General features: G+C 42.5%; 5 protein-coding genes and 2 long non-coding RNA genes across 10 annotated transcripts in view; 4 read left to right on the top strand and 3 right to left on the bottom strand.

The window, feature by feature from the left end:
• Positions 1-16,228, top strand: part of col4a5 (collagen, type IV, alpha 5 (Alport syndrome)) — an 81,591-nt gene extending 65,363 nt beyond the window's left edge. For 2 of the 4 annotated variants that reach the window (XM_021322777.2, XM_012874964.3), the window contains 12 exons: positions 2,348-2,356; positions 5,557-5,565; positions 6,917-7,050; positions 7,754-7,826; positions 8,147-8,218; positions 8,319-8,444; positions 10,398-10,496; positions 10,745-10,957; positions 11,054-11,231; positions 11,322-11,436; positions 12,455-12,627; positions 14,437-16,228. In XM_021322777.2, coding sequence (XP_021178452.2) covers positions 2,348-2,356; positions 5,557-5,565; positions 6,917-7,050; positions 7,754-7,826; positions 8,147-8,218; positions 8,319-8,444; positions 10,398-10,496; positions 10,745-10,957; positions 11,054-11,231; positions 11,322-11,436; positions 12,455-12,627; positions 14,437-14,518 — 1,283 coding nt within the window. In that variant the 3' untranslated portion in view covers positions 14,519-16,228. The remainder of the gene's footprint in view (positions 1-2,347; positions 2,357-5,556; positions 5,566-6,916; positions 7,051-7,753; positions 7,827-8,146; positions 8,219-8,318; positions 8,445-10,397; positions 10,497-10,744; positions 10,958-11,053; positions 11,232-11,321; positions 11,437-12,454; positions 12,628-14,436) is intronic. The other 2 variants (XM_021322779.2, XM_021322778.2) reach the window with 1 other exon arrangement.
• An 11,675-nt stretch (positions 16,229-27,903) lies between these two features.
• LOC105934816 (insulin receptor substrate 2-A) lies at positions 27,904-51,870 on the bottom strand. Its single transcript, XM_012874969.3, has 2 exons — positions 47,386-51,870; positions 27,904-30,736 (listed from the first exon to the last, which is right to left on the bottom strand). Exons 1-2 carry the CDS (start codon positions 51,482-51,484, stop codon positions 30,732-30,734), a joined length of 4,104 nt encoding a protein of 1,367 aa, XP_012730423.2. The 5' UTR covers positions 51,485-51,870; the 3' UTR covers positions 27,904-30,731.
• Positions 51,871-59,727: 7,857 nt separating this feature from the next.
• On the top strand, positions 59,728-60,390 carry LOC118565872. The gene is made up of 2 exons (XR_004932681.1): positions 59,728-59,861; positions 59,937-60,390. It is a non-coding gene; the product is annotated as an uncharacterized LOC118565872 (long non-coding RNA).
• A 4,271-nt stretch (positions 60,391-64,661) lies between these two features.
• On the top strand, positions 64,662-66,439 carry LOC118565662. Its single transcript, XR_004932511.1, has 2 exons — positions 64,662-65,910; positions 65,986-66,439. It is a non-coding gene; the product is annotated as an uncharacterized LOC118565662 (long non-coding RNA).
• A 2,563-nt stretch (positions 66,440-69,002) lies between these two features.
• gc2 (guanylyl cyclase 2) lies at positions 69,003-93,103 on the bottom strand. Its single transcript, XM_012874972.3, is given in 26 exon segments — positions 69,003-69,105; positions 72,042-72,142; positions 78,565-78,650; positions 78,745-78,839; positions 79,262-79,360; positions 79,640-79,814; positions 79,902-80,094; positions 80,890-81,053; positions 81,173-81,321; positions 82,393-82,542; positions 83,036-83,192; positions 83,284-83,460; positions 84,073-84,153; positions 85,069-85,191; positions 85,327-85,423; positions 85,577-85,661; positions 85,835-85,889; positions 85,891-85,954; positions 86,974-87,077; positions 87,185-87,316; positions 87,403-87,704; positions 89,156-89,273; positions 89,409-89,588; positions 89,676-89,804; positions 89,935-90,408; positions 92,905-93,103. Coding segments are annotated over 24 exon segments (3,435 nt in total). The 5' UTR covers positions 90,355-90,408; positions 92,905-93,103; the 3' UTR covers positions 69,003-69,105; position 72,042.
• Positions 93,104-114,868: 21,765 nt separating this feature from the next.
• Positions 114,869-132,308, bottom strand: rasl11a (RAS-like, family 11, member A). Its single transcript, XM_012874988.3, has 8 exons — positions 131,610-132,308; positions 126,715-126,771; positions 126,536-126,618; positions 123,631-123,671; positions 123,413-123,542; positions 121,218-121,293; positions 118,320-118,396; positions 114,869-115,776 (listed from the first exon to the last, which is right to left on the bottom strand). The coding sequence occupies exons 1-8, from the start codon at positions 131,764-131,766 to the stop codon at positions 115,630-115,632; spliced, it is 768 nt and encodes a 255-aa protein (XP_012730442.1). The 5' UTR covers positions 131,767-132,308; the 3' UTR covers positions 114,869-115,629.
• Positions 132,309-135,666: 3,358 nt separating this feature from the next.
• Positions 135,667-144,179, top strand: part of usp12b (ubiquitin specific peptidase 12b) — a 20,493-nt gene continuing 11,980 nt past the window's right edge. The window contains exons 1-3 of the mRNA XM_012874983.3: positions 135,667-135,838; positions 142,555-142,635; positions 142,900-142,983. Coding sequence (XP_012730437.2) covers positions 135,791-135,838; positions 142,555-142,635; positions 142,900-142,983 — 213 coding nt within the window. The 5' untranslated portion in view covers positions 135,667-135,790. The remainder of the gene's footprint in view (positions 135,839-142,554; positions 142,636-142,899; positions 142,984-144,179) is intronic.

Below are 144,179 nucleotides of genomic sequence, written 5' to 3'. Positions count from 1 at the left end.
CACACCAGTCACAGTTTTCACTGAGACTTCACTTTGAACCAGAGCATAATGTCTTTTTCACATTGTCGTGCCAGTCTCATCATCTACTTTTCATTTCCTCTTATCCAATTCATCCACCCACATGTTTCCTCGCACACTTTCCCTCCTCTCCTGATCCCGTCTTGGGCTCTGGTGTAAGGGCCTCATCTCTCCACAGCCCTGAACTACCTGCAGTAAAAGAGATATTGTGTATGCCTGTCTTTTTCGCAGCCTGCATATGTGTTTGGTTTCTCTTGATCATTTGCAAAGGAAAACCCTGTGTTAATCACCTAAGCCATAGACAAACTCAAAACACTCTCAAGACACTGATTCATTTTGGCTAAAACAGGCATTTCTTCGTTTACTATCCCATATTTAGTGTATCGGAGCAATAAATGGGAACGCACCGGTTGTTCAGCAGATAATCGGAATCGGACGATTTCTGTCCTGACTGGTTTGATCATCGCCAGCCGATCTGACTGTCAACATCTGATAGCTAACCTGAAGTTTGCTATTTGGTATGTCTGTAAGGTGTCGCTGCTCTATTTTCATCTCGGTAGCAAATAGAGGACCCACCTGTCAAGTTGTACCTCACCTCTAAGGTGATAACAGCTGGGGTGTACTCCAGACCCCTTTAAAAGCAATATTTTTGACATTTTAAAGCGAGGCTCTTTAAAGTAATAATCAGTGATAGTTGCATTGTCTGTACTAGGCAGATCTCATTTCAGCGTGAGGTTGCAGCAAAGTAAATAAATCCGTAAAGAAGGGAAAGGCTAACAGCTAGCCTGGGGGACCCCCTGGTTTAGCAGATTGTAGCTATTTAAAACAATTTGCCTATTTCCATGGTAATGCAATGCTATATTAGCATTATTTAGCTGTCAGGATAATATCCAAATAAGTACAAGAAAAGCATTGCAACATACTATTTTTGATGGATAAGAAAACCGAAGTTTAGCACACTTTTAGCAAACTGGAAGGTCATACTTAAGCACAGCATAAACTATCATTATCATAACTTAATACCAGACATTGTTTGACTGAGAAAACAGTGAAAGACTTAACATCAGTCTCTGGTTAGAGTTTGGACAGTTGAAATCAGCTAACAATGTTGTCTTTGACAGATATAAACATTTTTGATTGAGATTGAAAAATTTAGTTAACTCTCCAATATGACATTATTTCACAACAGATTTTGGAACTATCAGTGATAAAAAACTTCAGATTAAATATCCCTTTAACCTGAAAAAAAAAATCACTACCCGGGATGATTCGGCAGCATACGGGATTAAGTTTTTTATTCATATTGCCACTTGGGGAGGGGTGGCCTAGTGGTTGGAGAGCAGGCACTTGTGTCCTGGAGAGGCTGCAAGGTTCCAGGTTTGACTCCCACAGACTGCCACTCTAGGTCCCTAGTCAAGACCCCTAGCCCGGATTGCACCCTGGACACCATACAGTGGCAGCTCACTGCTCCCTAAAGGATGGTTTAAATGCAGAGGACAGTTTTCATTGGAATTGATGTTGCAATGACGAAGAAATATGATGATTATTACTTTAAAAAATTATCAAAAATGAACTTTGTTTGACCAGTAGCCAAACGGAAATCCAATTGTTAATGTGGCAACGATATCAATACAATAATGGTCATTATCAGTCTACCGTTTTGATAGGCCTTTATCGACTCAATAATGCTGAAGATGTTGGCAGTGTACTTTAAATTTACAGCGTGTCCTGTTATTTCAACATGCCTGCTTTGAGTTTGTGTCTGGCTTCACTGTCCTGACTCGGTTTTGTCCCACCAATCAAGTCATCTGCATGGAGACTGTTTGTCCCAACAGAAGCACCGAACCTCACACAGTGCTGGACCGAGTGGAAAAACCTCTGAAAATGAAGTATAGAAAATCTGTCAATTTAAAATATTAGCATAATTGACTGTCGATTGCCTGTACAGAATTCTCTTCACATGAAAATTCAACCTAAACACTGCTAACGGCTTTGGTGAAATCCCTATAAGATCCATCTTGATGTCCAGTATGGGATGAAATGAGCTATTGAGCTCGCCCATACATCAGCAACTAAAGTTTGCTACCAAAGATATCATTGATGCTTATCCCGTATAAAATGTATTTCTCAACAGACATAAAGATATAAAGCTAAAGAAAATAATCTCCACCAAACTCTATCACTGTGTGAGGGCATAAGCCAATAAAATGTGTCTGTATATGAAAACATGATGCTGTGAAACTTGCTCCATGTCTCCTCTGGCTTGGCCCCGCCCACCGAGTTGTGGCCCCGCCTTGTCACGTGATAACTCTTACCTCCGGCCTCGCAGGCCCCTCAGGTCAGACGAACGGCATCCAGACTTTTCTTGCACGTGTCCTGCAGCCACTCTTGAGTTTAATCACACTCTCTGATCCACTGTGATGCAAACAAATCAAGTGAAAACTCTCTCTCTCTCTTCCTCTACTTTCTTCCTAATGACTCGTTTCTCTCGCTTTTCATGCACAGTGATGGTAGGATAGTCCACGTTTAACAAGTAAGCATGTTTAGAAACAAATAAAAGCAAAGATATATTGAAAATGTCTGATATGAGCAGAGTGTGACACTATTCACCTTATTCAGGAAGTCAGGGTGGGCGGCGCCATTTTGTCTTACAACTTCCGGTTAGCCAGTTTGGCTAACAGTTCTAGCCTTGGTTGCTGCTCTCTCCTGCGGTGAAGTAGAATACCAACTTTTAAAATCAATTACGCTCCTGGCTTTTGTAGAATTCAAGCTTTTAGAACGAGGAATAACGTGACCATTGTCACAGTAGTGTGCTAAAAAACTGCTTCGAAATGCCCTAACATTCGCTACTAAGCATAGCATCATAGCAAACCACAACACAGAGAATTGAAAATACACAACTGCTTATTGAAAGAAATGTTACCTAACTGACATAATTGTAGTAGTTGTCATGTCACGTTTATTCAAATAAACATACAATGCACGTATTGCAGCGCCTTGACTGCATGACCGTCCCAACCCGGCAATACAGGAGCATAGTCTGTCACCGACATAGAGGGACCCAATGTCCAAATTTCTGCAGGACAGTGGCACAATTCTTACTCCTGTCCTGGTGCCCCACTAACAATGCCTTGCATTTGGCTGGGTCAGATTTGGAAAAGGCACATTATTCCAAGTGTGCTTTTTCTGAAATAAAGAGGGCAGGGCGTCAGCAATCGTCAGTGAGAGCTGCGTCGGGTGTCAATCAAAATATGCAGCAGCGTCCCACCTCAGGAGCAGCTGCACGCCAGGATGCTCGTGAAATCAGGGCTAAAGTTTAACAGTTTATTAGCTGCGTGGGGCGTTTCCAGCTCTTCCTCTGCTGCTCTGTTAACACTGACCGCAGCAGGAATTAAAGATGCTCACAAGCTGTGAAAGGAGCTCTGCAGAAGGCGGGGTTTAACTGAGCTCTGAACGGACAGTGCTGTGAACGGATCCTCCGCAGCCCGTTCATTACGGGCTTTATTTTTCCGTCCTTTGATGAGGCCGACACGTTTCCTTACAGCCTTTTAACAATGTATTTGTTTCTTCTCGTGTCATTTTCTCCATTTTCTGATACTGACGATATCAGATTAAGGGATCACCAGAAGGGCTAAGACAAAATGGAAATGCTGCGTTTGAAAAAGTAGGCGGGGCTGAATCAGGTGAATAAGTACGCCACCAGGATCACAGATGCTGTGAAATTAAATGAAGTTTGAAGCACTAAATTATTTATCACAAATGTTCACCAATTAACTAACTCACCCAAATAATGTATGTACATCATTCTTTTTTATTGGGTACTTTCATGTGATTTCTGTATAACTCAAAAATTATCTACCATTTCTGAATCAAGTATTTACTACATTATATTTGAAAAATAATGTATTTACTTTAAGTTCTTCAGAATTGAGTGCTTTCCAGAAATTCAGATTTGATTCTTCACCTTCAACTCTGGAGCATAGAAAACCTCATAAAGCAAAGCAGGTCCAAGTCACCAGAACCATATAATACAACTTTCAAAAAATATTAAAATTAGCTCAGCTTTAACATTGTTTTTAATTTTCTGGCATAAATCTTATCTTGTGATTAAGGGTAGGGATTTTCTTCAGAAATAAGCACAGAAGTGGAAGAAAAACATTGATATGTTTGGAGGTGCATTTTAGGTGACACGTTAAAGGAGATAACGAATCCAACCAAAAGTTTTATTGTTTGGCAGCCAGTTGCCACGTCTGGTAGCATTAGCATTAGTATAATGGTTAGCATCGGCAAGTATTTAACTTACCTGTCCAGAAGGAAAGCAGTAAACTTGTAGCTATAACCTTTAAAGACAGATGGTGTAACTTGAAAGGATAAAGAGACTTACAAACAGTTCAAAACATAAAAAAGCCAAAAGAAATTAACGCCTGTGTTTATGTTCTCGGTCATACGTTGAATCTTTACGCCTCTATGCAAAAACTCTGCTCCAGCAAGAACTTTCACAGACCCTAATATATTGCTGTTAAAGCACAAAATCATATAAGCAAATGTAGCATCCGCGACCCGACCCCGTATAAGTGGAAGACGATGGATGGATGGATGGATGGATGGATGGATGGATGGATGGATGGATGGATGGATGGATGGATGGATGGATGGAAATGATATGCAGGATTTGAACACTCCTATCACAACCCGATGATAGACGTTTCAGAAAATATCAAAATACTTTACCAAGATACTTAAATGGATATACTAGGGTTAAGTAAATTGCTGTGAGGAACAAAATGGAATTACATTTGAATGAAATGGCAATGAGTATATGTAACTATATAATAATCAGCTGATGCACAGATGGGACTAATTTTAAAGATAAAAAGCTTAACTCTATATTATTTGTTTCAGAATTGGGGAAAACCCTAAAGAAGTCAAATTTCTCTGGCAAGATATAAAATATTGGGCAAAGTACAGGTGGAGTAAAACAAATTTATTTATTTATTTGCCAAACAACAGTTTATACTGTAATTAGAGTACTTAACTGAGTTTGGCATCAAACCTAAATACTCTTCTTTTTTGTGCTTAAATTGTTCTGACTGGTCAGAAACACAAATGTTTGTTTCAAAGCTAACAAAAAGCATCCATATAAAAAGTTTCTGTAAAATTACAAGCCTATAAAGAATTTTAAGGCAGGCTATATAAAATTAAAACAAAATAACCCACACAGTAAGATAAATTAAAATGTAAATTCACAGTAAACACTGAATAAATGAATGAGTAAAAACGACGTAATAATATTTAGTGAGTACTGTAGGCACAGGGCATAAAGCCAGAATAATACCCTTGGGAATTCTTAGTAATAGGATAACATTTACATTGGAAGCACATTTAAAGAAATATATCCATGTTGCCAGGCTTTGATTATTACATTCTGTATGTTCTTGCTTTTTAATGTTTCCGCTGTCTAAACTTCCTCTTCTTTTCTTTTTTTTCCCTGCGACATCATCCTTGTGCCGTTTTACCTGGGAATTCTGGGAATCCTAGGTCCTCCAGGTTAGACTCAAAGGATTCTTGGTTTTGATCAAACATTGTCAGGCCAAGCTATTACTCAGCTTTTGGGTGGAACTTTAACAGCTGTATGGTCAGTTTGGTGGTATGGCCTGGTGCCTTACAGTGTTCACTCTGAGTTTTCACCATGCATTCCAGCTTGCTCCAACATCCAAATAATATAAATGGCAACTCTCAAGGCTGACTGCTAGGAGGGGATCCAGCCCATTCAACATAATAAGGATGGATGGATGGATGGATGGATGGATGGATGGATGGATGGATGGATGGATGGATGGATGGATGGCTGGATGGATGGATGGATGGATGGATGGATGGATGGATGGATGGGTTTTACTGCTGTTTATGTATTATTCCATTACCTGTTTTGCATTCTACAGGACCAAATGGGATTCTGAACAAGGACTAATAAAACGTATAAACATGCACAAATCACCATATTACCCTGTTTTACGAGATCATCTTGGACCAAACAGTTATTTTTTTTTTTTCCTGTGTTGGAAATACTAGTATAATGTCATTTGAAATGTCCATTATGTAGATTTACACTTTCTAATCAGCTGATCAGAAACGTCAGAAGAGTCATTATGGGATTTTCATGGGTCTGTGCATTCTGTTCCCAATAATTAATGCCTAAGCTTAAATGTAACAATACTGTGTACTGAAAGTAACAAAGAGGCATTTTTCGGGATTTATTCTCTCATCACACTATTGCAAATTGGCTTCACATTTCCACAGGATGCGATTATAGAAAGATTTAAATAAACAACACCCCTATCTGAGATTTCAACATGTTGTATGTATTCTCCATCTAAAACGAAGAGTATGTTTTTGGGCATGTTGAAAGGTTCTGTGGCATGACCATTGCGGTGGCATATACAGTATATATCACACACATTCTCCATTTCTACAGAATTAATACAGTTGCGACTCACATTGCCACAACAATAACATGACTTTTTTTTTATTCCATGCTACGGTATGCAGACACCCAGTCTGCACTGATAAAGATTTAATCACCTTGGAATCCGTGCAGTCCAGCCAGTATAGAGACTATTTTAGTTAATATTGTTTAACCCCTTCTAGTAACCTCTAAATTGTGTAGAGCATTTCAACTGTTAGCCCAGTATTGTCAGGTGATTGTTAATTATGAAAGCAAGACTGTTTTTTTACAATGAAAGTGATTTACACTGTCCTCATGCAGTAGCACACTTTAAAATGTGCACCCTTTATTCCAGTACTGTGCAAAATGTTGGCACATCATACTCTTGTGAATAATGTGTAGTTTTTTCTAAAATGAAGACCCTACCTGATCTTTTATCCTCTGTATCTGTAGGTCAACCAGGGCCAGCGGGTCCCCGTGGGCTCCCAGGAAGTGGCGGCGGTAAGGGTGACAAGGGTAATCCCGGAAACCCCGGTCAGCCGGGCCTTCCTGGTCAGAAAGGAGATCTTGGTTTTCCAGGATCGCCGGTAAGATCCTATTGTTGGAACATATCAAGTAAAATCCACTTTTTTTAGTACTTTGTTGTTTACTTGGGGTCTCTTGGAAAATGTGAATGTAGACTGTCCAGGTGCTGCATATATATTTTTATAGCCTTTTTGGGTCATATTTCTCAAGTCGTTCAGTTTTCTCTGAACAATTTTGACACAGTACTTGGCTGCGGAACTGCTAATTAAGGACATGGACATCTGGCTTAGCAATATAGCATATTCAGCATTGTTATTTCTCTGAGTGATTTTGTAGTCCAAGCTGAAGGCTGCCGAAGCACAAGTGGATAAGTCATTGGTTCTTCATTACGCTGTCCTGGAACATACTACAAACATGGCCGAACGGGGTGAAGTGGAACACTTTGAGACCTGGAGGGGACAAGGCGTGAAGTCCCTTCTTTAGATTTAAAGAGACAGCACCAAACAAGTTGCTCTGAGATGCACCTCGAACAGGGGTGAAAAAGGGGGGAAGATGGGGGTAAATTAACGAGGAATTCAGACCCAAGCGTTGCAGTTCCATTTCACATAGACCACAACTGAATGATGTATATCAGGAAGAACTGAAATGCATATGTCCCATTTAATTACGCCACTGGTAAAACAGTAAAAGACAATGATACAATGTAAAAAACAAAGTAAAAAACATGCTGAAAATTTCACTGTTTTGCATATTTTTATTTACAAGGGCCCCGCTGGCAGTCCTGGTGCCCCTGGCATGAAGGGAGACATAGGATTTCCAGGTGTTCCTGGCTTCCCAGGTTAGTTTACAGTAATGGCTGTTTGGCTTCTTTCTGTTGTAAAAAAAAAACTGCATGCCAGCTTTCAGGGGAGTGGTGGCCTAGTGGTTAGAACAGTGTGCTTGCGTTCTAATAAGGTTGCAATACCCTGGTTCAAACCCTGCAGACTACCACTATGGGTTTTTGAGCAAGACCCTTAACCCCTGATTGCTCCCCAGGAGCTCTAAAAGAGTCCCACAAATTCTGTTGGATTGCAATGACCAAAAAGGCTTGCTTTCTTGCTTTCTTTCTTGTGAATTACAAATAATACCGAATATATCCTTTCCTTCCTTCTCTACCAGGAACAAAGGGAGAGTCAGGACTGCCTGGTCCAAGCGGCCTGCCTGGAGATCCTGGTGCAGATGGAGCTCCTGGTCGGTGGACACAACGTTTCAGCGCGACTGAACAGACCTGAGCTACACACAATCTGAATATTAAAGCTGATGAGTTCTCTCATTGATTATTCCTACACAGGCCTTCCTGGAGATCCTGCTTCGAGTGCGCCCATATATGTGAAAGGAGAGAGAGGACCTCCTGGTCCCCGGGGAAGCCAGGGTCCTCAAGGGTCACCTGGTCCTTCTGGACCCCCTGGATCCTCAGGTAGGTGAAGCAGCACTTTTACGACGGCTGGTGAAGATGTTGTAATTCAGCATGCCTGTTGTTACATCATGTGGGATGCATAGGTTCCACATTGGGTTGTTTTTTGTGTCGATATGGACAGGAAACATGAACTAAGGAAGCTGTTTAAGATTTAGCTTTATTTTGCAGCTACAATACTTCAGACTGGAGGAAAATACCCAAGAAAGCATTTTTAAATGGAGCCTTTTCTATTAATTACCTCATAAAAATACAATAACCCGACAAAATTAACCAAAAACTTCAAATGTGCCTGTGGGCATTCCTTCTTGATTCAACTTTGTTTTTGTTTTTTTAGATAAAATAAAGATTAAGTGAAAAATATTGGTATCTGTAATGTGAGGTCTAGTAGGAAATTGCAAATTATATTGTAGTTTATTATGTTTCTTCTGTCTGCACAGAAAGAGTTAATGTTCGTTAATCTTAAAGATCCACTTATGTGGTGTAGAATGACCCAGTTTGCAGCGGAGTGAAAAAGTATCTGTCCCTTTACATGTTTCTTCTGTTTTTGCTTTTTTGTCATATATATTTTTCAGAGCCTCAAACAAAAATAGCCTGAGTAAATGTAAAAGGCAGTGTTCAAATGATGATTAAGGTAAAAAAAAAAAAACAACTTTCCATTTTGGTTCAGGTTTGGTAGCTACAACCAGACCTGATTACTGGCGGACCTGCTTAATCAAGGGATGGTTTCAGTAGAACTGAAAATGCAACATGAAGCAGGCTAAAGGATCTCAAAAAGCGACACCCTGTCAGACCTCATTAGACCTAGCCGACCTGACGGAATGGCGCAAAAAGCACTTCAATGATAAGCGTTCCCCTTATCTGCTGCAAAACTAACACATTTCACAAAAAAGCTGCTGACTTCTCATGATCAGGACCTGGATAACTTGCCATGATTAATGTTATGAGTTCTGTTCAGGAGTTCTACTTCAGGAGATTTTCCAGCCATCCCTTTAGACTTTGATTTGTCTTGTTACTTACATGTGCTTTACAAATAAACTTGCCTTGCCTAAAGCAAGCCAGCAAGTCCAATTCTAAGTGACTCCAAATAAGAAAACAGAAGTTTATTATTGCCTAAACAAAGTCGGGTCTTAAATCCGATTGACATCTTATGGCATGTCCTTAAAGAGACATTTCGTGCTCAAAAACCCTCCATTATGGCTGAATTAGTACAATTCTTCAAAGAAGAGTGAGCCAAAATTCCTCGACAGTAAAAGACCCAATGCCACTTATTGCAAATATGCTCAATTGCGGTTTTTTTTACATCAGAGGTCCCTCAACCAGTTAATCAGGTTGAGGGATAAATTACTTTTTCTCAAAGGGCCCGGTTGGATTGAATATCTCCCCCCCCCCCACACTAATTTATAAAATCATTTGAAATGGGAATTTTGTTTCATTTTAAGACTATTTTTGTCTGATATATCATTTTGTTTGGGGATCAGGGACACATAAATGGCATTTAAAAAAAAAAAGCAAAAAAATGGAAGTGTGTAAGAGGGAAAATACTTGATGATGAGTGATGATCAGCTGCATTCCAGACTGCAAAAAAACTGTAAAACAACACTTCGGATGATCCGTGCTTATAGGAAACCACCTAACAGGTTAAGAATGTTTCTACAAAACGATTGAAAAAGGCTTTCTTCAATGCTTTTGTACTACTTCCCTTCTCACTTCAGACCAGGAGTCTCAAACGCAGAAAAAAATGGATGTCATTGAACAGCACTCACCTCTTCGACCAGTGCTCAGAATAACTTGTAATGTTTCACCAAAGTACGACGCTAACAGCAACTGGATAGCATCAAACCAGAAATATTGCGGTGTTTTCCTAGCGCAAGATGTTGTGTCATAAAATAGCTGTAATTGGGGTGCTACGTTTAAAACTGAAGTCACTTTTTTTCCTTCTTCTTCTTCTTCCAGGTCCACCAGGTAATCCTGGAGATCCTGGTACGCCTGGTCCTCCAGGATTCAACGGCCAACCTGGCAGGAAAGGAGACACTGGACCCGCAGGACAGCCTGGTGAGTGACGCTAAACCGCCACTCAAAATAAGACAGGAAAAAAAGTCAGATCTTTATTTTCATTTTTTTGGTTGTCCTTTTCATTTCATTGAACACAGCGCACATGGAAATGACACATAACGGGATTTAATCATAATTATGGGTCCCTTCAGCGTAGACCCAGCTCTCTCTGACCTTATTGTTGTTGGAGAATCCCCCCCCCCCCCTGTGTTTTTTTTAATCGATTCATCCGTTTTCTCTTCGCCCAGGTCAAAAGGGCAGCCGCGGCCCACCAGGCTCAGACGGTCCGCAGGGTCCGCCAGGCAGTCCAGGATCAGGATCGGCGGCCCATGGCTTCCTTATTACCCGACACAGCCAGACTGAACTAGTGCCAAACTGTCCTTCTGGGACGAACCTCATCTACGACGGCTACTCTCTGCTATACGTGCAGGGCAACGAGAGGGCCCACGGGCAGGACCTTGGTACGGCGCCCCCTTCTATGTGATTCGACTTTTATCCCTCTGCAAAGCGCGAGCAAAAAAAAAACTAAACCCTTCATCAACCGCTTGTCAACGCAGGCACAGCCGGCAGCTGCCTGCGCAGATTCAGCCCCATGCCCTTCATGTTCTGCAACATCAACAACGTCTGCAACTTTGCCGCCCGTAACGACTACTCCTACTGGCTGTCGACGCCGGAGCAAATGCCCATGTCCATGGAGGCCGTGTCTGGAGAGAGCATCAAGCCTTACATCAGCAGGTAGGCATAGAGGGCAGGGTGCTGTTCAGTCCGAAAAGGGATGGATGTACGTTTAATAAGTGTGTGTGTGTGTGCGTGTGTATTTTGAAGGTGTTCTGTGTGCGAAGCTCCAGCCATGGTGATTGCAGTCCACAGCCAAACCATCCGGGTTCCATCTTGCCCTGCAAACTGGGCTCTCCTGTGGATTGGATACTCCTTCATGATGGTAAGATGAGCTGGACACTTGGTTTGTTTTTTAATCACCGCCAGGTTTGAAAACGTGACGTTATGGTACATAATGTTACAAGATGTCGTAATAAAACAACAGGCCAGTATTTCATGTCGGATTAAAGTCTGTCTCACAGCGTGGCTTAAGTAAATTTACGCTGGTACTACAAGAGCACATGTGAAGGCGAGTGTTCTATCCTTCACACCCTGTTATGTCGCTATTATTATTTTTATTTTTTTTTTCGAAAATCCAGACATGGCATGCTTGCGTAGCAAAAACAGCCGAGGATGAAATATCGAAAGTGCTTCCTGGTACTGAAATTAGCTAACTGTGGGTCTTTTTGGCTCAATAATCACTTTAGAAAAATAAATGAATAAAAACAGAGTGTTGCTACTGCAGCCTGTTAGCGTTACGGTTCACTGCTTGGGGAAAAAAAGATAGGGATAATGAGTTTCTGACCAGCCAGGATGACACCAGACAGGTGTCATCCTGAACTGTCAGGTGACAGATGACAGGTGACCCTGCTCTGTTTAAAGTACAGTGCAGGGTCGGTGAAACATTCATTCTTTTAATGAAAACTCAACTTAGGCAGATTTTTCCGATAGTCCTTTTTTAAACTTTTTTTTTCACTTTTTGCAAGTGAATTATAACCTAACGAATATGAAAAAAAAAAAAAAATCCGAAAATATTGGTTATGAGTGGTATGTTATGAAATGATTTGTCAAAGGATGGAGCAATAACTAATAAATCTGGAATGTTTAAAGTGGAGGCGCAGCGATCAGAATTTACTATAATGATTTCCTCTCTTCGGTGTTGTCCTATTTGCCGATTGCGAGGCAAGGCAAACTTATTTGTACAGCACATTTCAGTACAAGGACAACGCAAATTGCTTTACATGATTAAAACATAGGAAAATATCATGTTACCTCTCGTTTCTTCAGGTTTTAAACTTCTACTTGTTGATGTTTTAAATCAGCCCAGTTTCTGTTGACCACTCTGTTCTTCTCCCTCCCAGCACACTAGTGCAGGCGCCGAGGGCTCCGGTCAGGCCCTGGCCTCCCCCGGCTCCTGCCTGGAGGACTTTCGCAGCACTCCCTTCATAGAGTGCCACGGCAGAGGCTCGTGTAACTACTTCAGCAACTCCTACAGCTTCTGGCTGGCTACTGTAGAGGAGCTTGACATGTTCAGGTAATATTACACAAAGGCCACTTTGGTGAGTTGATGATTACATGGGTTATTGAAAGCAAGCCTGATTATCAGTACTGGCTTCTGCCTGAGGTACGTCCGCCCCAGCTAAAAAATACTGCGCTTCTATAGCGCCCTCTACGCCTATGTGGTGGGGGAAAGATGTCCAAAATATGCATAATCTCAGTTTTGTGTAAACTAAATATTATTTCTACAAAAATATTACAGAAGTATTTCTATTTTTTTTTTTTATCGACCAGATACTTGAGAAAACTTCATTGGTAGCTTAATTTAATTTAGAATCCAAAACGTCCTGCTTCTCTGGGGGGGTCATTTCACGTCCTCCTTTGTGCCTTAATCCCTCGGATCACCGTCAACCTTCAGAATCCCAGGGGACGGGATGAAACCCAGTCCCGTTAAAGGGTCTGAAGGACTCTTCAGTCCTGCTGTGGCCACAGTCTTTCTGGATTTCACCCGCGTCCACCAGTATCTTCAGGTATGGTCGAAGGACCAAGTTAATGTCAGGTCTAAATACCTAGAACATCATACAGCACAGGGAAAGAAAGGCACAAAGACAATTAGTTTGGTTTGGCTCGCGAGGAGAGTAGGAAGAGACCGTACAGTTACAATCTCCAACCCACTCTGCCGGTCTCAGCGTTCTCCTCGGTTTTATTAAGTTTGGGGCGTTTCCCTAGTTACAGTACTGAGGCTGTACTGAAGGTTGGGGGAACAGATAGTTACAACCTCAGTTGCCAACAAAGATACACAGCTGAGCAATCACGTCCAGTCAGCACATAATCTTGTAGCTGAGCCTTCTTGTTTCAGGATGGGAAGAAACAGAGTGTCTTCTGTTTCTTCGTACAGACATGATTAAGCTATCATGTGAGTAATATGATTATATCAAAAGCCTACATTACTACATCATAACAAGATAAATCGGTTAATGAAGTTTAAACATTAATCCCAACACTCGCTCTTCAAAATCAAGAGTACAGTCCTTACTTGCAGTGAAACAGTCTCACACTGAAAATGAAAAGGATTTTTCTCTGTGGTAAAGAGATGAACTAGCATCTGCTTCCCTTGAAGGACACATTCTCTTAGTCTTTACCATTTATGAAGAGAGGCGCCCTGCTGCAGTCGCACGTCGCTGCCTTTTTTACAATCACTAACGGAATCATCGGAAGCCGCTCCCAACAGATAGTTGATGAAATTGTATTAAATCCAGTGGCCTTAGATTTAGGTTTCTCATCCGGCTATGTTAGGGTTAGCCTCAGAGGAGGTGATCAACCGCAGGTATTAATTTAGGTTCAGGTATTAAATCCACTGACCTTAGGGTTTAGCAGTCCTTACCCTTCTCTCATCCATCCATCTGTCCATCCATTGTCTAACACATATGTCCCTTGTGGGGTGGTGAGGGGTGCCGGTGCCTATCTCCAGCCGTCAGTGGGCGAGAGGCGGGGTACACCCTGGACAGGTTGCCCTTCTCTCAGTCTCCGCATATTGTACGAAGAAGAAGAAACGTTCAAAACGTTTGCCGTGAACTTCTGCCGTGGACTGTAAAAATGGCGGCCTCTCTTCTGAATGGTAAAGAATAAGAGAATGTGTCATTCAAGTGAAGCAGATGCGAGTACATCTCTTTACCACAGAGAAAAATCTCTTTTTCTTTCAGTGTGAGACTGTTTCACTGCAAATAAACTCGACGTGTTTCAAGGTTTTTACACATGCTGTAGTCAGAGAAAGAATCTTTTGAACTGGATCTGGATTTTTGTTCCAACTTCTCACATTCGTCCCTCTCTCCCATCCGCCTCGCAGGAAGCCCCAGTCAGAGACTTTAAAGGCGGGTAACCTGCATACGCGCGTCAGCCGCTGTGTGGTGTGCATGAAGAGGACGTAATGTCACGTGGCCGCGAGCAGAGCCACCGCTGCCTGGCGGGGACGCCCCGTCCACAACAAGACACATCTGGACGGACGGGAGGGGGATTCCAGTCAACTGCTGACGTGGCGACGAGGTGGAATAATGGTGCATTGACTTCCGAGAAAGAAATAAAAAAAAATAAAAAAACTGAAAAAAAAAATCTAAAATTGAAACAATGGTGCTACTGTGCGACACAGCTTAGAAGAGTTAAAAACTGATATTAATATTCTTACATTTAGTCTTTGTTTTTCTTAAGAAGTACCTCAAATTTGAAAGCAGACAAAATATCCGCTCGATGGTGCCATGATGGATGTGTGACAACAAAAGTGCATTTTTTTCCCCAGTCTTTTTCCCTATTTAAGGACTACTTTTTTTTCTTTTCTCTAAAAAAAATTCACTATTGACATGTTGGTGCAACAAAACTACATCTATTTCTTTCTACTCCTTTTTTTTCCTTTTTTCCTTTTTTGGCCTTACTGATGAGGAGCACTTGGTCTCCAACGGTTACCAAAATCAGCACTTTGACTTTGGAACATCCAGGATGAGAGATGCACTGACGAGCTTTTCCTTCACTGAGACCGACGGTCTTTTTCTCTGAAAAACAAAACAATACAAAAAAAAGCAAAGCAAGCTTCTTTTCTGTCTGTTTGTCGTCATTCTGTCCTTCTACATCCCCCATTTCATGGAACTAACCCTGCTGCATCCCGCCTGCTAACCATCCACCTCCACCTTCTTGCTCTTCCTTTTTATTTTTGTAAGTAATAAAATGTGTATATTGTGTAAAACACCTTTGGTTTTGTTTATTAGCATAGTAGGTCTATAGCTGTACCAGCTATTTGTTGTGACTGTTTTCCTGGTTGTTTTTTAGCTCGCACACTCACAAAGGCACACACATATTTACTTTTATTGCTCACTCAGATATTGTACAAAGTAAGGCTTTTATGAATGGAACAGTATTTTATATATAATAAATTTATATTTGAAAGAAAAAAAAACAGAACTTGCAAATATCCGAGTTTTTTCGGCCGCGGGGAAATTTTGAACCTCGGATCGGCCAAAAAGAACGTCACTTAAGAGACGGCCATTTCCTTACAAAACGTACCCGTTTCTCAGAATATCACCAATCACTCTTATCGTTTGATTTTTAATTTGCAAATGAATAAATGCTGGTTCAGTTTAATTGTGTTTTCAGGTGCTGTAATGTTACAAATTGTGCAGAAAAGCATTACAATAAAACGGCGACTAGCAGGTTGACTAGACAGTGCTACGTGTTCTCTAACATTTCCAGGTGCTGGGCCTATCTGTGAAAAGAGCGGCAGAGATTTGGGTTCAACCAAAATGCTTCAAGCGACTTAATGCTGGCTTGAATCTAAACCTTGAAACGCAGGTTTAAGTGTCTGTACATTTCAATGCGCCTCCCCATAACAGGTGGAAACACTACTGATGTGATGTAACTCGGCAAAAAGCTGTTTGAGGCGGGGGAGGGGGAGAACTATTTTTCCTGTGATTTCATTGTTGTTTTTTGTTTTCATAACTGCTTTTATGAATTCTAACTTTGTCAACCTCGGGTTCAATTAAAAATGTGCATTTGTTTTGTTTTTATTTTTTATTTTTTTTCTCCTGTTTTGTTATGTTACTCAGAAGTTGTTATAAACTTTAAAAACTGAAATAAATATGATGTCTAAAGTCTTGTGTTGTTAAATTTAAGCTTTTTACCGTGGAAGAATAGTTTGAGAGCTGTAATAGCTGCGATTTTAGCAGTAGGCTAATTCTACTTGATAATGCCACTCAAAGGTTTGGGTTCATTTAGAAATGTCTATATCTTGTTGATAAAAAAAGAAGCTATTTTCTTCAGTTAAATTTTTTTTCTAATATGTCCTGGTAGCAGTATTTCAATTAATATGGTTTCTGTTTTCTACAGCGATAACAATTACATGAGTTCTGAGGTGTGCTTTACCTGGTCGTTTTAAAATATATGGCATTTTCTCAAATTCTGTCCTAAAATCTGAAGTTTTTTTGTTTTTGTTTTTTTTTTCGGAAAATGTAGAGAAATAAACTTTCTAAGCATAAGTAGTGAAATATCCTGATTTGTAATAATGAATCTACTTGGACTTCCGTGAGTGAAATTGTTATATTGGAAAAAAGGATGGGAGTTCATCAAACATTATTTCATTTTGCATGAAGTCATCCAGTTAACTAAAAGACACAAAATGGAACTCACTATTCATGATGGACAGCTGAATGCAGCAGTAAGAAGATCAGAGAAAAACAGGGGTTTGTGTCCTCAGTTGGTGTTTCGTCTCTCGACTTAACAGTTCAGTTTTACTTTAGACTTGCCTGCAGTCCAAGACTATTTATTTCCAGCAATGGTAAGGACTAATATAAGATGGACTGGGTGTGATGAGCGGGTGGACTTTGACTAGGCAGTAGAGGCACATGTTAGGGGTGACGAGGATTCACAGGAGTTTATTTTTTTTTTTGTTTCACACTAACAGCCAGCAACTAATAATACTTTATGTGAAATTACCAACACCCACTACGACTTACATAAAGTATATTAGTCCAAAGATCTTTGAGCGCACCCAGCAGATGGGGAAGCTGCTGACGCTATGCACAAACAACCACTTATCTCACATCATAGTCTTTCAATCTGAAAAACTCACACAGAAAGAAAAGGCAATTAGAAGAATTTTATTGATACAATATTTTAAGAGTTTGGCGCTCAGACCTCGGCAGGAAAAATCCACGCTGAATTATACTTCAATATGCATAAGCAGGCGTATGAGAATAGGGATATTTCCCCCCGGGTCTGAAACTGGTGGTGGAGTGGAGATAAACAAAGTTTGTTCAGTCCATATGATGATCTGTTTGAGCTAGATGTCCAACTTGATAAACACAGGTTTGCATGAACTGTCCATGATGAGCAAGCATGAAGCGACTGTGGAGAGGAAAAACTCCCCTTTGGGAAGAAACCTCTGGCAGAACCAGGCTCAACATGGCGGTCTTCTGCCGGACCGTTTTAAGGAGTGACTGGGAATTCCATGAGAGTCCAGGAGGAATTACACTCTGATAGGAACGAGGTTGAAGGAGGACCGTAGGAAAGCCAGGCGAAGCTTGGTACGATGGTGGAGAAGGGGATGGAGTTGGGTTGAAACCGGTCATCAGAGTCCAAACCGGACACGGCGCAGCCACCGCTTGCTCGCTGAGCTTAAGGCCGAGACGAGGATGTGGAGTTCTTTTAAGATGAACCCAGGATGCTGATTGGCTTCGAGGAGGAACAGTTCAAACCTGATAGGCTTGCGACGAAGGCGGATGAGTCTCTGATTGATGGAGGCAGGCAATAGAGTTTCTTCAGTCTGAATTTTCGCTTAAGCTCCATGTTTACAGGGAAGAGGTTAAGCTGGAAACAGCCAAAGCTTTCGCTGCTCGGGGAAGCCCACTTCCATGCAGCTGGTGGAGTGCTAGCTAAAGCTAGTTTACTTTGGAGCAGGGGTCACCAACATGGGGCCCGGCGTGGGCACCAAGCAGCCCGCAAGGACCACATGTGGGGCCCACAGGCCTGTTGAGAAAACAGCTCAACCAGCCAGTGAGCTGCATCTAAAACTTTATTTTATTCTGTTCCTCTTCCTGTTTATTCACACTGGCATGTAGATTTTAAAACAACAATGTAACAAAGCATGAAAGGAATGTTTATTTAACATTACGTTAAGGTGAACTCTGACTCTTCTAGTTCAAAGGCCAGTACTGGTAGCCTTCCGTATGACACAACACCAATGAAGTAGCTCCTACTTTCAAACAGGTTGGTGACCCCTGCTTTGGAGGATAACAGAGTAAACATCGATAATTAAATAACAGCAGCAAGAGGTACCATCAGTGAATTCCACCTTAGAAGTTAGAAAAGTATACAAATGTACTAGAAAAAAAGTGTTTTCAAGGGTAGAACAACTGGTGTAGTTCAAATCAAATGCGTTTCATCTAACTAATAAGGCTTTGGTAATCAGTGATCAAGTACTAGAAAATGCCCAGCAGATGGCAGCATTACTGAAAGTACGACATGGTGGCATGTCTGGTCTTGCAATAAGCGGAATGACAGCATGGTTTACTGGAAGCTCTTAGGTTTCTAATAAAAAGGTATGCAGGACCCTTTGCCGTACATAATGATACATTTTTCATTAACAAATCTACAGCAGACCGTCATGAAGCTGAATATGACAAAAGAAGCGATTTGCGTTGGCTTTTCATAACACAAACCTGTTTATTGAAATTCCATAAATTGCACCCAATCTGACGTCTTTAATTGTCGCTTCATTGTTGTGTGAAAAAAAAATCGTTTGACCTGCTTTTTCTTAATATATGACCGCAGAATAGATTCCAACAAGATGTCAGGGTGGTGTTGAAGGTCTCTGCTTTGGATCTACGCTGTGATGGGTTTTCTCTGGGTACCACACACACACACACACACACACACACACACACACACACACACACACACACACACACACACACACACACACAGCGCAAAGACATGTTTGCTAGTTAGTAGCTTAGTGAAAGTGTGCTGACATGGCCCTGATCGATTGTTTTGTTTAAGTTACTCCTGCCATGTTTCCCAACAGATGAAAACAATTGGTTTGACCCAATGAGGTCTTTTAGTTCACAGGCTATCTTTAGTAATCTACTTCCAGATCCATTGTAGAGAGGATCGGAGATTTGTTTCCTTTTTTTCTCAGAGCCATAAGCTCCAGCTGCTTCTTGGTAATACGTGCTGATCTTTTGTTTAAGCGCGCCCTCTTGGCTTCGGCTGCATGCGCTTAAAGGTAAGACTGTGACGCACAATCAAACCCAAAAGCATGACCGTGCCAAGAAGCTCCTTGGTGCTCAGCACAAGGGCAACGGCACTGAAAAAAAAAAGGCTTCATACAGCAACTGGTTTTCAACAAACATGGAGTCCTTGTAGGGACTAGGGTTCTAATGAGCTCTTTCAGCCAAAGCTTTAGATGCATGGCCAAGCTGTACGTACGTACAGTGCCCTGCAAAGGTATTCATACCACTTAAACATTCACAAGCTGTAATGGGATATTTTTTTTATCATCAACACAAAGCAATGCATAATTGTGAAGTGGAAATGGAAGGAAAACGACACATGGTGTTGAAATGTTTTATAGATAAAAGCCTGACGGGTGTGGTATGCATTTGTTTTCCTCTCCCCAACCCTCCTCTGCCGAAGTCAGTACATCTCTCAGTATGTCACTACCATCCTTATCTCTAGTATCTCTAGACACTGACATGTTTGCTCGTTGTACTTTGGGAAACAGCTCCCACTCAATCAGCGGGTGGAGAAAATCTATTTTCAGTTCTTTTCTTGGGACTTTGACTGGGCCATTCCAACATATCAATGAGTTGTGATGAAAACCAGTCCATTGCAGCGCTAGCTGGTGGTTAAGGCTGTTGTTCTGGGGAAAGGCAAACCTCCACCCCAATCTCTTGGCTCTGTGTTCAGCTCCGCCCATCTTCCCATCAGGTCTGTGCAGCTTTAAAGCAGCACAGTGTGCATTTTTACCCAAATATTAGCTTCATTTGACACATTGGAAATAATGTTCCAGGTGTATAGCATTTGGCACATAACTCACCTATGTAAGTCGAGGGGGTCGGATCCATCGCTGGATGGGTCACGTGATCTAGCGTGGCGCTCCAGGTCACGTCACATTAGACACCACTGCGCATACGTCAAAAGACTACAAATATGAAGTAAATATCATTAAAACGTCTAAAAAGTCACTGTCCATGTGTCTAGGTAGGTGTGGATTGTGTGAGTGCTGTCCGTGCTGTTCCTCGTAACATTCATGATGTCACGAGGAACTATTGGGGCCGTTTCAAACATCAGCTTGTCAAAATCAGAGATCCTTCGAGAATATTGGCCTGCAACCTGGTGACCCGGAGGGTTCCAGGAAAGCCCTGTATGTACTTCATAAATAGAAATCATTCTTGGATTGGGAGGAGGAGGCATGCGTTGGAGCTGCCCTGGAGCTGGAGATGGATGGAGCTGTTGATCGTCAGTGTGGTCATGCCCCCTGGGGCGCATGGAAACGGAGATGTGGTCATGGGTGTCTTCTGTCATCTGCTGAACCATCTGGTGTGTGTGTGTGTGTGTATTCTTGTACTTGCAGCTGAGCGAGAACATTTTTTTGCTCATTTTACCAGTTAGGTGAGTACTTTTTACCTTTTTTTGGTCCTCACTTTTTTTTCTTGGCTAGGGGTTAGGTTTAGCACTAAGGTTGTCAATTGGGTTTAGGTTAGGGTTAGGTATATACTTGCAAAGGTTGAGGTCAGGGTTAGGGTAAGGCAATAGAAAGGCTTGAAAATGAATGGAAGTCAAGGCACAGTCCTCACTTTGCACTTTAAACAAGGATGGGTGTGTGTGTATCTTGAGGCAGGGGGGTAGTGGGTTTTAAAGGACTTTAGTTGAACTTCCTGATTAATAGATGAACAGTTCTTTATAAAAAAAAAAGTCCAATAATCATCCTGGTAACCTGGGGTTCAAATCTTGGCCCACATTGTGCAACCGAGCACATTTTCACACATGGGGTGATGTTTTGAAACTTTAGCACCAGAGCCATTCGGCTCACCACGTCACTAATGAGACCACTCCGTGTCTCATGCTGCATTGGCCACTAACTGTCCTTATCCACGCACACACAGCTCGCATCCCCCTGTAGCTCCAGGTCTTGCTGCTGAAGTCTGTCCATCAACAAAGGAGCGCTGGCCACTGCGCCCTGGGCGGCAGAGTGCTTAGCTGGGTGGAGATCATCCTCAACTCATCGGCACAATTAAGGCTACGTTAGAAAGCGGCACCTAAAGGTCAGGGTATGCTGCGCCGCAGTCGGCGACCTACTCCATCAGCGCCTGAACCCTTGCTACGCGCAAACACACCCACAGAGAAACCCACTCAGAGATGTAATAATAGTGAGCTGTGTGTTACTGGATGAAGTAATCCACCCTGTTTGGGCCACACTCAGCGGTCCGCAGCCAAGGAAGACGGGGGAAGCCGTCTTTCTCATTAGCTGGATTGGCTGTCTGCTATAAGCAGGATAACTTTGGAAATGTGCCAAAAACCCACAAGATATCAAATATTTAGCAGTAAAATGTTTAGTAACAACTTTAATGGAACTTTATGTTGTTGTGGTTGGTGAACTAATACTGCATCTGTATATTAATACCCCCAACCCCCCCCCCCCCCCCACACACACACACACACACACACACACACTTTAAAGTGCCCTCCTTACCTGGGGCGACGTGGCACAGAGGTAAGAGAGTTTGTCTTGCAATTGGTGGGTTGCCGGTTTGATCCCCTGCTCTGACTGTCTCCGTCGTTGTGTCCTTGGGCAAGACACTTCACCCGCATTGCCTGCTGGCGGTGGTCAGAGGGCCCGGTGGCGCTGGTGCATGGCAGCCTCGCCTCTGTCAGTCTGCCCCCGGGAAGCTGTAGCTACTAACATAGCTCACCACTGTCAGGGTGTGAATGGGTGAATGACTGACTGTTGTGTAAAGTGCTTTGGAGGTCATCAAGACTAGTTAAAGCGCTATACAAGTACAAGCCATTTACCATTTTTTGTCAGACAGCTTTGTTACTCTGCTGCATGTTTGGGGTAGTTATGCAGTTTGAAGGCAAACCTCTAAGCCAGCCTCAAGTCTTTCACAGGAGCAGGAAAACTGGGCAATGACTGGGGAAGGGAGGGCTGGGGTAGGGAAAGAAAACGTTTTCTCGCAGGATTGCCCTGTTTTTAGCTCCATATCTCCAGCTTCCCTGTCCCTGAACTGAAACTTCCCCACAGCACGAGGGTGCCGTCCGCCATCCTGTTTTATCACGGAGATACTGTGTTGAAGGGAAGAGGGTAGTGTGGGCTATCTGCCACTCAATTTTGTCTTATCGGACCGGTGTACCTTCTTCCTGTGTCTCTGACTGCTTACTTTAATATTGCATTTCTTCTTTCCTCTCTTCTACATAAAGATCACATTTCAGATAAATGCAAGACTAATGGTTTTCCTTTAGACATATTCTCCCACCTGAGCAGTGGGTCTCTGCCGCTCATCCGCAGATATCATGGGACATGTTTTAGTAGGTTCACAGTTAAAGGGAATTTTTTTAAATCTTCCCTTTTCACATTCAAATCATTCAGTTGTAGTCTGTATAAAGTGAAACTGGTCTAAATTCCTCGTTAATTTAGCTCCACAGCACATCTTTGCCCGTGTGCTGAGGTTCGTCTGAAAACAACTCGTTTTGGTGTGGTCTCTTTAAATGCTAATGAGGCCCTTCAGCCCCTCCCCAGGTCACAGTGTTCCACTCCACACTGTTCGGCCATTTTTGTAGTATGCTGGGGGACGGTGTAATGTGTGTTAACGCACCGAACAATCAAACATTTTCGGTTATCCGTTAGTAGCTTCGGCATCCTTCAGCTTGGACCACAACATCCCGAAGAGGTATTCTCAAAAAAAGGTAAGCCAGAAATCCATGGCCTTGTTTAGCAGCTCCACAACAAACAACTTGATTTTATTGCGCATAACACGTAATATAGAATAGAGAAAACTAAACAGATCTAAAAAATGTGATCCGAACAGAATATAAAGATATCTACGCAGCACATGGACAGACTACATAAAATTGTGTACACCTTCTTAGAGACTCCAGGCACACAAGAACATGTATTCAAGGGCTTAAAAAGAGGGATTTCACATAATATGTCCCATCTAGGCAATATTTTTCATTTTTCAGATGAGCTGTGCTTTGTGACACGTTCAAGCCTTTGGACGTTGTTTTCTAACCACACCCTGCTTTAAAGTTCTCCATAACCGACCCATCTGCTGTGTTCCTTGTTCTCTGTGACGCTGTTGGTTCATTGATGTCGTCGAAAAAAAAAAAAAACTCTCAGGCCTTCACACAGCGGCTGGATTCATGCCGAGATTGCATCACACACTCGGACTCTATTTAGAAATGAGGTGACTAGTAAAGTCAACCTGTTGCACTGGGTTTCATTAAGGGGGATCAGAGTAACTTGTGCTTGGAGCTGAGATTAAATGATTTTGTTTGCAAAAACATTTATTTTTCTACCTTCACAATTATGTTCCACTTGGTCTATTAGAAGAAAAAATAACAACAAAATGCATTAAAGTTCATGACTGTAATGTGACTAAATGTGTAAAGATTTACGGGGTATGAATACCTTTGTTTCGACAGTCTCTGTTTAGCCTTGTGTTTTGCTGCCGTTTTACCGCCGAGGAACCCTGCAACATCCATCAGGTTAGCGCCGCCGTCTGCTGCCTCGTCTCGAGTGGGCACCTACCAATTGACTTTGAGTTGGGGCTTCTTGGTCGACGCCATGTTGATTTAGACGGAGGTTTCCTTTCCTTCTACCAGACCTTTATGTTTCAGGTCAGATTTCAGTTCAGTACTGGTGGATTTTTACTTCTCTCATCTATCAGTTTATCAATCAGCGTAGTTTTCCAAAATATTTTACCTTCCTCTTCACATCTAAGAGATTATTTATAAATATAGTAAGCAGGACTCTTCAGTTTTTATGTGTTTCCTGGACGCATTGAAAGCATTTGATAGGGTAAATCGCTGAAAACTATTCATGAAACTGACACAAAAAGGTGTACCAGAGTATATTGTTCGTATTATGAAGTATTGGTATGCGCAGCAAACACTGCAGATTAAATTGGGGGACTTTGTCTCAGCTCCATTCAAAGTTAGTAATTGGGTGAGGCAGGGTGGGATTTTGTCCCCGAGTTCTCTTTAATTTGTATCTGGACGAACTGTCAACCAAGTTGAGAGCTTGTAACGCTGGATGTGTGGCTGGTAACTCTGTACTTAATTACCTGATGTATGCAGATGATTTAGTAATATTTAGTCCAAGTACTGCTGGGTTACAGCAACTACTTAACATCTGCTCTTAGTATGGCCTGGAACACGACATTAAGTACAATCCATCTAAAAGTGTGGTCATGATCTGTAGGAGTAAAGAAGACAAATCTATTCAGTTTCCAGATTTTCGGCTGTCAAATGCTGTGCTGGGTGTTACAGACAAAACCAAGTATCTTGGGCACATCATCGCAGAAGATCTGTCAGACGATGATGATGTCTATAGACAATGTAGATTGTTGTAGGCTCAAGCTAATACCCTTGCACGTAAGTTCGGTGCATGAACTGATGAAGTCAAAGTGGATCTGTTTAATGCATATTGTACCTCTCTGTACACTGCTCACCTGTGGTCTACATATAGAAAACCCAACCTGCAAAGGCTGCAGGTGGCCTATAATGATGCTTTGCGAGTACTTGTGAAATGGCCAAGATGGACTAGTGCAAGTGAGATGTTTGTCACAGCAAGAGTCAATACCCTACAAGCTGTTTTAAGAAAGTTAATGTATAAGTTTATCTGCAGGTTAAATGCATCTGACAATGATATTATCTTGTCACTTACTGACACCTCACGTAGTGCAATAGGATACCAGTCTAAGCTGTGGAGACACTTTTACTTCTGTCTTCTTAAAGCACCTATTTAATATATAATGGTACTTGAATTGTGTTTTTATTCTTATCCATTTACTTATTTTATTTATGCATGTATTTATTGGACCATGAGTCTGGAATAAAGTATATCTCTCTATCTCTCTATCTATCTATCTATCTATCTATCTATCTATCTATCTATCTGCCCTAGTAGAATACCATGCTCTCTTGTCTTTACAATTTTGAGGAATGGCAGAAAAACGGGAGGTTATGGATTGTTAATTAAGTTTGTAGTCACTGGTCTAGTCACATTTCTTTTAATGCATGAGTGATTATACTCAACATATTCAATTCTTAATCCAGGATTTTATTTCCTCATTACTAAACTACAAGTACCCAAATAAAAGATTGGATTTTCCCACATTTTTCAGTGTGAGGTTATGGGGCTACAAAAAAAGTTAAATTTGTTTGTAAGACTTTTTACACAAGTTTACCAGGGCTGCTGCTTATTGAGGGTGCTGTCCATGTATGCATTGATAGAGCTATGGCCAGTTTTTCCTCAATTGGTGTCAGTGAAGCAGGATTAGGTCCCCTGCAGGATTTATTGGCCTACTGTACAACAGGTCAACAGAAAAGGTGAGCGCAACACCAGCGTGGTGCGTGCGGAGGACCAGAGCGCTTCCCCTGGTGGCTGACCAGCTCCGGAGGACTTTGGCTTGTTTTGACAGTTGGACTTTGGGACGTCAGGTCGGTCTCCTGAGTTGGATAACCATTGTTTGTCTTTGTCTGTAAACCCCCTTCGTCTGCAAAACGGTGCCTCAGGAATGAGGAAACACTCGCTTGTTTTTGTGCAGTTTTCATTAACAGGCCGCAGGGGTCAAAGGTTCACTGTGCAGTAAAACACATGAATGGTTTGGTTATCTTTGTTTTGGAACGAGGACAGTAAGGAGCCCGCAGTCATGTGATCGTAACCGTGCAGGCGTGTGAACTCCATCGTTCACTGATCTTTATCAAGTGACGATGTTGCTGTCGGTAATTGTTTTTCTTTTAAAGTATTTTGGAAAAGCTTAAAATAAAATCACTGTACTTACGGTAACGTTAAAATGGGCACAGAAGAACCTTAGACAACGCTCACACGCAATTTGTTGATTAAAAAAAAGACATTTTAAATAAACTTCAGGCCACTACTTGTGTTTCTTTTTTTTTTTTTTGGTGTTGAGACAAAATAAAGATCCTGTAAAGGTCTGCCAAGTATATAGAGTAAACCTGAAAACTGCGTTGGAGCAGATAAAGCGACCACAAAGCACACAGTGCAGGGGTCAGCAGCTGGGTTCAGCTGAGGGCCAGTGTTTTTCCACGTTACATAACTGGGGGGCTTCACGGCGGACAGGCAGGTGTCACATGGACGTGTGGAAAATCTATATTTCCATCTGTGGTTCCGAGTGCGTCACAGCCAGAGCAGCATCTTTTTAGCGCACGAGTCACGGCTCGTTTGCTGCTTCGTCATGCTGACCGTTTGACGAGCTTTAGTGGATGGGGCTGAGATTAAATATTGTTTGTTGAAATATCTTTAAGTCCGCTAATTTAAATGCGTACTTTTTACAAATTTAAAGAATAAGGAAATGGGCATTTTAATCTGTAGAACTTCAACCTGGCTGCACTTTCTTCCCCGCCTCTCCTGTGTTCTCCCTGTTGCTAGTGATGCTGTTAACTCATCCACATCCTTTAGCTCTAACCCGTAACCCTATTAGGTTATTTTGTTGCTTTATAGTCTTTTAAATCCAATTACAATTTAATATCACATAAAGATAATGTGCAAATGCAAAAAATCTGTTTTCAAAATATTTGATGTATTGAGCTTGCAAAAGAATTCTGCGCCAGAAAGTATCTCGATGAGTGTTTGAGGAACTGAAAGCAAAGAAGTCCATCGCCCAGGAAAAGCGAATGAGGTTGAGTTTGAAACCACAGACTTCCAAGAACCCATCATTCAGTTTACAGTGAAGTCAGGTAACCCAGGTGGAAAAGTACTGGAGTCACAGGCTTGATTTAAGTTATAATTATAAAAAATATCTTGGAACTATTAAGCTACCGCATATTTTCTAAAATTAAAGTCTAAATGCCATACAGCTTAAAAGCAAAGCTACCCAATTCTAAGGAAATGTAGGTACCCTCGTTATTTTTACTACCCATCAAATAGAAATGTTAGTAATGACCTAAAACTAAGGTTCTGTCTGACAGGGGAAAATTTGTTCTTTTTACAGTGTAAATAATTAGTTTCAACTGAGGATCGTCTTGCTCCAGTTAAAAACTGCTAAAATGCTAATGTAAATATGTAATCTCATTTCTGTTTTCTCTTAAAATAAATAATCTTTTGATTTCCTGAAACAAACAAAAAAAAAAAAAACACATTGTTGCACATTTTTTTAGATGCATTTTGACAGGACTGGTTGCAAGTAGAGGCTTGTAGTTTAATTGCACTTACATGTCTAAGAACCACTTCATGGGACAATGAATCATCTCATTTACATAGAAGAAATAAATGAATGACCAAATCTAAGGCTTAACAAATTTTACTATTTAAGACCTAGTAAGATTTCACTGTTAAACTTATTTTATGACTCTGCCGAAACCTTATATACGTGTTGAAGAACATGGGGTCTGGAAACCGTACCCAAGGATGGACCAGACTTGGACAGACTTGGACAGAATTGTTCTGTTTTCTCTCCCTGATACGCGGCGGATTCTTGATGAAAGCCATCCACGAGTGAATATCTAGTTTCAGCTGTAGCCATTGTGTCACAGCAGTTCCACAATACGGTTTGTAGTATATTCCAAAAGACAACAGAGGCACGGAGGATTACATGAACACATTTTTATTGCAATAGCTCTATCGAAAGCAAAAACTTTTGATAAATATAAACACTATGCCGATGCTCAAATCTCGTTCGAGTACCCCTCGTGCCCCCCTTTCCCTCCACGAGGAACCAAAATGGAGAAAGAGACAGGGGGGAACAACAAAAAGAAAAGAAAACGGGATGGGGGCACCTGCTGAGGCGCAGAACAAAACATTAAAAAAAAGCAACAACTTTCCTTATTTACACAAGGAGGATTTCCATTTCCAACACAGATTCCTCTTTTTTTTTTTCTTTTTAAATCCCTCCTACATGGGACGTACGTCGCTGAAAAGTAATGCACACATGAAGGATACACACTTCCTTTCTCTTTCCTGTAAAGCTCACACAACAGCATTCAACTCGGAAAATAAGAAGACAAGCAGCTTCTCCCCGGCTTCCAGCGAACCCCGTTCCAAGCGTGGAAAGCATTCAGAGGCTGAGGCGGGGAAAAGAAAAAACGAAGGAGAAAAAAAAAAAAAACAACAGAAAAGGCGGGGCAATGATCAACTCGACCCTCACGTTTGCCTCCGACCGGTAACTGTACTACACAGCAGCAAATAAACTGGATCATAGTTACAAAAAAATAAACATTAGGCAGGTTGGTTTTTATACAAATAACTGCAAAAATGCCTACGTAATTAAAAAAAACAACACATTGTTCTGTTTTCCAAAAAAATAAGATTTTTTTTTTAAATTTTACTTTCTGTAAACTAGAATACGAAAGAAATCAAAAGATTTGAGTAAAATCAAACTAAAGTTTGCATAATAATAATAATAATAATAATAATAATGCATTACCTTATGTCATTTCTGCAAGGATATAAGAGTCTCCTCATTATCGTACCCATTTAAAAACGTCGAGGACACATTTGAGGTTGCATCGTTGCCAAAACACAAACAGAACCTTTCTGTAAATTGAGAAATTTTAACGGTAGGGGGGGTGTAAAGAAGTTCGACATGAAGGCAATCCAACATTTCCGAATAAATTAAGAGGGATCAGTCCAAAAATCCCCACAGAACTCCAGCACTATCAGTTTTTTCTGCCATAGCATTAAAACCCAAACGCAACACGTCGCTGTAGCATAGTAAGTACACAAAAAAAAAAAAAAATCGGCAAACATAAAAAAAAAAAAAAAATTTGTTCAAAGGAGGTAAAAGGGGGAGGGGGGTGAAAAAACATTGAATTGTTCGATAATATACACGTAAGACACGTCACAGGCTTAACATTGTTAAACAGCGTTTTTTGTGGAGGTTAACCTCCAGCTTCCGAATCCCCTTCACCTCCAAACACGGAAACACCTGTTACCCCCCCTCACGTGAGAAAACGTGCCTCTGAAACGCCTGTTTCCTTCTAGCTTCTGTCAAAACTGGAACTTAAAGAGAGGAACTCGGTCGGCGGTGAAAGGATACTGGGGTGAGGTTTAGCTACTCGTTATATTGACATGATATGGCAGCCGTTCTAAAAGTCATTCCTTCTGACAACAGTGTATGAGTGAAAGGCCTTTTTCTGGCCATGCAAAAATAAAAAAAAAATAAAAAGAGGGAAAAAACAAAAAACAAAGATGCAGGCTAATATAAAGATTAAATACTAATCAGCATCTCTAAAAGAGAGAAGCACCATCAGGAAAAGGTAAACGCTGACGTAGTGACTGTGTGAGAGGAGGCGGCCTGCTGCACCTGGGCCCGCGGCTCGGGTTACCGGCGCCGTCGTCTCTGACGTCACGCCCCCCGGCTTCTGACGAATGTCTGCGCGTCAAAGATCCTGACCGACCGACATCGAGAGGCTGTGAGCGAGAGTCGCCCTCGTCTGAGCGAGGCAGCGTATCAAAGCTCAGCGCGTCATTGGATTTTTTTTTTTCAGCACTATTTTCCCCCGCTCTGCCGAGTACCTTCAGTCTGGGATGCAAAGTTTGAAATGTACCAGGACATCTGTACCTGTAGTGACAAATAAATAACGTGCAGTCGGTAAAATAAATACTGTAACGCTGTATGTTGTTTTTTTTCCCCCGCTATAGAAGCGCGCGGATACTGGCGCATGAACGGCGGCAGATCGGGGCCGCCGTGTCGTACCTGGGAACGAGCGCGCTCTCTGTGGGCCAAGCTATGATGGACCCAGCCACAAGCTCTGTACCAAACAAATGAGTTAAAGAAATGTTTAAAAATATATCTATATATATATATTTAGGTTTTCTACAAAAAAGCGTTTAAATTAAAAAAAAATCTGGAGGATGGATTATGCATAGGGTAAAAAAAATTAGAATGCTAGATGATGAATGAATTATCAAGCTTCTGAGTTTGTACCATAATGCCTTTTCTTTTAACTCTAAATTTCCCTTTTTTTTTTTAATGTAATACCGTATGGAGAGAGAAGAAAACTACCTGTGTGTGTGTTGACACCCCTAGGTTAATGGTCACTGACCGCTGCCTGCTGAAAAGTAGTGTTGAACTAAACCGAGGAAGAGCAGCAAACACTGGCGCCGTCCGTTTTTTTTAGGGGAGGATTAACAGGACCTGGTATTCATGTATAACACAAAAACATTTAACCATGAAAAACAAAAATATATATAAAAAAAAAGAAAACAACAACCCGCAAGCGCTTTTTGTGTTCGTCATGTAGCAATTGCCGTCTGCGACCAGATGAAAGCAGCTTCTCAGTGTGACTGAAGGTCAAAGGTCACTGTTGGAGGAGGGGAGGAGGGGCCAAAGGTCAAAGGCAGAGTCAAGTGCCCCTAGATATGAGATGATGAGGAGCAGGAGGAAGAGGATGAGGCACACGGTGGACCTCAGTCGCTCAGTCTGTGGAAACAGAAGAAAAGGGGAGACCGCTGGTCAGACTTTCAATCACCTCCAAACATCAGGATAAAACGATTAAAGTAGCGTTTCATCCTGTCCATCATGTATATAAGCATCTCATGTGACAGTCCAACATAAACTTGTAAATAACAAAAATAACAATTTTGTAAATAACAAAAAAAAAAGTGGAAGGACAAATATACATGGATACACGCCATCTGAAAAGTGTGGCGTGCAGCTGTATTCATCTTTCTGTCATCTGACTATTTTCCCGATCTCTGCTGAAGAAAAGCTGAGCAAGATGCAGCCCACCGTTTCACTGCTGGGGTCCTGACTTCTGCATTAGGTAAAGTATTAGTCTTCAGCCACATCGTTTGTATGTGGGCCATGAGATGTTACTTGGACTTATCTGAAAACCTGGTCACCTTCTGCTTGCCGTATCCCCTACATATCCAGTAGCGAAACATAAATGGGACTTGTTTTAGTTTGCTTTATTTTAGTAATCGATTAATCTATTCCTTTTTTTTTGATTGATTAATCTAAAAAGAGACGCTCTTAGTAAGATAACATTCATCACTAATACACCCTTGTTTGGCAATTCAGTAGACACATTAACAAGGGGCTGCGACCAACAATTGTGCACCAAATCCCAAAATAATGTGAACACCATGAATATCGACGGATGACACTGGATATTTGCCATTTTGGGATATTTCAGTAAATCCAACATAAACCAAGGAAAATCCTCTACCTAAAACATCTTCAGCCATTATTTCCAGTAGAGGTTTTTGTATGAATGGGACTTAAAATATAATAAACTATCTTTATAAACTTAGATTTACTATTTCTGCAGATTGACAAGCTAATTGCTTGTTAATTGCATCGACAATTAACTGGGTTGGTAAAAAGAAGCAGCGCTGGTAAAAGTGGTGATTATTCAGCCCCATCGCAAAGAAAACATCTGTATTGACAGCTGAGCCGGACAAACAAGGTTAGTCATTTTTCTAACATCTTGAAACGAATCAAATAGGATATACCGTATGCTGGGGGGGGGGGGTTGGGATGGAGAAGACAAGCTTTCCGTGGACGACCGGCGGAGCGGAGTGCCTGTTATTTCACTATAGGACGTGTGAAAGCAACAACAAAAAAACGCCTGTTACCGTCAAATAAACCTGCAAGCATATCGACTTAGTTTTTTTTTTTTTTTTGGAATGTTGGCGAGGCGGTAGCGTGAGATCGCGCTGTGGGAAACACTGGTACAATTATTCAGCCTGTTGTTGCCTCCATTCTATTTTTATTTAAAATTGCCTTTCAAGATGACATGTCTGTTCTTGATGTTGTATATTATCAAATAAATTTCCCCCAAAAATGCGACTTATACTCCAGTGCGACTTATATATGTTTTTTTCCTTCTTTATTATGCATTTTATGGCTGGTGCGACTTGTACTCCGGAGCGACTTGTAGTCCGGAAAATACGGTAACTGTGAATAAAAAAAAAGTTTAAAATGACTTTTTCTGACCGATTCGCCAAAAGAGGAAAACAAGGCTGGCTAAAAAAGTAATGGAGTTGGCTGCCAGCAAACACACACCTACCAAGGCCGCGGTGGGGCTGGCAGGTGGGCAGCTGTGGACGGCCTGGAGGCCCTGAATGACCCGAGCCATGGCCGCCGTCCAGCTGCGTCATTCCTCTGGGAGCAGCGCTTTGTCCGACAACAATGTGAGCACCCCGACACAATGCAGCAGCTTTGACGGGGGATGGGGGGGGCACTGCTGGAATGCCGCTCCTCTGTCAGCCACGAGGATGGAGGGAGGCATGGATTGATGGAAAGACAGGAGGGCCGTGGAGCAGAGGAGGAGGAGCGGGGGGGGGGGGGGGGGGGGGCAGGCTATAAACAGCGGGGCTTAATCCGGAGCGATACAGAGGTACGGGGGAAACGAGCATCGGGAGCTGGAGTAGTTGAGACAGATACCCAGAGGAAGCGAAGTACTGACGAGGGGGAACGAGGGAGTTGCACCTGACCGGACTGATGACCTCAGACAGATCCTGCAGACGTATTCAAAACGGGACGTGAAAATGTCTCGGTGTAGAACCGGGAACCCAGAAACGTGACATCCCAGCTCTACTCTGTGCAGTCTTTGGTGGACGGGTCTCTGTGCGCGACACTAACTGTAGTCCCCCCTCCTGAACAGAAGATCCCTAAAGAGGAACTAATACAGCTACTCCAGAGTTCTCCAGGGAGAAGGCTTTCTATAAGCAAACACGACACAGTTTGATCCCGTTTGTTCACAGCGGGCGTCGAGTCTGCCGCAGAGATTCTATTGATGGCCTTTCAAAATGATTCCGTTTTATTCAGGGTACATAAATATAAAAACAGTGAACATTATGTGTAGAATGAGACTGAATGAAGGGATGTGGTTAACACTACGTACTCCCCGTTTCAGTCACCTCCTAATTTGAACAACAGAAAATCTTTAAATTGAGTCATTGGTGTTTTCCTTTAGTAAACTACATTCAAAAGCAGCCAATCAAGGTGAACATTGCCGTTTTACAGTGCTGAAATTGAAATACATTAAATCATATGATTTTTGTAAAAAATATTAATTAAATCAAGGGTAGACTAGAACCCACCATTTCCAAATTATTTGGGGTGGAAATTCTTGGCTTTTAACCTATAACTTCTATGAAAAAATCTGATATATTGCTGTATTTGTCTGATTTCAAAGTCTTTAATCACATTGATCGAGAATATGAAAAAGTCAGTGAGAGCAAGCTTTCCAGCAGATAACAGGAAGGCTGAACATGTTCCAGAAAAGGTACTCCATTAAATCAGTTTGGGCTTTCAATCTCTGTCACAGGAACATTTTAGATTGGGAAAGTGGCAGCCTTTTAAGCATTTTAGAATTAAATAAGCGTATACATTCTCTGGACTCAGACACTTTTACTTTATGCTAGTTTTATTAACAGATTGAAACGTGGGCTCTGACCATTATGACTTGGTGCTAAAGTGTTAGTAAAACCCAGTTCTACAGAGACCCCTCTTCAGCACACACCCTTTGTGACATCACATCTGCTCCTAACTTAACCGTGTAATTTTCAGACACTAGTGGCTCCCAGGTTTAGCGCCCCTGAAGGCCACTGGCAACATTGCACTGTTGCAAAATTAAACAGTCCCCCTCCATGTTTTGGAATCTGATAGCAGAGCAGTTAGGACCAGCATTCACCCCTCTAGATTAAATCCTACATCAGAGACCAAAAATATGTCTGCTCAGGTAAGCATCGTATCTGTTTGGCTTTGTTGTTACTCTGATTCCCGTAAACTAGAATGGGTCATGTGATCTAGAGCAGCATGGATCCGACCCGCTCATGTTACATTGGCGACTTTTTGAGAAGGACAGCCCCCACGGAGCACTGGCCCCCGTCAAGTGCTTTATGTTAACTTCAGAAATAATTTAATAAATCTCAAATTAAGCTAACACTTGGGTCAAAAATTACGTGGTTCTGCTTTAAATGATCAATAAACAAAAGATTGTGAATTGGCCACTTAATTCCAACTGGTACATCTCTATAAATTAGAAAATGTAATATTTATTTCTATTGCATTTGAGTTAAAAAGAAGTACAATAAATCTTGCAATTAGCTGTTTAGTAAGTAATTTTTCATTGTTTTCAAACAGAACAAATCTGAACGTGAACAATACAAAAGAACCGTTCAGCTTTCTGTGAGCAGCGGTGTTTGAGTAAAGGTCCAGCGGGGGGAGGCTTTAGTTATGTACCAACCTGTTGTCCGTTTTCTTAACGTTCTGAATCTTCATATATTTACACAGCAAACAGCAAGCTTTAGCTAAACGGCACTTAATTATAGTCTTGACAATAAAACAAAGTTGACTGCGAGCGTGGGCGTGTGCGAGGCAGCCAGAGAGAGGCTGAGGGAATGTCTGAGGTCTCTGGGTTTTCTTGGCAGTCCAGACGTGGACTTTGATCAAAACAGCGCTTTCAGGACAGAGGCCAGGCCGACCTGAGCTGACCTCGCTCAAATGTGCATACACTCCCACACCCGCCGCAGAATTGGGTTAGAAAAACACTGCTCACCAAACACCTGTATTAGCCGGGGGCTGCGGGTGTTGTTGCAACACATGCAGGTGGCCCGGCCCCACCACCCGTCTACCCGCGCCCCCCCGCTCAGCCCCTCTGCACTCACTGACCCCCCGCCTCTCACTCTCTGTGTCCCTAAAAACCCATTCACTCAGATGGGACAGACAAAAGGCTTCATGGGAGTAAGCCACGAGCCAGGGTAATGTATTTAGCTGACACGGGTTGGCCTGACAACTGAAGAAATGGGCTTTTAAGAGGAGACTAAGGACGAGGGACAGGATCTGCTACACTGGGTTCCCTGTCAGCAGTTTATTTAAAAAAAATTAAATTCAAAACTTTAGGATTGTGAATTTAATTGCCTTTTTCTGCCTAAAAATTGTTAAAATCAGAGGTATTTTGCATCTGTCAATAAAAACGTCATTCAGTGTTTTGAAGGTATTCCCTATTTAACCCTCAGACATTTTGTTTAGTGTAATCCTGACTGTCGAGGTTAGAGTGAACATTACAAAAAAAAAAAAAAAAAAAAAAAAAAGCTGTGTGAGGTCTTGAGAAAGAAGACTGTAGCAGTTTAGTCTAGTGAGGTAATAAAAGGGGCCCTAAAATGTGATTCAGTCATTCCACTAGACTCTAAATCTAAGACAATTTCCAAGCATGCCCAGATATGGCAATCCAAGCAGGTTTACCCAGAAAGCAAGATGATAAAGATGTTTCCGAAAACCCTAAAAAAATTCCTCATGGTGAGTTCAGCGGGCTCGTCCTACAATCAGAAGGAGGTTCAACTTTTCTAAAAGGTTTGCAAAGAGGAAAGATTTACTCTCCAAAAAAGTTAGAACAAAAAGACCAGAACATCTGGAACGATGCTCTTTGGACAAATTAATTTAAAAATAAATGATTTGGCTTCTGTTTATACGACAACAATCCACTGAAGGCAGGACTTTTGTTCAGCTTTTGTTAACACATTTACACGACAACAGAAACCGGGTCGTTTTCGAACCATTACATCAGGGGACCCGCTTCCAAACTGTGCCGTTTTAAGAAAAAACATTCGCCGTTGTCATGTAAATGAAGCGTACAAACGCAACCAAACCATTGCGAAATCGTCATGTAACAAAGTTTTCAAGTAAAAATGGTTAGAACTTATTTTCTGTTTCAATGCATTAAATCTATCGTTCTGGAGACTACCCAGAATCCCTTTTAAAATTGATAACATACATAGGGGTTAGTTTCTAACACATAATGGTTCAGAACAACTAGAATGTTTCAACATCGCCAAACGTTTTACACTACATATTAATGACAATATAAATGGCTTTTAGCCCGACTCATGCCTGCAGTCAATAATTAACTAGCTATGAATGTCATATGGCAAAATAATATAAAGGTATTAATATTAAAGATAAACTTCAATTACATTAGGTTTTGTACTCTAAATCTATTCTCTGGATCAACAAAAGGTGAGCCTGTTACGGGCATCCTCTTCCTCAGGCTGTAATACAACAACAGTGTGCTGGTGAAGATTCTCAGTCATCCAGGTCATGATCGTTCCAAAAAAAGTTTATAAAACAAAAGAACTGGACTGGAGTAAGGTGGAGTTGCAACCATTAATTTAAAAGCCAACAATGACCCTAACGACTCCCCATTGCTAAGGGGCGGACCAGTTCCGGTTTAATTTGCATGTTATGGAGCAATAATGTAAAGCTTGGAACTTCACACTACTCCAGACATTTGAATTGCTTTCTGGACGGGAAGCAAAATGTCTTCAAACTTTGGAAAAAAAATCCAGTTTTGTTTTTTAACTTTTTTTGGAACAACAGTGTCTACAGTCAGAGGCTTCAGAACTGCTACAGGAGATCCTCCCAGCATCTCGAGTAACTCACTGAAGAAACTCCTATAACATGATTTAAAATTGTATTTAATTTCCCCTTGGGATTGAGAAATGTTTATGAATTGAATTAAATGGAATGTTTGGCAAAAACCAAATACAGCATTCCAGGAAAAGCTCTACCTCTAAATAAAAAAAAGCTATATATATATATATATATATATATATATATATATATATATATATATATATATATATATATATATATATATATATATATATATATATATTTAATTTAATGATGCATCCGGTTAGTGTTCAAATAGCTGTAGATATCTCTGCCATCCTCTGTGTCTGACCCTGGATCTGTTTAGGTATTCTGTCCCCGTGTTTGTAGAATTGTCTCAATATTCAGGGAGAGAGTTTGGTCCTTCCAGCCACCATTAACTACCTTTACTTTATTAATTTGCTATTGGGTGTCAATATAATACTAGTATCAATATGTTGCATGACTACAGTCCTGTAATTCAGCAATCTAACAATTGATTCTAAATCTTGGGAATCGATACCAAGCCCTAGTTCATAAGAAGAATCCTATAATCAGTCAATGAATAAATATCCAAGAAGGTGCAGATACTTACTAGATATGCAAGTCATGTTTAACTATTTTTTAATGTGATTAATGTAAATGTTTGAACCCCAGAAACAATGAATGTGAGGGGCTCATTATGTACCCTGATCGCGCCAACCGTTAACTTCAAGTAACTGATTCCTAGAGGTGTCTGTAGGGAAGGCATCGTTCAGCTGCTAAAAACAAGATTTTAATGAGAATTTGACAGTAATTAAAGGTTTATGTCCAATTTTCGCCTGCAACATTACAAATAACCGTGTCAATATATAATAATAGTATTTGTGTCATTAAAGTATCCATTGTATTTACCACAAGCATTCTCATTCTCTTCAACGTCTTAAGCTGTTCATTTTGATCCCCTCAGGCCAAAGCTGGAAATGACAACAACAAAAATCCACGAGGTAAAACCCTCTGAACACACATTAACACACACGTTCAGAGTTTAAGAGAGCGCTCAAACGTCACATTCCTGTAAGTCCAAAGGTAGTCCGGTGAAATCCTGCTTTGTCATTGCAGCGTGTGTGAGAAGAGTTTCAGCAACTTCCAGAAAAGCCGCAGCGACGAAGGAAGATAAAACACTTTAAGATGAATGAAATCTAATCTCAGACTAACCACAAACTCATGGAGGTAGTTTACCGCGTAGCCCAAAGCGTTTACATCCCTGCACAATGATAGAAAAAAAAGGTATGGCTGTAATAAAAGTGATGTGGTTTAAAAAGGTTCTAAATGATTAAAATCACATCTGTGTACAAAAGCAGGAAAAAAAGTGGTAAAAATGGAAAAGATCTGTGCAGAAAACTGTGTTAAAACCACACCAAGATACAAAGACATGAGGAATGACCTTAGAGAAGGAATAGTTTCTGCACATCAATCAAGGAAGGGTTGTAAGGTCATTAAAGCAGCCGCCAATCGTCTCCGGCGTGGACGTCCCAGCCAACTCACTCCAAGGTCAGACCGGGCAAAGCTCAGAGAAACTGCAGAGAAACTGAGCGCTACAGCTCAGGCCCTACAGGCCTCAGGTACCGAGGTAAACTTCATGACAGCACAGTGAGAACAATTACACAAGTACCACTCATGTGGAAGAGCCAAGAGAAAACTTCTCTTCCTCAGAAAATATTAAGATTATTCCTGATGTTATGTCCCATAACCGATATTTACCGATATGTGTGCGCACACATTTATGTTTCTGTGAAGTTTAAATTTTGTAAAAGTTTGTACCGACTGAAAACTATTCTAACTGAATTTTTTCAGTGGGTTAAAGTTTAGACTTTATTCTTTATTTATTTTTTATCTCTGCTTCGTTTAAAAAACCCACAATCCTGGCTATGATACATCACTGTCATTTTAACATGACGGCATGATCAACCCTCTTTAAAACACAGGTATAAAGGGCAACTAGCTGGAAATAACTATTGGTTGTTAATACCCAGTTTTCCTTATCAGGCCGATAGCGATATGTTAAAAAATGACTAACATTGGCTGATATCGATGTTAATGTCGATATATTGTGCATCCCTAGTAAATAGAAAACTCATACCAGATGTGGAGCACAGTGGTGGAGAGGTGATGATGTGGGCTTGTGTTGTAGCCATAGGACCTGGGCCCCTTGCAGTCAATGAGTGGGCCAGAAAGGGTGAGATTATATATATATATATATATATATATATATATATATATATATATATATATATATATATATATATATATATATATATATATATATATATATATATATATATCATAATCAGAGTTTGAAATTAATTTAAATACCATGAAATGTTAAAATGTGCTTTATTTTGAAAAAAACATTGCCTGCTTCTTCCGGTCTGGCTGTAAAGCGCCTTGCTGATCTCAGGAGGGAAGGAAATCTAAAGAGGACAGTCCAGTGTTGCCTATTATCATCTTTGTTGCTATATTTAGCAACTTTTCAGATCCCTCTAGCAATTTTCTTTCAAAAAGGACCAGCAACAGGCAACCTTTTTGTTTTAATAGCAACTTTACTGAAAGCACCAGTTGCTCTGGCATCAGTGTATCGATGCAGCATTGATAGCTGCTATTTAAGTCCCTACTTCCCTCAGCGCTGCCTCACAGGCACACCACAGCAGCTATTCCTTTGTCACAGAAATGTAATTTTTTTGTCTCTGAAACTGTTGTACTAAAAAAACTCCCTGAATTTGATTCACACACAGCTCCAATCAGTTCGTTCACTATGTGTGTCTCTGATCTGATTTTGGTACAGTTTGTTTTATGTATTGTTGATTCAGACAATGTAATAAAATTCATAATTTATAAAAAGGTAAGTTTTGTTTTTGTTCCAAACGCATTTAATCACTATTTTTAATAACTTTTTTGTCTTGGAAAAAGCTCTCCTACAGCCTGGGCCCAAAATGTATTAACAAATCTGATGATGATGTCACTCGCCCCCATAATGATCCCGTGGGGAAAAAAAATTAAAATAATAATAATAATAATAATAATAAAATAAAGAAAAACACCACCACCATGCTTTAAAAAATCTGTTTAGTTGAAGCCTGGCAGAAACAGAAATCAGGAGGAAAAGGACCCCAGACAGCAGCAAATCTACAACATTTTCCAGATAAATCCCAGATCTCAACCCTCTCAACTCCAAATGTAGCATTTTTGATACAAATATTTCTGAGACCTAAAATCTGTATTTTTCTAAAGATACAAATTACAACATACAAACGAATATTTGTTACAAACCATATACAAAAACGCAAACAACATGAGAAAAAATTATCTTTTTGGTCCAAAAGATCAATTACGATACAAAGAAAATTTGAAAGCCTGACGTCTTCTTTTTGAGTTTGATTTTTTGTAAATGTGACGTTTCCTCACGATTACCTGTATCAGGCTTTAAAGGGACATTATTAAACTGAAATGCTGTGATTGGAGCGTTGCATGGCGCAAGATAATTAGTTTCTGCGCTAAAGCAGTCACGTGACATATTTCACCCAACAACCCATTTATAAAAAAACTTAAACATTTCTGTAAAGAGTGGGGCCAATGCCTCCCATGTCTAGAAACTGGAAAAACATAATTTAGAGAGCTGGCATGGGAAACAGTTGCTGATATTTGCTCGGGCTGCGCTGGAAGGTTTACTAGGTCCCCCGAGGCGAGCGTTGCTCACAAAATGACATTTACAACTATGTGAAACACCTTGAAATTCGCTAATACGCCAGGAATTTGGCGACCAATGGGAATCCGGCTAGCCCCGACACGCCCAAGGGTTTGCGGTTCAAATCCCTTTCTAACCAAAGACACCCTGGCATTGTCTGGTTTCTGGACTTCCATGCTCCCTCTGTGTGGCTCACAGATTAACAAAAAAAGAAACAAATCAGCCTTAGGTATTAAGGTTCCAATCAAATGCCAAAATATAATAACTTTATGAGAAAACAGTTGCTGAAATAATAAAAAAATAATAAAAATTCACAATCTGGGCAGTTCGAGAAGGCCGGTCGGATCGGTCGCTTGAACTCAAAATTGCTGTGTGTGCAAAAGGCCGCTGGTTAATAACTCTAACATCTGTCCGCCGACATATCAGGCTATTTAGGAGGCAGGGAAACTGCTGCGTGCAACACTCACGCTGCTCAAAGTGGAGGGAGGGGGGGGGGTCCTGTTACGCGCAGCACATGCCTCAGACCGGCCCATAAATTTATGTCAGTCTCTAAATAGAGCTGTAAATATAGAAGGGCCTCGCCGTGGAGGTGGGAACCAGAGGGAGGAAAAGGGCAGCCTTGTAGCCATCTTCTGGCACAGCTTCCTCCCTTGTTGGCTTCCCCTGCGCCATACGCCTGCCTCACGCCCTTTAGCACCTCACAGGCCCTCACCCGGGGGACCAGCGGCTCAGAGTAGCTTCCTACTGAAATCCCTGACACCCCTTTAACCTTTGGTGACCTCACCAGGTGGTGGTGGTGGGGGGGGGGACTCTGCATTCTCAGGGCGGTGCGTCATCACCTTTACAATTAGCCTCCTGCTAACGTCTACCGCTGCATCATCCGTCTTTCCACTGAGGTGATTCTTGGCGTTTTTTCTTAACTTGTTGCCGTGCCGACACAGGGTCTGTTATCCAGCTGTTGAAAGGCAGACCCCGGGTTATGCTCCACAGTGGGCCCTCTGTTCCCATCAGAAACACTGGCCAGGTATAGGGCTTCCCTATACCTGTAACAATCTTAGTGGAGAAAAAAAAAACTTCTGTATTTTGGCCCCACTTTGTGTAGCGATCCATCTGAATGCCAAAAAGTAGAAATGTTGAGAATTTTGAAAATGTGCCACCCTGACAACGATTTCTCTGGCCCTTCTGTCCGATGATGCAGACGAAATATAACAATGTTAACATTAATTTCTCTGTGTTTTCTTCCACTGGTGGCGGTTTACCTCTATGTTGTTGTTCTAGATTGGTAGTGTTTTATTTATTTATATTCTTTTTAACCACCACTGATCAGAGAAAATTCATATAAACATCCGTGGGTAGCAAGATCAGCCGCCACGCATGCCTCCATACTAACAGCCCTGTTTCCATCAGCGGGTTGTTGCTCGTCTGGGCGAGGAAACATTCGTTCGCTACAGGTCTGCATCCTAACCCTGCAGACACGCTCCATTTAAAGAACTGTTGAAAGTAAGACAGCGGATGAGGAGTTTGCATTCCTCAGGACTAGACCGCTGCCGACAGCTATTATTGGTTTATACAGACGATCCAGTCAAAAGCAATATCATTTCCTTTGGTTTACAAGAAATGGGTGTTCATCGTACACCGCAACACGTAAACAAAGATATTACGACTTTGTCACCTTTAGCATGACAAAAAAAAATGCCTTTAGATAAACTATAATGCGTCTCATTCCAGCGACCAACTGAGCCCGGGCCTATGGGAGTGTCTCAGGGGATTTTCGGGGAAAGCCATCTCTCGGTAACCTGACGCCGCCAGATAGATTTGCTTCGCATATCCATCTGGAAACCTTCCGTTGAAGTAATTTTGGGAAGGGGCGAAAATACTGGTTAGCTGATTGGCCTATGTTGGTGATAGACGGGCCAAATAAACCAATCAGATAAACGAAGCATATGACGTACTCGTCAACATGCTTCGACGCAAAACACAACCACAAGCCAAGCTACTCTTGCTGCTGCAGGTAAAGGCTCGTTAGCTCAGCAAAGAAATACTCTGTAATTCCGATAAAACTTGCTCGATAGCCACGCTAACGCTAGTTTCATCGGCTGAAGCCGCCATGTTCTTTAGACTGAACTGACGCGCTTCCCGTTGCGTCACACCTCAACCCGCCTCAAAGCCAACGCTGATTGGACATTCGTTTGGTGAACGGCTCCAAATTTTCTTTAACGGAGAGTAGCCAGACTGATCTGCGAGTGAAACCTTGAAAGCTCACGAGATCAGGATGGTCTCACGAGGCTAATCTCTCGGATTAAAAGAAAAGGATTTGAAAAGGTAAAACATCCCATGAGCAGCAAATGTGTGGCCAAATAAAATAAAAAAACGGGTACACTGACTGTGGACGGTAAAAAGTAGCTCTGGTAAGCCGCTGGTAACAACCAAGGCACGCAGAACAGCGCCTCTGAAGCTGAGGCCAGAAACCTGAGGCGACAATTAACGGAGTCGCACCGCCCAGCTGGTGGATCCTGATTTTAGCTGGGACGTTCAGACGGTCAGGACCAGGGTAGCCTGGCCCATCCTCGCTTATATCACGGCTGCAGGGTGGTGGCGGCGGTGTTTTCTCGGCACACTTAGGGCCCCTTAGTGGCAGGCGAGCATAAATCCACCACCAACATGAGCGTTGTTGCTCAGCCTTTCTAGGACGTACCCATCTGCTCACTGACGCATCATTTATTCTAATCTGCATCCATATATCAGCACCACAGCGGTATGTATAAAGGTAATAAAAAATGGAATAGCTGTTTATGAGTCACTTACCTCTTCTATCATTTATTTCTTACTCTGGCTGCCGGCGAGAGTAAAGAAAAATAAACCTCACCTTAAATAACAACCACCAAAATTTGTGCTTCTGAACCCCCTCCAAACATCGTTTCCCACACTGAGCCAGGAGGCCTCTGCCAGCTGGATGGGGGGAAAAAAAACAACAAAAAAAAAAAAAACAGCTTTCACGCCCCTCCCCTCCTCCTCTGGGTCAAGAATCCAGGTGTGCCTCGATGAGTTCAGCGCTGCCGCCGAGAGGAAGTGCATTCCTGAACGATGATGATGCGTTTCCTCTCAGCGCCGCTGTGTGCCTTGACACGCCGCCGCTGCAATTACGCCGCCGCATCAAAGGGGCCGCCTGCCGTGACTCAGTGCAAACAAACGCACGGCGACCTGGACGCGGGGGAACAGGCTGTACGCACGGCAGACTCCTTAGGCTGCGGGAGCGGGAACTGCACAGGCTCCACATAAACTAACGGGCGGAGATAAACAAACTGGTCTGCACCCGCAAAAAGAGAAAAAAAAAACGACACAAAAACACATTGGATAAATGTGTAAGCGTACGGTAAACTAAAAACAGCAGTCTGGGAGCTAAAGCCTGATCAAAGCTGCATTTGTAGACTCTTGCTAAACATTTTACCCCTCTATGAACTTTTTTTTTTTTTCCTTTGGCACAACACAAACTTCCATCCACCTAACGATTGATTAATCTGACTGAGGCGGCCACGGCTGACGTGGAAGAAGGAGCTAAACCGTTAACGCCGTGAAGGAAAACCGACACGTCCCCACCCTGAGACACGGTGGCGGCAGCATCATGCTGTGGGGACGGGGAAGCTGGGCGGAGACAAACGGAGCTAAAGCAAATCCAAGCTCCAAGAGGCTTGAGGCCTTGAACGTGCAGCCAGAGCCACAATGGAGTGGTTTCTATCAAGCAGGACGGGACAGTCTAGGTCCCAGACATTAAGATGCCCTGCGGCCGGCCTGACTGAGCCTGGAAGCAAAAGGCGACGCTTTTGGTCCCTAGACGTCCCTGACAGAGACACGTCAGCTGTGTCGCTGCGACGTGACAAGATGCCAGAAGAAAAGTTCACGTTTAAATCGGGTTTGCAACACACTGCGTACAGAGAGCAGGCCCAAAGTCCACACCCAGTCGGGAATCACAAGCTCTGCGGCTGGGTCGGTGAGGACCGGAGCCGTCCAATCGGAGGGGCTGCTTCAAACGACCGTGGCTGCCAACATCGGCGATTTACACACCACACATGCAGCGCGTTTCCTGTTTCTACCCCACAGGCCATGTGAGCAGACGCACCCATTCACCTGTTCAGGTGTGCAGCATGCGTTCCTTCGACCAAATCCAAGGAAAGAAAGGAAAAAAGGGAAGAAAGAAAGACCAGACTCCCTCAGGTACACAAGAATCACTGGCCTTCAGCCAACAGTGACAGCATTTTTTGGTTGCAATCAGGAAGTTGACATGACTAAGAAAGTCCTTAAAAAAAAAAAAAAACAGGTAAAGAGGTTTTCTTTCATCTGAGAGACGGCGAACAATCAGAACAGCCGACTAAACCCAAACTAAACTCCTTGTCAGACCACCACTGCCGTCCAGTAATGCCATAAATAATAATTTAGCTGAGATGGCAGAAAACGGGCCGGAGAACGTAGGGGCATGCTGCTGCACGCTGCAGGTCAGCTGGCTGAAAGACGTGCTACACCGGGGATGGCCTCCCCCAGTCCTCAGGAGCCGTTTCTGTGCTCCTTCAACCTGGATCAGATGAACGGCTCACCGGCAGCCTCCTGCAGGCTGGCTACCTGAGCAGGTAGCAAAACAAGCTAAGCAGCTAGCAGCAGCCTCACATTCACCCAGCACTAAATCAACGTTTATTCCACCCTTTTGCTGACGTTTATGTGTCAAAGTGAAAAGGAATGAGTCTGAAACAGAAATCTGCTCTATATATTAGAATATTTTAGAAGCAATATGTTTAACCGTTGCTTAAAGTGTTAAAGTGAATAAATCAATTACATCATGAAAAGCTCACACTGACCCCTTCCCAGTACGACCTCCGACTAACTTTCCCACTACTGGGAGAAGAAAAGGTGCAAACTAAATATTTCTACATCCTCTTATTTTATTACATTAAACAGTCGGATTGTGAGAATTTAGATTCACTTGAAAGTAGTTTGTAAAATTACGCAAAGTGAAATTCCCCAGGGGAGGAGATTATAGAGCACCTCGCTCTATTTTGGAAACCAAATCAGAGACGCTTAAGACAAACTATGACTTTTGAACAAGTACGGAGGAAAGGAGCCCATGGGGCAAAAAAATTTGATTTAGATGTGGGAAAAAGGAAAATCTGGTCTAACATTCAGTAAACACACACAGGTTTTACAGTTTTTCAAATTGAAAACCAAGAAATTAAACTAAACTTGAAGCCAGGTACAGAACGCCGCAGCCTTCTCTCAGCCAACAGCGACAAGTCTGACAGACTTCAAACCACAGGAATGATTTTACGGGTTTGAACCCGCACCCTGTTGAAAGCCTTATGATGCATAGTGGCCTTGCTGATTCATAGAACCCCACCTCCCAACAAGTTCACAAAGCACTTTACAGATCCACCTTCTGTCACGTCCCACTGGGTCCACATCGAGTTTAAATTCATTCCAGTTCAATCTAATCCAGACCTAATTAAAAACGGTTCACTTTCATTTCAACCACAACAGAAAACTGAAGATGCGGCAGTCTAATCGACCAGAACTGCCCACTGCTCTTGTTCCGCCTCTGATTGGTCAGATTTTGAAGAATTTGATTGGTTTGCTAATCGATAGATTCTAAGAGCTCCCATGATGTTTATCTGTAAAAGCATCAGGTTACAAGTTACCCTATCTGGCGTAACAAGAAGACAATGAATGAACGGATAGATGGCTGCTATTAGTTTAGTGATGCTCAGATAAAGTAATGATAAATGGGGCCAAAAAAAAAACAACTAACTTCTTCACTTTCTGTCAGATTTTAAAATCCAACACTGCAAAAACTGATCTAAAAATAAGTAGTATGTTCTTAAAGTTAGTGTATTTATCCTTGATTTGAGCAGGTAAATAAGATCATCTGCCAATGGAATGAGTATTTTGACCCCTTAAAATAAGATAATTAGACATCCTGCACTTGAAATAAGATGATGGAGATGAATTGCTCCTATTTTAAGTGCAAAAATCTTATTCCATTGGAAAATCATCTTATTCACCTGCTCAAATCAAGGACAAATACACAAATTTTAAGAACATTTTACTGATTTCTAGTTCCGTTTTTGCAGTGAATCTTTAAATAACCTGCAGCAGATGATGGTTCTGGAGTGTTTTGGTTGCTCAAAGACCTGATCGGCACAACTCCTTATGCTACGGCGCTGTAATGTCACAAAGTAACAGTTAACAGCTTTCATCTAAGACCTGGAGGAAGACAGGAGGTGGATCAGGTGATGAGTGAAAAGTTAGGCAACAGCTGCTGTTACAGGAAGCGTTTCACTCAAACCGCAGTTTAATATACACAAATGTTTAAAAAGAAAAAAAAACAGCTCTTAAGTGACGAGCTTAAAGCAGGCAAAGGGATCTGAACTCAACCAAACACACACTAGTAAAGTGTGGGCACATGCTGACACAAACAAAAACAGCAACACGTGAGCAGACGGGAACTCAGAGACGCCGCCGACTCAATCCTTTTTAGGGCGACCCAGGCCGCAGCCGACCCAACATAAACCTCCGTTCATTGAGAAAACAGGCCGTCCACCAGTCTGCTGGCACGCGGCGAGCAGAAACGGGGCCCCAGGAGACGAACCGCACGCTTGTGCCGCTTCCTGAAACAGCGGCGTTACGGGCCGGACCTCTGCGCCCCCAGACAGGCCCGCTCAGAGACAGCAGCTGGCTGCTTCCTCAAAGACCCGGTTTGAAATAGAAACATAAGCTTTGAAGAGCTGCACGGGGACGTAAAAGGACTAAAAATAGCACGCTACAGTTATTCTGGACCCTTTGTCTGTTCACCCACTGCTAATTTAAAGAAAAGTCTCCAAAAATCAACAAAACAAAGCAACTGAGGCTGATATCTGCAGGAAGTCAAATGTGTTTGTGTAAAAATGCAGAGAGAGCAGCGATGGCGGCACCGGGCCACACTCACCCTTGGTTGCTGTGGCGACTCCATCCGACTTGGTGAAGTCTATGCTGGCGTAGGCTCCGTTCTCTGGCAGGGGCGCCATCCCGGGCGGCGCCACCGACGCGCTCCCGTCGCCGCTGCTACCGGCCCCCGGCGCCGCGGCTCCCCCGTCGTCGTCCCTCAGCTCCAAGGCGATGTAGTTGAGGCCGTTCTGGTAGCCGGCCGCCAAGCTCCTGCACATCCTGCCCGGTCCAGCCCCGGAGGAGGCGGGTGCCGGCAGGTTCCCGGAGACACCGTCTGCGTCCAGGACTCTCGCCTGGGCGTGGCGAGCCGGCGACTCTCCTACGCCCTCCACGGACATCCACACGCTGTCGAAGGAGGCCGAGCTGGCCCAGCGGGGGGCCTGCGCCTCCGCTTGGTAGGATCCATTGGCGTTGGGGGCGGAGGGGTTGGCCAGGGAGGGGTGGGTGGCTGAGGATGGAGGAGTCGAATTGGAGGAGGAGCTGGAGGAGAACGTCTCCGAGCTGTGTCTCCTCCTGCCCTGGGGATCCGCCCGGACCACCTTGGGCTCCGGCTGCTGGGTCGGGGGAGGGGCGGGGACGGACGATGGGGAGGTGGGAGGGGGGTGCCCGTAGCGTCCCTCTATGATGCAGAGATGCTGCAGCATCGCCGTGGGGCTCTGAGTCCTCTCCCCGCCGCTGAGGTTAAACGACATGTCCGTGTAATCGTCCCCCACTGACCTCCAGTGACCCCCCGCACCGCCGCCCCCAGAGCTGTTGACCAGGGGCCGGATGTAGCTGGGCGGGTTCCAGGGGGCGACCAGGCTGGGCCGGGGCGACTGGTTCTTACCCAGACGCCCGGCCGCGTCGTGCTGGCCCGCCCCGACCTCCACGCTCATGTAGTCTTGGGGCTGGGGGGGGGAGCACCGAGAGTCGCCGGACACCAGGGAGGGGGCCTCGTCCTGAGCCGAGAGCGGATAGGGAGGGGGCTGCTGCTGGTGGGGGAAGTGCTCTCCAAACTCTATATTGATATACTCTCCAGGACTTGAGGGTGCGTCACGAGACAGGCCGGCGACCGGGACCGAGCTCGGAGCGTACGCGGGCGCCGTGGAGGGCTCGCTGACCCGCAGCGGACCGTGGAAACTCCTCCTGCCCAAGGGGAGGCGGGTGGGCCTCGCGACCTGTCGGTCAGCCATCGCTGCAGTGGTGTGGTGAGCTCCATAGGGCGGGGGCGGGTGGGAGGGAGTGGAGGTGCTGCTACCCCCTCCTGTCCTCTTCTCCGGCACCGAAGCGGTTGCGACCGACGAATACACGGGCTTGGCCGGGGAACTCATCGGCACGTACTCTCCGTCCTCTTTGGCGTCCCTCTCTCTGTTGGGGGCCTTGTAAGAGCGGGGGAGGGAGAAATAGGGACTGTAAGACTTGAGGGTCCCCTCGGGGGTTCCTGCTGCGTAATAGCCGCCGCCGTCGTCGCCCGGGAGCCTGCGGCCGGCGCCGCTGTAGGACATGTCCATGTACTCTCCGTTCTCAGGTTTCTCGGCTATGCTGTCGCTACTGGCGGCCCCCGCGGCGCTGGAGCTGCAGGGGGAGGTGCGTAGCGGCGACGGAGAGGTGCCGCTGCCTCCCGGGAGCATCATCATGTAGCCGTGAGCGTCCGTGGAAGATTGGGGCTGGAGCTGTGGGTGGGCTGAGCGTGTGCCCAGAGCCGGGCTGTGAAACTGGGGCGAGTGGGAGATCTGATAGGAGGAGGGTTGCATAGGCATGTAGTCGGGGGGAGTGTCCCGCGGCGACGCCGCCGCCACGCCACACATCATGGGCATATAGCCGCCGTCCTCCTTGGCCGAAGAGGAGGACGCGAGGGGGGGGCGTTCGGCTCCGGCCTCCGTCCTGGAGAGCGTGGAGGGCCGGCTCTGCTGGCTGTGCTCGGAGCAGGAGCTGTAGTCGGAGCGGAGCGAGGAAGAGGAGGAGGAAGGCCCGGCGCGGAGCAGCCCGCTCCCAAACGGTAGCGCCACGTCCGACCCCTCATCCAGTGAGAGGTTGGTCTGGGTCATCTTCTGGTAGGTGGCCACCCCCGAGGCGCCGGTCGCACCTGCCACGCCTCTTGAGAAAGAGTGCGTGCGCCTCCGTAGCGAGGAGGAGAAGCGCTCATCCTCCGTTGTGGAGGTGCTCTCGTCGCGCGGCGTCTCGCACCCGCTGTTGCTCCCGGAGCCGGCGCTGGTGCCGAACACCTCCCGGTTCCAGCCCATGGCCATGTAGTCGCTGAGGCAGTTCTCCTCCCTGATGGGCGGCGTGTTGCCCAGAGAGTCGGGGGTGTTGCTCCTCACCCGGAAGTAGCGGAAGTCGCCGGGGCTGGAGCCGTACTCATCCGAGGAGTTAAAGCCGCCGTCGGAGGGGGAGCCGCATATGGACGCGCTGGACGGGCGGGTGAGCGTGTCGGAGACGGAGCCGTGGCCGCTGCTGGAGGAGACGCTGACCGGGCTGGTGGTCGAGGGGAAGTGGGAGACGGGGAGCGAGGCGGAGCGGGCGTGGCAGCTGGAGGGGATGGCTCTGACGTAGCGGTTGCCGGCGGTGCTGGTGCCGGCGTTCCCCGTGGCCACGCCGCTCCAGCTGCTGCCGCTCCCGGCGCCGTCCTGGCGGCCGTGAGGAGCGCGGGCCGCGCTGAGGTGGACCAGGCTCCCCGTGGCCGAGCGGAACGGCCGGTTCATCGTCCCCTCGCCCTCGCTGGACGTGCGGAAGCGGTAGCCGCTCGCCCCGGAGCTCTTGCTGGAGGGCGGCGTGCCGACCACCGACTCCGTGCGCGACCGGCGCTGCAGCCCCGTCTGGCTGGGGGGCAGGTTGACCAGGTGGCGCCGCGTGGTGATGAACGACATGGGGTTGGAGCCCGAGGACTGGCTCTTGCTCCTCGGCCGGAACTCGGCGAAGGCCTTCAGGGCTTTCATGGTCTCCAGGATGGTCTCGTGCATGTTCTGGGCCACCACCGAATCGTCCACCTGCATCCATATTTCCCCGGGCCCGATGGAGGAGGAGCGGCCCACCTCGATGAAGAAGAAGCTCTCCGAGTGGCCGCAGCGCCGGATGTTCATCAGCTGGAGGTTGACGCAGGGCGTCTCGGAGTTGAGCTTAACCAGGTGGACGGTTTTGGTGGACAGGCACAGGCGGTACACGCCGGTGAGGTTCTTGGTCTGGCCCAGTCCCTTGGGCTTCACGTTGACCTGCCACACCTCCTTAAACACGGTGCCGGGGCTGACGGTGCCGTAGCCGTCGTCCATGTCGTCGGCGTCCACGTGGCCCCTCTTGCCCTCGCTCATCAGCTCGCTGATGGCCACGTACCAGTCCTCCTGCTCCAGCTCGTTCTCCGCCACGATGGCGAAGTACTCGTCCTTGGTGTACAGCGCGATGAGGTGCTTGTTCTTGGAGTCCGCCCTCTTGTTCACCGTGAAGCACTGGTACAGGTAGATCACCCTCTTGGGCGGCGACGCGGCCACCGCTCCGCCGCTGGCGGCCGCCGCGGCGGCGGTGCGCAGGCTGCTCCTGAACTTCTTCTCGCTGTCGTAGTACTCCAGGCGGCTCGGCCCCAGGTGGCTGGCAGCGCGCAGCACGAAGAAGCGCTTGTGGCCGTGCTTCTGCTTCCTCAGGTAGCCGCACTTTCGGATGTCATCCACGGCTTCCGAGCTGTTAGCGACGGTCACCGCGGCGTATACATGGCTGCCGCTGCCGCTGGCGCTGGCGGCGGGGTCCTCGGCTGCGTGTACCTGGCCGACAGAGGAGGAGGAGGAGGAGGCTTTTTTGCCCGGGGACTCGGCGGTGCTTTCCCCGGTAAGATGCGGCTGTGGCGCCAGCTGGTAGTGATGGTGCTGCTGTTGATCCTTTGGCGAGTCGAGGCTGAGGCTCTGGTGGTGGTGAAGGTGGCCGGGGGGCGGCAAATGTTGGTGGAAACGAGAGCCTCCGCCGCCTCCTCCTCCTCCTCCTCCGCCGCCGATGTTAATTAACGGGGAAGGGGGTTCCCCGACCAAGCCGTCTCCGTTTGTGTTGGCGGCCGCAGGATTCGCCCCCACGTCCCTCTGCTGAGTCTCCAGCAGCAGCAGAGCCGCCTTGCCCTCCTGGTAATTCGTGAAGTGAGCCATCGGGGCGGATGAAATTAAAGGTCACTTTAGTAGCGCGCTAATCCGAGTGGACTCAGACCCCATTCTTGTTTTGGGAGACGGAGCTCCCGAGTCCGGCTAGGCCAGCTAACGGTGACTCGGAAGGGTTCAGATTTGCAATCCTCGCACGCCGGCTTTGTTGCTCCGCGCGAACAATGCGAGCTCCCCCTGCCCCTTAGCGCCGACGAAAACGGTCCACTGCGGGCGCTCTGGTATCACGAGATAAAGCCTACCGTGTAGGACATGACCACGCTCAGGCTCGCTTCTGTAACCGGGAGGCTCCTGCTAGCTCGGTTAGCACTCCGTTCCCTTCTACTCCTGTACACATCTCTACGGGCCACAGCACAAACAACACATGACCCTCTGCGTCAGCCAGCGAGCGGGAGGAACAAAGAGGCAAGCGCCAACGGCGATAGGCCCGTCGCTGTGACTGGCGCGTTTCGACAGGCGTCTGGGCCAATCGCTGCACGACATCCGAACTTTGCGTCAATGGCTTCGACCAACCGGGTTCCGACGAGCCAGCCGACGTTTATAAATAGGCGGTGACTTTGCAGGCTCATCTTAAGAAGTGAGGCTGCTGTTGTACGGTGTCCAGAAAAAGGAGCTCAGGTGTGCAGACACAGAACACAGAACATTATCTCTGTCCAAATACCACGCAGCCGGTACATTTCTATTTTATTTATTAGCATCAATAGATCTATTATTTATTTATTTTATTTATTTATTATCATGGAATCGCATTTTAACGAAGAATGTCTGCATCAGGTTTAAATCAATCTGTTTTCACTGAAAAAGCATTTTTCTTTTTGTTTTATTAACACAAAGTTCTTAAGGTTTGAGCTTAGAGAAAATGACAATAATGCACACAGCAACGATATCAGGGAATGCAAAACCAAGTATATCGATCATTATTTGACTAGAATAAAATGAATATAAAATGTAGAACTGGGGAAACACATCCATGCTTCGTTTTTTTATTTATTTTATTTTTTATTTTTTATTTATTTTTATTAGAAAAACAGCAGAACATGTGTAGGAAACATTGTGGCATCATTACAATCCCAAAACACTGACACAGTTATTTTGACCATCAGGGAAATGAATAAAAAAGGCAAAAATGAAAATTTTTATGATAAGCCCTATAGTAGTAAAGGTTATAAAAAGGCAAATGAAATGTATGAAGTTTTTTTAGGATCAAATCAAAAAATAGAGCCAAACAAAACCCTTATTGATACCATAACCTCACACTCATTTCTCAGTAATATTGTGTCTTCACGTAACCCCAGAGCAGTGATGCAGCTCCAAACGCTTGCCGAGAGAACTGACATGTGTGAGGAAGCGTACTCGAGGAGGAGTACCCTCGCTCCCCTCCACCACACCCAGGGGAGGTATCAGTGTTCTACCACGCTGCGGAGAATGCCATGCTCGGCTTTCCTGGCTTCCTCTACGCTCTGCGTACGGCCACTCACTTTAACCTTTTCTCTCAAGCACCTTTCAGGCTAATGAGTGGGATCATGTGTTGTGCAGGTGACCCCGCGGGGACGCGTACCCCTAACTCCACGCAGGGCCATCTGTCGGGCTGTCCTTGTGTTTGATAGAGACAAAAAAACACAACTTAGAGCTATTCCAATACACCAACGTACAGAAGAGGATTAGGGCCAGAATTCTGACTTTTATGTCAGAATTCTGAGAAAAAAGTCAGAATTGAGTAAATTTTTTATTTTTTTTTTTGTGTGGCCCTAATCCTCTTCCGTACCAAAGGACTCCATAAGGGGGCATTAATATAATATTTTTAATAATGAAAGGTAACATGACAATTGAAATGGTGAGGGCATGGTAATCCGTGCTTGATTATTACCGTTACACGCTGTATTTCTAATAATCTTCCTACTGAGGTAAACCTTAACCTCCTGACTCAGTTTGTGGCGGGCTTGCCCGGGAAACGTCTCCGTGCAGACCAGACGAACGGCGGATTGGACGAACGGAACCCTCGTCCCGCTGCTCTCGTCCTCGCGGCTGTAACCGGGCGCAAGTATAAACCGCGCTCGGGTCATGCGGTTATGGCTATATATGTCACTCCAGGTGCGTGAGATATAATCCCTCGGGAGACTGATGTGTAAATTTAGAACAGGGCTTGCATGTTTGCGGTTGGTGTTCAGAGTTTAGACGTGCTGCTTCACGTGGCGCCGAGAAGCGCGGTGACCTTCGTCGGTGGAAACAAATCAGCCAATGTGTCTGAATTCTTCCCATCAGATGAATTCCGGCACACGTTTAAAGAGGCAAGGAGGTTTCTGTGTATTTCGTAACACTTACTTAGCATCAATTATAGATCATGCTTCTATAAACTTTTACAAGAAATGAACTGGGGTGTATCAGCAAAAGGTGATCATGGATTGCATTTATTGTAATCACTTTAAGGGATGTTTACTCATGCTTTGATTAAAGCCCCAGTGTGTAAGATTTACACCCTTCTAGTGCTGCGCTAAATGAATTACAAGCGACCTCGATGTTAAGCTCGGAATAACTACCAGAGAAGCTGCGGAGTGTCATGAATGTGACAATGTCAACAAGTATGTCCTTCATGTATCTGTTAAAAAAAAAAGGTAAAAAAAATGAAATAAAGCAACTGGACTTCTGTTCTGAAGCTGAAGACGTTTCGCTTTCCCATCCAGGAAGCTTTCTCAATTGAAAATGTCTGGAGTAGTGTGGAGTTCCAGGCTCCAGACATTTTGAATTGAGAAATCTTCCTGGATGAGAAGGGAAACGTCTTCAGCTTCAGAATAGAAGTCAAGTTGTTTTCTTTTTTCAAACCTTTTTTTGCGACTCATCATGACCTGGATGACTGAGAATCTTCACCAACTTCTCCGTGTGGTCTGGTACCTTCTAGTCGTTTTTCTTCTGCCAAGAGAGGTTTAAGTGATATTTTTTCTGACATCTTTGGTCGAGCATTGAGTATTCAGGGAACAATTAACATAGCTCTGCTTTTCCAAGCTCCTTCATGCCGACCTATAGGGAAACTGTAACTGTGTCCGCTGCAGACGTAACGTTGAAATAAAGCTGGAGCTGAGATGTGAATAGGCCACGAGTATCTACCAAGATTTACAAAGATAGAAGAAAAAACAGTGGAAAATTGGTTTCTTCAGCTGCTCGTAGTTCTGTGCTATAACAATTATCATGCTGAATGAACAGAAATGTCCCGTCTGGCACCAAACTGCATTAGCAACTTCAGTTGGTGATAAACTGGATGGGACAACACACAAGTGCAGCTCAAAATATTAGACTTAGTCAATGCAATATTTGTTGTGAGTCATCTCAGGAAGTGAAACTAATGTATCATATAGATTGTCTATACACAGAAGGAAATATTCCCAGCCTTTTATTTTATTTTTTGTAATTATGATGGTTATGACTTTCAGATAGTGAAAAACCCCAAAGTGTATGTCTCACAAAATTAGAAAAGTTCAGTGATCAGAAAAAGAAGTATATTTCTATTCTATCCATTCCATGTTATGGCCATAAATCCTCTTTGGGGGTCAGGTCAGGGTCGCTGAACTGCTCTTGGTACCTTTGGCGGTGTGAGCAGGTGCCAATTCCAGCGGCAAAATAAAATCTGCATCTTCATAGTGTTTGTCTGCAGAGGGAAGCATGAAGCGCTCGATATTTCTCGGTCAATTGCCGCATTGACTGTGGACTTCAGACAACACAGTGGACCGACACCGGCAGGTGACAAGGCACCCCAAACCATCACGTTATACTGGACGTCAAGCAACATGGATTCTGTGCCTCTCAGCTTTTCCCCCAGACTTCCTCCAAATGACATGCTAATGTTAATTTCATCTGAAAAGGTGACCAGTCAGCAAAAGTTGTTTTGACCAGTTGTTTTTCTCTTTAGCCCAGGTAAGATGCTTCTGATGTTGGCTCTGATTCAGGGGTTTCGACAGAAGGTATATAACATTTTGTCGCCAATGTGTGGGATGTGTCTCTTGATGCGCTGATTCCATCCTCAGTCCACTCCCTACGGTGCTCCGCCATATTCTTGTACGGATTCTGCTCGACAAGCCTCTGACCGCTGTGGGTTATCCCTGTTGCACCTTTTCGTCCCACACTTTTTCCTTCCACTCAACTTTCCACGAATCAGACTTATTCCCAATTCAAATTTTCAGAGACGCTGATTTTTGGGTTTTAATATCTGTGAGCCATTATTAAGATTGCAACAAATAAAGTTTTCCACTTTAAAAGCAATCAATCCATATTTACTTCAAAAGCTCAACTCACTTAGTCAGCCATCTTTAAACCCATTTGCCTATCAGAATACATTCTGATCAAATCACTTTAGAGAGCATAAGTATGGTTAAATAGAAGCAAAACCTAATTTCATAGACATTACATCACTAACATATATTTTAATGTTAATGAATCTTGACATTTCCCTAAATGCTAAAGCCAAAGAAGGCCCGAGTTATGAAGTTAGCCTTTAATCCTCCCAGGCCTTGTTCCTTGCAGCATCATTGACCCACGGGGGTATAAGTCGGTTTCGCTGTCCTCCGTCCCTCCACTCTTTAGCTCTGTGACAGGAAGAACGGGACACCCTCGTGATGACATCTGAAACACCAGCCTTACATCAATGACGGCTCGCTACCGGCAGAGACCAGCCGGCAACCCAACTCTTCCCGGGGGGAAATCTCAGCTGTTTTTCAATGGAAATGTGCCTCCTCTAACCTCGTCAGGCATGAGACCTTTCTCTCCGTCCATCTGCCACCTCGGCATGTGCGAACAAGCGACCGTGCGTAGATGTCCGTCTTCCCTCTCCCGCGTAAGACCTATTTAACTTCTACCGCCTCTGCAGTTTTTAAACCGACGGCACGAAACCGTCCCTCACACACAAGGTTACATCACTGCGGCTTCAGAAGTTTCCAGGTGCTCGCTCTGACCCCAGTGGACATTTGAAACGCTTGCAACTCGCTTGGTTGACGAAGCGACGTAAAATGAAGAGGTTGTAATACACGCTGGACTGAAATTAGACAGTGGGGGGGAAGGGGGGGGGAGCGCAGTGATATTCGTTCAAACTAAGCAAGATTATACAGCAGTCAGAATAAATGTCATTTTGCTTGTGTTTTACTGAGGGACTACTACTTCCCCTCTCTTGATTGACAGTTGCCACGACACGGCTCCCTCTGCTGGTCTGAACTGGGCCTTGCAGGACTATTTTCTGCAGCTATTGTGCTTGTAACAAAGAAGCGGAGTCAACAAAGCACAAACACGCACACACTCACAGGGAGCACAAAAGGAAAGCATACTTCCCTTTGTTACAGACTCCTGATGTTGTTTCAGAATTAGCTCTCAGTTTGACATGGCATCAGCAGATCAGCGGGCAGCAGACAGAAAGCTCTTCAAATGACAGCAGAGACTGCTAAAATGTCTTTTTTTTACATTAGAAAATAGAAAATAGTTCAGCTTTGTAGGATTTTATTTTGGGGGATGTTTTGCTTGTGCCTTTCATGCATGCCGGAGCAGTTGGGGGGGGGGGACTGGAAGCTCTGTTGAGGCATTTTGGTGAAAGGTGTTTTAGACGTCTTGTAAATTAACTGAGAACCACTCTGAATGATCCTCTCAATCCACTGCTGGAGGAAAAATGCCACATTTCAGCTTTTCCAAGGATGTGAACGTCTGCGGTGTGGTGGGAGTGTAAGCGAAACAAGGTCCTGGGTAAAAGGCATACATTTATCATGTGGATGATTGACATATTCATTTTGATGCAGCTGAACTAAGACTAAGGGCCGACTGATAATATAACCAGTGCTTTTTTTCTTTTTCTCGTTTTTCTTCTTTTGTGTGAGTGAGTCTCACAACCCAGGGCATCATCCTGTCAGGGGGCGGTACGAGCAGTACTCCCAAAAAAACAGTAACGTGTCGTATGTCACCCGAACCGTAAGGGCCTTATCAGATCGAGGGTGTTATTTGATTAATCAATTCCTATTGGACTCTAAATTAAAGATCTTTTTTTTGTTAATCACAGATTTTAAGGGTTCCTGGCTTTATTTGATCAGCTCTAATTCAAAAGCTAGTATATTTAAAGTGTTTAGACCAGAACTGGAGTATAATACACAGAACAGGGATTCTTTAAACAACGGTTTAGGATTTCTGCAACATCTTTTTTAGAAGTAAAAGTTTCAAATAAAAGCATTCCTAATGCTTTATTGGCACCAAAGCGTCCCCAGTGTGAAAATTACAAAAATAAAGGCAGCCTATAACTGGACCTCGAACTGGACTGAAATATTCAAAACAGTTCAGAGGTTTTTAAACGAGCAGTTTTGAGTTGGGAAACCTCAGCTCTATTCATAAAAACATAAAAAGGTGCTTCGTTTATGCAAGAACAACTCAACAGAACAAAGACATTTAGAGATATTTAAAAGCAGTAGCTGGGTGTACAGGTTACACATTTTTGTGGATTTTCTCTCATCTTTTCAGGTTCAAAAATAATAAATACAGGGTCCCTTCCAAACACATGCCCCCGCTAATATTTGGGTAAACGTAGCCTGCCAACAAATGCTTTTGTAGCATCTGGCATAAATATAGAAAAACATTTGACCACGCCTCTAGCCAGAACTGAGCTTATTTAAATTAGTTGGTTTCCTGCCATTCACCTTGGTTTTAAACATAGTCCACAAATATTCAATTGGGTTAAGGTCTGGTCCATTGCAAAAGCTTAATTTATTTAGTTATTTATTTTCTTCTTTTTTTTCTCTTTTTTTCTTTTTTCTCTCTTTTTTCTTCTTTTTTTCCTCTTTTTTTCTTTCTTTTCTTCTTTTTTTTCTTTTTTCCCCCCTTTTTTTCCAATATTTTTTTCTTTATTTTTTTTAATTAAGCAAAAGCTTAATTTAGCCTGTTTTATGTTCTCCATAACCAGCGTTTAAGTGTGTTTGGGTTCACTGGCACGTTTGAACAGCTAATTTATTTTAACCATACGACGCAAACTGTCAACCTCAGAGAAATAAGATTTTTTTTATTATTAATTTCGAGCATATCATGAAAAAAAGAAGAAAAACAACATAGTTACGTGTATACAGTACATATACAGTCAATACATACTTACCTCGAATAGGAGTGGGAAGAAGAAGACTTATTGAATGCCACCCCTATCTTCCATTTTGGACAACTTAAAGCCTCATTATAACTTCATTATCACTTCAATTGAATAACTGGTCAAAACCAAGCCAGGACTTGCCAACGTGCTTTGCTGCCAGGCACTAGAAGCTGCTGGTACACCGCTCTCAATGTCCACAGGGAATCTGAATAAGGTCTGGCCCAAAGTCGACACCTCCAAGCTCGACGGAGTCTGGAGAAGAAGATGAGATAAATATTAAGCTCTTTGGTCATGAAGACAAGAACTGTGTTTTACAGGAGAGATGCACTGTGGTGGCAGCGTCATGCTGTGGGCCTGCTCCACCGGTGTACCTCACCAAGATCGTCAATGTCACCTAAAATCTGCAGATAGACAGTTGGAATTGTGCTGTCTGTAATCATAACACACTCTGGGAAGAAAACCACACAAATACATCTTTAGAAGAAGTTACCTTGATCAATGCATGTAAACCTCAGAGCAGAATTTCTAACTGTGTGTCACTTGATACAGTAATAATTACAATCTGAGGAGCATTTAAAGACGGGTCTGCTGTGGTTCTCCGGCAGACTTATTTGTGGGGTCAGTGGCAGGAAGTGCTTTCCAGGCAGCTTGTGATCAGCACTGCACTGGATCATGGTTTTTACTTGCTTCTTAAATCAATGTTTTAATGATAAAGTGTACACAATTCCCTCAGCAGGAATTTCCTTTTTGCCCAACAGGCTTATGGGTCAGCAATGCCGGGCAGCTCTATGGGCCAGTTATGGGTCTCACAGCATGACAGCATGAATCTAGGTCTAATTTGTCCAATTCACGTTCCTTCTTAGTCTATATCATGATAAAATAACACTCCCTGGCATTCTTTCCCCTCTCCCTCCAAGAAAAGTCACCTTAACATCTGGCTAACTATGTAAATCCTGTGATACAGCCATAATCTACAGCTCTATACCTCTGCCACATGACAGCTGCCTGTGGGAGCAAATATCAGCCATACATCTGCAAAATCTGATGGTTCAGATTTTCATCAAAGGCTGAAATGTTCTAAAAATAAATAAATAAATGATAATGCATGTAAAACGGGCTGTTTTATTGCACATTTGTAACAGGTGGCACCAGTAGGTGTCACTCTCCATAGGCTGAGCCTCTATAAAAGGGGAAGCTAGTAGGGTGGTAGCCAGGAGTTCACTTCCTGTGTCTGGGACCAGGGGTGTGGTCGATCCATACTGTTGGCTGGCTGGGGTAGGTTGGGAGGAAAATGGTTTTTAAGTTTATCTTTCTCAATATGTTTTTTGCTGATTTGGTGTTTTTATACAGGGCCGCATTAACAGTATTCCAGTGGTAGCGTTACCTGGGCGTGTGGTTGTTCGACGCCGCAGGTAGGCTTTTACATTTACTGTTTGGGTGTCACCTGGGCGTGTTGTTTGATGCCGCAGGTAGGCTTTTATATATGCTGTTTTAAGTGATGCAGGTAAGCAGTGTTTTTAATGTGGTTAGATTGGATTAAAGTGTTTTAATGAGTATTTGGTAATTTTGTATTTTTGTTTTGACAGGGTTGTCACTGCTTCCTGCTGTCCTTTAGAGTTTGATTTTCTTTTCTGTTAGTCTGCCTGGTTTGGATTGTTTTTCTTTTTGAGTACTTGTGAGGGTGGACTAACAACTTTGCATTTATTTTGTTTTCTTTTCACTTCCTGTATGCTTATATTCCTGCTACATTTTATATATTGGCACCTGTATTTTATTTATATACAATAAAGCTTGGTAAAATTAACATTCTTTTGGTTATGTTTCCCTTTCGGTCACAGTAACCATAAGCCGGTGTCGTGAAGCATTAAACTCTCATTTGCCCAAAGAAACCCCACTCTCGGACCTGTAACATTTGGCGTTGTTTGACAAACAAGTACGGGAAGTTTTTGTTTTTTGAGTTGTGTGTGTGATTTAAGTTATAGAGGACAGCAGGGGCAGTTGGGCGAGAATTCCCGCTGGTGAGGAGGCATCAATATGGATGTATCCAGTGGCGCTGGAGCTGGGGACGAGCTCGACAAGCAGGCCATGTCTCAACGAATACAGGACCTGGAGCGCCAACTGGCAGCCTTAACAGTAGTGGGCTCGGACTCAGAAAGACCAGCAACATCTTCAGGAGCTACAGAAACTGTAAGGCACAATCCTGTTATTTATGTGCAGCAGGACAAGAAACTGCCACTATTTTCCGGGAAACTGGATAGTGTAGAGTCGCAGACTTTGGACGAATGGATCGAATTGATGAGAGACTATGCGCAAACAAGAGGAAACACAGAAAAAGAACGGGCGCAGATTATCTACGAACATTTAGAGGGTGCTGCCCGGACTGAAATTAAATTCTTAACAGCAGCCCAAAAGGAAAATGTGGAATGTATTTTTGGTGTTCTTAAAGAGGTTTATGGTTCTATGCATTCAAGAATTTCACTACAGCGTAGATTCTTTAACCGTAGGCAACTTGAAGGAGAGTCATTGATTGATTATTCTCATGCTCTTATGGACTTGATGGATCAAATAATAAAAAATGATGTACAAGCAGCCTCAAACTCCTCTAAGGACCTGCGTGACCAGTTCTGTGATGGTGTGAGAGAACAGGCTCTTAGAATGAGACTGAGAGATTTGATTGATGTTAATCCAGAATGGACCATTCGTGATGTTAGAGGGGAGGCCACAAGGTGGATGGCACAACACGAACATCAATCATCTAAACACAAATCTAACAGTCCAGTTCTCAATGTAATGTCTGCCTCTTGTGAGAGTTCTGTCTCCCGTCCTTCCGAGTATGGGGAACTGGTCTCTTTGTTGAAAGCTCAGCAGGCCCAATTGGAACTGGTCATGAAGGCTCTGACCCCTCAAACTTTACCTCCCCCTAGAACTCGCAATTTTCGTCTTAGACGAACTGCTGATGGAAAACCTATTTGTTTCAGATGCGAAAAGAGTGGGCATATTGCCAGAAATTGTACAGCTGATGTTAGTACTGATCTGAAACGAGCTAGTCCTTCCGAGCAAACGGAAAACTAGAACCCGCCAGTGTGCAGAGCCAAACATTGGTGGGCAGTTTTCGTGGCTCCGTGGTCAATACATCAAGTGTATGTAATCTAGTTGGTGAGTGTCTGCAGGGGGAGGTGGATTTTGCTGGAGTGAGGATAAACTGTTTGTTGGACAGTGGCTCTATGGTAACCACTGTAACAGAGACTTTTTTCAAGAATAATTTTGCCCATTTGTCTGAAAAAGAGTTAAAGGACTGTGGTTGGTTGGGTTTAAAGGCAGCAAATGGGTTAAAAATTCCCTACCTTGGCTATGTGGAGCTTGATATTGTTGTGCTGGGGGTGTTACTTCCTCGCCGAGGTGTATTGATAGTCAAGGATCCAATGGACAGTTACATGAGACAAAAGAAATTGGATGTACCGGGTGTTTTGGGGATGAATGTGTTTGACCCTCTTTACCGTGAGCTGTATAGGCAATACGGCTCTGACCTTTGGGAAGCACCAGTACTCAAGGAGGTGCCACAGGGATGGAGAAGAATGTTGAGATACTGTCAAATGATGGAAGCGATGGTCAACTCTCCCAGCCCTCTTCAGGTCAGGGTGCAGGGTAAGAAACCTTTCTGTGTTCCGGCTGGAAATCTCTGTTATGTACCAGTGACATGCCCACAGATGCCTTTACACCAACCAATTGAGTTGGTTGTTGAACCTCTCAGTCCTGAGGAGGGCAGTCTCCCAGAGGGATTATTGGTTTCACCTGCTTTAGTGAAAGCAGAGAGGGGAGGTACTTTCATTCCTATTACTAATGTAGGAAAATCTGATGTGTGGTTAACACCCCGTAGAGTTGTGGCCACTGTTCAAACTGCTACTCTGGTGACAGATGATTCAAAAATTCAGGTTTCAGTTGATTCCCATAGTTGTACGGCATTTGTTGCTAGTCATGAAACTATTGTACCTAACATAGACTTGAACTTGCCGGAGTTTGAAAATCTGCAGGGCAAAGAGAAACAACAGGCGAAGGAATTGTTGTTAAAATACAACAAAGTCTTTGCCAGAAGTGAGCTGGATGTGGGTAGTACAAATTTAGTAACCCATGAGATCCCCCTGCTGGATGAGACACCAGTGCGACAACCTTATCGACGCATTCTCCCTTCTCAGTATGATTTAGTTCGCAATCATATTCAACAGTTACTACAAAGTGATGTTATTAGGGAAAGCAGTAGTCCATATGCTTCACCAATAGTTTTAGTGCAGAAGAAGGATGGAACATTGCGTATGTGTGTGGATTATAGGCAATTAAACTCTAAAACCAGGAAGGATGCATTTCCTTTACCCAGAATTGATGAGTCTTTGGTTGCTTTGGCGGGGGCACAATGGTTCACGACATTAGATTTGGCAAGTGGGTACAGTCAGGTTGAGATGGCTGAGAAGGACAAGGAAAAAACAACTTTTTGCACTCCATTTGGGCTTTTTGAGTTTAATCGCATGCCTTTCGGATTGTGTAACGCACCCAGTACTTTTCAGCGCCTTATGGAGCGTCTGTTTGGGGATTGCCGTTACCAGTCGCTGCTGTTGTATTTAGATGATGTAATCGTTTTTTCGTCATCTGTTGAACAACACTTGGAAAGATTAGATCAGGTATTTTCCAGGTTAGAAGCCCAGGGGCTAAAGGTCAAGTTGTCAAAATGTCATTTTTTCCAGAAGAAAGTTAAATATTTGGGTCATGTAGTATCAGAAGAGGGGGTCTCTACTGACCCAGACAAGGTAGCAGCAGTACGAGATTGGAGGCAACCTACTACGTTGGCAGAACTTCGTTCATTTTTGGGGTTTGCCAGTTACTATCGGAGGTTTATTTGTGGGTTTTCAAACATGGCTTCCCCTTTAAACCGTCTTGTTGCAAGGTTGCTTCCTCCTGGGAAAAAGGGCAAAACCCCTAAGAAGCCCTTGGGTGGCTTCTGGGATGAGGAGTGTGAGCAGAGTTTTTGCAAGCTCAAGGCTGCATTGGTAACAGCTCCTGTTCTTGCTTACGCAGACTTCCAGAAGCCATTTGTTTTGGAGGTAGATGCCAGTCATGCAGGGTTGGGAGCAGTACTCTCTCAAGATCATGGGGGCAAATTGCGCCCTATAGCGTTCGCAAGTCGTAGTCTGAAGCCCACCGAGCGGAACATGAATAATTATAGCTCTATGAAGTTAGAGTTGGTTGGTCTTAAGTGGGCTGTTACGGAAAAATTCAGAGAGTATCTGTTGGGTAATAAATGCACGGTCTTCACAGATAACAACCCACTAAGTCATCTGGCTACAGCAAAGCTTGGAGCAACAGAGCAGAGGTGGGTTTCTGAGCTGGCAGCTTTTGATTTGACTCTGAAATACCGTCCGGGACTTCAAAATGCTAATGCAGATGCATTGTCCCGTCAGTATGTCTCACACAGAGAAGGAGAGGCTGGCTCCGGTTTAGATGACGAGTTTTCGGGGGTACAGGAGGAGATCAGTGTGTTACCCAGTCTGTCAAACATTGACCTCTGTACATTGCAGCGCAAGGATCCTACCATCGGCACTTTTATGCAATTTTGGACCAGGGGTAGGAGGCCTGATGCTAGGGAGAGGAGTGGACTTAATAAGGCCACCCGGAAATTGGCACAGCAGTGGAATCGGCTTAGGGAGCGAGAATCGATCCTTTGTCGCTGCACTTACGCGCCTGATGGGCAGACTGAGGTTGAACAGTTTGTGTTACCTCAGTGTTTGCAGGAAGGTGTTATCCGGTCACTTCATGATGATCACGGCCATCAGGGGGTGGAGCGAACTTTGCAGCTAATCCGTTCACGGTTTTATTGGCCCAATATGTATTCAGATGTAGAAAAATGGTGCAGAAACTGTGAAAGGTGTGTGGTGTCAAAAGCACTGTTGCCAAAAGTTAAAACCTATATGGGCACATTCAAGGCCTCTAGACCTAATGAGATTCTGGCAATAGATTTTACAGTTTTAGAGCCTGCTACAGATGGTAGAGAAAATGTCCTTGTGATGACTGATGTCTCTTCAAAGTTTACGCAGACTGTTCCCACGAAAGATCAGCGTGCTAGCACTGTTGCAGAGGCACTGGTGAAGCACTGGTTTCAACTTTTTGGGCCCCCAAGCCGGATTCATTCCGATCAAGGACGAAATTTTGAAAGTAAATTGGTTCAACAGCTCTGTAAATTGTACGGAATCGAGAAAAGTCGCACTACCCCTTATCATCCTGAGGGGAATGGGCAGTGTGAGCGTTTTAATCGCACCTTGCATGACTTGCTTCGAACTCTTCCACCTGAACAGAAACGCAAGTGGCCCCGGCATATTTCCCAAGTCACCTTTGCATATAATACCACAGTCCATCAATCTACTGGCATGACTCCCTACTTTTTGATGTTTGGTCGGAAACCGCAGTTGCCTGTGGATTTGTTTGTGGGATTGAGTGCAAATGATGGGGGTCTTGACCTGCCCTTGGAAGAGTGGGTCGAGGAGCACCAAAAATCACTAGATTCTGCTTATGAGATGGTAAACCAAAAAGTAGAGAGCAGAACAGCTCAGAGAAATCAGGATGTGGATGTTGCCCCAGATTTTCAGGAAGGAGACCTGGTGTATACCAGAAATCATTCAGTAAGGGGTCGCAGCAAAATTCAGGATTTTTATGACCCAGTTCCATATAGAGTAGTTCACCCACCTTTGGATCGAGGGGTAGTCTACTCTATAGCGCCTGTGGGTCAGGAAGGACCCCTTCGTCAGGTCCACAGGGTCGAGCTTAGAAGTGTCCCTGAAGATAGCGGGGTGGACAGGGGGCAAGAGAACGGGTTGGAAGATGCACAGACAAACATTAAGGGGGAGGATGAAATGGTGGATTTGTCTGAGTCTGATGTTCGACCAGATAGTGAGATTGGTGGGGCTGGTATTTTAGAGGGTGCGACTTTGGGTGTTCAGCCTCTTTCAGGCCAGGAATCTGCTCAGGGGATTGACACAGCCATCGCTCCTGAGCCCAGGAGGTCAGCTCGGAAAACAGCAGGACAGCATTCCAACCCTTTTAGACTGCCCTGTTCCGTGCTGAAAAAATGAATTTTGTTTTTGGGTAACAGTTTTTTGTGTACATCGTCGGGTCGCCAATGCATTATGAGGGGGAGGAATGTAACAGGTGGCACCAGTAGGTGTCACTCTCCATAGGCTGAGCCTCTATAAAAGGGGAAGCTAGTAGGGTGGTAGCCAGGAGTTCACTTCCTGTGTCTGGGACCAGGGGTGTGGTCGATCCATACTGTTGGCTGGCTGGGGTAGGTTGGGAGGAAAATGGTTTTTAAGTTTATCTTTCTCAATATGTTTTTTGCTGATTTGGTGTTTTTATACAGGGCCGCATTAACAGTATTCCAGTGGTAGCGTTACCTGGGCGTGTGGTTGTTCGACGCCGCAGGTAGGCTTTTACATTTACTGTTTGGGTGTCACCTGGGCGTGTTGTTTGATGCCGCAGGTAGGCTTTTATATATGCTGTTTTAAGTGATGCAGGTAAGCAGTGTTTTTAATGTGGTTAGATTGGATTAAAGTGTTTTAATGAGTATTTGGTAATTTTGTATTTTTGTTTTGACAGGGTTGTCACTGCTTCCTGCTGTCCTTTAGAGTTTGATTTTCTTTTCTGTTAGTCTGCCTGGTTTGGATTGTTTTTCTTTTTGAGTACTTGTGAGGGTGGACTAACAACTTTGCATTTATTTTGTTTTCTTTTCACTTCCTGTATGCTTATATTCCTGCTACATTTTATATATTGGCACCTGTATTTTATTTATATACAATAAAGCTTGGTAAAATTAACATTCTTTTGGTTATGTTTCCCTTTCGGTCACAGTAACCATAAGCCGGTGTCGTGAAGCATTAAACTCTCATTTGCCCAAAGAAACCCCACTCTCGGACCTGTAACACATTTAACCTAAATCTCAGTACCTGGCAGCAGAATATATTTCATTAAAGCATATTAAATATATATGTCACATAGTTTGTTTCATTTTCTTGGGCACAATAAAGCATTTTAGTAATTTTTGCCAATTTATTTCCCTTGGAATAAAATTATTTCAATTTAACCAACTATGCTCATGGCTTTAATGTAAAGGGACACAAGACAACAAGGATTGACCTAAAATACCTGAATATGAGTGACTTTAAAAAGTGCAGAAAGGAACTCAGTATGCTGGTGGATAGTTACTGAATGTTAAACACACAGTTTTTCACATGAACAGTGTCCGCGATGTGGCTCAGGAGGGATAATCCTCCGGGACACCCGGGACACCATCTGCGAATAGAAAACTCTTAGTTCAGTTTCAGAGAAGCCACCAGAGGGCGCTGTGGGTCTCCTTTACAACGCCTCATCTCTGCCCAGGGGCTCTGTGCAGGAAACAGTACATCTCATACGAATGCATTATAATGAAGATGCTCTCTGTTTATCATTTTGTTGCTTGTTTTCTTTATTGATTTTATGTAATATTCACATTTTCAAATAACACTAAATATAAACTTATCGAATCATCAAAATTGCAAGAAATAAAGGCTTGAAATATATTTAACTTTTATATATCAGCGACTCAGTTCATTAAGTGACACACATTATATATGTTAATTACCCAGGCTGATGTTTTCAAGCCTGTATTGCTGTGCAAGATAGGATTTTACATCATAGTGATATAGAATAATTTTTAATATAGAAATGTCGGCTTAATGAAAAGGATGTTTAATACCCGCTAAAAGGCTGTTGTTTTCAACAGGTGCTTTTACATATATTCAGACAAACGACACTCGCTGGAAAGCATGTTCATCGAATATGACTGTATATAACAAATCAACTATATATGATTAAGTGCTATGCAGGAAAGCATTTGCATTCCTAATGTCATTGTCAGCTGGGTGTATGGCAGCTCCGACTGATAAGGAGAAGACAACCTCACTAAATTTACTGGTTTCAGCTGAGCTTGCATCCACAGTGTGCAGAGAAAAAAATTTAATCTTACCCCGACTTCACACACACACTGAATGCTGGAAAACCTAGTATGTCATCGGTAAAGGGCGATGAGATCCTTTATGAGCCCACTGGTTCACATGCACTATCAGGGAGGAGTGGAGGTACCACCATCTCCAAGAGGTTCCCTTTCTGAGCTTCACAAATAATAGCGTAAAGTGTGTAGCCATATTGACTATTTTAGCACGGCCTTGTTTTCCACCTACAACCTGTAATTTCGAGAATGTAATTATTACACAGAACACGCCACCCTTTACATTAAAAAACTGACACAAAATATATGATTTTATTATGGATTATTTAAAATCTTTCTGAATTTCTAAATTAAACAAAAACAAGATTATTTCTCCTGTTAAAACTGTCTTCTCAGTTAATCTAAATAAACTTTCACATGTGCTGTTAGGCCCTTAGACAAAAAAAAAAGGGAAAAAAAAGAAGCACAACCACAACAATGTAGAAAGGCCACAGACTCATTGAGTGAGATGAATTCTCTTTGACTCCATCCAGCGTCCTGTGAGGCCATTGGAGGCGACCTGCAAAAAGACAATATAGGCTACATCTGATGTGTGTGTGTGAATAAAAGTCAATGAAACACTGAGCTTCTTTTTTTTAAATTATTATTATTATCTGACATCCCATTCCTTTCCAACATAATGTGACTGAACAGTTGCTTTAACTGGTCTAAAAGGAACCATCAAAACCTTTAATATTACACAGGTCACTTTCTTTTAAAAAATAAGAAAATCTTCTACATGGACAGCTATATTTTCTGTCACGCTCTCTCTCTTTTTTCTCCATCTAGTGGTATTAAAACAAATTTAAACACGCAGTTTTAAAATTCAGCAGCTGCTTTTGAACACGTTTCTCCGCTGAGAGAGGAAAGACGGGAAAGACTGCACTGTGCTGCCCGAGCCTAAACCTTTTCGGATTTACCCATTTCGTTTTTACGCGTTGACCGAGACAAAGTACCACAGCGCTCCCTCTCCCAATAAAACGTCCTTCCAGAAGAGGAGCCAAGGTGATGGAGGCGAACAAGCGAGCGAGATTAGCTGCGTTCCTCTGCTGCTGACCGACGCTTTCTGCAGATCCCTTCTTTGCCCACTCACCACTTGTCAGCCTCCGCGGATCATTCCCCGCTCAGACTTCATCTCCTCTCAGCCCGAGCCCTTAATACTCCTAGATGTGCGCACAAACGCTCTGACCGCTGTTAATCCCAACGCGCACTCTCACCACCCTCTGTCTCTCTCGGTTGCACAGGGTTTTTTTTCTGCATGGAAGCATCCCTGAAGCTTCGTGGTGGTGCTCTCTCTCGAGTTGTCTCCGGACAAAGCCCGTCACTCAGTGGTGCGTCAGCATGACATTGTGGTCGTCCTCGGGCATGTAGAGCTGCGTCACGACGCGAACGTGCGAGATCTTCTTCACTGCCTTGTGAAACACCTGCTTCATGTCCCTCGACTCAGCCAGTGACAGTCTGAGGGAGAGAGAGAGAGGCGGTGAGAAGGTGGGGAGGATGGAGGCAGAAACTTAGTGAGGGGGCGGGAGAGGGATGCTGCTCGGCAAATGAAAGGAATAGTTCTACATCTTTAGGTAAAATGTTGTATTTCCTTTGAAATGTCAAAAGATCTGCGCTTGGAAAGAACGAGAGAGAGAGAGAGGTAAAAGAAAATAACAATGAGCTGAGCTTGCAGTTTTTAAGCAAAAAGGAAAAAAACATCCACTTTCCCCTTTTTCTCTCTTTTTTCTTGGAAACATCCGAAAACCTTTTAAGGTATTGGATGTCTTAAAAAAAAAATAGACAAGAAACAAATGAACAGTATTAATGTAGAGACTGAAAGCATTGATACTTATTTTGTCCTCTCAAAAAAACAAAAAAGGTATTTCATAAATCTAGAACCATTCCTTCAATCACAAAAACAAACAGGATTAAAAACGTAAGCACAAGCCAAAGAGTGAGCCATTCCGGTCCTTGAAGACTAATGCCATGCTGGTTTTAGCATTTGTTCTGCTTGAACGCCAGATTTTCAATAAAGGGGTCGCCAGCAGACTCTTGTGGAACTTGATAGCATGATGAGGAGATAACCCAACGAATGCCAATCAGCTGCGTTGGAGAAGGGACACAATTACAACATGCAGGACGCCAAACCAGCGGGACCGGAACTGCCAATCTCCGATTTAAGGACTATTATCTACGTAGACCACTTCTAGAGCATAAAGAAACAGGCAACAAACACCAAAACAAGTCTAAAATGTCATTATGAAGGCAACCATTCCACAAAAAAAGGTAAATACAGAGGGGGGGGGGGGATTTAATTTTCACTCAGTGTCTACTCTTTAAAGTCAAACAAAGGATCACACAAAAAAAAGAGGGGAAACACCGCAAAGGACACATGAGTACATCACCATGAAGACTCAACTGCCTCTTAAAAGGGGTTTCAATGAAATTTCCCAGTTGCCAGCTTGTCATGTTGAAGAAATGCCTTGTTTATCTTAGAGATTGATGAACAAAGAAGGCAACACATTTGGCAAAGAAGTAAAGAATTTAAAAGCTATGGATCAGAAACAGACTTAAAAAAAACAACAACAACATCTTATTTCATATCCATTGACGTAGATCTTTGATTGAGTCATTGTTGTTGTACCTGCAGGAGGCAGCAGTCAGAACAATCCCTGGTTAGAGACCAGGAAGAAGTCAAGCTAACAAGTAGGGCCAATTCCCAAGTATATCCAGCAGCAGTCAAGGACACTACGAACAGTGGCGCTTGTTCTTCAAAACATGGCCTGTCTTTAGGGTTAGGGGACTGGCTTAGGCGCCTTCTCCCAATTTCTGAGAATTTCAGCACACCCAATCAAACCTGTAAAACTGACGTCGAGTGAATACTTTTGAGAACATTTTAAGCAAGTACTTTATTTGTAAATTTGGACAGCAAGTCACTTTTGGATGAGATGCTTATTCACACTGTACAGTCTGTCTTCCAATTGATTTGTGGTCTCTTGGTGCTCCATACGTGTGAAACATAACGGCAAAGTGAAGCATTACTGTGGTGCGGAGCATTAAGGGCTATCAAAGTTTAACGTGTAACTCATCCTGAAGTAAACGCATGACCTGACCTGAGACAAATTCTGAAAAATGGCCACCAGAGTGGGCAGTGTCAAGAGACCCTGAGGGGCAGGGCTAAGTGTGGGGAGCGTGAACCAACAGGAAAATTCAACTGCAATAGCCACCTTTCAACCATAAGAGAGCAACACCATGGCAGTTTGAAGACAAATATTGCAGAACTAAACATGTTCAAATGAAAGTATAAATAATTGCACGGTAACATTAAAGTAGCACCCTTAGGCCCAGTTTGTACAGTTTATCTGCAACAAAAAGTTGATTTTGGGAAGAGTTGCACTTTAATTTTTTCTCAGGTGGTTGAAAATAAGCCCAAATCTGGCAAAACTGAGATTGGTCTGATTGCTCTCTACTGCAGACTCAGTGACTGATCAAAACGACCAACTTAAATCAACAAAATGAAAAATGAGCAATTATTGTAGACACATCATGAACAGTTCCAGTCAACCAACCTAACCAGGATTTTCCCTTTCTGATTAATTTATAAGGTATGAGGAACATTTAGCTGTAGGAAAATTGTTTGAAGTTTTAGTTTATGACGCTTTAGATCAAAACAGGTTTTTAAGAGACAGCAGCGACATGGTAGGCAGTTTAAAAGACTTGTAAAGTAGAAGAACTGAGTTTTGTTATGAACAAATAGAGGAGTTTTTCTTTTAATCTCATGGACAAAGTTCCCACAACCCTCACATGAACTGTCTTCAGATGCCACTGCTTATAATAGCATCAAATAACATCTTGATAAAATTCAAGGTAAAGTCTGATAAGAAATGTTGTCGACAACTTACCATATTTTTCGGTCTATAAGGTGCACTTAAAATCTGTACATTTTCTCCAAAATTGATGGTGCGCCTTATAATCCGGTGCACCTTATATGTGGACAAAGATGCGCAAAGACACGTTAATTCATGGTGCGCCTAATGATCCGAAAAATACAGTACTGCAAGAAATCATAGTCAGACAGAGTAATCAGCAACTGTGCAATGGCAAACTAGGTGTCCAACAGAATGTGGATCTTTCTAGCACAAAAAAGGCTGAAACGTTCGAAAAGTTTCTTAATGATTGCTTTATGCAATAAGCAAATTATATAAGCCATTGCACCATGAAGTAATTTTGAATAATAGTTTCCTGTCATAGCCAAGGTTTCTCCCCAAACTTGTTCTCATGATCCCTCAAGTCTAAACAAATTGTGGTAACACCTTAAGACAGTTCATCCCTAAGCTATGTTTGCCAAAGGACGAGTCACGTTGCCAACCAAGCCAGTAATGTTATACATTTTTTATAATGCATAACATTACCTCAGTTTTTCTTCTTTGCAAGTTGTTCCTGCTGTTGTTTCTCGGCTTTCCGTTTCTTGTACTGGGCTATCTCGGCCATCTGCAGCCCATGAGCCATTTGCCTGTTGAGACGAAGCGAACACCATGATCACAGCACACACACACACACACACAAACACATGTTCTGCAGTCCTGCAATGGGATGTTTCTCTCCAAAGATCTTAGCCTTTCCATTGGTTTTATTAAAGCTACACCAAAGATCCACAGTTTTTAAAAGGAAGTGGCTAAAAGGTAGCTTCCTTGGAGACTGATGTTTAAAGGAAAAACCCTGCCTGGTTTTCCTTCATCCTATTCACATAACCAGGCAATTATAGTCCTCTGGAGCAGGAACTGCAGGTTGGAACTAATCTCTGGACCGGCTTTTTACTTTCTGAACCTGGACACCCCATCTCTGGCTCAAGAAACATTTTACGGGGTTAAACCCAATTAGCCTGGGTGCCATTCCGAACTTAGTCCCGCCCACAACGTTTGAGGTCGGGAAGTTCGGTCTGGCATTGCTCAATAGTAGCGCGAATATGCTCGCCCAATATCTGGCGGGCCAATCAAATTGTCAGGGCGGGCTTTATACGATGATGGACAGATGATCAACAGTAATGTAATCAACCACGTCACCAAAGCGCGCTTGGGTTGAATTTGTTTACAACAACGATGGCTGCTGCTGGAGAGTTGAGGTGTGTAGATTCTGCTATTAGGTCTATTCTAGCAGATATCGACAGCAAATTAATTTTAAAAGAGGAACAGAGAAACGCGATCAAGGCATTTGTTGAAAAGAAAGATGTTTTTGGCGTCCTTCCTACGGGATTTGGCAAAAGTTTAATTTATCAGCTGGCTCCGTTGGTCGCTAAGAAGATGGGACACAATGAAAACCTATTGGTCATTGTTGTTTCTCCTTTGGTCGCACTCATGGAGGACCAAGTGAAAGAAGCAACTGAAATGGGCATCACGGCGATGCAACTCAGCGTGAACGACGAGGTGGATATAGCCAGCGGTCGTTGCCAGCTCCTTTTCGGAAGCCCGGAATCCTGGCTGCTGAACAACAAGCGGAGGGACATGCTAGCCTCCGATGTTTTTCAAGCCAACGTTATGGGTATCGTCGTGGACGAAGTTCATCTAACTTACAAATGGTAAGAGATCATCTGACTGTCTGACTTAGTAAATAACTCGCAATGTCGTAATATGAATCCTATGTTGTAAACATAGTAGGTTGCCCATTTTTTTAACACAAGCATGTCGCGTTCCAACCGTGTTATAACGTTCTGACAGGACCGACAAATGCGATGCGATTTATTTGACGTTTTGTAGAGTTGTATTCCTAAATGGAGAACTTGTTCGTATGTGCATTCGCCTTTATTGTTTTTCTGAAAATGAGGTTTGTGTGTTGAATGACTCTTTGTATCCTTACATTCTTTTTGCAACACCGGCAAAAATCATTCACGCTCATCTTCTTATTCTAGGCTACTTCTTTTCCAGCGTGCAGTTGAGTTCTGTTGACAATAACTATGCGTCGCTTAACATACGTCACACACTCCGTTGCTCTTATTGGTTGTAGGTCTATCCAATTGAGTGCAGAGGCATTTTTTTTTTTCTTGTTCGTTCGAAACACGCCCCATAATCACAGCTCTATGGAGCAGTATCAGACTCAAATTCTGACTAGAATTGAGTATGACTACGTCAGGCTAAAACCCAATGCCAGTTTGGTCCAATTACTTCACAAAGCAGCTGGATTCCTCCAAGACTTTTAACACTGTGCTTTTAAGACAACTTAAAGCTATGTCTGTGACTCCATAGCTTACGGAAATAGATGAGTACCATTAGCTGCAGTGGTTCCAATTGATCCTTTCCGAGCTACTACAGGTTGCTTTCAGGTTTGCCAACAATGCCTCCTGAATAAAATGTTAAAGCCCAGATGCCCTCACTATCAGCACTTTGCTCCTCTGCGCAGGATTTGGGAAGGGAGCTTTTAAAAATGTATTAACAAAATCTATGATTATTCGAGCAGAGGAGCCCAGCTATACTCCTGGACAAAAAAGTATGGCTTTTACAGAGATATCTCTTTAAATGCTCTGACATCTGCATTCATGAAGGCTGCTACTCACAGCAACACTGAGTTGTTTTTAGCAGCTCTATGTTATTTATGTAACATTTAGTCAGTTGTACAGGTGCTATCTTTCAGTGTTCATCAGACAGGGTGTTTCAGCTCTGTCGATCTGCACAAAATGCCGCCTAGAACAGCATCATTGTCATTGTTATTGTTTTAACAACATTGCAAGCGTTTTTTCCTACTATCCGACAGAGGGAAATGGGAACGCAAAAAGGCAAAGATGACATAATCATGCTATCCTGTTCTGGTCTCCCACTTGCCTTATTCCTGATTTCTGTTTCTCACCTACCCGCCTATGAGTTTGCTATTTGTGTTACTTTAATAAATCACACCTCATGCTGCTTCTGAGTACTTGGTCTCGACCACTAAAGCACAAAACCTGACAGAATTTGAACAATAGTTGGAAATACTGTACAGAAGTCTCACATTCTTAGGGTTTGAATGATCTTGTTGTGTCTGTGGGTTTTCAATATTACACTTTTCCTAGTGTGAGTATGTAGCTGTCTGTTTTTTAAACCAGATTGTTTGCTACGAATATATTACTTGAATGATAAAGGTTCATCAACTTTTGTATAGGTGATTGCAATATCTAGAGCGTTTGTCTGTCTGGCATGAAGTACATAAAGAGTGCTGTCCCATTGGCTTTGTTGGTTTGATATCATTTCATCTAAGATGTTTAGATTTCATGCAGTCAGATTTAGTAGTATGTGAATCATCGTTCTAAAGGTATAGTGTGGCTTGTGTTTATTAGACATTATTTCGGCATTTTTTACATTTCTATTCAAGGTACCCTTCCCTGGGCTGCCACGTTATTATGGTGGAGGGTTTTGAGTCCCCCAATGACCCTAGGAGCTATGCTGTCAGGGGCTTTATGCCACTAGTAGGGTCACCCAAGGCAGACAGGTCCTAGGTAAGGGACCAGACAAAGAGCAGCCCATAGTACGATAAATGGACATAGTGTTCCCTTGCCCGGACACGGGTCACCGGGGCCCCACTCTGGAAGCAGGCCTAGAGATGGGGCACGCTGGCGAGTGCCTGGTGGCCGGGCTTTTACCCATGGAGCCCGGCCGGGCACAGCCCGAAGAGGAAACATGAGCCCCCTTCCAATGAGCTCACCACCTATCGGAGGGGCCAAAGGGGTCAGGTGCATTGTGTAATGGGTGGTAGTCGAGGGTGGGGACCTCGGCGATCTGACCCTCTGCTGAAGAAGCTGGCTCTTGGGATGTGGGATGTCACCTCTCTGGTGGGGAGGAGCCTGAGCTAGTGAGCGAGGTTGAGAGGTTCCGGCTAGAGATAGTCGGACTTACCTCGACGCATGGCTCTGGCTCTGGAATCAGTCTCCTTGAGAGGGGCTTGACATGGTGTTGCCCCTGGTGAAATGCACTGAGCAGGAGTGGGCATACTTGTTGCCCCTAATCTTGGTGCCTGTACATTGGGGTTTACCCCGGTGAACGAGAGGGTGGCCTCCCTCCACATATGTGTGGGGGGACGGGTTCTGACTGTTGTTTGTGCTTATGCGTGAAACAGCAGTTCAGATTACCCACCCTTTTTAGAGTCATTAGAAGGGGTACTGGAGATTGCCCCTCCTGAGGACTCCGTTGTTCTGCTGGGGGACTTCAACGCTCACGTGGGCAATGACAGTGAGACCTGGAGGGGCGTGGTTGGGAGGAATAGCCCACCTGATTTGAACTCGAGTGGTGTTCTGTTGTTGGACTTCTTTGCTCGTCATCTATTGTCCATAATAAACACCATGTTTAGGCATAAGGGTGTCCATATGTGCTCTTGGCACCAGGACACCCTAGGCTGTAGTTCAATGATTGACTTTGTTGTTGTTTCATCTGACCTGCAGCCGCATGTCTTGGACACTTGGGTGAAGAGAGGGGTGGAGCTCTCCACTGATCACTACCTGGTAATGAGTACCTGGTAGGCCCAAACGTATTGTGAGGGTTTGCTGGGAATATGTGGCAGAGTCCCCCATGAGACGGAGCTTTAACTCTCATCTCCGGGAGAGCTCTGAACACGTCCCGAGGGAGGTGGGGGACATTGAGTCTGAGTGGACCATGTTTCACACCTCTATTGTTGAGGCAGCTAGTCGGAGCTGTGGCCGCAAGGTTGTCGGTACATGTCGTGGCGGCAACCCTCGATCGCGCTGGTGGACACAAGCGGTGAGGGAAGCTGTCAAGCTGAAGAAGGAGTCTTATCAGGCTTTATTGTCCTGCGGGACTCTGAAAGCAGCTGATGTGTACCGGCAGTCCAAGTGGCAGGCGGCTCGGCTGGTCGCTGAGACAAAAACTTGGGCGTGGGAAGAGTTCGGAGAGGCCATGGAGAAAGACTTCCATACGGCTTTGAGGCGATTCTGGTCCACTATCCAGTGGGGGTGGTGTGCTGCTGACCTCGACTCGTGACGTCGTGTGTTGGTTGGCAGAATACTTCGAAGATGTCTTCCATTGAGGAAGCAGAACCTGGGGACTCCGGGTAGGGTTCTCCCATCTCTGGTACTTAGGTCACTGAGGTGGTTGAAAAGCTCCCCGGTGGCAAGGCCCCGGGGATGGATGAGATTCGCCCTGAGTATCTCAAGGCTCTGGATGTTGTAGGGTTGTGTTGGTTAACATGACTCCGCAACATTGCTTGGACATCGGAGGAAGTTCCCCTGGATTGGCAGACTGGGTTGGTGGTCCCCCTATTTAAGAAGGGGCACCGGAGGGTGTGTACCAACTACAGAGGAATTACACTCCTAAGGCTCCCTGGTAAGATCTATTCCAGGGTTCTGGAAAGGAGGGTCTGTCGGATAGTTGAATCTCAGATTCAGGAAGTCTACATGTCCTCTGTGGATCTTTAGGGGGGTCCTGTGGGGGTGCTCCGGGAGTATGGAGTACCAGGCCCTTTATTAAGGGTTGTTAGGTCTCTGTATGACCGGTGTCAGAGCCTGGTCCACACTGACGGCAGTAAGTCGGACTTGTTTCCAGGTAGAGTTGGACTCTGCCAAGGTTGCCTTTGTCACAGATTCTGTTCATAACTTTTATGGACAGAATTTCTAGGTGCAGCCAAGGTGTTGAGGGGATCCATTTTGGTGGCCTTAGGATTACGTCTTCGCTATTCACGGATGCCGTGGTTTTATTGGCTTCATCAGGGCATGATCTACAGCTTTCACTGGAGCGGTTCGCAGCTGAGTGTGAAGCAGCCAGGATGAGGATCAGTGCCTCCAAATCCGAAACCATGGTCTTTAGCCGGAAAAGTCTTCTCCGGGTTGGGGAGGATGTACTGCTCCAAGTGGAGGAGTTTAAGTATCTTGGGGTCTTCATGAATGAGGGGAAGATAGAGCGGAAAATCGACAGGTGGATTGGTGCTGTGTCTGCTGTGAAGCGGGTGCTGTACCGGTCCATTGTGGTAAAGAGAGAGCTGAGCCAAAAGGCAATATCTCTCGATTTACCGGTTGATCTACGTTCCTACCCTCATCTATGGTCATAGGCCGAGTTGATGAACGGTAAGCTTTGTTTTTTTTTCCCTGCGCGGCGATCATGGCAGCGTCGGCCGTTTTTTTTTTTTTTTGTTGTTTGCAATCACCGTCCAGGAATGGGTATATGTTTAATGTTTGTCTCATTTGAAATGTTTTTGAGTAAGCCTGGTAGCAGGCTATCATGTTAGCGCCTGCTACCATGATAGCCTATATGCGATCATGGTAGCAGGCGCTACTTTATTAACATGTCGGCCACCAAAATACTCTTACCTTGACTTGATGTCGCTGGAATTGGGTCAGGATGTTCTTCGGTTGTGCCCTTTCCTCCGACAAAATGCTTGCTACATATGTACTTGAATTTGGTAACTTTTTCCGGGTTGAACTGTTGTGTAGGCCGACCGCCCCGGTGTACCAAGCGTACACATTTCTCCTTGGCAGTCTTGAAGAAAACATCCTTCATATACGGCCGATCAGCGTAACTCGAGTCGCTGTTGCACGTTCCATAGCAACAATGTTTAAAAACCATGGTCTTAGATTTGGAAAAAGCAGTCGTTTACCGAGTAAAACCTAGGCTAACGCACGTCTCTTACAGCGAAACAACGGCGGCTTTCCGGAGTTTGCCCCACTGCGTACCACATGATGTGACGTCATCGTGACGTTGTGTGTCCAGAAGATGAGAAGAAGAAATTCATGCAATGGCCAGTCCATGAGTGGCTCGTTTTGAGCTTTAATGGAGGACCAATAAAGGTCACTTTTAGGTAAACACCAAAGATAAGAATTATTCAAAACCAGTGTAGGACTCAGAACTTGGAGAGAACATGGACAAGGGTGGACAAATACTTGCTATATAAGGAGGTGGGGGCAACAAGAAGAGCAGAAAGACAAACATGGTGGGGGTAAGGTGGGGTAAGGAAGCTCATTCCTACCCTGACTTGAGTTCTGGAGGAACTGGCAGAGGTTTGGTGAATCCATCTCTCCCTGTAAGCCAATATGTTTCCTCTATTCCTTTTCCCTGAAGAAGAAGAAGTAGGAACAAATACTAACAGTTTATTCAATCTGCTTGTCAGAGAGGTGAAATTATATTTTGATCTATTGAGGATTTGTACTTTAACTTCTGTACGGCCCCTCAGCTGAAGCTTGTAGCCAAGATTGAGTTCCTGCAGGACCTTTACTGTACTCTCATGGACATGAATCCTGTAGGCTGTAGCAAAAAAAAATTAAGCATGCAATTAATATAAAAACTTCCCAGTTTACCTAGCACAAAAAGTAGAATAAAACAAATAAAAAAAATAGTAAAATGCTTTCCACAAAGTAAAATGTATGGTAAAGGGGATGGCTAAATACAAAACAGATTGTCAACTTAAAAAAATTAAACAAACTTGGCTTTCAAGAGATAACTTACAAGAAGTATGTTGTGATTTTGTTGACTACAAAAAAAAATCCTAAAAATATGTGCCTGCCTTGTGATATTTTCAGATCACCCCCCCCCCTTTTTTACTACACTTAGGTCAGGAAATGTTGGGTTTCCACAAAAAAGACTTAACTAACACCAGAGAAATGCTGTATGTGTCACCGAGTCTGAGTTTCATCCACAAACTGGCTCTGTGGTTTCTGTGAACTTACGCATCCCACTGGACTCCATGCGAGAAGCAGTGGTCACTGTGTCTCCAAACAAACAGTAGCGCGGCATAGTGAGACCTACCACACCTGCTACACAAGGACCTGCAACACATCACAGATCCAAAATCAAGTTTCTGCCTATAATAAAGACTTCCATGCATATTAACAATAATCAAACATTAAGATTTCTATTCGAAAGTCAACTATGTTGTCTTGATATCGTATGAGCTTTAAGGGTTTTAACATGCATTGCTCTTGAATTTTGTGCAAAAGTACAAGTACAGCACAATACCGAAATACAGTTCTTTTACACACAGTCATGAGATAATGCCGAGCATCGCGACTACAGGGAACTTTGGTTATCACTCTCCCTTTACTCACCTGTGTGGAGTCCTATACGGATTCTAACAGGAACGTCTGGCATGTGCCTCATTTTGAAGGTCCCCACGGCGCTGAGGATGTCCAGGGACATGTTGGCAATCTCTGCAGCGTGACGGTTGTCATTGGGGACCGGAACACCCGACGCCACCATGTAGGCGTCGCCGATGGTCTCCACCTTGAGAGGACCACAGGAAAATTAGCAACACTTCCAACCACTTATGATGATTCCTTTTAGACACAGGAATAACTAGAAAACCGCAACCTTGTAGACATCGTGGTTTCCTATAATGGCGTCGAAGAGCGTGTATAGGTCATTGAGGAGGTCGACCACCTCGATGGGTTCGCTGTTGGCTGAGATGGTGGTGAAGCCGACGATGTCGCTGAAATAGAGGGACACTTTGTCGAAATGTTCCGGCTCCACTACCGCTCCCACCATCAAAGCCTCTGCCACTGACCTGGTGGGGGAAAAAAACCCCGCACAAAATTTAAGCTCACTTACACGGCCAAGGCGAAACTTAAAGTATGGTTTACACGAAGAGTTAGGAAAGCTAATGCAAACAAATACACATTTTCAACTGTGTTCTGACAGACGCATCATTTTAACTAATGTTGCGCCGATGCCATTTTTGGCCCCGATACCCGATACCTGGCTGTGCAGTATTGGTCGATAACCGTTTCCATCTGTTTGGGATTGATGTGTGTGTGTATATATGAAGAACTGCATACTACTTATGGTAGTAAAACTTTTTATTGCCTACCATGAATGGGTGACAATAGTTGAATAAACTTTTGGCTCTCAAGGGCCAAAATAGTGCAACATTCGTGAAATTATAACATGTATAATAGTAGTGCAACAGTACGACAGTAAAATTACATTAATAATTGAATAATCTCTTTTAAACCCTGAGTTTTGGCTCTCAAAGGCTAAAATAGTGCAACTTTCATGAACTTATATAACTTATATAACTTGTATAATACTAGTCGGGAGAGAGAAGGCTGCGTTCAAGTGACATACAAACATCAAAATGGTATCGGTGCGCTATTTGTTGGTACTCGCCGATACTGATACCACCATTTTAGTGCTTGATCGGGGCCCCGTCCGAAACTGGTATCGGTATCGGTGCAACACTAATTTTAACTCAAACAAAATACGATTAAAATTCACTGTCCGCCAGTGTTTATTGGTGTGTGTTAATTTGTTAGTATGTATTAATATGTTTATCTGTATTATTGTGTATCAGGGAACCTACGGGGGAAGCATCTGTGTGAGCAGCTTCTCTGTCTTCTGCTTTTCTATCTCCAGCTCCTCTGTTCGTTCCCTGATCAGCTCCTCCAGGTTAGAAGAGTACTGCTCAAGCATACGCAGCATTGAGTCTATGATGTTGGTCTTCTTTCCTTTGTTGATGTTTTTGAACTGCAAGGACAGAGGTGGATTAATACCCAACATAGTTAATAAAAACGGCACTTAAAATGAGATTCTGCTAGAATTAAAATGACAATATTCCCTGCAATTTGATCAGAGAAGGGAATGACCTGGTCAAATATGTCCTCAAAGGTGGGCCTCTTCTCTGGCTGCTCAGTCCAGCACTGTTTCATCAGCTGGATGCATTCCATAGGAGCATAATCCGGACTGACCACCGGACGGCACAGAGGGGGAGGCTTACGCAGCTTTTCTAATATTTCTGAGAACATAAAACAGGAGCTTAGTTCTAATAATAAAGGGTAGCTTATTTAGAAGAAGGTGGGCTTTCCTCCCTCAAATGGTGCTGCCATCTGATCAGCAGACTTTTGTCTAATAAGTGTTAGAGATAATTCTTTTTTTGGGTTGTTTGAAGAACTTTTGAATAGTCAGTCTCGAACAAAAATCTTGATTAAATCTTAATGTGATGAGAGGGTATGCGGTCATTGAAATTTTTGCATTAGATACCTATTAACTTTACACTTAAAAAAAAAAAGCAGAACTATCTCACGGACCATGTGTTGTCTATGACACACGGTCCCTTCTTGTTTGCGCACGTCTTACAAGGAAATGGAAATACCTAAGAGCCCCATTCATGGAGCCTCACATACAATTTTTATTATTTGATAAATCCGAAACTCAAAGAAAAGAGCACGCTGAAAGATTTCAAGAATAGCTTTAAGAAAATCCAGTCTTTTGTTGTTTTGAAAGTTTTCCACAATCTGTATTTTGTAAACATGCAACGACACTATTTATACAACCTTGTTTTCTGTTGCCCTGAGTGCTCATTGTTTCCCAGAGATTGTGACACCCAGGATGGTGAGCCACATCGCCCACATATAAAAAACTGTCAGGTTTTTTTTATAAAAAAAGTTACCACATAATGGTAACTCAAACCTGGGCTTGATTGTTATAGGTGGTGATAATGCAATCTTTTCCTGACCTGACTTCTTTTTGCAGTTGTGGGCGTGCCAACACTGTGGACTGTTAAAAAGGCTGATGACTGGTAAAAAGTACTTTAAACAACTGTAATTAAAAATCCTTAAATATTATCATATCCTTTTTTGCACATTTGAAAACTGTATTTTATTAATTAAATAGTTAATGTCCATTTTGTACAGATCTGATCTGACTGACAAATCTATGTTTCTGTCAAACTGATTTAAAAAAAAAGGTTTAAATGACAGTGCCAGTGATTACTTGGATGTTTAAAAAACAACCATGTGAGGTATCTTGAGGCTGCCATCACCAGCTGTATCGCTGAACAGTCATCTTTAGAAATAAGTTGTCTTGCCTGCGTCAGACAGGTCCAGCATGCAGAACGGAGGTCCTCTGATCACGACCTCTTGCATAATGATGGCAAAGCTGTAAACGTCACCAGAGGGAGTCCCGTGGAGTCCCGAATGACTGGTTCTCAGGATCTCTGGAGCCGTCCACAACAACTCTGTAAAAAAAAAAACAAGAAAGAAAAAGTCCTCCTGTTGCTACAGTTTGAGATATTATGTGCTGCAATCATTGCACAGGGTCAACTCCATGAACCCTACAGATCTTGATTTAATTTGCCCCATAGCATTTTTTCATATGGTCTTACAGTCCTGAAAGAGCTAACTGAATAGATGCATCTCTTATTTCAAAAATCTCTGAACAGTCTAGTCAAAACCCAGACCTCTATTCGGTAGAAGCAAAAGACTGACGAGAGTGCAGTAGACCTATTTACTTATTTTAAATTACCCACAAGAGTTTTACATGGACGAAAAAGGAGACGTCAGAGGCTGTAGTTGCTATAGTGGCTTTGCATTGATGTTGTTCGAGTCAGTAATGCATTCTGTGTTCTAATAAATCAACCCTCCCTAAAGTAAGTAAATTGTCTTAATCCTGGAATGAAAAGAACTGAATAAAGGTGTGTAAACTCCAAAAAAAGTCTTAGTATTGGTTACCTTCTGGGCGCGTTTCAACCAATGGGAACCTTTGTGACTCCAGAACCTCATTATAACCATAGTCCGTCACCTTAAGGACAAAACGTCCATCCACCACACAGTTACGAGATTTCAGACGGGTATGGCACACTCCTCGGTGATGAAGGTACTTCATTCCCTTTAAAAAGGGAAAAATAGCAGTGTCTTCAGTTTCAACAATATTTCTGTTTGAAATGTATCTTCCACCTAATTTTCATGTTGCCTTCTACCTTAATCAGGTCCAACAGCAGAGATGATTTGAACATCCAGTCGAGTTTGACGTCGTCATTCAGCAGCAGGTCCTCCAGGCTTCCTCTGGAGCAGAACTCAGTGACGATGGCAAACACGCCGCAGTCATGGAAGAAGCCCAGGAAAGGGTTGACGTTCTCGTGACGCATGTCTTTCATCTGCAGGAAGAGGTAGCAGTAGCACAGTCTTACTCATCTGCTTTCATAAAACCTTAGGATTTAATTTGAACAATCCCGTTAATAACAGCTAAAGTTTGCATGTTATAAAAAGCAGGACAAAAAGTAAGAGATCTGATTGCTCCAGATGTTCCTAACAGAGCACTTCGCTCTCAGACTGCAGGTCTGCTAGTGGTTCCTAGAGTCTCTAAAAGTAGAATGGGAGGCAGATCCTTTAGCTATCAGGCTCCTCTCCTGTGGAACCAACTCCCAGTTTTGGTTTGTGAGGCAGACACCCTGTCTACTTTTAAGACTAGGCTGAAAACCTTGTTTTTTGACAAAGCTACTATTTAAATTGGCTTAGGTTATCCTGGGCCATCTCTGTAGGCTTAGGCTGCTAGAGGACATGAAGATCTATTTATCTGTGTTCTTGCAGCTACAAGAACCAGGGGTGAAAGCGGTGAGATCATGTTTCTTAGCCCAGAACAAATATCGAACCGGGGGTTCTTGTAGCCTTAGCTGAGAAATGTTTGTCTAAATATCGAATGTCCTGCTTGAGGGCAAGAAAAAGTTAACAAAGCATGCTCCTTAGTATCTCTCAACAGTTTCACTTACCAGTTCAAAGACATCACTGGTTTTAGGGTTAATGCTGCCAAACTTGCCATTGGGTAGTCTCTTCAGCCACGCCCAGTCCCCCTGGTGCAGAGAATTTTTAAAGCCTTTTTAGTTTCCATTGAGTTTAAGTCACACACTGAGTTTATTATTTCCATCCACGTTGCAAGATTAGATTTAGGTAATACTGAGTAATTTATCTTGGATTCTCTTACAAATGAGAAAAACAAGAGAACATACCATCTTTGTAAGGTAGTTGTGTGTTGATCTTCAGGAGTCAGTAAATAATAAGAAAACCGCTTCTTATCTAAAGTTGCACTTCTATAGAGTCAGAGCAACAATTAAAAAGTTTATGAAGACAGGAAGAGATTATATTAAGGCTGGGATATGGTGGAGGATCTATTATCCTGTGGGCCTGTTTTTCCCCCCATTTTCGCAAAGCTTCGAGGAATATATTTATTCAGCACATCATTTTTGATATGCCACAATATTTCTGGTGGGCTCTGCCAGAAAAAAAGTATTTAATTGTATTAAATGTAATATTGTTTTTATTCATTTATTTGACCAAGAAAACAATAAATAAACAGCTAAAAAAGCTTCTGAAGAGGAATTTGCTTCCCCTTCCGGGTAGATGGTCTATCTATGTTTATATGGGCGGACTAATACGCGTGTGGCCCATAGAAACCAGGCCATCTGCTGGAAAGATCAGAAAGAAAAATGGAGATGTTAATATTGTGTATTATTTTAAAATAAACGCTTGGAATTAATTTAAAACTTTGATGGGCCACCCCTGATCTGTGTCCCCCATCTGGCAACCCCCTTTGAAAACGCTCTTGAAGAGCCCATGATCACATAAATGACTGGTGATCACTGACAGATCCGGGTCTTGGATCTGTCATCTTGTTGCGCTGATGGTTGCGCAAGAGTTACATCGTACATTTTGCCACCCAAAGCGGCGAGATCATGTTTCTTAGCCCAGAATAAATCTCGAAATCTGACCTCAAAAATGACAACGTTTGAATTTTCGTATGTGGCCGGGGACTGGGAGGAGGCGAGCGTGTTGAGGCTGCGCTCCGACGCGCTGCGGCCGCCGCTGGTCCTGCTGTCATCTAGGCTCAGCTTCTGTGTTTTAGACAAGTTTCTGGAGTTACAAAGCAGCGGTGCGTGGGTTTGTTCTAGTCCAAGAAACATAAAATTGCATTTTTTGGATTTGTAAGAAAAAAAATGTTTTCACAAGAACACAACACAGTGGCCAACCTTGTTACTAAGGGATGGGTTAATAAATGTGACGTCTTGGAGCGTGAGCAGGATCTTGTTGGGACCTCTGACCATTCGAATCTGATTGATGCGTCGCCTGAGAGGAGGTCAAGAGACAAGGATGTGAAGCAGAAAATTATGTAAGCAACTTTTGTTTTTCAGAGTAAAGAATACCTTTATGTGTAGTTCCTAAAATATTAAAAAGGCCCAATAGTTTGCCCGAGCCAAAGAGCTGTTGGTGATTTCATACCTGACACAGTACAGTAGAGCCACTACGAAAACACAAGCAGCAACAGAACCAAACAATATGCTGAAGGTAAAGAACAGATCCACTCCTGGAAAACAAAAGACAAAAAAAAAGTGAAAAGAAAAGATAATAATAATGCTATTTATGAAAGGAACTCTGGAAAATCTATAGAAGTTGTGCAGTATACTCTTTTAGTTCGTAGCAGATCCAGTCAAACCTACATGTAGACACATTCATACATTGTACACCAGGGTTCCTCACCTCCTGAGCAGATGACTCCAGGCGTAAACCAGCATGCAGCATCCCTCCTAGGGCCCATAGCCTTGTGGGAAATGAACGTCTTGTCCCAGGAAGCGAACCATGCCGATCTCCATGTCCACCCTGCGAGATCAGTGGTTAGGTTATCAGGCTGTGTTTTCTCAGAAACGTGTTCAAATGTTAGAGACAGCTATATTATGAGCCGGAGAACCGCCAGAAGGTCGATGCCATGCTCTGCATTATAGCCTTAGAACAACTGGACTAAAGGACATAATCCTGTTTCACAGCTGCTCTTTGGTCAAAACTGTAAATAATGGAAAGAAAAAAAGAATCTTGTTTATTGTTTGACTTCTTTGCATAGATAGACACTTTAAATTATACCTCTGCTAGTGGACAGAAATCAGCCAATGCATTGTGTTATTTACTAATTAGACTAGATACACTGTTATGTCAACAGTATTGGATCCCTCTCTAAATCATCCCAAAGTGGTTTAGTCAGCTTGAGTTCAGGACTTTATATATGCCAGTCAAGTTCTTTCACACCAGAGTCCTCATTTTTGACCTTATGGACCTTGCTTTGTGCACAGTTCATGTTGTGTCCAACATTTCTTGCTGAAACATTAAGAGGTCCTTTTACTCAAACTAAACACTAACCAAACAAATGTTCACCAACCTTCACGTTCGACACAGTGCAGTTTCACACACATTTGTCATTCCATCATGGTGGAGCCAATGACTTCATCCTATTTCCATTAACCGTTGGCATCCTTCTCTCGCACTCATTCAAATCTCGTCTTTACAGATTACGCTTTCAGTGACAGACCAACGCTCAACTCAACCGGAACCTAGTTTGCCTTTGTGCCCTCTCACCTGTACCGAATTTGAAATTGTGTAGACAGGGATTTTCCTGTTGGCCACCATAAGGCATAAAGTTAAGCTCTTGAATTCTCCTGAATAGATTTTGATATAAACACGATGTGGGTCAGGTGAAATATTGCCTACTTTCTGGAACATGACTGATTTTCATCTGTAGATGCTGAGACCTTAAAAAGTGCCACGGCATGCATTTTCAAAGTTCTTTTTTTTAATTGGGGAGTCTCGTATTAGAAACCACTGAACGCTTTCTCTCTGCTCAGACCCACTTGTATGTTGGCATCAGGTTCAAGGTGGATCCATCTGTGTCCAGGATGAGGTAGTCCAGCTGAACAGCTCCAGAGCTGCTGGTTTTGATACGGTGGCTGAAGCCCTGCAAATAAACGACATGTGTATCTGCACCTCCGAAAGCACTTTTTTTTATCATGGCGAAATTAGAAAAGAGCAGAGAAATGAGTGCTTCACCAGCCCTCGCTGTACCTGGAAATTCAAATTATGTATACTCTGTGCCAGGTTTCCTCCAGACATCCATGCTCCAGACTCATGGATACGATGCACGGCATGAGCCATGAACAGAATCGAGTTGTAGATGGTACCAAACAGAGGGGACACCTGAAACATAAAGAGAGATGTGAGCTTTGACGGCTGCTCTCAGGGTAAATCCCCTTTTATTCCACAGTGTTTGATCAAAACCGGACCTGTTGGGGTTTCAGCGTTCTTGCCACCTCTCCTCTCTCCATAGCCTCTCTGTAGGCGTCGTAGAATGACACCTGGGGGGAGTCGATGGTGATGGTCAACATGGCGTCGTAGGCCCACAGGAGTTTGCTGTTGTTCTTCACAGCGGGGTAAGATGCATTGAGATACGGCAGGCTGTAGAGCAAAGTGTCGTAGGGTACAAACACCAAGGAGCCGTCGATCATCTGCATGTCGTAGGCGGTTTCCAAGAAGAGCTTCTGGGCCGAGCCGCCGATGAGTACCGAGTGCATGCACAGGATCACAGCTAGGGCAGAAAGGGACAACCAGCCTCACAATCTGTCTGGGGATGTTTAAAATGTGTTTTTTTAAGATTAGAGATGTTTATATTCTCATGCTACAGTACCAATCTTGAGAGTAGCAGTTGCTTATTCACTGTTTTGCAAGTGAATAAGACCTCAAAGACCGGAACTGAACACTGCTGGTCTACGTAGTTACAGTATGCCATCTCCTCTTGATCAGCAGAGTTCAATTCAAATTCAATTCAAAAATATTTACTTTATTTATCCCAGAGGGATATTAAATGATGTAACTCATTTGGTCAAGGAGTTATTATAGATGTTGATGGCTGTTGGCAGGAAGGATTTCCTGTAGCGGTCCGTTTTACAACCAATCTGAAGAAGCCTTTGACTGAAGAGACTCTGTTTTCCAATGTCATGAGGAGAATGTTCAGGATTGTCCATAATTGTCTTGATTTTATGCAACATCCTTCATTGTGAATGTCAGTAGTTTTAAGTAGAAATTGAATTGATTTTTGTCAACAATACATTATCATGCTGAATGGATGTGTGGCTGCGAACTGGCCTAAACGGGAAGGTGAAACACAAGACAGATAGACACGAATACACCACAGATAATACCTTGGCTATGATCGGTAGCTCTAGCAGAATAATCAGCCTCACTGTCAATAAGACCAAAGACATTGAAAGTGAGGTGGTTTTAGTGTGGTTTTACCTCATGCATCCTCTCAGTACTAAACATCTGCTGATGTTCTCAGATAGCTTAAAGGATGCTAAACAACCCTCAAACCTTCCTACATGATTTAATCCAAAATAATTAGCTGCATTACATTTTTCCCCAGTGGCTGAGCAAAATGAATGAGAGAAAGTTTACTTACGGCCACCGTCTGATTGTATATTAATCTTTCCACTTCTTCACTTTGATCGACCTATGGAGTTGGACTGGTGTGACGAACGGTGGGAATGTTTCGACAGCTATATTGTCTTAATGCTGTTAAACGACAACTTATGTGTTGGAAATTGAGCTTTCAAGATGATTCCATTCACAGCCACTTTGTTATACAAAATCAAATGCGTTGCTGACTCATATAAAACCGTTCTGTGGTTCAGAGAAAGTGTTGCACGTCAGGGTAACTCTGCTGGTCAAAACTGGAAAAAAAATTAAATTTCTACCTCAAGTGTGCATATTAACTAATCAACGGCAGACTGTGCTGACCACGGAGGGCTTTAAATCCTTGGATAGGGTTCTGGTCTCAGACATGTTTCTCCTCACGTCGTGCTTCCCTTTGAAATCACCGTATTGACCTTAATCTGACAAGTCCACGTTGGTGCAGAAGACTTGGTGATTAGGTTTAGTGTTTTCTTCCACACGGTCTTGTGCTCATTTTCTTTGTTTAACTTTTTTTTTTACATACAGCTCAACTACAGACATGGAAATTACTATAACTACTTGTTTTACCTCGTATATCCCTCATCTTGCGTACTTTTGCCAGGGTCCGCCTTATGCCATGAGCCGTGTTTTCCATAAACATCACAAATCTGACGGGCATCCCGTGGCTCCTTAACGACTCCGCCACCTAGACACGGACAACACACGTGCTTGGTGAACACACGCGGACTCAAACGTTGCTAAACATTTGACGTAAATGTGTCAACAACCCCAAATTCTCGGTCTTCGGCAGTGAAAAACTCGAAAGGACAAACTTTCGAACCTTGCTTGCTGTATTCACCCAGACGTCTTCAGAAGAAGAGATGATGCCAACGTGAGCCCACCTGAAGTAGCTCATGACGCTGTGCAGCACTGCGGTGGGTCTCGCCATAGATCGGGCAAATGTCGGATGGCTCCGAACATCGTCCAGCTCGTAGCCAACACAAGCCCAGGGAAACATTGGCTTGCAGGCGAGAATGGAGAAGTAAATATGACTTCTTGCACTTTGCACGCACACACATGAACTTTAGCGGTGGATATTTTTGCCTACTTTGTTCCAGCCTTTGCTCAGCATCGAAGCAGTATCGCAGTATCCAGGGTTGGCCGGTCCAATGTACCCAGAGGCCTTGGTGTGGAAACCTACAAATGCCTCCAGTGCTCTGGATGTTTCACAAGGCTCCTAAAGAGAAATACTCAATCAGCCATATGACATCAAAACATAAGTCGACGCACAAGACAGCCAGGGAAACGCCCTGTACACCCTAGCACCTAACAACACCCATTTATTAAAGAATCCATTTTCATCCTACCTGCAGCACGGTAAAGCCAAACGTAGCAGCGGAGGACAGCGCGGGGTCTCTGTTGATGCGATTGACCGCCAGCTGTGCCGCAACATTTGGAAGTGCCTTGGCGAAGAGGGGGTCACACCCCCACGGTCCCACCACCCCGACCCGAAACCAGGTTGCATGTGCTCGGCAGGGTAATATGCAGAGGGCAGCTAGGAGGGTCAGGAGGGTCCTCAGGAGACCAGTTACACGTAGTTGGACAGGAGGGTGGAAATGTGGGAGAAGCCAGGAGCGGCATGGTGGTGATGAAGAGGAGGTTGGGGTTGAAGAAGATGTAAGGGCAGTGTGATGATGGAAGAGTGGGGGGACATCGGGAGGCGGAGGGTCTGTCTGCTGCTGCCATATCAGACGTAAGGAAGTGAAAGCATGTTGCAGCTGAAGCATCTCAAGTCTTCCAATCTCTAGAGTTCAGCAGAATCTGGATGAAGAAGGTATCCCCTGAAATAAGGAATTTAAAAAAGGTTATTCCATAGATCTGGTGACAGGTTAACATCCAGTCATCAACTTGACACTTTTTATTAATATTTAAGCCATTATTTTTCCGTGATGAAATTGGTGGATGGAAGGATGGTTGCCTTGTCGTGGCTTTTGACATGTGACTCACCCCAAAAAATCATATTTTTTTTTTGCAGCTAAACTGTATAAACTGGCCCTCAGGGTGCTACTTTATTATAAAATAATAACTTTATTTATAAAGTGGTTTCATACAAAGTGCTACACTGCAAAAAAAGAACTAAAGTAAGTAAAATTTTTCTTGAAATAAGTTTATTTTTCCTTGATTTGAGGAGCTAAATAAGACTATTTGCCAATGGAACGAGTATTTTTACCCCTAAAATAAGCTAATTACATATCCTACACTTGAAATAAGACGATGGAGATGAGTTGTTCCTATTTTAAGTGCAAAAATCTTATTCCATTGGCAAATAGTCTTATTTAGCTCCTCAAATCAAGGAAAAATACAAACATTTGAAGAAAATGTTACTTACTTTTTGTTCACTTTTTGCAGTGTGAACAGTTACAAGAAGAGGATGACAGGACAGCCAGGGAAGAGATGACCACACTGGGAGGGATGTGCTCATATTTCCCAGTTTTAGTTAAAGCACGGACAGAACCATGTGCAAACCCCTGAAGTTTTTCCTTCAGGGGTTCCCTAACCCTAACCCTGCTGCTGTGCATTTTATTTTATTTTTACATTTTTATGTGAATTTTCTTGAGTTCTGCAATATTCGCCTGAAAGCCATCGTACGGGCCTTTCAGACAGGACATGGTGTGTGCACCGCTGTGCTGTGAAAACCGTTGTTTTCAATGGCTTGCACCTCTCACACCATGGTCAAAGTTCAGACCGCGGCATGCAGTGAGTAATACATGCACGGCCCATAGATACCATCATCCAGGAAGATCCAAAAGCAAAATGGCGAAGATAATATTGGGTGTGTCTGAAGTCCTTGAACTGCACGACACAAGTTTGAGATTGTATCGCTGTGAAAACGGAGCTCTTCAACAAGCCAGAACTCCTCAAGCTGCTCTCTGGACTTGATGGTTTTCGTGCACCCACAGCATCTACTTCCTTTCTGCTCTTTTTTTTCCTTACTTGCAGGACTAGTGCTAGTGCTTGCTTCTTAGCACGGCACAGATGCATGTTTGCAAATGACTCGCCAGCCCAGCCATTGCAGTTCTGAACAGCTTGCACAGATCAGAGCAAATGCGCTGAACCCAGCAGAGAGAGCACCACAAATCAGTTCCTATCTGAAAGGCCCATTAGGGCTGCCCTCCTAGGGTTAAACCGTTATTGCCGTTGAATTTTCTTTTTTGGTTCAAACGGTACATGCTTTTGTCACCACAGCCCTGCATTCGGGTATGAAAGCATCTCAGTCAGACACACGCCCCTGCCCTGCCCTGCCCTGCCCTGCCCTGCCCTGCCCTGCCCTGCCCTGCCCTGCCGGGGGTCAGACTCAGGAGTTAGAATTGTACAAGCATTGAAAACACTGATCAGCAGTGTTTAGTGTCTGTTACTGCTTTGAACGTTAGCCCCGCACTGATGCCGCTAACATCCGTTATAAAGATGAGCTCATTTTCTCCATTCTGAAACCAGTTTGGATGAGTTTGGTACCATTGTCCTGGTACAATACCAACCATTTCCAAGACAAGCCAACCAGTTTGTAATTGTTGAGACAGTTAAAGAGTCTAGAGGTAATCCTCCGTTTGTATCCATTACATCTGCTTTGTGCAATGCACCGTACCATTGGTACAGAAATAAATCCCCAGAGCATAATGCCACCAGGCAAGGCAAGTTTATTCATAAAGCTCTTTTCATTAACAAGACGCTTCAAAGTGCTGCCACTGTTACTCATAGCTGGTACAATTATGTTGGTTTTGAACCCCTCGCTCTGATCCCACAGAACAAAATTCCTTACCACTGATAAAAGAAAAAAGAAAAAAAGAAAAAGCTTAGCAATAATCCGACCTCCAGAAACTTTTGGCTTGTTCACCCTGGCAGCCGCAAATCGACCTAGGAGCAGTGGCTTCAATCATGAAAGCCCCAAATTAACATGACATTCAGTATATGTAAACTATGTATCTTGAATCTCTTACGTAACTTTTACAGGACAGAGTTAGAATGAAACCAGAGGTTATTTTATTTTATGTGGTCATGGACTTAAAAGCTTTCAGGAAACACGCCATGCTTGCCTGCAGGTACTGCACATCTCAATAAACTCTTGTTACATGCTGAATAGAAATTAAACAGGTGGATGGTATTTAAATGTAGGGTTGTCAGTTGTAAAGTTTTTTTCTTAACAGCAAAAAGTTTGCTGCACAATTTTTTTTTATAAATCACATGCTTAACCAATCATCCCATCACTTTTAATCGCTTCCTTTACTTTAGCTATTTCTATTTGTTCTGTGCATGTCATTAGTACGTGTAAAATATCCTACCAGACGCTGAAGAGATGGACTTCTTTTTTGGATCTCCGAGGCAAATCTTCTGACCCCAATGACCAAAGTAAGAACCGATTTCATTGTTTGGTCTTTTTAGACATTAAAAGCTTTCCAGGAAACACTAGTCTAACATTAATAACCCGACAGGTTCTCTACATTTTGCCCACCCAAGCTTGTAAGTACGTCTGAGACGACCTGCGCTGGGTGTACGACCTGTCCTAGCAGATTATGTCAAATCCAATCAGAATCTTTGGAGGTATAAGATGCAGATAGTGAGCATGGGACATAAAAATTCGCACCACTGCCATCATAACACTTTCATGAACTGTGGCCTTTATTGATCATTTGGTCGTTGTTGGATTGGATATGAATGGTGAGAATTTACTTTTATTTGAATAATGCAATGTATTCAACATTAGGAATGCTTACACAATCTGTATTTGTTGCCAGTTTGGTGAACTCTCCACACTTTGAAAAGCTCCCATTTGCTAATAGGCCAGAATATATCTTCCATAATGCTTAAGGATGGAACATACAGAGAGAGAGAGAGAGATCTTTGACAGCATTGACTGGGGATGTTTTATGCAATACCCTAGTGAAAGACACTGCTACAACCCCAAAAAGTTTCCTATCTTTATAAGAGAAACAGGCCCCCACCATCACTGATCCTCAATCATACCTAGCAATAAGCATTGCATTATTTTTTGTGTTTATACCAGTCTTTTCTAGAGGAAAAAAAATCAATCTTTGTGACGTCCTTCCTATTGTTTAAATGTCCAGTTAACTTTCTCTGTCAGTCTAAGGCAGCATTCTAAGGGTCAACAACCATTGTTTAAATCTAGATTCATTGGCATATTTGGTGAATGTTGAATTTTGGCCTCAAAAACGGCAATCTGAGGGGGTTTCTGCTTCAATATGCCTCGATTTAATTTAATGGCCAAAGGCTTCTGCAGATCTAATAAAATCTAACGAGGCAGCGTTCTTCTTTGAACAGGTGAGTTAGATCAAGAAAGCATGCTGATCATTGGTCCCTGTAGACCTGGAATGAGCCGGTCCTTCGGATCATTTTAAATGTGTAACTCAGAACCATAAACGTTACTGATAGAAACTTTAAAAACACGTCCTGTTTCCTGTCCGCTGTTTTGTGAGCTTTATTTGAGATTATCAAAAAATAGAAATTAAATTGCTACATAAGTATCAATTATTAGGTACAATACTCAAACCGTATTTAGTACATTAGTAAATTAAAACAAGAGTTTTTTTTACAATTACCTTTGCAGCCATGAACCAATAACACTCAATTCTTTAATTATCACATTTTAGTTTCCAAATCTTTTTTCTTATCTCTTATTTCTTAGATTAGAAAATCAGAAAATTAAGACTGCAACAACTTTCAAAATCATCCATTCATATTAGAAACTGATAAAAAAAATTCCCCTTGATTACATTATTTGCATAATCCAACTGAATTAGTCCTCCCCCCCCCCCCCCCCCCCCCCCCCAGTGTTCCAGTGTTTATCATTTATTCCTTCCAATCATGATATGAAAACTGATTAGTAAGCACTTATGAAATAATGATCGTGTTTTGTCTATCGGAGCAAACAATTCGTGATGAAAAAGGGGAGGAACAGAGAGATAAAAAGATATGAAAATCAAGAATTTACTGCAACTCTCAGTAACACTGACTTCTTCTGAAAGCTAGAGGGCGGTGCGGTCCAGAAGCAGCTGTCATTCACATTGGTGCATATTTCCAGGACTACTGGGACTACTCTGATCGGACCTGGCGCTCTCTTGGGAGAAGATTAAGCTTTAGATTTTAGCATATAGACCCAATGGTGTTATAAAAAGCCCAGTTTGGCTGCTGACTTCTTCAGGGCGATTGCTGATGTAGTCCATTTTCCTCTAATGACTCTTAACACCCATGGAGCCTTTCAAAATCCAAACCACGTAAAATGATGATTACCAATTAGACAAGCTCATATTTGTCTTTGATTTCATGATCAGGTTTTCAGAGGACACGTGGCAGCGTGGACCCAACCCAAGCCCCTGCAGAAGAAGGCAGCTTTTCAGCAGCTGTTTGCATAATACAGTTACATCATCTCCGGCTGGACCGAGACAAATCAGTCCAGATGTGAAGTGCTGACCTGCCAGATGAACTCTCTGACTCTCTCTCTCTGTGAAATGCACACATTTAAACACGCGCTGCTCCCTTTGACGCTCGCATATACTCGCAGCTATTGTTGGGACAGTGCCTTGCAAAAGCATTTCTGAACTTTCCCCCACTTGATCATGTTCCAGCCACAAACCTTGCTGCGTTTTATTGTGTCGTAATGTTATAAACCAACACAAAGCAGTAGATTGCTTGTGAAAATACGATCAAAAAGATTAATATCCGATCAGTGCGATACGCTGCTGGGTATCCCAGGCTTGGGAAATCTCACACAGCTCAGTTCAAACCGGAACGGAAAGAGTACTGGCACAACTGTGCACATGCCAAAATATGGCCATCCACCTAAACCGACAGGCTAACTCTGGAGGAGCTGCAGAGGTCCGAGCTCAGGTGGCAAAATATTTACAAATGACGACCACAAATTGTCCACTGCAAAAATCTGGTCTTTATTAAAGAGTGGCAAGAAGAAAGTCATCGTTGAACTAAGGCCTTCATATTTAAAGGTTGTCGCAGACAAGATTAAAATGTTACTTTTTGACCTGCGTGCTAAATGTTAAGTGTGGAAGGGAACCTAACGCAGCCCAGTACCATGAACATGCCACCTCCACAGTAAAATATGAATCGGTCTAGATGCTTTACCTCAGCTGGTGATGGGGAATATTAGCGGACCTACTGTAAATGCAGCGTAATCCTGGAAGAAAACCTGATAGATGCTGCAGAGGACCTGAGGCTGGGGTGGAGCATCATCCTCCAGCTGGAATATCTGGTAGGATTTGAAAACCGAGCATCACAGGCACTCTCCATCCGGTCTGAATGAGTTTGAGGTTTTTCTTTCCACTTCACCGTTAAGTGCTACTTGATGAATCACAAAAAAAATATTAAGAAACACCTTTATTGCCCCACAGTGGGGGACACTAAATAACACAATAAAACAAACTTGAGGATGTAACGAAATGTGCGAAGGTCCAAGGGTTGGATGCCTACGGGTTGGATTAATTTAGACGTCAAACGTCGTTGTATAACCCCGCTTTCAAGGCCGAAAGCTTTAAGAGGAATTATTTCAAGATATTTTAGGTTTTCCCACGGTCTTGTGGCAGTGCTGTTTCAGGCCACCAAAATACCTCTCACGTCTCCTGAAGTAATATGGACGAATAGCAGGTGATGAGTAGGAACTGCCTCTTTACTGGGAGGCAGTCAAATATGTTCCGTGGAGAAATAATGGTGGCTCTTCAAGAAGCAACAAATGACAGGTCAAAATAGTCCCTGTAATGGTTGAGCTCCTTCTCAGCTTCACATCGTGTTCGTGAACTCCCCCCACGCAGAGTTCAACCAGAGGTTCCTGTACCATACAGATGCTCTCCTTATACCCAAGTGATGACAGCCTCTGCCATTAGTAACTCTTTGAATTGATCACAGGCGCTCTGTCTCAGGAACCCCTGTGAAACGGCCGCTCAGCGTCCGCTGATGGAGGACCTGTCATTCTGAAGACACACCGGCGCTGGAGGGAGACCTCCGAACAGGACGAGGCAAGTTTTTCAAATTCCAGCCGCGTCGAGGCCTCTCGTTCTGACGGAAGACGGCTGCCGGAGACCTTTTGGGACAGACGTGACAGTCAGATGGACTTCAAAACAAGCCGTGTTTGTAGTTTAGCTCCAAGTAAAACCCCTGGAGATAACAAAGGGCGAGATTTTTGTCTCTTTGTCAGCACAACAAAAACGTACCTTGTTTTACTCTGTCTTGTCTAACCCTCAGTCGGTCGAGGCAGATGACCGTTCATACTGAGCCCGGTCCTGCTGGAGGTTTTCCTTCCCGTTCAATGGGGAGTTTTTCTTCCCACTGTCGCTTCATGCTTGCTCAGTATGAGGGATTGCTGCAAAGCCATGGACAATGCAGACGACTCTCCCTGTGGCTCTACGCTTCTCCAGGAGTGAATGCTGCTTGTCGGGACTTTGAAGAAATCAACTGGTTCCCTTAGATAGGACATTTTTGACCAATCTGTATAATATGATTGAATTTGACTTTGTAAAGTGCCTCGAGATGACATGTTTCATGAATTGGCGCTATATAAATAAAATTTAATTGAATTGAATTGAATTAAAAAAAAAATGATCCCAACAAAAATGTGCATTTTACCTGGAGAAGAAGTGAGAACCCCCTTCCCTCCAAGAGCTAGTTTTACCACCTATTGGCTTAATTAATAATCATTTCAAAAGGTTTTCACAGATGGTGACACATTTTCGTTGGGCACCCCCATCAGGGGTGGTAGTAGTGTTTGCAGCCTGGAGAAGCGGCAAAGGTACCTGACGAGCCAGATGAATCTCGTTCCGCCTAGCTCCGCCTAGCTCCACTCACATCCATCTGGGACATCTCCCATAGAGAGTGATTTCTCCAACCAATTTCATTGTCTAGCCAATCAGGACGCAGGGCTGGAGTTTCATAGATGTGACTTAGTGGAGAAGCGACCGTGAGACTGTTTTGATTTGAACAACAATGGCGGCTCGCATCGAGGAAGCAAGCGTTAACGTTGATGCTGCTGTTTCTTCCATGTTGTCCAATCTACCTAATATTGTTTCATTAAAAGAACATCAGAGAACGGCTCTGAAGGCTTTTGTTGGTGGAAACGATATTTTGCCCTTCTCCCCACCGGATTTGGCAAGTTTTGTTTTTTTCCTGCGTCGCTCTCATCAGCGTCACAGGTTAGCTTCGGTGTGAGTGGTTGAAATAGCACGTCGATAAAGATGACAGACAAGTGGCTTACCCAATCATATGCAAGGATTTTTGATAAGGCCCAGCCTTCTGAAACGCCATTCCTATGGATCAGTTCCAGATGGATGAGTAGAGCTAGGCGGAGTGAAATTCATCTGGCTAGGGTCAGGTTAGCTGCAAAGGTCATTGGTTCAAAACTCTGACTCTGTGTCCCTGAGCAAGATCCTTGACCATAGATTACTCCCCATGCTCCACTCAGCGGGGCATCACGCTGCTCCCAAAAGGGTTAAATGCAGAGACAAATTCCCCCTCTGTGGGACGGTGAAAGGAAATCTTTATTTATCATGTGATGGGGAGTTCAATAGGTCCTGCTGCAGCAAAGCATCCCTAAACTATGACACTTCTATTCCCATGCTTCACAGATGGTTTGAGCTTGTCTTCCTGGAAGGTTTCATACACATCCATTGTTCTCATATCCAAATAGTTCAGTTTTACTCATTTGGTCTAAAGAACGTTGTCCCGGACGTCCTGGTGTTTCTTTATTAATTGTACCACCATGACGCTTTCACATCCACAGTGTCAGGAGACTGCTGTACATCCTGTGATCACGTCAACAGCATTTAAGGAATACCTTTATGATATTTCAATGAAACGGTTTAAACATCAGGAAACAGAGCCTTGAATGTTGAGCCAGAAGGTTTGCAGTAAGATTTTTGAAAACAGAAGTTTTTGCCTCCCACACTAATGATGTGATGTCAGGCAGTTAGAGCTTCAGAGATGAAGCATCCTTTCGTAGTATCTGCTCCAGAGTTGACCTCTCTGTGTCCACTTTTCCTCGAGGAGGCGTGGATGGATAAATCAGCGGGCCCGACTCCCTTCTGCTTTCCGTCTCACCCAGTTTATTTTGGAGCAGCAGAAAGCCAGATGTGTGTCAGGGGAAGGACCTTACAGGATAGGACTAAATTTATTAGCGGTCGAGTCCCAAATGTAGCCGTGAAACACACCCACAGACCTTTCCTTAAGGCCTCAGGAGAACCTTTCTATGATCTAACACAAACACACAACCATATGGTTTCTATCTCTCACTGCCAGCTTTGTAATGGTTGACTTTTCTTGGCTTGTTAAGCTGTGCGTCCACCGGACAGCGTCGGTGAGGCGGCTGGATAAGTGGCCTCCAAGCTCACGGTAAACAGATAACACAGACACAACGTTACTGTGGTTTTTGTTTGTGACGGTTACCAAGGATTCTCTGAAACATCCCACAAATCCTACAGCTGCTTTATGGAAAACGGAGATAAAGCGCTGACAGATCAGCAGGGGTGGCTTGAGAAATGTTTTTGAATTGGTTACCAGAAGGGGCCCCCAGGTAGTCTTGGGTTGGCAAATCGCGTTAAGTTTTACAGTGTTGGACATTTGCTTTAGTGGTGCCACTTTATATTAGGGACATTCCCGGTATATTGCTAACATAAAAATGATTAGACCATGGTCTGTGTGCATACTCGATTCTGATTGGCTGCAGGATGTCCGGTAAAAAGTGTTACAGGACAGCTATAATAAAGACCCATTCAAATAACCTGATTGTTCTAAATTATCGCGCTGGCTAGCTAATGAGTTAACGAGTGATATTAAATACTTTTCTCAGCCCCTTCTTGTGAAAAACGTACGATTTTAATAGTGAATAAAAATTTAAGTATCATTAATTGATTTTATTTTTGTGTTTTTCTTGAGTGACAATGGTGTAAGCGGGATAATACCCTTTAAGGTGTCCATTATCAGAAATGAATGGTCTTCGCTGAATCAAGTTCACTCCTTCACGTTGTCCATTAATTTCTGATAGTGGACACCTCATCAGCCATTATCCTTTACTTAATAAATAGCTCTAAAAAAAAAGCATAAAAAACTTAGGCCTCCATAATTCAGGAAAAACAAATGTTTTTGCTCTTTAGAACTTAGTTTTGTGTTCAGATGTGATTGGTAGATGAGTATTAAGCAAAAATGTGTCCAATTTATGTAAATTCTACTAAAATTTCTACAACAAATCTGAAAATTTTCACAACAGCACTAAAAAGTGTCCTTTTTACTGAAAGTTTATGTTTTTATTTTTGGTTACAATCTGTCATACTCATTGTTTGTTAAAAAAGTTTTTCACATGAAGTCTCTTCTGTTTTTGCAATTTTTGTCTCTTGTTTCAGAGGATCAGGCACATTTTCAACCTTACCTTAACTTCTAGACAAATTCCGACAATAATGATAACAAGAGAAAATGCAGTTTTCAAATGATTACAACAGATGGCAATCAAAGTCATTGACATCTGTCAGCCGGTGATGGGATGCACAGCGATCTCTCACGCTTTGGGGATACCACAAAATCTGTCTAAGAGTTCATCAACTTGCAATCCTGGGCGTCATACAAGAACAAGAACAACATCTAAAGTGCTGTGGGCTTTACTTGCCATACAAGTCACTGTTCATGATTCACCAATAAGAAAGAGACTGGGAGGACATGGCATCCATTGGAGGGTTTCATGGTTAAAACCACTGCTGAGCAAGAAGGGTCTTTTCCACATACCCCAAAAAAACATCCTAATGCTCCCCAAGACTTTCCTGTTACTCTGTATGTACATTTTAAAGCCCATTCTCCCATAATATTTCTTTCTAGATGCTGCACTAATTTAGCTCTCCTTATAAAACCACAAATTTACCTCGTAAACAAGACACAAGTTATAATAGATGTTGAAAATCTGAAGAAAAAAACAAACAGATTTGAATTACTTGGACCTGAGGAGTCCAGTGTGGATGGGATAATTTTATGATTACTATAGAAAAGCAGCGCTGAATAAGCGGCGACGTGCCAGGTTCTGAAGTCACTGCTGAACGTCTGCCTGGTTAATGAAGCGCTGCTTGAAGCACGGATGAAAGGCAGGAGGAAGGCCGTGTTGAGGAAGGGAAATGGGTCTAAATGGGCTGCCCACTGGGAGCTCCACAGCCAGGAATAGGAACAACAGACCTCAAATACTGCTCAGGCATAAACTCTCTGCCAGCATGAGTATAACGTTGCACAAAACAGTCCAAGAGCCCACCGACCGTAAACTAAAATGTGCTTTTAATCTTTTTTTAAACTCTAAGAATCATGTCTGAACACAGATTGTACGTGACCCTCCCGTAGCTTTAATCCGCTCCTCTTTGGGAACCAGTGGTTTACAGGTCAAAGTCTGGGATATTGGTTCTATGCTCGGACGTTTCCTGTTTACAGTAAACAATTGTCGGGGGATTTCTCGTCAGGTTGGAGAAGGTTAACAAATCTCTAAAGAGCTCTGATAAACTGCTCAGAGAGGAAAGGAAATTCGACACCCTGTGCCCTAACAAGAGTTTTAGGCCAGTAAAGATCCCTCCAAATGCAACTGTTCAGAAGTCATCCTTTAATATTTCTCATTGTTTTGTCTCTTCACTTAGTTTGATCACTGTTGCTGAGTGCCTCTACACAGTAAACATGGCAGTGTTAAATCAGCACCAATGGGGTCAAATTTAACAGTTTTCGAGTCCATTTGCTCCAAATTCACTTTATATCAAGTAAAAATTGACACTGACCAATACCAGAAAATGTTATATAAAGTTAAATACCACAGGCTGAGATACTCTGTAAAGAGCATTATTTACAAATTTAAGTATTATTATTTTAGTCTATTGAATTGATACTTTAACTCAAAACATTCAAATGCAGTGTCGGTAGAGTTAGCACCGTCAAGTAAGGTGTTGATTGCTCCCTTTTCTGGATGATTCTTCCTGGATCAAAGAGATAAACCAGTTTCCATGCAAGTTAATCTGAAAACCAAATCCATAATAATCAGGAGCGAGGAACCCAATAATTCAGCCAGGCATGGTGTTACGTTTAAAAAGGTTTATTGTAAATAAAACAAATAAAACGCGTGGAGAGAGTCCAGAATGAGGAGGAGACAGGCAGGGCTGATGACAGGCTGAAAGCAGAGAGCAGATCCTTAAAAGGGGCGGTGGTCATGAATGACAGGTCCAACAGAAACAGGCAGAACAGTCCAAGGGGCAAGGCAGGAATCAAAAACAAAAAAAAAACTGTCCAGGTCATGACCAGAATCAGAAAGCCATTGAGGCATCCAGCAAGGGCAAAAAGAGACAAGAGACTCCAGAACAGGGTTAAGAACAGGCCAAGCAAACTCTAACGCTGGACCTCAACTCACACACTGGCTGGAAGACGACCTGGCACTGACTGAGAGTGAGAGGGCGGTATTAACACGCAGAGCCCCAGGTGAAGCTCAGACCGACAGTCAGGCTCAGCGCAGGTGAAGCTGCTCCGCTAATTAATTTAGTGCAGAGGAGCAGAACATGGAAAACAGCGAGTTAGCCCAAAGAAAACACCAGAAAACAATCAGATGCATAACGTACATTTGTGAGGTTATTGATTTCAGTCTGTAGTCTAATATTTCTTTACTTTCCTTTATTACATGACTGGTCATCATCTGCCAGAGGTCCCTCGCTCTAGGTGTAAGCAATGGGGGGGTCGGTCTTTTTCAGTGGCTAATCCAAACATTGTGGAATAGCCTTCTCAATGAGCTACACTCTATCACTAACCTGCCTCTATTCAAAGCAGAACTGAAGATCCATTTATTTAAAAAGATTTTTAACTTTTAGTATTTTGATGTTTTTTTTTACATATTAGTATTTCTGGCTTTTTATGTGATACTTTCTTTGTCTTAACGTGTTCTGTATTTGTTTTTTATGCTGTTTGAAGGAGATATACAAATAAACTTTGCTTTGTTTGACTGCAACATACATTGCGTTGTCTTTTCTTGTGTTTTCATAAGATGAATTAACTAATGAACTGTGTTATTTTAAAGCTGTTCAATGTCCAAAGAATGATCTTTCCCTCCATGTTGTTCCACGTTGTCGTTCATTCAGTTCATTATATGTTTTTGGTAATTTTGTAACTAAGGGTGAGTGGTCTTTTTCTACAAACGTTTTGTTTAAAATGCATGGCTAGCTGTTTAATGGCAATTAATGTGTCTATTTAAGTTGCAAGAAGAAGTGGTTAACTCCATTAAGGCAAGACAAACTCATTTGGATAGCATAATTCAGCAACAACACAATTTAAACACTTTTAGGGTCCTGTCTTGATGTAGTTGGACTCTAAATGTATGATAGTACTCATAAAACACACACACAAACACACACACACACACACACACACACACACACACACACACACACACAAAACAGTCTCCATCAGTTTTCACGGAGCAAAAAATACTTCACTTCAGTTCAGACAATGATTGCAGTTGTTACAGACCATGACAGTTGATCAATTTGGCAACGTACACCTTTGCAGATCGTGAAATTTCAAGTTTTAAGGCTGTTGATGTTCCCTCTTTCCAATTTATCGAGGGCCAACCATTTTTTATGGTCCTACTTCTACTCTGTCCCAATTGAAGGACTCCCAGAACATTGCAATGTGGTTCTGGTGCTTTTTTCTTTTGACAATTACTTTATGTTGGTAAGTTTTTTTTCTTTTACTGTTTTAAAAAAAGTGTTTTGCCTAATATTGAATGCACTTCGTGTGTCGAACTGGACCAGTGTTCCTGATACTTCTAGGGTAATGGATCATAAATTGATGTTTTGGTGACAAATTAATGATGGTTAAATATTTTAAGTAAAATGTCATGCCATCTAGCAGCAAAGGAGGAAAAAAAAAGTATAATCTGGAGACGCAAGAGAAGAAGATGCCAGATTGTATCATCACACAGCAGCAAGGGGCCAAAACAGCAAGGACATGTTGCACAATTAACACCAGCTCTGACTGGCAATAAACTCCAAACCATTGCTTGCGTCAAACAATTTCACTTTTGATGGGCAGGTTTGTCGCTGCTAGTAGCCATGGTCAAAAGCCTTCATTCTTCCATTAGGTTGATCAGCATGTAGGAAGACTTCGTGACCATACTGCAGAACAAGTTTGACCTCGAACTGAGCGGCACCCTCCAAAAGGTCAGACATCTACAGAAAAGTTCTCAGCTGTCTTAAAATACTTTAGTAAATTCAATGGACACGTGTTTTTAACACCATAAATGTGAGTTAGTGTGGGCTCTCTTTGCAGGGCTTCACTGTGTTGTGCATTGATTTCTACAGCTCTGAGGACAACACGACGATCATCTCTTACTCAGGTTTAAGCACAAGCGGTTGGAGTCCGTTGAGGTGGCTCGGGCGTCTTGTCTGGACATTCTTTGCCTCTTTCAACGTCTATGTTGGACACAGCAGCTTGGACGAATGTGCACCTTTTGTGGAGCGTTGTGGTATAGGGTGCGCCAAACACATAACGCCAAACACATAAAGTCCTCAAATGCACCCAAGTGAAGAAGATGACTTCTTCTTCACTCCAACAGCAAGTAGATGTGGCTGAATAATGCTGGTGATGCTCTCAAGGTGCTCCCCAATGTTGATTCCTGCAGGAGAAGACAAACACACCACTAAATCAAACCATGTTTTTGTGTTCAAATGTTTTACAGCAAGAAGTTAGATTAGAAACTATTTGAAGACAACAAGATGCCCTGTCCAATCTGTGGTGGGAATTGAGCACAATAGACGTTGGAAGATATAGCTGCCATTAGACTTAGACTTAGACTTTCTTTATTGTCATTTTGTATACACAGAGTGCATACAGAACGAAATTTCGTTTTCACACAGCTCAGAAAGATTGCAGTGACTCTACAGGATACCTTGCAGTGAATTACAGTACAGGATAAAGTGCAGTGATAAATCGCAGTCGCTTACAGGATATGTTTTAATTGACTTCCGGATAAAGTGCAGCAGTGAACAGTAGGCAGTTGAAATGTAAACAATGTAAAACAAATGTAAACAAATATGCAGTAAGGTGCAGCAGTGATTTAAAAGTAGACAGTTGCATTGTAAACAGTTTTGCAGTACGTTTCTGGGTAAGGTGCAGCAGCAATTTTGCAGGATACGATACAAATGTGCAAATGTGCAAATGTGCGAATGTGCAAATGTGCAAATCAGCGAGTCGAGTGTGGTACACAGTCCGTTTTTATACTTCAGCTGTTCAGCAGTTCAACAGTCTGATGGCAGCAGGGAAAAAGCTTTTGCAGAACCTAGTGGACCTGCAGCGGATGCTGCGGAACCTCTTCCCAGAGGGCAGCAGGGAGAACATTAAACTGACTACAACAAAATGAGAACATAAAACACAATCATGATTCATTAAACATAATTTAATAAGAATAAGAATTCCTTAATTCTCCTGCAATGTGGAAATTCGGATGTGACGGTGGCAAACACACACACAGACAATTACACACAATTATTAGCACTGGAAAAAAAAGAAGAAAAAAAGAACTAACTAGCCTAATCTAAAATTACCTCTGAAGAAACGCCAAGAGTAGAAGATACAAAGTAAATACCAGAGTAAATATTGCATAATTATTGATATGACATACCCAGGTAATAAAAAGATGAAATATTCAACTTTAACAGTGGAAAAGACTCCATCCTACTCACATCTCACAGCTATGTTCAATCCATCATGTGAAAAGGGAAAGAGTACGACCCAACTGCAAATTTAACAAGACATGACCATCAGCCTAAGCTGACAGGCTGGGTAAGGAGGGCATGAATCAGAAAAGCAGAAGCTAAGGGGAACTCTGGATGAAGTGCAGAGATTCACAGCTCAGGTTAGAAGAACTTTCTGACAGGACAACTAGTCATGAACTACAAATATCTGGCCTTTCCATTTACGATAAAGACTGGCAAGAAGAAAACCATTGCTGAAAGAAAGCCATAAGAAGTTCCATTTAAAGTTCACAACTAAGACAGGATAAATGTAGAATACTATATCTGTCAGAAAACCAACACCACACATCCCCCTGAACACACAATCCCCAAAATGAATTCTTAATGCAGTTTAATCCTGAAAGATAACCCTATGGAGACTGCAAAGGGCTTGACACCGTGGAGGGGCCATGATCCTAAACATACAGTAAAAACCACAATGCAATGGTTCACTTTGTGCTTGTAAAGTGACAAAATGTGAAAAGCGGTTAGCGGTGTGAATATTTCAACATGATGTTAAGACATAAGCATAAAAAAAAAACCTCTAAGGCTTACAAACGTTAAAATGCAGTTATAGAGATTGCATCCCGAGGCGCTCGCTGTGTCACAGGAATGTGTTTACGCTGCCTCCTGCAGAAACCTTTAGATAAACCCACACACACTTGAACGATAAAGCGTTTCTGCTCTTGATTTTATCATAAAGAAGAATAACAGTGCAGGCAGCAGGCACGGTTCTTATGTCTGCAGACACGGCTGATGCTGTTTCTCTTCAGGCTCTTCGCTTTCCCTGTTATCTCACCAATTCTGTTTCTCTTAAGTGTCTGTCATCTCCATCTGCTCCCATCATTATTCGCCGTACTCAGCAAAAATATTGAGCCAGCTGTCCTTTCCTTGCATATTTCCCTCTAAAGAGCCAGACTTTCTGGTCACCTCTACATGAACGGGTACATTTTGAGCCTACTGAAGTTAGAAACTATACACCACCTTATATATGGAAGCATCTTTGCTGTGAGAAGAACCACTTAGAGCACTGCTAACACTGTATGTTCAGTTTTTACTTTTTTTCTCTTTTTTTTCTACATTGTTGCTTTAAATGAGTAGCCATATCTAAGTGCACATCGTCTTGGGTAGATGGACTCCGGTCACACATAGAGTCGCATTTTCAGGATGCTTTACGGTTCAAAGGTTTACACTTATAGTTGAGCAACTCCACGAAACAAGCACAATGGCTATTTAGAATAGAAAAGCTTTAGATTGGATTTCGGCAGGCACGGGTCTGCTACACGTTTGGTAACCAATGCTGTACTTACAATCCTATCTTGAAGAGATGGATTCTGGGTACTATGTACGTTTGGATGACTGTGGACAGTGGACTTCACATGGAGCAGGAGTGTTGGCCGGCTAGACCTGATAGACCTGAGAGCCATGGGCAGGAATCCAAAGACTGAGATGAACTGAACTGATATGAAATGAATACACTATGATGATCAAAATGATAAGCATTATTTGTTTAGCCAAAGCTCAAATGTTTCATGTTACATCCTTGTATGACAAATCATTTTATACGACATCGCATTTAGAATAGATTCAGTCGACACAGGCAGTCCAAACACTGCACTTTGACACATAGATCAGATGCACATCGACACATAACACTCATACTTTTATACATATGACAACTAATCATATCCATTTAGCATCATGCTAATCACAATTCATTGAATTATGTTTGATTTTAACTCATTACTCTGATCTCACTTAATCGATTTATGCTGGATTACTTCATAATATGTTAAAGCAATCATAACGTGGTTTTGAACTATTTTGAATATTTATGTACCATGTTGAAAATAGAAAGATTTCACTTAAGACAAGATAAAACAACAAGATTTTATGCAGATTTTTTTTTTTTATAGGAATGATGAACCAGAATCTGATTGTCACCAAAGGTTTTTAAATCAGACGGTAATGGTAATTAATATAAATAAAACAAGGTGTTCTTGCTCAGTTTGGGTTTGGGCTCAGTGAGATTTCTCTGTTTTTAATATCTTTTAGGAGAGGTACGGTTATTGGCTGGAAAGGCTCAGCTGGTCCTGTGAAGACCCCTACAGTGATTCTGAAAAGTTGTAACTTGAAAGTCATGGATTTTTATCTATGAAAGGATGATGAGAAGGGTTACTGGTAAAAGGCTTTCAGGCCGGCAGTTAGAGTAGACAAATCCGAACTTGTTAGTTTAGGTTTAGGTTACCTAGTCTAGAATAGATTAAATAATATGCAGACTTCAAGAAGCCAATTATCAATTAGTTGAACCTGAAATTTAAGATTTAAAATTATCTTGTGTTATATATTGTATTACCGTCTTTTATTGATGCTAACTAATTTGATGGCCGATCTTGTTGATTATTATTAGATGTTTCCCATTATGTTTCTATAGCTTGACCTACACTTACCTTGTTAAATGGCTTCATATACTCATGTGTAATAGATGCTTATGTACAATACCTATGATTAGGTTCCCTAGTTTTACTCGACAAATGGGGGATATATTTGGATAAATTGAAGGGATGTTGTAGTAAAACCTTGCAATTAATTCATGATCTATTAAAACAGCACATCGAACTTCCCAGAGGTGGAGTTTGGAAGTTCTCACTTGTCTTGCCAAAGTCCTGCAAAGTTGATCCCTCGCGCCCTTTTGGGTAAATTCTAAAAGATTTAGGCCCTGTGCACACGACAATGATCCATTTAAAATGGGATTGTTTTTCCGTTTCTGTTTTAAATTACAATTTCAGTGCACACATCACTAGTAAAAACACTAAAAATGTGTAATTTCTCTTCCACGCCACTAGTGGGCAATATGTTCTTTGTAACTCAACAAGATGTCCATGCGGACAAATTAAACCTGTTTAAAAAGGCACCAACACTAAGTCATACAGAACATGTGCCAGGACTTTGTCTATCCACCTTATTTTTTAACAGAAATACGAACACAGTGAGTTGGCAGGTTTTTTTTGTGTCACTGGTTAGCTAATTCGAAGCTTCACTGTAGCAGCTAATACAGCAAGACTTCGTACCAAATTCGTCATTATGGCTTCAAAGAAGACCCGGATCATCTGTGCCCTTAGAGGTCATAATAACTGGTATAAAAAAAGAGGTTTACATAGAGCAGGAGTGTTTTATTACAAAAGATTCAGTTTTTTTTAGTCTATATGACAACAGAGACTGGTATATTATCAAAACATTATCCTTTGACGCTCATTTTCAAATTGGGCCATTTTCAAAGAAATGTGTGAACGTCACAAAAAAATGCTGTCTTATGCACAGGGTCTTCCTTCATACAGGATTTGTGGATGCGTTAAAATGTCCATGTGTTAGGCCACAGGACAAGCAGTACAGGACTGAATTTCTAACCTACAGCAGTACAGTGTTATAGGCAGGCTAGGTGGCATGCAGTTGTCCAACAAATAAATTATATCAGTCAACAAAGACTTGAGATGTGACTGCACTTGTGAACATCTTTGGGGGGGGGGGAATTCATGTGGCTCATCATGTGGTTCATCATGTTGCTCATGAACCTTCAGAGGTGGGACAGGAAAACTTGCCCACCTCTGTGTTCAGCCTGGGCTTGGTGGCTCTGGGTCTGCATGTTGTAGAAGTGTTCGGAAAAAATATTTTACAATTAGATTTATGTATTTTTTAAACTTTATAGGAAAACACAGATTATATGTTTTTCACTTGTTTTTCCTTTCTATGAACATAGTTCAATTTTAACTCTAGTTTCGCTGCACCCGGGGAATGTCCTGGATACCTAAATATAGGATGAGTAACGCGCAGTGAAAGAAAGCAACAAGTGTTGAGATAAACCATCATTAGTTATCAACGGCCGCTAAAAGCAAGGCAAGATAAATATGTGGGTGTTCTTCTCTAGGGAACAACGTGGGAAAGCCTTTTTCTCAGTGGCAACGCGTTACAGGATATAACCCAGCTGCATGTGAGGACAAATGTATGCGTTTGGTCCCGCTCTGTTATCTATAAGAGGCGGCAGGAAGCTAAGGTCACATCTGGGTTCAGCTCACAGCCGTCAGACTCTGAAGAGAGAGGGAAGACCAAAGAACGGGGAAAGTAGCAATAAACTAACTTGGAAAAAAATGGTAGAAGGATTTTTCTCATTAGTTTTAGTGCTTCATTATTTACGCTCTCAATTAGCACTGAGCCGTGGTTCCTTGAAGTGTAATGTAATTTAAGGCAATTAAAGGCAAGTTTCTTTAACATTAGTTTAATCTAAAAAAAAGTAGGGGTTCCTAGTGATACTAGTGGTTAAAATGTAGCTTTAACTAAGTAAAAGGAGTGAAAGAGCCAGAAGAAACTTCAGCCACCCCATTTTATTAAAGGGATCGCTATGCCTTAGAATTTTATGAAACCATAAGGTTTCCATGAGGATGGTATAGCTTACTTCTAAAAAGTTATACCTTCAGGCTGGCTGGCAGCCCAAGCCTAGTTCCTACTGCACACTTGCGCTAACACTGCAAAGCATCACAATGGCAGAAGCTATGATCATAGCAACAGCACTTTAGCATTCATGGCTACTGAGGTTGGTTATTAGGTTTTTGCTTTGGTGTTCATGTTTCGTATTAGGCCTGTATTGAGTTTGGGCCTGGCATGTTGTTTCTATTTTTACAATGCATTGAATATTTTTTCAATGCATTGTAGTGTTTTTGTGTGTGTGTGTGTGTGTGTGTGGGGGGGGGGGGGGGTATTTTTTGGTTATTTTTAAGCGTTTTTTTTTTGTTATTTAACTACGGAGCCTGGAGAGCTCACTTTAAGTGATATTTTTTTCAGGTTGTGATAATTTGTGAGCACGTTTCCTTTAATTGAGCCCTCGAATTAATAAAATGTGAGCATGTTTTCTTTTAATTTAGTCCTCGAATTAATAAAACTTATTCGGGCACACATTTTAAATATTCGAGGGTGCGTTTTGGTAGATCGAGATCTCGAATATACTATAACGTGCTCATGTTTACATGTGTCAAGACAATATTGAGTGCACGTTTTACATACTGTGGCCACGTTTAAGTAGACCGTGCACCCAATGTTCTATAACCATGTTCACTAAATTGTGCTCTCGCTTTAGTATATCGTGCGCTCGTTTGAGTACTTAGTGCACTCGTTTAATAAGTTGTGCCCTCGTTTTACTATGCTTAAAATGAGAGCTCAATTTAGTAAAATGAGCTCACAATATAGTTAAACGAGAGCACATTCTCTCAACATGCAAAACATTTTGCGATGACCCCTCTAGGACTCCGTATTTAATAACAAAAGAAAACATTTCATTTTTTCACATTTTTTCCTGTAGTGACCTCAAACTTGAATATATTCATATGGATATAAGATGACAGACTAACAATAAAGAAGTGCATCATTGTAAAGGCTAAAGAAGATTATACATACACACACACACACATATATATATATATATATATATATATATATATATATAGATATAGATATAGATATAGATATATAGATATATAGATATAGATATAGATATATAGATATATATATAGATAGATAGATATAGATATATAGATAGATAGATAGATAGATAGATAGATAGAGATAGATTTAAATTTATTTTACAAATAAAAACTAAACGAATGTCAATGGAAATCCAGCTGTTCTGTGAAGCCCTCTGAGGTTTGTTAGAGAAGATGAGTGAGCAAACAGCATCATGAAGACCAAGAAACTCAGCGGCATTTCAGCAAGAAACCTGTGGAGAGGTTTAAAGCAGGGCGACGTTCAGCATACAGACAGAACTAGATGGTCCTGACCTAGATCCTGTTCAGTCACTCTGTAGCAACAAAGCTAGCAGACGCTCTCTACCCTGTATGATAGGCAAACATTTCTATCTCTAGAAGTGTAAAGATGGTAGATAAATTCCCAAATGGCCTGCAACTGTTATTGCAGTTTAACAGCACTTCAATGTATTTTATCGAACTTGTGTGTCTGTCACACACAACCCCGATAAAATACATTGAAGTTTGGGGTCGTTCTACCAGCTTTTCTCGCCTTTGAAACAGATCCCAGTACAGCTCGGGCTGCCCTTACCAAAAAAAGGCAGCACTTAGCAGAGGCTCCCTTTTATTCATCTAACCTCATAAATGTCACATTAGATCTCCATCTATCACATAAACCCCCGGATGAAGTAAGAGTTGGAGCAGATAGAGTGGCCTTGAGGGAAAAGTGCAAAAGTTTCCTCTTTATCTAGTGGAGCCAGCTCTGTGGCACGGCGGCGCACAGGAAGGAGATTTTGGAGATCAGTGTGTGTGTGTGTGTGTGTGTTCATGGGAGAGGAAGAAATTTGAGAGCTCAATAGCAAACAAGTGACCAAATTATACTAGAGATTGCAAGAAAAACTCCTTTTCTGGTTCTTTCTCTGATACTGGTAGAATATTCCCAACATTTTAGAGGACATTGTATTCACTGACTTAAACTTTCACCTACTCCTTAGCCATCAGCCTGAAAGTGTTCACACTAAAAGACACAAAAAAACAAACAAAAAAAACAATGATTTATGTTCTGGGGAGGAAGGTCGTCACAGTTTGACTGTTTCAACACTTTCATGTCCAAACAGTTAAGAGTCAGACGAGAACACAAACACAACTCTGGGGTCTGCATTCATCTAAAGGCAGAGAGGGCCGCTACAAGGACTGAGAGCAAGACGAGGGGTCTGAAAGGACTTTTTCTAGAAACCGACGGAGTCCTGCTGCTTCTAAAGGTCAGGGAGCAAAAGGGGTAAACTTGGGGTCAGCAAACATTTTTAACTCTGTGTGTGTGTGTGTGTGTGTGTGTGTGTGTGTGTGTGTGTGTGTGTGTGTGTGTGTGTGTGTGCGCGGCTGAAGACTGGTGGCTCAGTGACCCACAAAGAAATTCCAGATGCCGAGGAATTTGTCTTTACTGGGAATTCTGTCAGTGTTTTGGCGACAGGAGAGGTCATGAGAACAGCGGGAAACACACACACACACACACACACACAAACACACGCGCACGCACACACGTCACAAAACACATGCACAGTTTCTTTAGACAAAGTCCTGATCCTCACACAGAGCAGGCTGTTTTATAGGGTCAATGTCAACAATTCATTTATATAGAGGGATTTCGCACCACAGATGGGATGACAAACCTGAGACTTACTAGACTTTCTGTACAGAAGCTCACACACTTCTTAAAAGAGGAACTCATACTGCCAGCAAAGATGGATTTCCATTGAGTTTTAATTAATAGTTTTAATTGAAGGAGTGCGTTTGTGTGAAAGGTTGTGTGAAACCTGTGGCAAAAGGGGGAAAAAATAAAAATATGGACTCACTTCGTGGATATTTAAGATATTTGTTTGAACAAAAATGGCATTGTTTCAATTTATGGCATATCATATTTTCCAAAACAAGTAGAGAGAGAAAAAGTAAATGTTGCTTAAAAGTGCTGAAATCAGCCTGCAATTAGCTTTTTCAGGAGTATTAAATGCACAACTTGAATTATGCAAACACATCTGCAGGTAAAAGCCGAGGAGATGATGCTGGAAGCTTCATTGTGGCAGAGGGAATTCTTACCTGGCAAAACAAAGAAAAAAAGAGAGAGAAAGCAATAGTTTGTGTACATGAATGACCACGCCGATTACTCAAGCTTCCCTTGTGGGAATTAAATGTATATTAAGGGAAAAAAACGAATATCAAAACTGTACTGGTATTTTTTTTTATTTTATCTTTTATACTTTGTATAAAAAAAAGAACATCATGAATTGTTTCAAAATTTGTTCCACCTCCAAAGTAACAAATATCCTGCTGTGTTGAACTGGTAAACAAGTCAAGCTGTTAGAGGGTAACATGTAAAAAAACAAAACAAAACAAAAGATGCCATGACCTGTTCGCATAAGTGTGCACACGGCTTTTCTAACACTTTGACTAAACTCCCTTTAGCTTCAATTTCCCCATTTATTCATACCTGCTGATCACTAAATAAAGCTGACCGACCCAACCCGACAGTCGGGACGTTTGCATCAAATCCCCTCATTGTGCAAAGGTATCAGTCAGGAGAAGAGGACAAATATGAACATACAACTATCATGTTTTTTTTATTAATACATTTTTGAAAAAAATGCTTTCCTCACCTCCTATCAGAAACATCTTGGTTAATTAAAGTTATTTTGAAATCTAAGTTTGTTATATGTATGAATAATATGGGTATTTTCTATACTGAAATAAAAAAAATGCAAAAGATGAAAAAAAAAAAAGCATGCTTGGCAAGTTAAGTCTCCTCGTTATTTATCTATTTAAAGAATGCAAAAGTAAAAGAACAATTTAAGTCCAATTATTGAAGAAGGAAAGCGATTAGTTCATATAATACAGAATCTTTGGTGATTCAAAGTTAGAACAATTTTTTTTCAAAGCTGATGCTCCTTTTAGCATTGTTTTATTGACTTTTAGAAAAGCCTGTATTTTTGTTTTTTTCCCCCCTATCAGAAACAAACTTATCGGTCAAATGACAATAATTTTGAATCTAAATAATCTAGGGTTATGAACAATTATCTGTAGATATACACCAACAGAGCTGCAGGGATTTCTGTTCACGACTGGTTAAAACATCACCTGCTGCGTCAGCGCCCGCGTGTTCTACACATGACAGCAGCAATCTGTGTTTTTCTCTATATCTCTGGACTGACGTATATTCTGGATTGCAAGACAGAAACCTTTTCTTCCTACGAAAACATTCCCGCCTGGCTAAAACTCTACCAAAATCTTAGGAAGAGTGTTGCGCTCCGCTGAGATCTTACTCCCAAAAGGTGTTTGACACAGAAAAAAACCCGAGCATCACCAAAACAACGCGCATACCCCACAGTGAAACACGGTGGTGGCAGCTTCATGCTGTGGGGTCATGTTTCTGTAGATAGAAGTGGGGGAGTTTGGTCAAGGAGGATGAAATGGTGCCCGTTTCCAAATACCAGTCTGCTTTGAGCAAAAACTTTCAGGTATATGCAAGAGGATAGAATATGATTTTTTTCTTTCAACAGCCACGGGGACTCTAGGTGTGCGTCCAAATCAACAGGAGAACGACTTCATCAGAGGGAAGTTAAAGGTGTGGAATGGCCCAGCCGGAGTCCAGAACTATATCTGACTAGGGCTGGATAAGACCTGTCCTCAAAATCCCTGATCTGGAGAAGTTTAACAGATAAAATGATGCAAATAAGTCCTTAAATAAAGACTTGTTAAGCTAATTGACCTCCACAACCAAGACCGAACACTTCAGCTGGATCAGAAGGTGCTTCAGCAAAGCATTAGTTCATGTGTGTGCACACTTATGGATCCAGGCTATAGGAGCTTTTTCTATTCTTACATTATTTATCACAGTAAAAAAAAAATTCACATCACAAAACACTTGGCATTTTTACTCTTTTGAGCTCCACCTTACTCCCTTTTACCCTGTATTTTTTTTTTACAGCTGCTGCTTGTGCAGATTCTGTATCTCACATAAAAATTCCCAACAATTGCCTGTTGTGTCTTAAGATTAGGACAGTATAAAAGAGAATAATTCAAATCTGACTAAAAGAACTGATTTGACTAAATTATCTTTGAGTTTTGCCTTTTACGGTACCTTGCATAAACTCTACCAGAATGAAATGTTGTTGAACCAGATTCAATGGTTGAATGCTACCAGTCTGTTTCATCAGTCTATGTTGTAAAATGACTTATTTCTCTTTTGAACACATTTTTTTTTTAATGATCATTGTTTTTCTGTAAATGTGAGCCCGAGGCCCCTTTAAAGAAGAGGAATTTGCACTTCAATTTGGAATAAAAGGATTTCCGTCCTCTGTCCCAGGCCAGGATTTGTCTCGGTGTTTAGCCGTGAACTCTTGCATTTTGGGGTCATTTCCTGTTTTTGTTTGAAAATATCCTTAACAGGGACGCGAGGAAGACGTCTTGTCTTTATTTGATAAATGCCAGCCTTCTCATCAAGACTCGTGGCAGCTGTTTAAAACAACAGCACATCTGTCCACCTGAGGAGGGACTCCTTGTGCTCCTTGAAAGGCTTTGATCCCCTCAGAGCGCCTCGGCAGTCTTCACGTCCCGCTTCAGACGGCCAAACCCGGAGGTCGCGGCTCTTCGTTATCTCCTCTTGCGATTTTCCCTCAACCTTTTTATCAACGGAAGCCTTTGATGTTGCCTCCTAGGTGGAGGCGGCCAGAGGGTCGCTCGCTCAGTCCCCGTGCACGTCGGATCAGATGGTCGTAGCCGACTTCACTTTGGAGGAGAGGACCTGTCTGAACCTCCTCTTCAGCTCCTGCATGTTGGGGGACTTGGGTCTGGCCAGGTGAAGGCCTCCCCTCCTCTTCTCCCCGTTCCCTCCTCCCAGCGCTCGGATCACCTGGTGCACAGAAGACAGATTTAGGTGTTTTTTTTTTTTTTTTCGTTTACGTGAAATCTTGTATCCTATTGTCTAAGTGAATGCGGTACTATGAAGGGTACTTGTGTTGATTTGTGCTTGAATGTCCTGGTTTTGACTGGACAAACACACAATAAAAGCAAATAGCATAGCTAAAACAAATTTGAAGGCATAGTTAGTTCTATTTATTTATTTACTTTCCCCACTAATGGTAGTGGAGTATTCATTTTTCCCCTTTAAATATTTCATTAAATATCATATGTGTGCCCTACATTCCTGAGATTTTATCTTTAAAACATGTTTTTATGATGATTTCATGTAATTTTTTTTGTAATAGACCAACACAAAGTAGTTGTGATGAAGACTCTAAAAAAAGGAAATGGTAAAATATATCCCTCATTATTCTGATACCCCTAAATAAAATCCAGTGCGACAAACTCGCCTTAAAAGTCCTCCAATTATTAACTACAGTGGACACTGTTCAATCCATCACACTGCAAAAAGGGCCTTAAAGTAATTTAAATCTTCTCGAAATGAGTTTATTTGTCCTTGGTTTGAGCAGATAAACAAGATTCTCTGCCAATGGAATGAGTATTTTGACCACTAAAACAAGATAATTAGATATACTGCTCTTGAAATAAGATGATGGAGATGAATTGTTCCTATATTAAGTGCAAGAATCTCATTCCATTGGCAAATAATCTTATTCACCTGCTCAATTCAAGGACTAATACACTAATTTCAAGAAGATTTTACTTACTTTTAGTTCCCATTTTTGCAATGCATGTGAAAATGAAAACCTGGAAAAAAAACAGTAACTGTCTAACAGTGACTAACTGAGGGCAGGAGAGCATTAATCAGAGTTTCAGACTAAAAATGAACCCCTGGTAACTCTGGAGGAGCTGCAGAGATCCACAGTTCAGTCGGTATGTCCGTCTGTCGTCAGGACAACTGTAACTTGTTCTCTCCTCAAATATGGTCTTTATAATTGTGCTTTGTCACAAAGAAAACATGTGGAAGGAGGTGGTTTGATCACATGAGATTAAATTTGAATATTTTGGCATCTATGCTAAACTGCATGGTTAAAAAATTTAAAATAAATAAAAAGCTAAAAAAAATACTGCAGGTCTCCCAAAACACACAAGGAAGATGGTCAGAGTTTGTGAGAAGGTGGACAGAGCTACAGGGCAGCCCTGGATGAAAGCCTGTTAGAGGCTACAAAAGACTTGAGACTGAGGCAGAGGATCACCTTCCAGCAGGACAACAACACTAAACACATAGCGGGGGCCACGATGGAACGGTTACGGTCATGAGTCCAGGAAAACCTGAGTCCAGGAAAACCTGAGTCGTAAAATTGAGAATGTGTGGCCAGACTTGGAAGTTGGTGTTTACAGATGAGCTTAGGCTGCATCATGCTGTGGGGATGTTTCTCTTGACCAGGAAGAGTGGATGTGAACATGTATGGGAGCTAAATAGAGAACAATCCTGAAGAAAGCATGTAAAGGTCTATAAAAGATTAGAGACCATTAGAGATTATTCACGTTCTTCTTTGTAAAATAACTGTAAAACCGTGTTTAACTTGGCTGCTCTTTCCCAATTTTGAAGTCCTTTGTGCTGGTTTATCACAAAACAAATCCAAAAAAAAACCAATAACAGAATGAAACTAGTGGCTGTAACCTGAGATGTGAAAAAAGTGCAAGTGTTATGGAGAAGCAGCATTTAGGTCCTATGCTCCACTTATCTGGAACAAACTTCCAGAAAACTGTAAAAGTGCGGAAAGCCTGAGTTCCTTTAAATCGAGATTAAAAGGAACTCAGCAATTCAATTGCCTTTTAATGTTCTAGTTAAACTGTTTTACTGTTTTTAATGTTCTTTTTTTTGTTTCTACATTCTATCCCTACTTGCTTTTATTCCTATATTTTAATCATGTAAAGGACTTTGCATTGTCTCTGTACTGAATTGTGCTATTTAAATAAATTTGCCTTGCCTTGCCTGGCCTTTGCAAAGCACTGTGAGTACCCTGTTTTTGTCGATTTCACAGAAATGCTAGTTGTTTAAATATCAGCAACTAGCATTTCTGGTGATGTTTAGCGCTTATTTTCTGAAACACTGTCTGGAGGATTGTGACCCTGCAAGTATCTGGAAAATGTGGATGGTTTTTATTCAAAGCGTCATGTCGCTGTTCACCAGCAGCAGGAAACTGCAAATTCAGCGATCCTCCCTGAGGACAGCAACTGTTACTCCACTAGAAAGAAAAAAAAAATACACTCAGCGGTTCCATTTTGATTTCCCTTTAAGGCTAAAAGGATAAACATACGGCATTTCCGTTTTTAGGACCAGTCCGCTATCAGAGCTCCCACAGAGCATGAAATTCCTTAAAAGGATGATGAATATTAAATGACCGACACTCCGGGAGCTAAACAGAAAGCTGTCGTCGGGTCAACTGCTCTGTAAACACAGACTCCTGAGTCCTCGCCAATCAAACGTTTCCGCCAACCAAACAGAAAGATAAGACAGAGCCCCACCTCCTGACATAGATGGAGGAAGGCGGCGTGGACTCCCTCGTGGTTCTCTCTGGCCGAGGCCTCGAAGTAAACGCCCCCTGCGATCAGAGACATAGTTCAGATCACATCAGATCATCCTGATAATAGTCCGCATTCCTCTCCCATCAGGGGACGTGCAGGATACAGTTTAGAGAATGAGAGAGTGTGTGTGTGTGTGTGTGTTTGAAGATCCCGAGCTTTTAGAGATGGTTGGTGTGACCATGTGCTCGACCCTAATCCATCCATCTAGAAACCGGCTGCTCCTTTATGTACTTTGCTCATTCTTCCAGACTAGAAACTCTAGAAATTCTTGGATCGGGGGTGCAGATTAAGACCAGTGCGGGAAGCGAGGGAGCAATTATCTTCTGTGAACCATGAACATCAAATAGCTTCCGGGATAATAGAGAACATTGACCTTGCAGACGGTCACAGAGGTTCCAAACAAAATAAGAATCACCAAAGGAAGCAGGAATTAATACCAGAGAAATTGCATCCAAAACATCTGAGTTTTTTTTTTGTTGCCCAAATACATAAATGGTAGCCTTAGTTTATAAAGTTTGGATTTTGTCAATGTAGATTGTAGCTGCCGGTGATTATTATGATTTTTATATCTTAGGTATGAAGGCAAGACGCCCTTCAGAAACACATTCCAGCCAATACTGAGGCTTGGGACAACAGTCGTTGCTTAAATTTCGTCGTTCTCACTGGGTTCAGTTCAGCTGGGACTAAAACAGAAAGTTTGGAATACTTGAAGCAGGGTTGTTATAAATACTCAGCAACTTAGTTAAAGTAGAAAGTGTCATTTATGCTTCCATTTTTGCATTATGGATTTTATACGGAACAATATAGACTGAAGGCTCGGTCTATAGCGGTAGACTTCTGTAAAATAACCTTTTAATGCAAATCTGAAGCTAGTGTGCACTACTGCATATCTCTATTGTGTTTTTGAGCCTGATGAATGCAGTTGCTTTAAATAAGTCATGCTCCAGCATTGTATTTCACACTCTCATTATTCTCCATCTTGACTAGGCTACTTTAGATCTGTCCAGTTGTGTTCTATGCACATAGAACAGCGGTCCTCATTTCTGGTCCACGGGGGCCGGTGTTCCTTCCCTTTAAATCACGGTTAAAAACCTATTTGTTTAGAGTTGCCATTACATTATTGTTGAAGTTTGTCTTATAGCTTAACCTACTGCAACTATTCCACTGCAATGTGCTTTCCTCTGTAATGTTTTTCATTCCTGTGTAATGTTTTCATTTCTTTTTGTTGTTGTTCATATAGAGCGCTTTGAATCTTCTTGTTACTGAAAAGTGTTTAATAAATAAGCCTGCCTTGTCTTGCGACTTTTAATTGTGACTCTGCTTCAACACACTTGAGCCAGATTATCAGGTCATTAGCAGGACTATGAAGAACTTGACTGCATACTCATGCTACTTTTAATACTTGTACAGGGCTTTTTCTTATGTTTTAAATTTGGTATTTGCTGTTGGTACACAGCAAATTATCTTTCTATTATTTTCTAAATTTGCAAAATGCCTTTCAAATGGCGAAGCAATGGTCTGTTAACGCTACTCAATCTCGCAATAAGTTATGCGGACTCTCTGTCTACACCAATAAAGATTCTCTTATCTCTAATGACACAATGCTAAAGTTGCCCTCTTCTTTGGAGTGCCCTACTAATGCTAAATTGTTTCAAGGTTTACAAAATACAATCTACACACACTGCTGGATGTGTCATGCTTGAAAAGGCTGACATAGCATGGGGTTGAACCTGTCTTCTGAAAGATTTAGCAAAAAATTATTGTTTGAGCTGTTTAAGGGCACTCATAGATTGTATAGAGCAATCAGCCCAAGACATTCTGATGATGGAGTCAGTGTGAAAAAGTGCCCCAAAAAAGAAACCTTTCTGTTCTGTCCTTACACGCTGTAAACTAGATGTGCCAATAACCAGGACAAGATATAGTCTGACAGCAGCTTTAGGAGAGTAAACATGTGCTTAGCTTTAACTGTGTGCTAAAGAGTTTATAAATGTAAATAAACTTCCTGCTGTTTAGATTTTTTTTGTGCTTACTACTGAAGCTCAGACTCTGACACTCAAAACAGAGTCACTTCTTTTGTTTGAATTTACAGCATGATGCACATTGTTGAACAGGACATTTAACAGAGGATTCTTGCATATTCTTCATGTGAAACGAGGAGACAACAGTTCCAGGAAGGAAACCCCTGACATCCTCTCCCCAGCAATATCCTCCAGCTCATTCTGGGGCATCCCAAGGCATTCCCAGACCAGACAGGCTTTACAGACCCTCCAGCGAGTTACGGGTCTTCCCAGGGGTCTCCTCCCAGTGGGACTTGCCCAGACCACCTCCAGAGGGAGGCAACCAGGGGGCACACTCAGATCCCCGAAACCACCTCAACCGACTCCCTTTTTGACGTGGGAAAGCAGCGGCTGTACTATGAGCTCCCCGTGGATGACAGAGCCCCTCACCCTATCACTAAGGCTTGTTTTTTGGCTTTCTTCATCACAGCAGACCGGAGATGAGGATGCATCAATTCTTTTGTCAATTTCCCAATAATCTGCAGCATAAATTACATTTGTTATGCAATACTCTCTCTAGCTCTAGTTGATTCTTAACTTGCAGACCCAACCATGGAGAGCCATTATTCAACACCCCATTTAATAATCAAAGCATTATTTGGTGTCTGAAGTGGAATAAACTTTCTCTTTCGTTTAGCAAAGTTAGATTGACTCCTAAAAAAAAAGATGTCTGAAATGCAGTTTTGAGCAGTGTCACATAATAAGTGTTAACCCCATCGCCCACCGTGCTGTGTGCTGCTCAATTGAAATATCTACTAGTGAAAACGAGGCGATGCCGCACCTAGTGAAGTCGCTAACATGCTGCCTTCTTCTGCAGGTACTTGTCGAGCTCGGAGTAGGTCACTCTTGTTGCCAACCTGCAGCAAGGAACAGATTATAATGCAGATCAGATTATAGGATTAAGGTTAGTAGGTTTCTTGTCTGCTCTGCATGGAAATAAATACTGTCGTGCTTGCAAGTCAACAAAAGGAGACATCTAAAATACATATTCAGCGTCGTTATGCCTGTTGCCAATTTTTTTTTTAACATTTTGCCACAGTACAACCACAAACTCTGCATTAATCTGTAATCTGGATTTTAAGTGATGGACCGACAGAAAGTTTTACACAAGACAAATGAGAAAAGAGGTTTTTGCTTTGTCTATAAATAAAAATATAAAAGGTGCCTCACCCCTAAATCACAATACTTTGTGAAACCGTTTTAGCTGCAGTTTTCAGGGGGACATGGCTTTATTGATTTGTGACATGTTTGTGCATTCTCCTTTGAAGAATAGGCCTAACTCGGTCTGCATGGTTAATGGAAAATGGCCTGTATAGCACTTTATCACGTCCAAGGACCCCAAAGCGCTACACACTACATTCGATCATTCAGTCATTCACACTCTGTAGGTGGGGATCTACATCATAGCCACAGTTGCCCTGGGGTAGACTGACAGAAGCGGGCACAATGGATGAAGTGTCTTTCCCGAGGACTAAACAACTGAGACGGTCTCAACTCACAAGACAAACGTGCGCTGCAGTGACAGTGGCGCGTGGATGGGGAGTGTTTATGAAAACTAAACCTTGATTAGATTTAGGTCTGACCTTTGACGGGACCAGTCTAACACACGAATATGCCTAAACCCTTTGAGTGTAGCTCTGGATGAAGGTCTAGGTCTTCGCTCACTCCACCTTCCCATCCACTCTGACCAGTTTCTCAGGTCTGCGCTGTAGACAAGCCTCCCCACAGCATGATGCCGCCATCCGAAGACCACGGCGATTGTGTGTTCATGGGGATGTGCAGTACAGGTTTTGGCCTGTGGGCCAAAAAGTTCAGTTTTGGTTTCAGACGACCAGAGCATCTTCTTCCACATGTTTGCTGCATCCCGTATGTGCCTGGTGGGAAAATAAGCACTTCTTCTAGCTTTCCTTTAGCGATTGTTTTCCACTTGTGACTTCGATAAAACCCAGAGTCAAAGATTGCACAACTAACGATTGTCCTGTCAACAGATTCTCCCACCAGAGCTGTGGATCTCTGCAACTCCCCCCACAGTTCTCATGGGTCTTTTGTCAGCTTTTCTGACTGATACTCTTCTTGTCCGCTCTGTCAGTCTAAGACGGCCATGGCTTGGTAGAGACACACTTTGTTTAATCAGACGATATACAGAACAGTTCTCCGCGAGATGTTCCGAGCTTTGTGTTTTGTTTTATAACCTAATTCTCCACAGGTTTCGCTCCCTTCAGTGTTCCTCGGTCTTCACGATGCTGTTTGTTTTCTATAATGTTCTTTAGCAATCCTCTCTAAGGTCTTCACAGAACAGCTGAGTTTGTTCTGGGATTAAATTATGCCCAGGTGGGAAAAAAACAACTTTGTTTAGCATTTGATGTTAGAAGGCGCTTGGTAGCACTGGATTTTATTTTGGTATATCAGAGTAAAGGGGTCAGAAAGCATCGGGTTAAAAATCATAGATCCCTCTCCATCTCCCTCACAACAACGCGCTAATGTGTTTTTGGTGTGTCAGATAATATCCTCACAACACACATTGAATTTTATGGCTACAAAGTGACAAAATGTAAAGATCTGTACTTTTGCAAGTTACTGTAAAAGCCAACAATTCAAAAAGGTGGTTGTCAAGTAGACCCTCAGAGTCAATGTGGTCTTGTACTGCAAAAACGGAACTAGAAATAAGCAAAATATTCTTTAAAATTATTGTATTTGTCCTTGATTTGAGCAGGTAAATAAGATGATTTGCCAATGGAATAAGATTTTTGCACTTAAAATAGGAACAATTCATCTCCATCATCTTATTTTAAGTGCAGGATATCTAATTATCTTATTTTAGGGGTCAAAATACTCATTCCGTTGGCAGATAATCTTATTTACCTGCTCAAATCAAGGATAAATACACTAACTTTAAGAATATTTTACTTATTTTTAGATCCGTTTTTGCAGTGGCAATGTTCTCAGTAGTTCCCATGAACGGACACGCGTCCTCACCAGGATGACCGGTATGTTTCCAGACGGGTGTATGCGCCTGATGTGCTGGTACAGAGGCTGAATGGTCCGGTAGCTGCTGTTGTCCGTGATGGAGAAAACCAGCACATAGCCGTCGGCCCAGTAGATGGACCTGGGAAAAAGGAAAGTACGGAAAGAAATCAGCTGACAGCGAGGTTTTTTTCATATTAAAACTAATAATGATGCGATTTGAGCCTGACCTGTTGATCTGCTCCTGGCAGTACAGGCCTTCGGCGTCGTCCTGCCAACACAGAAAGAATGAAGCGGGCATGCAGGTGGTGGCTTGGCTGCCAGCTCATAACAAAGAGAAATGTCTTGTCCAGACCGTGAACCCATCCTTACACCACGCTGGTGGATATGTACTTAGCGTGGAAACATGCACAAAATGAGTGAATGCGTTTACTAAGCGTTTTGAAGCATAGTTTGAAGATCAGCGCTTTAAACTTTCGTCTCTTTTCGGACCATTCTGCCGGAAGGCTCTCCCTCCCTCCCTGCTCTCATTAAACTCGTTCTGTTATCAGTTAACCTTCACCCCCTTTTTTTTTTCTCCAAATTCTTTTGCACACAAAAACAGCTTCTGTGTCCTTTCACGCTCTCTATTAAGAAGCTTGAAAAACAGGAGAGTTTACACCCAAAACAAAAATGACTATAAAAAGCGAAACGCGTTTTGGACGTTTCACTCAAACTCAAATACGATTAAACAACTTAAGCCAAATTTCCATGCGAAGCAAATAGGGCCTAATTAGTGTTCAATCTGGAGTTTGGAATTTGAAAGGCACATCAGTCACATACCACAACATCTGGTCGTATAACTGCAAGAATCGCACTGAATTGACAGAGTATCTTCCTCCCAGATCAGTACGGCCTGTGCTGAGGCGTCGGGCCAAGCGCGTTAGCCCGGGGGATAAAAATGAAACGTGTATCTGAGCGTGTCACGGTCATTACGCTTGATCCATTGTCTGCGTAAAAACAGCTGCTGTCAATTTGTCAAAAGTCAACTCATTAAAAAGGCGGCCCATGTGAGCACGGAATCAGCCGGTATCTAGAAACAGCATTCCAGTACAGATCATTTTCTGCCTGCTAGTCAGCAAATTAGTTTAGTTCCATTATACGGTTAATCCCGACAGATGCATGCTAGAATCAATCCTTGACTCTTAACCCTGAATTTCCTGTTAACAACCCAGTATTTTAAGACAATGTATGGCCCAAAACCTGTGGAAACCATAATAGGACAGTAAGGCTGAATATAGTAATAGTTATCAAACATTTAATCCAACGCAAATCTAGGCAAAAAAAGCAGCAACCTTTTGCAGAAGTCCCAAAGATGTAGTTGTTGATCTATTTCATCCAGTTTATAACCAAGGATCCTAAACCGTGGCACGCTGGTATTACTTGTCTTTGGCGGTACTATGCAGACGTTTCTTTCCATTGAAACACAAAAGCAACACGTTGACTGTCTTGTGCTGAAGTATGAGTGTGAAACTTGTGATCCAACCTGCTAGGAGTGCAACAGGATTCATTTTACTGCTGTCTAATCAGGCAGCAGCCATATTGGATTGCGAGTTCAAGGTCGGCGACAAACCTCTGACCACTGAGCGAGAAACGCTGACGTTAAGAGGGACCTACGAGCTCATTTTTCCAACTTGGAACGTGGAAACGTGGATTTATGTTGCTGCGGTCGAGTGATCTCACCAGCCGAAGCTCAGAACGACGCAGCGTGAGAGTGTTCTGTTTATGATTCGGTGGGATTTACTGTTTGTTTTGGTGCTGGGGCTGGTTAGAAGCCAACAACAATATATGTTTCTGCTCCATGCATTCAAGCACAAGGAGAACATTTTCACAAGCAGATATTTCACACCACTATGTGTGCCAAACGCTTTTCATGAGCTACAGACCTTCACAAGCGCCTGGTTTGTAGTTTATACCGATGCTAAATGCCCTCAGGGTAGTCCTACTTCGCGGCCCATTGTGGTTGTTTTCCTGACTGGGAGCTCAGTGAATCTGTCGTCTGAGTTCACAGAGAGCGCGCCATCTGTGCAACCACACCATGCAGTCCGGATGGATAACAACTGAACTTCTTTTCTATACGGACTTCTAGATTAAAAACAAAGGGAAAAAACAAAAGTTTTGTTGTGTTACTGCCAACAGTGCATTTAGGTTTGGAAACCTCAGTGCTTAGTGAGATTACAGCATTTATAAAATGTTTGAGAGCCACTGGTCTATAACAGAGGGTACGATTCTGGTGTGCCAGAAATACCGTACTCCGCATGAATTTTTGAACGCCATCTTTTCCCTTTGAGAACCTTGTAGGCTGTGTCCCTCCGTTACGCCATTCCTGCTCAGATCTGACTCCAAAAGATGGGTTCCCTCAAAGCTCTCCTAAAAGCATTGGCCTGAGGTGGCTAACGACAAACGGAGCTTTTGAATAGAACGCAGGTTGATGCACAGCAGCATAAACATGGTTTGTGATCGCTGCAGAAAGAGAACTCAACACGTTCAGGCAGATAAAGATTCATAGATAAAGAGAGATTCAATAGATAAAGATCAGATTGCTCATTTCAGGCTTTCTTTGTGCTCCTCCTTCAGAATTGAGCAGTTTTCAAGGAAACAGCATTTAATAGGGCGGCTGTGACTTGATGGCTTGATGAGTAGTCGTCTGCCAATCAGAAGGTTGTGGTTTCGATTCCAGCTTCCCCTTGCCACATGTCGATGTGCCCCTGGGTAAGGCACTAAACCCCCAATTGCCTCCCGAGCTGCATCTCGGTGTATGGGGAGTGTTGGCCTAGTGGTTAGAGCAGCGCGCTTGCACTCAGAGAAGGATGCAAGTACCCGGTTCGATCCCCAGTGCCTGCACACTGGGTCCCTGAGCAAGACCCTTAACCCCAGAACGCTTCTCGGGCGCCTCACATGGCAGCCCACTGCTCCCCAAGGGTGATGGGTTAAAAGCAGAGAACACATTTTGTTGTAATGTATGTTTCAATGACAATACAGATGATATTACTTATTACTATTACTATAATAAATGATCCTAATCCTAAGGAACGCACGGTCTTGCCAAATGAAACAAACGCCCACAAGTGGAAGCTGCCCGTTCATTCAAATTACCTGGAGAGCGACACAGGGTGTGTCCTGAATCTGGAGCGACACTTCCTCCCCGTCCATGGTGACCTTTCTGGAGTAGAGCGCTCCTGCGGAGACAAAGAGATCCGGGCGGAGAGATGAATGTGCGGGGATGACAGGATCCGTGCGGGAGATGGAGGCAGCCAGATGAAGGAAAAACTCACCTGTGTTTGCTTCATAATCTCCGATGAACCTCTTTGTCAGAAACCTGACAATCAAAGCTGGAAAGGAAACAGAACTTGTCATTCGGGTGATGCAAAGATGACAAAGAGGTACCATAATGACACACTGGATGACATTTAGACACACAGATGGGGCGTCGCATCTCTCTACATGAACATTTTTCCAACTACTGAAGGATTTTTGTTTCCCGTCCTGCAAGATTTTGTTTTACTCTTCTCTATTTGGGCTTTAAGGGTCAAATTTCATCATGTGGGGGGATAAGGTCCAAGCCTATATTGTGCAAACAGAAAGAACAAGCCACCAGTGCTCAGAGCCTGATGTACTGGTAAATGATTATCTCCGTCACTGCTTCAGGACTGCCAGAGAGGGTTGGAAGCTGGAGTGAGCAAAACACAAAGCTATCCAACTCACGCAGAACCTCGCATCAAAACAAGATGTGGATATCCAGATGGTCGGGTCCTTAGAGAAGAGTAGAGACAAATGGTTCAGCAGTAGCCTTTGGGAGACAAGCTGCGCTGGAAAATCAGCGTAGCCTTTCCTTGTGAAGGTGGTTCTTTTTCAGATGTGAGATCTGCATAAAGTCTAGACGTGAATGCATTTTCCCATTAATACTGTGCTGGGAAAATGTATTCACACCCCTTGATCTATAACATATTTTATCACATAAGCACAAACGTTAATATATTTTACTGCTATTCTATGTTATAGGTCAATGGGAAGAAATACATAAGCTTTTATTTATGAATGATTAACAAATACAAATCTGACATTTCTGGGTCTTAATTAGGATCCGTCCCTGAACTTTACGGCTGCAGGGCCTTCGGGGTAGGTCTCTGCCAACGTTCAAATATCTAGAGACTGAAATATCTCATTCTTCTTTGCAAAACAGCCAAGTCTCTGCCAGGCTGAACGGAGAGGAATCTCCACCTCTTGCAACGGATACCCAGTTGGATTCAGGTCTGGACTTTGACCTCGTTGCTGTAACAGATGGATATGCTGTCATCTGAACCATTCCAGGCGGTATATGTTTGGGCTTGTAGTCCTGCTGGAAGTTGATCTTGAAGCCTCTAAAAGATGTCCTTCCTGAATTTCCCTGTACTTGGCTTCATCCATCTTCCCGCCAACACCAGGATCCGTGTGTCTGTTGTGGAAACGCATCCCCACAGAATGATGCTGCCACTACCAAGTTTCACAGCTGGCGGTGTACAGCATTAGTTTTCTGCTAAACAGGCCGAAGGGATCCGCTTTGGTCTCAGCTGACCAGGCCGCCTTCTTCTGCGTGATTGCTGTGTCGCCTATTTGAGGCTCTTAGCAAACTGTGAATGGGGATCCTCACGGCTTTCTTCTTGTGTCTTCTCCATAAAGGCCAAACTTGTCCAGTCCATGACTAGTAATAGTGGCCTAGCGGCTAGTGCAGGGCGTTTGCATTCTGAGAAGGCTACAAGAACTCTGATTGAACCCCACAGACTGCCACTATGGGTCCCTGAGCCTCAGATCACTCCCTGGACGCTGCAAGAGCTGTTTACTGCTCTCTGAGGGATGGGTTAAAGGCAGTAGACTAATTTAATTGGAATGTACAGTTGCCAGAAAAAAAATGAAGATTTCATTCTTCATAAATGTCAGACTTAAAATAAATTACACACGGAAGGACTTCTGTTTAGTGATGTGTTGGCTTCTGAGGCCAATAGCTTGAACTGGATTTTATTTAGGAGTATGAAAGGGGGCGGAACTCAAAAACCCACAAAATACAGAATTTTAAAAACAACATAATTTCTCTTCTACCTAACAATTATGCAGTACACTATACTGGCCTATCATTTAAAATCCTGAGGAAATACAAGGAAGTTTGTGCCTGAGACGTTATACAACAAGGTTACTTTGCAAGGCACCTTTAAAACGTGTTGGTGCCCCCACTAAAGATGGAGAAAATGCCTTAAAATCAATTCAACTTGTATTGCAATAGTAAAACTTCACACTAAAGAATTTGAAAAATCCAACCTTTAGAGTGCTTATTCAGTGAGGGGAACAATTCCAACATGAAGGAAAATTAGTTTTCAACCAGATCACCCCAAGGAATTCCTATAAAAGAAATCTAACTGAAGCAAGTTGGATTTTACACTTTAGTTTTTTTTTAGATGCTCCAGTGAGTTTTAACCTTGACTTGATGTTTGACTGGGATGGAAACATGATGTAAAAACAGAACTGCCGTTCCTCAAGATGGGGAAGGTGTGGGAACACGTCATTCAGGATAAGGCAGAGTTTTTTGTTGCGGCGGGAAAGTATTAAAGAACACAGCTGGACCTCGGACTAGCCAGGACGGACGAGGACCCGAGATTGTCTCGCACCACGCACAGTGAGCAGGTTCTCAGTGGAGAACTGCTGTGAAATTCTTAGTGTGAGATCACTACTGCAGCAACGGCTGAATTTATTCTGTGACTTTTTACACTTTTTTAACAGTAGTGACAATAAATGTGGTTTGCTCCATTTGAGTTGATAGACTGGGATTTAACACATAAGATCTTGTTCAAATCTATACACAGAGAACGGGAGTTCTGTGGGAACAAATTATGGGTTATTAGCTGAGGCGACACATTATGCTGGAGTGAACACATCAGCTCATCTGCTTAGCTGTCTTTCTCTCCTAGATGAAGCCACTAAAGGAGCTACTACCACCATTAACTTTTTGCTTTTCTCTCACATAGAAAGTACCCCTGGGTTAGTGCTTTTGTGCTCTTTTGTGTCTCCACTATCTTCTCAAAGCCCCAATCGGTTGTAGCAGACGGTTCACACCGAGCCTGGTTCTGGTTCTGCTGGAAGTTTCTTCCTGTTAAAGGGGAGAGTTCCTCTCCACTGTCGCCACATGCATGCTCGGTAAGAGGGATTGCTGCAAAGCCAACTGGATAATGTAGGCGACTGTCCTCTGCGGCTACACGCTCTTTCGGGAGGAGTGAGTGCTGCAAGTCAATGACTCGATGCGTTCTCCTGGCTTTCCTTAGATCAAAAAACCCTTTTATCCAATTTGAATAATAAACTGAACTTAAGCGCATTGTTTGATAACTAGGATCTGTTTGGACTGGACAAACTCAGAATCTATATGATTTGGCTGGATCTTTTTTTTTATGTCACTGCTATATAATGTAATGAACCTTGAGTTAATTTTAATTCTATTGAATTTCTTTGGGCTGATTATGTTTATTTTCCCTCTGGCAGATAAGTTAATGAACCCGGCTCTTAGTTCTTTCTGCATCATTTTTGCATTACTTGCTGTTAGATCTCTCTCTCTTTGGTCTCCGCCCTGATCTGCCCCTTGTCAGTCATTCTCCCTCTCCCCCAGCTCTCTCTTCTCATTGTTCTCATCTGTCGCTCATTTACCCATCCGATTACTTCCACCCGTCTTCTGCCTCGTCTCTCCGGTCTACATCTGGAGAGGTACAGGCTCCCTGGATCTACCCACCCATTACTGGTTCGTCTGTTTTCCTCAGAGGATCGCCTTGTTTCTCAGTCGCATTTAGTTCCTGTGGCTCGTCATCTGGAAGTTTTTCTTTGTTTCTTCATCAAACCTCGCACCCTCACCACGCTCTGCGCCTGGGTCCTCCTCCGTACTCATCGCGACAAATAAACCGCAGTGAATTAAACTGAATGGAATTTGCAGATAACTGAGAGAGAGATTTGTTACACACGGTACAGTCCCTGCTCATTGGAAATGCAGCGTGGATTACTCACTGCTGTTTTTCCCAGGACGAGGTGCTTAGTTTGTTTGCTGTATGGCTGGAAGCAAACCGTTATTCTATCTGATAGTAACCAAAAAAACATTGGCAAACACATATTGCACTCCTAACAGCCCAATGTGTTATTAATATCGCACACAATGATATCACATCAACCATATGTTTGTGATTGTGTTAATATGTATTAGATGTGTGGCAGAGAACTAAAATTTCACACACCCCTTAAACTCACCACGCCCACAGTGAGAGATGCTAGTGGCAGCATCATGCTGTGGGCATGCTTTTTTTTCTCTTCCACTTCACAGTGATAAAAATGTCACGGACGTTTGTGGATCTGCTCCACATTAAGGCCTGCTCTGTCCGGTCAATAACACGAAACCATATATGAGTTTATAGTTGTGACGTAGCAACAAAGGAGAAAGTGGAAATAAACTGATGATAAAATTTGTTCCTGTCTGGTTGAATTGGCGTCATGATGAATGAGCTTTGCTTCGTCGTACCCTGCGTATCTGGCCCTGTGTTATTCTAAAGCTAAATCGTGTATATTAAACCACTTGTTCGATTGGTTTTCACATTAAGAGTTTGTGCTCTAACCCACTGATCCTTGTCAACGATGGTGTCTTAAAAAAAAACACACCTCCTGTTATCAGACGTGTCAGATACTGCAACACGAAAAGTGGAATTCTAGCACTTTTAAGGTGCTTAAATATGTTTTAAGAACTTTTTGTGGAAATCATACACAGCGATGTTAGTAGTTCCTAATCATAGATATAACAGTATTAGTGCCGCCTACTTTATTGTTTTAAACACCCCTACAGTTCATGATTGATATACATATAAAAAGCCCATGTTAATTTTAATTTTGAAGCACTCAGTGCTGTTTGTCGCCCTCTGTTGTTCATGTCGTTTTTATTTCCATTCCACCCAATATTTTACAAACTAACTGTTTCTCATGGCACATGAGAAACAACTGTTTGGTCTCCAAAGGAGGTTTCAGCTACAGTTTCATCTTCATTATATTTTCACACAACTCAATTTACGCAAGCTGAAAACTATTCCCGGATACAGTTGGATCTTTTCTTTCTTCTTCTTTTTTTTTTTTTTTTTTTTTTTTTTGTTTCTGGACTAATTGCATCCCAAAGCCGTACCGGTTTTCCCGACGTTGCTGGCGCCCAGCACCACGATCTTCACCGTCTTGTTGGGGACGCAGTCCAGCAAGGGATACTCCGGGATGGGCACCAGCAGAAAGTTGCCAGACCCGCTGCTGTTCATGTTTCCCGGAGCAGGCTCGCCGGACAGCCGCATTTAGCTCCCCTTCTGCCCTCCGAACGGCTCCCGATCTGTCTTTTCTGGGGGAGGGAAATACAACAAATCCCTGCGTCCTGAGGAGAAATCACTCCGTGTTATGTTCCTGCAGGCGAGCCACGTTTAGACTGAAACGGGAGGAGAAAAAAAAATCTTGATTCCGCAGAGAGAAAAAAAAGCAGCTTGGAACTGATTTAGTTTGCCCTGATCACCAGTTATTATCCAAGCTTCCCACAAAGTGTTTTTTTTTTTTTTTTTTCACCAGAGGAAAAATATTGACTTTCAGCTCCACAGTGGCTCCATCGTTAAGCGCGTTAGGGATCCATTTTTACGCACAGATGCTAAAAAGAACACCGCCGGGTTCCCGGAGACTCCAGATGCCTCTGGCTGCGGACGGAGAGCTGAGGGAGTGATGGGAGGGAGGGATGTAGACTTTGATCCGTCCCCTCAAATATTCCCAGGAGAGCAGTGGGAATTCGGCCGAACTTCCCCGAACATCTTAATGATTCGTGTGTGACTGGTGAGAGCACCATTGTTAGATCGAGAGGGAGGGATGGAAGGTCGAAACGAAGACGTGGATGTGGACTTTCAAACGCACACCACATATGATTTAGTGTTCATTGCTTTTCTCTGGATGTGGTTACTAAATGTATGGAAGCCCGTTCATGTCAATTGTGGAGGGGGAAAAAGTTTGACTTATTTCAAGTCCTGGTTTATGTGTTTAATAAATGAGTACTTATTAATTTTTTTACTTTCAATGAAAAACATCATATGAATCAAAGATAAAATATTGGCAATAAAATAATAATAATTCATTTTTTTTGTTTCAGGCTTGTCTGGATGTAAGCCCGGTAATGTCCAGTTTAGAGGAATTGTATTTCTAAACTTTTGAATTAGGAAAGTCAGACATTTATATTATTTGGTATTTTAGATATCGATCAATTGTAGCCATTTATTTGTTACACAACTTACTTGTTTGGATGGAAGCCATTTATTTATGTTGTAGTACATGTTTATTAATCATGTTTCTGTTTTGTTTTTTAAACTAAAAGGGCAGAAAAACAACACAAAAGATCTACATGTGTGTTTGGATGGGTGGGTGGATGGATGGATGGATGGATGGATGGATGGATGGATGGATGGATGGATGGATGGATGGATGGATGGATGGATTGGTGAAACCTCCTACAAAAATGTTTTAGAGTACGCAGCTGGACTGCGAATACTGACATTTTGTGCAATGCTCACAAACCTTACAAAAATAATATTAACATTTCTTCTAAACTTTTTTTTTCTGTAAAGAAAAGACAAACATAATTTACAATTTCAGATTCCCGTGGCAGATATATAGAAAATCCTCCTGCATTGTAAAGACATCCTATTTTTCCTATTGGAAAAATGCTGAGGTTTCAAATATTTTTTTACATGCTAAGAAATACATCTTTGGAGCTTCTTCTGTCCTACTTGAAGATTTTCAACAGAAATTATTCATAAACACTGGCAGGGGCCACTTCATGACATCGTATAGACACAGTTTGACCACTAATAAAACAAGCTTCATTAAAAAACTAAAGCTAAATGCTAAATTATTTATTTGTTTTTCCAGGTTTGTTATTGTCTTATTTGTTGTTTTTGACTTTTCCTGGCCTGTATTAATTTGCATTTGGGAATATTTGTATAATATTCCTATTCAGTATAACAATAAAGAATGTAGATGTCCATGTAATCAGTAAGTGTACTGGTCTCTCTTTCTATTGAGCTCTGGAAAAAAACACCCATTTTCAAATAATATGTCCTGCAGAAGCTTTGCCTGAACAAAACACTGAAATAAACAATTTTTTTTTGTTTGTAAGTGGCCTTTACTTGACAGTAGGCTGACACGCATTGGGGCTGATAGAAAGGGAAGACATGCAGCAAAGGCCCGCAGGCTGGGATTTGAACCAGAGATCTCCACGTTTGGGACTACGGCCTCCATACATGGGTCATGCAACTACGGAGGCCCAGCACCACCACAGCACTCTAAAGATCCAAATTTTAAAGAATTGTTGACGTTTTGACATAAAATAAAATAAAAAAATAAAAATCCGGAGATTTTTTTGTACCAGTTTTGCAGCACTTGGAACAAGTAGTGGTGGTTTTCAATCTAGGCAATATGGCTGAATGCCCAGGGCCGCGTTTCAAACAGGGCTGCAAGAGTGTTCTAAGAAACAATGGTTAAACACGTGGCTGGTCAATGAGACGCTGTAGGTGCTATAATGTAAACAGGTGTAATTAAGTAAAACTGTTTAACAATCATTGGATTAAGAAAAATGCCAAAGTAGTAATATATATATATATACATACAGCAATGGCTGTCAAAATTCCTCTTTGGACAGATATTAATTAACCCGAGACGACTTTTGCTAGTCCGGCTGGTCAGAACTGTACCAGTACTTCTGAGCGAGAGTTGTCCCTCTGCAACATTCCCTAAGCCTCTACTACAGTTTCCTGCCGACCACTCTTTCAAAGAGGGGGGAAAAGAATCGGCATTTAAAGCTGAAACATCATCCGTGGACTTTCAGAATAAAATAACCAAGAACATCAGATTTTGTTGTAAGGTGCATTCAGCAAAAATATGTATTGGTCATTTACAGATATAAACAGTTTATAAAAAAATATCTAAATTTAAACAGATTATTTAGACAACCATGAACAAATACATAACAGTGCTGCAAAACAGGCAAGATATTTTCACACAGGTTTGGAAATGACATGGATTGATTCAACAAAAATATTATTGGTCATTTAGAGATATGTACAGTTTTGAAAAGTATGAATAATATATATTCTAATATTTAAACTTCAACAAATTAATTAGTCAATTAATTATCAACACAGAGATATATAAGATGCTGCAAAACATGCAAGGTACTTTCTGACAAATTCTGGAAACTCTTCTTTCAACGAGTCTTCTGGTTGGAGGCAGTACTTGCATAACCAACCAATATGCAGGAAATCCTCTGAGATTCTGATTGCGTACCAGATCAGATGTGCTGGTTTGCACATAGCACGCAACGCACTCCCATCCTCAGTGGCATACAGGAGGCACCAGAACAGGAACAAAGCTTTGTTTGCCAGGTATGTGTACACATACGAGGAATTTGACACTGGATTGTACAATACTTGTGATCTGCTTACTTATACAATAATACAATAACACAATAAATCAGCGTTAAAAATCAAACACAGTTTGCAGTATAGAACACACATATGACCACATTATAAACAATCGGACAAACTGAGTCAATGCAATGTTGTCATGAGCAGAGTGCAAAGGACGCAGGAGTACTGTACATGTACTCCCTATTGACGGTACTTGCATAAAGGCTTTTAAAATGTTGCTACAGGCGAATCTGGCATATTTGTTTTTGTCATCTGGTGGTCATGCTATATAATAATAATAATAATAATAATAATAATAATAATAATAATAATAATAATAATAATAATAATTATTATTATTATTATTATTATTATTATTATTATTATTATTAATATTACCATTACTATTATTATTATTATTATTATTATTATTATTATTATTATTAGTAGTAGTAGTAGTAGTAGTAGTAGAAGTATGATCATTTCTATAATACTTTTTTAATAATAATAATAATAATTATTATTATTATTATTATTATTTAAAAAAATTGTTATTCATATTATTCATATTATTATATACAATATAACATTTAATAATAATAATAATGATAATTATTAATGAAAATTATTGTTATTATAATTATTATAATTATCATTATTATTATTATTATTATTATTAGTAGTAGTAGTAGTAGTAGTAGTAGTAGTACGGTTATTCTGAAAGGCGGCACCGGAAGCTCTCGCCGTCATTTCCGCCCCTCTCCACTTGACAGCGCTGAAAGGGGCAGCAGCCAAGGCTCGACTCGCCCTCCCCGGAACTCTGCAGCCCCAGCGGCTCTGATCATTTTAACATCGGGGTTCGGTCCAACATGGCGGCGTACGGATGGAAATACTGATGACAGTCCGAAAGATCGCCTCGATTTGTACGATGGTAAGGAATTCCGACCGGGTTTGCTGGGCCGGTACCGTCCGCTTGCCCGGTCCGCTGGCTGAGCCCCGGTCTCATGCTTATGGTTAGCTGTCCTGCTGCGGCTAGCCTGTCTGCTAGCCTCACAGGAGCAACATGATGAAAAACACACAGCGGTTCCGGAAAGTTGTTCCGGTCAGGGCAGCTTTCCGGACTCCGAACACGCCGCTGCGTGGGGAGGGACACCGGCTGCCCGTGGCGGTCAGTGAGCAGCCTCGTCCCTGTCGGGGTTCTGCTGGACTGACCTGAGTGGTCGGGGGAAACAGCTAGCTTAGCCCGCTAGCCTGTAGAGTTCTGCTCTGGGTTGAAGTTGCTGTCAGATAAAAAATGTAAGTTTTTTTTTTTTTTTGGTTCTTGCACTCACAGCTGAATCTTTTTCCCCCCTTACCCACCCAAAATAGCATAAATATGAGCGGGGATGCTTCTGGAGAGCCGGGCTGTAGAGGATGTAAACAGCACCAGGGCAGCTGACACTGCTCTGGGTGGATGTGTGACAAATTCAATCAGACAGACGGGGTAGAGCCCGAATGAGTCAACAGAAATCCTCCAGAGACGCAGAAGCTCTCCGCGGTGTGTTTACCAGCAGCCAGGCCGGCCTGGGACTGGTAACATATTCAGAAAGGTTGCCGGTTAAAGACTTCCTGAAAACTTCACGTCACCCCATCCCTGGGCTTTAAAGTGCACCTGTCAGCTGTCTGAAACATATTAAAAGTTCATCAGTTTGATGCTCTCTGCTCTGGGTGCAATCATGGGTTGTGGTGGGACATCATCATGCTATCATGGAGTAACACAAGAATGACATCATTGTTTTTTGTTTTTTTTTTATGTACAAAAGGTCAGCTATTATGCTAACTGCTTCTAAAACACTGTAGCATATTTCTAATGGTATAATCAGTATATACCTATACTGTTTATCTGCTCTGCTTTGGCTATAGTAGTAGTTTTGAAGTTCTTCTGAAGTTATAGAGGCTCATTGGTCGGGCCATCTGCTCAGGTAGCCGGCCCGCAGGCTCCTGATTGGACAGAGGTGCTGCTCCGGAGTAGTGATAAAACATCATTACCATAATACCTGATTTTGTTTTTTTAGTAATGACTTTCCATGTTTGTTTTTTTTTTTCTTTCAATGACTAGCCAGAAATATTTTTAATTTATTAAATTTTTTTAATCTATGAAGCAAAAAAACAACAACAAAAAGTGTTTTGTTTCACCACAGCTGGGAAGCTACGTGCAGCATCTCTGTTAAGCTGCTGACTGCAGGCCGGCTCTTTGAACAGATAGCCTGACTAATTAACTTCCCAGTAAGTGCTTGTTATATTTGTGGGACTCTTGTTGCTGACAACTAAGAGAGAGGTGTAATATTTCGCACAAAGAATTTTTTTTTTTTTTTTACTTTTTAAAACAGATGTTGAATTTATCCTGTTTCTTTTGGCTATGATACGTTGACCTAAGAAAGAATATAGATTAAAGACTCATCAAAGTTAGTAGTAGGAATGGATTAAAGTAAAGGGCCACGCATACTGACTTTGTATTTTTTGTGAGTGAGAGGGAAGTGGAGGGGCCTTTTTTCAGACAGCTGTCCAGCAGTGTGCAGCAACAGGTCGGGTGAGGGGCAGCGCTCCGTTACTCTATGTGCTCCATGACTTCCGAAGCAGCTTAAAATATATATTTAAAAAAAAGGCATCTGCGTCTCGCTGTTGGTTTAAAACAAGAAGGGAAAAAAAGAGGTTCTGTCTCACCACAAGAACCAGTCAGCAGCTGCGGTCGAGTGTCTGTCACACTTAGGAGGATTTTGAAACATTGCTGAACAACCTGGAAACGGTATATTAATAGAGCGTAATCAGTTATTCTTAGTTAAACAGCATTTTCGACGTTTGCGCTTTAGTCAAAGTGTCAAAGTCAGGTTAGTTTAAACCAAAATGCCTGTCAGTGCATCCTGCTAACCGGCCGCCGTGCGTGATGAACGTTTCCGTCCGTGCATTTATCTTGAGGATAATTTGTAAAGGTGCTTTGTGGGTTTGATATTTCTGTTCATTTTCATTTCTCGTGTTTTTTTTTTTTTTTTTTTTCTAATGCAATGTTTCCGTGTGTTTTAGAACAAAGACGGGAGGGGAGCGGTCAGCAGTGGTACATCGCGACCGTGCAGTTTTCCGGGAACGCCACCCCACTCCTCACCCCATAACTCCCCTAACATTACTCACTCATTGCCCACCTCCACCCATCCAACCCCGCCCTCCCTGTAAAAAAACAGACCACCATTGCTGCCATGACCACCACAAAACACCAAGGGCAATCACTAGAGAACAATGTTCATCACTTAACAGTTAGAAATAGGAATAAATAATAATGCGTACAAATGGATGCACTTATACATACCTGTACACATACACCTGATATGCAAGTTATCAATTAGTGAGTTAATCGAAAGTAGTTTGATCATAGTGATTGACTAACAGTCAATAAGTGGCAATTTTCTTAAACAAGCTGAGTTTTCTCTTGTATCAAAAAGGGTCTTTCCACAACATAAAGGGGTACTTTTATTTTGTTTACAATATTCTAAATTGGAAAAAAAATGAACCTTGTTTTATAAAATATAACATGATGTTACTGAATGTGGGGGAAAAAAATAAGATGACTACAATGAAATGTGTTAAACAGATTCATAATCCCCCATAAACAGAGAACCAAACCAAGTGAACTATATTTATAAAGCTGGCACTGACCAAAGTGCTGTAAAACTATCATTTAATGACATTTAACGGTTGATTTAAAAAAAAAAAAACACACATTAAAATAACACATTTTAATATCCCTGAGAGTGTTCAGTTGCCAGAACTATTGACTGTATTCCTAACTCTAAGCAAGAACAAACAGGCTCTCACTTGAAAACAAAGGGTTTCCTCTGTGTATGCTTTGAATGGGCTACCCTTTGTATAATTTAAACCTAAGGAAGGGCTTTATAACTTAAACTAAACATGAAAGCCGGTACGAGAAGCGGACCAGAAACAGAACAGAACAGAACACATTATACCTGTCCTGTGAAAGTAAAAATTCACAACAGCAACACACCATTTAAAAACAGCATATTAGATTGTTGTGATTGGCAAGCTGTTGTACCCATTTGAGCCACAAGGTGTCAGTATTACTTATAGCTCCTTTTAAGCAAAGCAGCAAGTTTGTCGTGATCTGGTTTGAGTCGTGTGAGCGTCTTGTTTACGGTGAAGTTGACGCAGCCTGGATGCTATTTAGATGCTAACGTAAGGAGCTTGTCAAGCGTTGCATTTTGCATCCTTTGTCATTAAATGGCATAAAATAATCTACGCTTTGACTTAGGAATCGGCCTTTATCGTATTGTTTTATCGTTATCGCTAAACATTTCTTATCATAAGAATGTGTATTTATCTTGATGATAACGTCCAACTATTGTTGTCTGAAAACCCCCAAAACTACAAGTATTGTCAGGATTATATTTGCTGTTTTCTTCACTGTTGGTTTCTTGAGCGCATCAATACATATTAATAAATTAAAACAAATTAATTATATGCTGTTACTCTGTGGAGTTTGGTGATACAAATCACACTTCTTTATGGAACTGGTGTCCTGATGAAAAACATTTTGACTTTAGTTATAATATGTTACATCTTCCACTATTTAATGCTTTTAAGGACAGTAATTGTTTATTGGGCTAATTGATATGCAGCAACAGCCACAAGGTTTCCTGAAACTGCAAGAAGCTATAAATAGTCTTATCATAATTTTTACCATTATCACAATATAAATTGTGATAATGTGATAATTGTGATAATTATCACAATATAAATTGTGATAATTTTAAATCCCTATCTCCCACCCCTACTTTGACTCCACCTGGCTCGTTTCACGTTCCTGTTCTGCCGTGATTATTTCTCTTACTACTACTGTGGTCTGGCTGCACTTAGGGATGAACCACAGCGCCCTCTCCTGGGTGGAGGCCGCACTACAAAACTGAAAGTAGGCCCACCTAACGGACGTCAACGGTTAATCGGAGGCAACAAATTTTAATCTAATAAACCAATTATTTGTTTGCATCCCTAAAATACACACTAAAAAAAGAATTGCACAGATAAATATTATACTTTTTTGTAAGAATGCTTCTGATCGCCCTGATTCTAGTTTGCCGGTTTCAGGCCGTTGAAGGTTTAGCATTATTCATTCTAGCCGAGAATAATTCTAGGTAAATAAAATACCACTAGCTTCTTTTCTTTATGGCTACGGTTATGCCAGCCAACCCCGATTTGCGTGCAGTAGAAGAGGCAACACCGGATCAACGGGAAAATGAGTATTTGACAGCTTTGGCAGCGTGTTTAGTACCTTGCACTGAAAAGAGAGTGCCTCGGGGCATATTCGCTTTCACTTCTTTCACTTAAGGCTTGTGACTCGCTTCCAAGCTGTCACTTTAAACCAGCAATGAAAGTGTTTAATAATTAATGCCTTTGTGTGTTTTCAGCTCTTTTTTTTTTTTTTATCTAACCCATTCCGTCCTTTTTTTGTTCTCGGCCAATAGGAGGTCGGAGAGTAGTTTTGTGTGTGTTGTTTACAACCCTGCACTGTTTGGAGGCGTCACTTGTTAGTTAAACGTCCTCGGCCCGACAGCGCCCGTTAGTCTCTTGTTGACTTGGCACTGACTGCGTTGTGCCGATCAGCGCGACCGCTGTAGTTTTTCAACCCCTGGGGGGGGGAAGAAGCTGCTTCATCCTTACTGCCGTCACCATTGCCCTCTGATTCTGTGTCTCCTCGCACCAGGAGGCGCACCAGGAGGAGCGTTCTGGGAAGCGCAGAAACACTCGGGTTGATGCCCTTTATAACGATCTGTACACAGTGTTTTGTTCTGCTTGCTTTTATTTTGTTTCCCCTGGAGCATTAACATTCAGAGATTTCTTTTTCTTTTCTTTTTTTTTTTTTTGTATAATGCGTATGCTGAGACTTTGAAATGATCATAAAAGTTTATTTGTTTACTTGTGTTCTCTGTGAAGTCACCATCTGGGTTGTGGTTGCAGCAACAAATTGATTAACTCACTGCTAAACCATGGGAGCAAAACTAGAAGGAAAAAGTTGACCCCCCCCCCAAAAAAAAGCAACATCGTGGTGGTTTAAATGTTATGGAGGGCTTATTTCTGATGCTTCTCAAAGCTTTTTAGAGAACAGCCAGACTTTTACCCACTGAACTGTTTTAGAGACATCCATCGGTGACGTGTCTTTTCACTAACACGTTTTTACTGACAATGAAAGCGGCTCGCTAATGAAGAATGCGCTTTCACTTCAGGGTTTCACCAGATCAGTTTGGGTTTGGGGTTCTTGGGGGGGGGGGGGGGGCTGCTAATCCTGCTTTTGTTTGTGACGATGGCAGACGAGGGACTTCTCACAGGATTTGAAGGAGATTCTGGAGCGTTTGAGTAGCTTTTGCAAACGGTTTAAACCACAGTTGGTCTCCGAAAGCCACAATGGTTACATCAGTGAATATCAAAGTTAAAGCAAATTGATGATTTATATTGCTATTAGAAATTTTCCATTTAATTTAATGCATATTCGTCACTTGAAAAGGACGAAATGCTGCTTGTATCACCTCAGATAGTTAGACAATTAGCCGGTACAGTGGAACTGCAACCCCTGCCTTTGTGTTTTTGATTTATTTTCATGGTTCTTTCTGGTGTTGGCATTGCAGTCTCCCTAGTGATAACTTTTGGATGAAACAGCTGCTGATGCCACAGTTCGGTAGAAAACATCAGAGTTAAAAATCATCCTAACTGAATGGAGACCAGATGGTTTTTACAAATAACTTGGCTGGAAATGATTGTTAAAGATGGCGGTTAATGGAAATCGGGCCATGAATGTGTGCGGTCTTCCTCAAAAATAGCTATATTGTATTGTTTCCTTATTTTCCAGAAATCCATGCCGTGTTTTTGCTGCAGCTGTAAAGAAGCGCAAGTGAACAGGCGTTGAGGAGCAAATAACTTTAATCAGTTGCCTTATGTGATGTCACCAGAGGGATGGGCTGGTGGATGATTATTTTATTAAAACATTTTTAAGCTTTTTTTTGGAAGGGGAACTAGTTGTCTTTATTAAATGATGACTTATCACCAAATGGCAAAACGAATCAAGAACTGACCGAGACATGTGTGTTAATGAACTCTATCTACAGGGAGTTTTTATTAGTAGCTTTTAGAGAGGTACAAAAAGTTCTGAACCAGAAGATAAAAACAGATGTTTTCCATTAAGAATAAATTGTGAGCCATAGTTGTTTTCCTCAAATTGTCTCTACTGCAAATACATGAAGGTAAATGATGTGATTGTTTGGTTGTTCCCTTGCAGAATTTAACTTTCTTTTCCTTGGCTTATCCTGAAATAGTTTTAAATGTATATGTATTATAGGAAGTGTGGAAAAAGAGGAATTTTTGCCAGGAGAACAGCAGCAATGAAGAGTTTTTTTTTTTTTTTTTTTTTTTTTTTTTCCCTGATTCCAGCAGAGCAGAAAGAAAAAAGAACGCAAAAAGAAACCTGTAAATTTTTATTTGTGTTTGGAGAATTTGGGGATTTACCTAAGCAATGGAAAAACTCATTTAGTTACTAGTTTTTCCTGCTGTGATAAGGAACATTTTCCTGAAACATTAATTCTGTGTTTTGTCTCTTTTTCCGAACTGCTCCAGGGCGCCAATGCCTCTGCCTTGGAAAAGGAGATTGGACCGGAACAGTTTCCTGTTAACGAACACTACTTTGGATTAGTCAACGTAAGTGTTTCTGAACACGGCCTTCAACAAGCACTTTGAGCTTTCTTATTTCAAGTAGAAATAAAGATCCCTTAATAACGATGTGCAAGGTCAGCTCCAACTGGCTCTGATTCTCCAATTCCAATAAAATCTGGACAATTGTTTGTTGGCTGGATTGACAGATTAGCGTCGTTTGGGTTAAATGGATGCTGAACATACACACTCTTCCAATGAGTGACATCTATGTAGTTATCCTCACCTCTGTTGTTCTTCCTCCTCATCTAGTTCGGCAACACCTGCTACTGTAACTCAGTGCTGCAGGCTCTGTATTTCTGTCGACCGTTCAGAGAGAAGGTGCTGGCATACAAGGTAAGTGTTGAATAGAAAACTTACACACTAGTGACCACATGGATTTAATTCAGACTCTTAGCTCAAATTTGTCAGCAGGCAGCCAAAACTCACTGATGTCAAAATATCTTATGAGTTTTTCAAAGCAGTGTCCAAAATAGCCGTCAGAATACCAGGAGATACAGAAACTATGTTACTGATAAGCGGAATGATGTACTTGGATCAAACCTTGCTTTAACTAAAGTTATTCCTACTTTACCTTTTTGAGGGAACAGTGCTGGAGGAATGAGGCAACATGATTGCCATCCATTTCAAAATAACAGTTCTCCTGTTTTTATGTATACATTTATATTTGTTGAAATGCCTTCAAGTACAGTTCATGTATCTGACGGTAAAGTTGGGAGGACCCTACAATAGATTAAAGCTGCTCATATTTTTTTTCCACACGTTAACGTAGCATAAAATGGCATTTTATGCGGATCCAGATAAGAAGAAACAAAGTGATTTTTTTTTTTTTTGGATTATCAATTCCTTTCAATTTCTAATTGTATGCAGTTAGGGCGGGGCGATATGGACCGAAAATAATATCTCCATACTTTTAGGCTGAATGCTGATATAGCATATTTTATCTCGATATGTTTCTCTTTTCATAAAGTGATTAAAAAGAGGCATCTCTGAATCAAAGCTTTATCCAAAATGTCTTACAGGCACATTTTGTTTAACAACAAGCTGTAGACGGGTATGAGTAATGGCTGAATAATAGCATACTGGAATACATAAAAGTGTAATTAAAACGCACTATAGACCATTTTGATAAAAACAAGATAGTCTCATCTTATCTCTTTTTAAAAAAATCTCTATTTTTAAAATCTCGATATATTGACCACCCTTATTTGCAATTTCAATAAAGTTATTGCTTGTGCATTGAGACAAAGTGATAAGAAAGGAGTATCGTACTTTTGAAGGCTGTTTTTCGTCCCCTTTTCCCCGAAATTATTGATCACTTAATCCTCTGTTAACACAGGCTTTAAGCGGTCAGATAAGATGATTCAGTCAGAAAACGGTGTGAAGTCCCCTAGCACCTTTTCATCTTCAAGCACTCAGCATGCCAACATGAGGGAATCTTCATCAGTGTAGACAGAGTGGCTGCGGTGCATAGCATGAGGTTATGTCACGCTAACGGACCATTGCAGCAATATTTTTGTGGAGCTTACACT

Source organism: Fundulus heteroclitus, chromosome 14 (genome assembly GCF_011125445.2).
Source record: "Fundulus heteroclitus isolate FHET01 chromosome 14, MU-UCD_Fhet_4.1, whole genome shotgun sequence".
Lineage (NCBI taxonomy): Eukaryota > Metazoa > Chordata > Actinopteri > Cyprinodontiformes > Fundulidae > Fundulus > Fundulus heteroclitus.
Note: the sequence above shows the minus strand (reverse complement) of the source record. Positions and strands in the feature narration are given on the sequence as shown.

Bases quoted from the DNA above. Each gene is read 5' to 3' on its own strand.
- rasl11a (XM_012874988.3), bottom strand. From the start codon at position 131,766: ATGCGGCTGTCCGGCGAGCCTGCTCCGGGAAACATGAACAGCAGCGGG. The intron at 126,619-126,714 runs GTGAGTTTTTCC...TTGTCTCCGCAG, and splicing joins AGATTATGAAGCAAACACAG to GAGCGCTCTACTCCAGAAAG. The intron at 115,777-118,319 runs GTGGGGCTCTGT...TCTGTGCACCAG, and splicing joins TCCTCCATCTATGTCAGGAG to GTGATCCGAGCGCTGGGAGG.
- LOC105934816 (XM_012874969.3), bottom strand. From the start codon at position 51,484: ATGGCTCACTTCACGAATTACCAGGAGGGCAAGGCGGCTCTGCTGCTG.